General features: G+C 42.8%; 2 protein-coding genes across 5 annotated transcripts; both read left to right on the top strand.

The window, feature by feature from the left end:
• Window positions 1-47017: 47017 nt before the first annotated feature.
• LOC106602916 (uncharacterized) lies at window positions 47018-93663 on the top strand. Of its 4 annotated transcripts, XM_014195911.3 has the most exons (24): window positions 47018-47055; window positions 47251-47277; window positions 53137-53163; window positions 54846-54872; window positions 58165-58281; window positions 71465-71500; window positions 71813-71839; window positions 77182-77235; window positions 77316-77378; window positions 77543-77587; window positions 77742-77804; window positions 78027-78071; window positions 78413-78457; window positions 78542-78631; window positions 78746-78799; window positions 78907-78972; window positions 79224-79250; window positions 79492-79560; window positions 83654-83716; window positions 83839-83865; window positions 83954-84007; window positions 84304-84390; window positions 89261-89299; window positions 90799-93663. In XM_014195911.3, the coding sequence occupies exons 1-24, from the start codon at window positions 47041-47043 to the stop codon at window positions 90799-90801; spliced, it is 1170 nt and encodes a 389-aa protein (XP_014051386.3). In that variant the 5' UTR covers window positions 47018-47040; the 3' UTR covers window positions 90802-93663. The 4 variants fall into 4 exon arrangements, with proteins under 4 accessions (XP_014051386.3, XP_014051389.3, XP_014051392.3 ...); XM_014195914.3 differs by lacking the exon at window positions 53137-53163; XM_045716873.2 differs by lacking the exon at window positions 54846-54872 and having other exon boundaries at window positions 47035-47055.
• A 17522-nt stretch (window positions 93664-111185) lies between these two features.
• LOC106602915 (RAC-beta serine/threonine-protein kinase) lies at window positions 111186-133157 on the top strand. The gene is made up of 14 exons (XM_014195909.3): window positions 111186-111546; window positions 112728-112892; window positions 113092-113220; window positions 113466-113577; window positions 113790-113937; window positions 120912-121043; window positions 121558-121623; window positions 121754-121822; window positions 123031-123153; window positions 123528-123656; window positions 128007-128221; window positions 128433-128520; window positions 130305-130407; window positions 131318-133157. The coding sequence occupies exons 2-14, from the start codon at window positions 112847-112849 to the stop codon at window positions 131395-131397; spliced, it is 1440 nt and encodes a 479-aa protein (XP_014051384.1). The 5' UTR covers window positions 111186-111546; window positions 112728-112846; the 3' UTR covers window positions 131398-133157.
• Window positions 133158-144179: the final 11022 nt, after the last annotated feature.

Below are 144179 nucleotides of genomic sequence, written 5' to 3'. Positions count from 1 at the left end.
TAAAATAACAATAACGAGACTACATACAATGAGTACCGAGTCAATGTACCGAGTCAATGTGCAGGGGTACGAGGTAGTTTAGGTAATTGAAGTAAGATGCACATATAGGCTACCCTCGGGGCGGCAGGGTAGCCTAGTGGTTAGAGTGTTGGACTATTAACCGAAAGGTTGCAAGATTGAATCCCCAAGCTGACAAGGTAAAAATCTGTTGTTCTGCTCCTGAACAAGGCAGTTAACCCACTGTTCCTAGGCCGTCATTGAAAATAAGAATTTGTTCTTAACTGACCTGCCTAGTTAAATAAAGGTCAAATATAAAATAAAATATAGGTAGGGGTAAAATTGACTAGGCAATCGGGATAGATAATGTGTGTGTCAGTGTAGTATGTGTGAGTGTCTGGGTAGTGTGCAGGGAAATCCAGTGAGTCCAGTGAGTGTGCATACAGCCTGTGCAAGAGAGTCAGTGCAAATATACTGAAGAAAAATATAAACGCAACATGTAAAGTGTTGGTCCCATGTTTCATGAGCTGAAATAAAACATCCCAGAAATGTTCTTAACACACCAAAAGCTTATTTCTCTCACATTTTGTGCACAATTCTTTTTACATCCCTGTTATAGAGCATTTCTCCTTTGCCAAGACAATCCATCCCCCTGACAGGTGTGGCATATCAAGAAGCTGCTTAAAAGGCCTGATCATTGCACAGGTGCACCTTGTGCTGTGGACTAAAAAGGCCACTCTAAAATGTGCAGTTTTGTCACACAACACAATGCCACAGATGTCTCAAGTTTTGAGAGAGCATGCAATTGGCATGTTGACTGCAGGAATGTCCACCAGAGCTGTTTCCATAGAATTGAATGTTAATTTCTCTACCATAAGCCAAGCTCCAATGTTGTTTTAGAGAATTTGGCAGTAAGTGCAACCGACCGCGCCAGCCCAGGACCTCCACATCCATCTTCTTCACCTGCGGGATCGTCTGAGACCAGCCACTCAGACACCTGATGAAACTGAGGAATATTTCTGTCTGTAATAAAGTCCTTTTGTAGGGAAAAACTCTTCTGATTGGCTGGGCCTGGCTCCCCAGTGGGTGGGCCTATGCCCTCCCAGGCGCTCCTGCCCAGTCATGTGAAATACACAGATAAGAGCCTAATGAATATGTTTCAATATACTGATTTCCTTATATGAGTTGTAACTCAGTAAAATCTTTGAAATTGTTGCATGTTGCATTTATATTTTTTTTCAGTATAAAAAGGGGTCAATGCAAATAGTCAGGGTAGTCATTTGAACTGTTCAGCAGTCTTATGGCTTGGGGGTAGAAGCTGTTCAGAAACCTTTTGACCCAGATCAGGTTGTCTCCAGTGTGGTGATTCTTCTGACAGTGGACTGTGGGTGTCCATAGGTGGCCATACCACAGTGTCCTTTGAATTAATCTTACTACAGTATAAAGATTCAAACTATATGGCACAGGCTGGCAGTCTTGTCAAATAAAATAAAGATGTTTTAAACTATATTTATTTTACTATGGTAGGATAGCATTAGTGTCAACATAATTATGCCATTGTCTGTAAGGACATACCTGTGGGATTCATGTTCCCACACTTGTTCTTCAGATCAGTGAGGGTCTGCCCTCCAGAGTGGCCTGACGCCACCCAACAAGTTTTAACAAGGTGTGGAAGTGGTTTCCCTACATTTCTCACTCTCTCATTTGTTCCCTTTGGGTGAACAACTCATATTCCTTAACAGTTTTCATTCATTAACAGACTTCAAAGGGCTCCGCAAACACGAAAAAGGCAAAATCGCTTTATGCTCCAAATTTTTATGCAAATAAGACCAGATGAAATGCCACAATTAGTTTTATTGAAAAGTAGGTGGTTTCCTAGAGTGCCCTGAGCATCTGAATGGTAACCTGATAACTGACTCTGTCATGTAACTGTATGTATTGCTTTCAAAGTGTTCTGCAATATATTCGGAAAATCCATCCAGAACTGCTAAAGTTGTTTGATAACTAATGCTACTTTCCATGGACAATCATCCTATTATCTGGAAGGCTAATTGCAGTCTCCTTTCTGTAGGTCAAATATACATCAACGTTGCTACCTCAGTGGTAAAATGTGACCTGTAGGCTAAACAAACTGTTACCTGTCTGTGTTTAATAGCAGGGTGAGGGGGTATATCTGACTGTCAGTAAGGACAGCCCCGTGTTGGGTGTTCCCTCTAGGTGAACACAGGACCTGTGTTGGGTGTTCCCTCTGGGTGAAACAAAATGAAATCTAATTGTATTCGTTACATGCTTCGTAAACAACAGGTGTGAACTAACAGTGAAATTGTCAGACTAACAGTGAGTCTGACCATTTTTAGGGACTTCCTCTGACACCGCCTGGTATTGAGGGCCTGGATGGCAGGGAGCTCTGCACCAGTGATGTACTGGGACGTACGTATTACGTCCCAGTTGCGCCTTGCGGTCAGATGCCAAGCAGTTGCCATACCAAGTGATGATGCAGCCAGTCAAGATGCTCTCAATGGTGAAGCTGTAGAACTTTTTGAGGATCTGAGGGACTAGGTCAAATCTTTCAGCCTCCTGAGGGGGAAGAAGAGTTGTCGTGCACTCTTCATGACTGTGTTGGTGTGTTTGGACCATAATAGATCCTTAGTGATATGGACACCGAGGAACTTGAAGCTCTCGACCTGCTCCACAACAGACCCGTCGTGAATGGAGGCGTGCTCGGCCCTCCGTTTCCTGTAGTCCACGATCAGTAATTCGTCTTGCTGACATTGAGGGAGACGTTGTTGTCCTGGTACAACACTGCCAGGTCTCTGACCCCCTCCCTATAGGCTGTCTCATCATCATCGGTGATCAGGCCTACAGCACCACCATTGTTTTCATCTGCAAACTTAATGGTGGTGTTGGGGTCGTGTGCAGCCACGCAGTCCTGGGTGAACAGGGAGTACAGGAGGGGACTAAGCATGCACCAGTGAGTGGCCTCCGTGTTGAAGGTCAGTGTGGTGGATGTGTTATTGCCTACCTGGGGTTGTCCTGTCAGGAAGTCCAGGATCCAGTTGCAGAGGGAGGTGTTTAGTCCCAGGGTCCTTAGCTTATTGATGAGCTTTGAGGGCACTATGGTGTGGAACGCTGAGCTTTAGTCAATGACTAGCATTCTCACATAGGTGTTCCTTTTGTCCACAGTGTGGAGTGCAATAGAGACTGCATCATCTGTGGATCTGTTGGGGCGGTATGCAAATTGGAGTGGGTCTAGGGTTTCTGGGATGATGGTGTTGATGTGAGCCATGACCAGCTTTTGAAAGCATTTAATGGGTACAGATATATGTGCTATGGGGCGATAGTCATTTAGACAGGTTACCTTAGTGTTCTTGGGCACAGGGACTATGGTGGTTTGCTTAAAACATGTAGGTATTACAGGCTGACTTAGGGAGAGGTTGAACATGTCAGTGAAGACTCTTTGCCAGCTGGTCAGCGCATGGTCTGAGTTCGCATCCTGGTAATCCATCTGGCCCTGCAGCCTTTTGAATGTTAACCTGTTTAATAGTCTTACTCACATCGCCTATGGAGAGCGGAGTCACACAGTCGTCCAGAACAGCTGGTGCTCTCACACATGGTTCAGTGTTGCTTGTCTCAAAGTGAGCATAGAAGGCATTTAGCTTGTCTGGCAGGCTCGCGTCACTGGGCAGCTCACGGCTGGATTTCCCTTTGTAATCCATGATAGTTTGCAAGCCGGTGTAGTAGGATTCGATCTTAGTCCTTTATTTGACGCTGTGCCTGTTTGATGGTTCGTCGGAGGGCGTTGCAGAATACCTTATACGTATCCAGGTTAGTGTCCCGCTCCTTGAGAGTAGCAACCTTTAGCTCAGTGCAGATGTTGCCTGTAATCCATGCCTTCTGGTTGGGATATGTACGTATGGCCACTGGGGGAACGACTTCGTTGATACACTTATTAATGGATGAGTCCCGAAACATATTCTAGTCTGTGCTAGCGAAACAGTGCTGTAGCTTAGCATCTGCTTCATCGGATCACTTTGGTATTGAGCGTGTCACTGGTACTTCCTTTTGAGTTTTTGAAGACAGAACCTGTGTTATGTGTTCCCTCTGGGTGAAGACAGGACCTGTGTTGGCTGTTCCGTCTGGGTGAAGACAGGACCTGTTTTGGGTATTCCCTCTGCATGAAGACGTCACCCGCTCGTCACCTCACGTCACCCCGCTCCTCCGCTCTCTCCACTGGCTTCCAGTTGATGCTCGCATCCGCTACAAGACCATGGTGATTGCCTACGGAGCTGTGAAGGGAACGGCACCTCCATACCTTCAGGCTCTGATCAGGCCCTACACCCAAACAAGGGCACTGCGTTCATCCACCCTCTGGCCTGCTGGCCCCCCTACCTCTGAGGAAGCACAGTTCCCGCTCAGCCCAGTCAAAACTGTTCGCTGCTCTGGCACCCCAATGGTGGAACAAGCTCCCTCACGACGCCAGGACAGCGGAGTCAATCACCACCTTCCGGAGACACCTGAAACCCCACCTCTTTAAGGAATACCTAGGATAGGATAAAGTAATCCTTCTAACCCCCCCCCCCCCTTAAAAGATTTAGATGCACTATTGTAAAGTGGTTGTTCCACTGGATATCATAAGGTGAATGCACCAATTTGTAAGTCGCTCTGGATAAGAGCGTCTGCTAAATGACTTAAATGTAAATGTAAATGTAAGACAGCAGGACCTGTGTTGGTTCTTCCCTCTGGGTGGAGACAGAACCCATGTGGTGATAGTATGGCTGATAACTCCTTCATGGGGTTTCCCCTGGGCAAATTTAATTTATTTGTCAGGTAGCTTAAAAGCTTGAGTTTCAGTCTCTATACAGTACATGACTGGGTGCCGGGTGGATTCTGGTCTTTTTCAAGTGTGAAGATCAGAAGTCAGCCAGGAGATTGAAAAGCTGAAAACTACATGAGAAGTCCTCTTTAATTACGCAGTTTATGGAGTCCAGTGTATATAGTTTGAGCACAGAAACACTCAAATGTCCACAGTTTTTCTTTATCACATATATTTTCATTTCAGTTTATTTTATTATGCAAATGTCCACATTTAGAAAAACAGTCTCTGTGAGTGCCATGCCGTACAGAGTAGCTGGCCAGTGTCTGTTGCCTTGGTGTGAAAAGAGTGAAGGCTCCCTCTTGTGTTGAAAGTTATAGATGTTCAAATGCATGCCTCAAAACACAGTACGCTGGCCACTGATACAGGTATCACAATTTGTGCCTTACGTAATCACTACACATAAACATATCCTTTTGACTTGAGTTAGATACTATACTGTATGAATAGTAAAAGGTGGCCAGAGGAATTCACACAAGGGTATTTCAGACACATTTTTTAACTCTTCCTCCGGAGTGGGTGAATGACTGACATACATAGCCTGTGTGGTCTCTTCTCTTTGATTGTGATCCAAATCTCTCCTGGTATTAGGTATCCTTGTGGTCCAGGAATCAGTGGTGGAAAAAGTACCTAATTGTCATACTTGAGTAACAGTAAAGATGTTTTAAAAGAAAATGACTCAAGTAAAAGTGAAAGTCACCCAGTAGAATACTACTTGAGTAAAAGTCTAAAAGTATTTGGTTTTAAATATACTTAAGTATCAAAAGTAGTGTAATTGCTAAAATATGTTATATTTTGATCCTGTGAGGAAAATGCTTTCATTGACTCTGTCTTTGTGTGTTATCCTTACTGAGCCCTGGTTTTGTTTTCAAAACATCATCTCCTTTTTGAACAGTATGAACACTGACCTGAAGTCCTCTGAATATGACCATAGGCGGTTCCATTTCTTGGACATGTGGATAGAGGTTGCTAATGGGGAACTTATCACCACTCTGTATCAGAAAGAGATAGACACACTTTCCTTCTAGCAAGTAGCGCTCATCCTAGTGCCCTTAAAATAGGCATACCCAAGAGCAAGTTCTATAAGCTCAGACGTGTGTGTCATTCAACAGAGGACTATTGATAAAGCTGTGAACATGAAACAATGTTTTCTGGACAGGGGGTACTCCAGCCTGGTATGGAAGTGGCATACCAAATTGTGCGCTCTAAACCTTGCTAGGATATACAAAAAAACTGTTCAACTTCTAAGGAGTTCTGTTACTTGCATCACTACATTCAAGCCCCAAAGCCTTTCCACTGAGCACAGATGTCAGTTCAACGTCTAGTTTTGATTTACATTTGGTTGAATTGTCAACTAATGTGAATTCAACGTGAAAACAACAACAAATGTCACCGTGTTATTGGATTTAGGTTAAAAGTTGGGTGAAAAAAAAACACAAAATGCCCTAATGTTGCATTTGACATTTTACTCATTTAGCAGTCGCTCTTATCCAGAGCAAATTACAGTTAGTGCATCCATCTTAAGAAAGCTAGGTGGGACAACCACATATCTCAGTCACTAGCTAGGTTTCAATCTAATTAGCAACAGATTTTCATGCGGATATTCTAAAATTCTGGTTTTTGCACGTGCACTCTAGCCAACATCTCGCAGTTACAGTGATGGTAGGCTACCTACATTATGAGATTATTATGGATAAGAGCTATATTATTTGTATTTATCAAACGGCAGCCAAGCATCGATCATCATGTCACCAAAATAAGACCCTCAATATTTATTGGCAAGGAGCATCAAGCTCACCACCTTGCACTTTCACCACCCTGTGAAGTTTCTTTACAATTTATTTAATCTGTAGCCTAACTGCATAGTTTCCCGAGTCATAGTGGGAGGACCACACAACATATCATCGTGTGACTCCAAGTTTACTTCGATATGATGGTTATCATATCAATATATGTTCCACCATGTTTCCACCGCCATATGCATTTACAGACAAAATTGTTTGTCGGCATTTATAAAATTGTACCAGCATTTCACGTTTCCATCAGCCCAGACGACTTTTTTCATGTGTCAGGTAGTTCATCTGCATGAAATGGTTGGATAGAAAAGTGGTTACTGTAGGTAAATTTTTCCTCAAAAAAGTAGCTATCATCAAAGTCAAGGGGAAAAACGTTAAGTGGCATTTTTATTTTAATGTGGGGGATGGGAGGGTTAGAAGGGGGTGTAATGGGGGGTGTGCTGTGGGATTATTTAAGATACTCTTTGAAGTGGTAGGGCTTCAGATGCTTTCGGAAGATGGGCAGGACTCTGCTGTCCTAGCTTCAGGGGGAAGCTGGTTCCACCATTGGGGTGTCAGGACAGAGAAGGACTTTGACTGGGCTGTGCGGGAGCTGCCCTCCCGTAGCGGTGGGATAGCCAAGAGACCAGAGGTGGCAGAACGGAGTACTTAGGTTGAGGTGTAAGGTTTGAGCATAGCCTGAAGGTAGGGAGGGGCTGTTCTTATTGCTGCTACGTAGGCAAGTGCCATGGTCACTGGTTTGATGTTTGCAGAGAACGACAGTGTGTTCTCCAGGGTCGCACCAAGGTTCTTTGCACTCTGGGAGGGGTATGCTGTGGAGTTGTGATGGAGAGGTCTTGGACCGGCAGGCCTTCCCCGGGAGGAAGAGCAGCTCCGTCTTGTCGAGCTTGAGGTGGTGGGCCAACATCCAAGCTGAGATATCTGCTAGGCATGCAGAGATGCGTGTCGCCACCTGGGTGTCAGAATGGGGGAAGGTGAAAAGTAGTCGAGTATCATCCGAATTGCAATGATAGGAGACACCATGTGAGGGCATCACGGAGCTGAGTGACTTGGTGTATAGAGAGAAGAGGAGGCCTAGAACCGAGCCCTGGAGGACATCAGTAGTAAAAGTACATGGTGCAGACATAGATCATCTCCGTGTCACCTGGTAGGAGCGGCTTGCCAGGTAGGATGCAATCCAAGAGTGTGCAGAGCCTGAGACGTTTTCACAACGTTTTCACGACTCTGACGAGCCAGAGGCGGAGGATATACGGCTCCCTCAGGAACAGGCCACGACCCCAGTGATCGGCGTGAAGAGGAGGCGTAGAAAGAGAGGCCGGAGAGCGGGCTGCCTTCTGAGAAGTCAGAGGCGATCGAATAAACCCCCTCTTCCCTCAATTCTGCTGGCAAACATGCAATCTTTGGACAATAAAATGGATGAGTTATTGGGAAGATTACACTACCAACAGGACATTAAAAACTGTAACATCTTATGCTTCACGGAGTCATGGCTGAACGACGACAATATCAACATACAGCTGGCTGGTTATACGATGTACCGGCAGGATTGAACAGCGGCGTCTGGTAAGACAAGGGTAATACAAAGGGCAGCCGTCTATGTATTTTTGTAAACAACAGCTGGTGCACGATATCTAAAGAAGTCTCGAGCTATTGCTCGCCTGAGGTAGAGTTTCTCATGATAAACTGCAGACCACACTACCTCCCGAGAGAGTTTTCATCTATATTTTTTGTAGCTGTTTACATACCACCACAGGCACTAAGATAGCATTGAATGAGCTGTATTCCTCCTGTATTCCTCGGTAAGCAAACAAGAAAATGTTCACCCAGCGGCGGCGCTCCTAGTAGCAGGGGACTTTAATGCAGGGAAACTTAAATCAGTTTTACCAAATTACTATCAGCATGTTAAATGTGCAAATTTGACCATAATGCCATCCTGATTCCTGCTTACAAGCAAAAATTAAAGCAGGAAGCACCAGTGACTAGATCAATAAAAAGTGGTCAGATGAAGCAGATGCTAAGCTACAGGACTGTTTTGCTAGCACAAACTGGAATATGTTCCGGGATTCCTCCAGTGCATCGATGACGTTGTCCCCACAGTGACCGTACATACATACCCCAACCAGAAGCCTTGGATTACAGGCAGCATCCGCACTGAGCTAAAAGCTAGAGCTGCCGCTTTCAAGGAGTGGAATTCTCACCCGGAAGCTTTAAGAAATCCCGCTATGCCCTCCGACGAACCATCAAACAGGCAAAGCGTCAATACAGGACTAAGATCAAATCATACTACACCAGCTCTGACGCTCATCGGATGTGGCAGGGCCTGCAAACCATTACAGACTACAAAGGGAAGCACAGCCGAGAGATGCCTGGTGACACAAGCCTGCCGGACGAGCTAAACTACTTCTATGCTCGCTTCGAGGCAAATAACACTGAAACATGCATGAGAGCACCAGCTGTACCGGAAGACTGTGTGATCATGCTCTCCGCAGCCGATGGAAGACCTTTAAACAGGTCAACATTGGCCGCAGGGCCAGACGGATTACCAGGACGTCTACTGCGAGAAAGTAGCAAGTTTCTTCACTTTTCAACCTCTCCCTGTCCGAGTCTGTAATATCAACATATTTTAAGCAGACCGCCATAGTGCCTGTGCCCAAGAACACTAAGGTAACCTGCCTAAATGACTACTGACCCGTAGCACTCAGGTCTGTAGCCATGAAGTGCTTTGAAAGGCTGGTCATGGCTCACATCAGCACCCTCATCCCAGAAACCCTAGACCCACTCCAATTTGCATACCGCCCCAACAGATCCACAGATGATGCAATCTCTATTGCACTCCACACTGCCCTTTCCCACGTGGACAAAAGGAACACCTATGTGAGAAGGCTATTCATTGACTACAGCTCAGCGTTCAACACCATAGTGCCCTCAAAGCTCATCAATAAGCTAAGGACCCTGGGACTAAACACCTCCCTCTGCAACTGGATCCTGGATATTCCTGACGGACCGCCCCCAGGTGGTAAGGGTAGGTAACAACACATCCCCCACGCTGATCCTCAACACAGGGGCCCCTCAGGGGTGCGTGCTCAGCCCCCTCCTGTACTCCCTGTTCACTCATGACTGCACGGCCAGGAACGACTCCAACACCATCATTAAATTTGCAGATGACATAGTGGTGGCCTGATCACCGACAAAAACGAGACAGCCTATCAGTCAGAGACCTGGTCGTGTGGTGCCAGGACAACAACCTCTCCCTCAACGTGATCAAGACAAAGGAGATGGTTGTGGACTACAAAAAAAAAGGACCGAGCACGCCCCCATTCTCATCAACGGGGCTGCAGTGGAGCAGGTTGAGAGCTTCAAGTTCCTTGGTGTCCACATCACCAACAAACGAACATGGTCTAAGCACGCCATGACAGTCGTGAAGCGGGCACGACAAAACCTATTCCCCCTCAGGAGACTGAAAAGATTTGGCATGGGTCCTCAGATCCTCAAAAGATTCTACAGCTGCACCATTGAGATTATCCTGACTGGTTGCATTACTGCTTGGTATGGAAACTGCTCGGCACCGACCGCAAGGAACTACCAGAGGGTAGTGCGAACGGCCCAGTACATCACTGGGGCCATGCTTCCTGCCATCCAGCGGAAGGCCCTAAATATTGTCAAAGACTCCAGCCACCCTAGTCATAGACTGTTCTCTCTGCTACCATACGGCAAGTGGTACCGGAGCGCCAAGTCTAGGTCCAAGAGGCTTCTAAACAGCTTCTACCCACAAGCCATAAGACTCCTGAACATCTAGTCAAATGGCGACCCAGACTATTTGCATTGCCCCCCCCCCCCTCCCCTCTCCACACCACTGCCACTCTCTTTTGTCATCTATGCGTAGTCCCTTTAATTAACTCTACCTACATGTACATACTATCTCAACTTACTGGTGCCCCCGCACATTGACTCTGTACCGGCACACACCTGTCTATATTGTTAATTTTTATTTTTATCACTTGTTACTTTTATCTCTTATTCTTATCCATATTTTTTGAAATGGCACTGTTGGTTAGGGGCTCGTAAGTAAGCAATTCACTGTAATGTCTACACCTGTTGTATTCGGTGCATGTGACTAATCAAATTTGATTTGATTTGATTTCTGCCAAAAAACGAATTTTGATAAAAAAATACATGTTTACGTTGAAATGCCTTTCCTGTGAAGTAGTTATGTGCAACATATGTCTAGTTTCCTTTTTTTTGAGTCACATTGAGGGAGAAAATACAAAATCTCCACTTAATGTGTAGCAAATGTGCCACCTCCGCGACGACCAGATGCTCTCGGACTATGAGATAACACGCAGTTAGATGAAGAGAGAGCAGCTGGAGTAGCAGTGTTCTCCAGGGTGATCCATGTCTCTGTCAGGGCCAAAACGTCTAGGGCAGAGATGGGCAACTTGCGGCCCAAGGCCCTTAGATCAATCCCCCACCCCACTTCACCCCACATAAAAACAACTCAGTCAGGGTCTCAACTTACTGTTGCGAGTTAGAATAGTAGAATACACACGGTGCAATTTCGAAATTTGTTTGTACATCAGCAGTTTTTCTGTTATGTCAGTCTCTGATCGTCAGTCAATTAATCCCTGTCAGCTAAAGTTGTTTAGATTGCTAAATTAGTTTAGCAGCCAGCTTCTAAACTTATTATCATGGTCGAATTACCGCAAAAATGTCAAACAACCCTCTGGTGAAAAAGTCAACCATTTGTGTGCTACAGATCATTCTGTGACTTTTGTGTGTTGATTTGAGCCAGAACACTGCTTGCTAATAGCATGATTTTCAAGGTCAAACATAAAGCTAAGGGAACTTGTCGTCACTGACCTCAGTTGGGTTTAGCAGTGGATAAAGAGGGTATACTGTACTTTTGTTTAAAGTATATTTTTTTTTACCTAGCTTGTGGTTAGAAGTATATTAAACAATAATCTGTGATACAGGGTTGGTCGATCAAAACTCAATCTGCGATTTACCCTCCTTTCATTTTACCTGTTGACAAGAGACCAATTAGTAAGAACATTTGTATGATGCCTGTTACCAGTTAGCATGAAGGAAGTCCACTATATGCTCTATGCAAGTTCACCCAACTCAGAAACTCAAATCAGGGTGGGAAAGACCTCATCCGCTCAGCCCCTCTACTTTAGGAGCTGACACCGATATTTCCTCCCAGTATCAGACCCATAGCAGTCATTCATGTGACCTGTATATCTGCCAGAGTAATCTCACCTTGAGTTCAGTACATTCGTCACTAGTCTGAGGGAGTACCACTGAGACCACTGTGGGTTTAACCTCACTTCTGAATGTTATAACAAGACCACTGATAAGAATGGACATTGATGTACATTTAGGTATTGAGCTAGCTTCTGAATCAGCTAAACACTGTTGAAGTAAATGGTCTTGAGAAGTTTAAGGCAACAGCCTTTACCGGCACCCTGAAAACAACCTGAATCTGAGAGTCCTCTGAGAATCCATTTTGTTCGAGTATAAAGGAATTTAGGGGCATCAGCAAACTATATCCTGTTCACAAATATTTTATCTTAGATCACTATTTGAATGTTTATTCTAGCTTGTTCAGTATATACACTGTGAAAGAAAACAGATCAGGAATGAATATAGGCAAATGCAAGTCAGGCACACATACGCAGGCACACTGACACAGTCATAGCTTTCACAGTCTTCCGTGGAAGTCTATTTCAATACAACCATGTTCCTGTTGTCTACGTATAATGCATTAAAACGCATGCGAAAGGTTAAGTACGTGTTCAGACATCAACACTTCTTGTACACACAGGTGCCTGTCCGTGAGTGGAGGGCAGAGGCGGTCGGTTCCGTTTAAGATGAGGGAGGGCGATCTTTTTTTTATGAGCATGGCCTTATTTCTATTGCAGCATATTGGATGACTGTCATTCATATTCCATTCACCCAGCTCAATGTAACATTGATAGGTTTAGGCTCCATATGATACTCTAATTTTCCCTATACCCATAATGAGGTTGCTACAACCCAGTCTATGAATGAAAGTTTGAGTAATCAAGGTGACAGACGTTGACACATTCAATAACGCCTTTCACAATCTTGCCTGCATCTAGCTGATCTGATCTAGTGTAATCATTAGTCTAACACTTGCAAACAAGAGTTTCTATTAGACAAATTCAAGTATGTTTATCCCCTTTTGTTCCGTTTAATTCCATTTAAAAAAGAAAATTCAACAGAATCGATGGAATGAATACACCCCTGATCAAACGCAAACACAGTTCACTTTCATAGCAGCTACATACAAACAGCATGATCCCTTTGATCATTGGATAATTCATTCTCGCATCTACGCGCTCTACTCCTTTTACCTTTTCCCTTCCCTGTACTGGTCCACATGAAAGAGGCCAAGATGCGTTCCAGGTTTCTTTACAGAGCCCATCTGGTGCACAGAGTGGTCTCTCCGTGGAACGCCATTAAACTATTTGACTCTGGGATGCCATGCTCCTCTATAGATAATCACACCTTGATTTCACATTCTACCCATCAGGCCTATAGCCTTAGAAGAGAGATTTGTGCTAATTTCTATATTATTTCCAAATTCTCATCCAGTGTATCCTTTATACCAGCAACTGATTGTTCTGTGCCTTAGCATAGTGGAAGTCCCAATATGAGTTTGTGCTGTCTTAAGGACTGCACAAAGTCCTGAAAATGTCAATGTTGATTATGATGCTATATGTGTCAATGTAAATCTTCATTAAGACTTTCTCACTGGCGTACCACACACACCCGCATTGCGGGTGGGGGGGCAGGCAACTGGCTCTGGGGGCCCCCAACCCCCTCCCCAGATAGAATCTGAACATGTCATAAGCCATGACAAAAGTGTTTCGAATTATAAGAAATTAGCTGTAAAACTGCAACATTTCCTCTCATGGCAAAATGCGTAGAATAGCAGGAAATTAGCTAAAAAATGCTAAATTCGCTCAGCCTCATTGCAAAATGTGTAGAATAGCATGAGGTTAGCTATAAAATGGCACATTTTTCTCTCAGACTCATGGCAATACAGCATGTATACGCGTCCTGATGTGTGACTTCTGAATCTTCAATCTTGAAAAAATTGGCACTTTTTCAGAAAAGAATGCCTCACATTTATAGTCTCTCACAAATATGTTTCAGGGAGTACAATAGAATATGTTGTAAAGAAAGATAAACATACCTCTAAAGCTTCATTATGCCTAGGCATTTGAGTTGGTTTTGAGTCAAAAACACAAATACGTCAGCTGAATGGATAAAACTGCCATCGCCCATGGCTTCAATTATGGCCAAGGTTTAGTGTTTGATTCTGCTGACTTTGGTACGATTTGGTACGATGTCAAATGTAATATGCAGTGGGGAATGATGAAGACCGTCATCTCTCGCTATGTGGGAATAGTTGTTGGTTCTGGATACTGTTGTCTCATCTGTACACCATCCAGATGTAGTCTGCTAATCATACCATAAGTCTTTTGGTCCTTCTAGTGTGTTAGGCATCACATACCCCCCAATCTAACAGACTGTACATATACTATAATCCTATTATTACCTTTATGTCCTTTTCTTAACTGTAACAAAAATAAATTCACTCTGTGCAGACCTCATAAAGTATGCTTTGAAAAACAAAAACAAAACAATCTGAATTATAATCTCTTTTGGTGTCTGTGCTTGCCAGGTAGAAGACCCCTGCTGTATTCCTGCCTAATACTTGTTATTCATTTTTAAACCTTTATGTCTAATCATGCCAGAGAATACACTCTAGCAATCACTCTGCCATTCCTGGAGCTAAGGAGCTGAGTGAATATAGGCCACTCTTGTAGGTGGGTAGAACGGTTTTAAACCTTAAAGTTGTTGATGAAGGGTGAAAAATCAAAGTCCTTTTTCATTTGTGTGAGAAGAACAGTATGGACTTACTTTGGCACTCAAACGGATTATTGGCCTGTGAAGCTAGCAGGAAAATGTTACTGATTTAAAAAGCCACAGATCAAATATGAAAGGAAATCTATTTAGGAATATCTTTCCCCTGGTAAATAATCCAAAACACATTGTGAGGGGAGGTTGAGGAGGGTGTGGGGGTAATTCGCCTTATAGTACAGCGCAGGTTTTAAAACCTAGATGACCAGAGGTTTAGCCAAGTTCTGAAACCCATTAAGTGATGGACCATGTTACAACTGCCTTGCAAGCATGGCAGACCAGCTGTACAGAACAGCAGACACCAGAGGCACCTCCAACACATGGGTCCTGACAGACTACAGCACGGCCTTTTATCTTGTGGATGACACCATTGCAGTGAAACACCTTTTGCAATTATCTGTCCAACCAGAGATCACGCCATGGATTTGCAACTTTCATTCCGGCCATAGCCAGGTGACAAGATACCATGAGACTCTATCCCAGGCCCAAGAACTATCCTGTGGCCTCCCCCAGGGCACACGCCTTGGTCCAATTGTATTCGTGGCTCACGTCAATGGTGGATCAGAAGGAACCCTGGGCCTTGGCCTGAACCTAATTGAATCAAGACATTTATGTGACACTTCCACCATACAGCAGGACCTCAACCAATTAGCCGACTAGTCAGAACAAAACAAGATTATGCTCAACCCAACAAAGTGCAAAGTCATGTACATCTGTTTCAGCCACAATCTTGACACACCTATGACATTATCCATCTCCAGCCACACATTTGAGGTGCTGTCCAGTGCCAAAGCTCTCTTGTGTGACATTTCAAGCCAACATAAAATGAGACACAAACATCTCCGACACCAAAGGGAACCGAAGGCTCTTCATGATTAACTATTTTTGCCACTTAAGCCTTCCCCCGTAAGACCTTCTGACAGTCTACACCTGCTTTATCCATCCAGTGCTCGAGTACGCCGCTCTAATATGGCACTCAGGTCTCACAGCCCACCAACACAAACAACTTGAGAAGATCCAACAATGTGCAACCAAAATCATCATGGGCCCCACCTACACCTATGACTCTGCATGCAATGACCTGGGCTTGCAGTCCTTGGAGTCCCTCCGTGCCCACGTCTGCAGATCCTTTGCCCAGAAGCTCGCAAAATCCCAGGATTACAACAAATGACTGCCTCAGACAAGAAGCGATGTCAGTGGCAGATCTACCCTGTCCAGTCACAAACTGAACCTTCCCCCTACTCGGACTGACAGATACTACAACAGACCTATGCCTTACTTTGTGAGACTACTTAATGCTGCTTAACTGTAATATTGTATACTACATCTCATATGTTTTATTACATTTTATTGAATTACTTACGGTGCATTCGGATAGTATTCAGACCCCTTGACTTTTTCCACATTTTGTTATGTTACAGCCTTCTTCTAAAATGGATTAAATTGTTTTTTCCCCTCATAAATCTACACACAATAACCCATAATGACAAAGCAAAAACAGGTTTATAGACATTTTTGCTAAAGAAAATGAAATATCACATTTACATAAATTTTCAGACCCATTACTCAGTACTTTGTTGAAGCACCTTTGAGTCTTCTTGGGTATGATGCTACAAGCATGGCACACCTGTATTTGGGGAGTTTCTCCCATTCTTCTCTGCAGATCTTCTCAAGCTCTGAGAGGATCTGGTTGGATGGGGAGCGTCGCTGCACAGCTATTTTCAGGTCTCTCCAGAGATGTTCGTTAGGGTTCAAGTCCAGGCTCTGGCTGGGCCACTCAAAGACATTCAGAGACTTGTCCCGAAGCCACTCCTGCGTTGTCTTGGTTGTGTGCTTAGGGTCGTTGTCCTGTTGGAAGGTGAACATTCGCCCCAGCCTGAGGTCATGAGTGCTCAGGAGAATGACGAATGATCCTCCATTTCATCAAGGATCTCTCTGTACTTTGCTCCTATCATCTTTCCCTCGATCCTGACTAGTCTCCCAGTCCCTGCCGCTGAAAAGCAAGGTTGTGATGTAACAGAATGTGGAAAAACGGAGAGGGGTCAGAATACTTTCCGAATGCACTGTATGGTGTAATTCAGCTGTTAGCTGCAAATGTGTACATTTCCAAATAAACCTTAATATACGGTATATGTGAAAGGCGGTGCTCCTGGTGGCTAGTGACATTGATGCAGGAAAACTAAAATCCATTTTTCCTCATGTGTACCAGCATGTCACCTGTGTAACTAGAGGCAAATAAACTCTAGATCACCTTTACTCCACACACAGAGATGCATACAAAGCTCTCCCTCGCCTTCCATTTTGCAAATCTGACCATAACTATATCCTCTGATGGCATTGAGGAGTTTACCACATCCGTCACCGGCTTCATTAATAAGTGTATCAATGACGTCGTCCCCACAGTGAGTGTACATATCATATCCCAACCAGAAGCATGGGTTACAGGCAACATCCACACTGATCTAAAGGCTAGAGCTGCCACTTTCAAGGAGCCGGACACTAATCCAGACCCTTGTAAGAAATCTCGCTGCGCCCTCTAACAACCCATTAAACAGGCAAAGTATCAATACAGGATATGGCAGGGCTTGCAAACTATCATTGATTACAAAGGGAAACCTAGATGTGAGCTATCCAGTGAAGTGAGCCTACCAGATTAGCTAAATGTCTTTTATGCTCACTTCGAGGCTAGCAACACTGAACCATGCATGAGAGCACCAGCTGTTCCGGATAACTGTGTGATCACTCCGTAGCCGATGTGAGTAAGACCTTTAAACATGTCAACATTCACATGGTCGCAGGGCCAGATGGATAACCAGGACACGTACTCAGAGCATATGCTGACAAGTGTCTTCACTGATATGTTCAACTGCTCCCTGACCCAGTCTGTAATACCTACATGTTTCAAGCAGACCACCATAGTCCCTGTGCCCAAGAGCGCCAAGGTAACCTGTCTAAATTACTATCGCACCGTAGTACTCACATACACTACCATTCAAAAGTTTGGGGTCACTTAGAAATGTCCTTGATTTTTGAAAGAAAAACACATTTTTTGTCCATTAAAATAACATCAAATTGATCAGAAATACAGAGTAGACATTGTTAATGTTGTAAATGACTATTGTAGCTGGAAACGGCTGATTTCTTTTATGGAATATCTACATTGGCGTACAGAGGCCCATTATCAGTAACCATCACTCCTGTGTTCCAATGGTACGTTGTGTTAGCTAATCCAAGTTGATCATTTTTAAAGGTGGCACGGATTTCATCTGAGATTACTTGTCTTTGTTGTTGTTGTTGTTGTTGTCGTCCTTATTCTCTTCCTCTTCCTCATCCTCATCCTCTCTGTTGTCTTGCAACTTCGGCATTGTTTGGATCCATTGTCCCAAAGCACATGGACATGCCTCTAGGCCCTATTTATTGATCTTGCAATTCTGATTGGTGTGTTTGCACCTGGAGGAAGTTGTGCTCTTTGAGTTTAGGTTGTGATGACTTGAGTTAATTATATTGAGAGCATGTTTTTGCGGAATTAATTATTTATTTGGCCATTTTGGTGTAAGGTTTTTCAGAAAGAGTTTTGAATATTGAAACGTGAAAAGAGGTGAATAGTGTTTACGGTTATGTGAAATGTGTGTGTGTTTTTGGGAATGACATAAGGGTATGGGTTTTTGTGCTACGGGAATCAGTTTTTGTGTTTAAGCAATTGAGAAACTGTAAGCAGAGCTTTTGCTAGGAATAGGCTGTTGTTCACATTACTATAGTGTCTGATGCTGCTCAGTAGCATGTGTTTCATAGTCTCTATAGCATTATGCGCTTTTTATGATTGAGTGGTCCTCCTCATCAGATCTACAGTACCAGTCAACAGTTTGGACACACCTACTCATTCCAGGGTTTTTCTTTATTTTTACTATTTTCTACATTGTAGAATAGTAGTGAAGACATCACAACTATGAAATAACACATACGGAATCATGTGGTAACCAAAAAAGTGTTAAACAAATCAAAATATGTTATATTTGAGATTCTACAAAGTAGCCACCCTTTGCCTTAATGACAGCTTTGCACACTATTAGCATTCTCTCAACCAGCTTCATGAGGTAGTCACCTGGAATGTATTTCAATTAACAGGTGTGCCTTGTTAATGGTTCACTGTGGAATTTCTTTCCTTCTTAATGTATTTGAGCCAATCAGTTGTATTGTGACAAGGTAGGGGTGGTATACAGAAGATAGCCCTATTTGGTAAAAGACGAAGTCCATATTATGGCAAGAACAGCTCAAATAAGCAAAGAGAAATGACAGCGCATCATTACTTTAAGACATGACGATCAGTCAATGTGGAAAATTAAGAACTTTAAAAGTTTCTTCAACTGCAGTTGCAAAAACCAAGTGCTATGATGAAACTGGATCTCATGAGGACCGCCACAGGCAAGGAAGACACAGAGTTACCTCTGCTGCAGAGGATACTACTAAAGGACACCAATAAGAAGAGACTTGCTTGGGCCAAGAAACATGAGCAATGGACATTAGACCAGTGGAAATCTGATGAGTCCATATTTGAGATTTTTGGTACCAACAGCCGTGTCTTTGTGAGATGCAGAGTAGGTGAACAGATGATCTCTGCATGTGTGGTTCCCACCGTGAAGCATAGAGGAGGAGGTGTGATGGTGTGTGGGTGCTTTGCTGGTGACACTGTCTTTGATTTATTTAGAATTCAAGACTCACTGATGGTGCTGCATCAAATAACCTGGCCTCCACAATCACCCGACCTCAACCCAATTTAGATGGTTTGCGATGAGTTAGACCGCAGAAAAGCAGCCAACAAGTGCTCAGCATATGTGGGAACTCCTTCAAGACTGTTGGAAAAGCATTCCTCATGAAGCTGCATGAGAGTATGCCAAGAGTGTGCAAAGCTGTCATCAGGGCAATGGGTGGCTACTTCGAAGAATCAAAAATCTTAAATATATTTTGATTTGTTTAAAACTTTTTTAGTTACCACATGAATACATATGTGTTATTTCATAGTTTTGATGTAGAATGTAGAAAATAGTAATGATAAAGAAAAGCCTTTGAATGAGTAGGTGTCCAAACCTTTTACTTGTACTGTGTGTCATCACTATATTAATATAATTTGGGCTAGGATCTGTTCATTCCACCCATGGTTCCATACTTTATGCTAGCTACCTGGAGAGCTTTGCTTTGAAGTGCTGTGAGCTATTAGTCTTACTATTGGTAGAGACTGCCTGTAGTGTGTAGACTTCAACTTCCATCACATTGTAGAAAGAAAATGTGTAGCCTAATGCATAAAATTTAGCATAAAACATTTTTGCTTTTATTCAGTTGGGAATATTGACCAAACGTATGACACTGCTGTCTTCATATGAAACTTTCTGAGCTTTAGGGCTGGCAGGGAGTGTAATATATTTTCTGGTGACATCAGCTAAAGATCATAACCACAAGATGGATTTGCAATTTAAAACTGTTTTTGCACCATAGGGAGCTGTTCAACAATATTGTCTTCTCCTGTATTAAGGAAAAGTGACACTGAGGAAGTAAATCATTTCTGTCCACCATTCACCCCAAAATAAACATTGTAACGAGCATAAAATTATAGGTTGTGTCTCAATTCCAGTCTTTAATGTGAAAATATGCAGTTCAAACAACAACAAAAAGCAGTAACCTCTGCACTGTTTTTCAGCTCTGAGATGGGGTTGGTTAAATGTAACCACTCTCAAATGTATAGTTAGAGCTATGACTCACAATTATAATTGTAACCATATTTTGAGGTTATACCATGTTTGTTTACAATTATATTGTTTACAAATAATGGATTAAAAAAAGCTACATTTTCGCATCTGATTGTCACGTTTGTCGTCGTAGAGAGAAAGGGACCAATGCGCAGCGGGTTTCGTGCTCAACATATTTATTTATAAAATAATGCGAACACCACGGAAGAAAACAATAAACAAACTAACAACATGAAACAGTGAAAGCAGGCTCAACAAAAAGCAGTGCTCTCAAACAACTACCCACGAAAAACAAAGACAAACACACCCTACTATATAGGACTCCCAATCAAAGGCAACTCAACACACCTGCCTTCAATTGAGAGTCCAACCCCAATCAACTAGACATAGAAACACAGACATAGACCAGTGACAAACCCCATAATACATACATCACCCACCCTCTGCCACGTCCTGACCAAACTACAATAACCAAATATACTCTATACTGGTCAGGACGTGACACTGATAGGGTAAGACAGTTGAACTACGCTCATGAGGTATTCATAAGTTATATTCCTTAATTAATAATCAATTGGTATCATGCATACTACATTTTTTTAAGAGTAACGATTAGTATGAGCAAGAATCGCTTTTCAGAACAAGCCCAGTGTGAAAACATGGTCTGTTGAGATGTAAAGTCTATTTTTAAGAAGAAATTGGATGTGTCGCTAGTGATTCTCTCATTGTAATGGAGAATGTGATGATTTTGGACAACGGGATATTTTCTCTTCCATTAGTGGTGTTTTATTATGCCTCCTATAACAAAGCCAGCACTCTACTGCTGCCTCTATCACATGGGCCAGTTGTAATACATTTAAATCAAACCTTTTCCTGGTTTTAGATGTTCCCTATCCGTCATCTTCAAACTTTGTCTCATTTACTGTAGCTCGATAGTCTCCTGAGCGGATCATTTTATAATAGAAATAATAATGCCATTTAGCAAGCGTTTTTATCCAAAGCAACTTACATTTATGCGTGCATACATTTTATATACGGGTGGTCCCAGGAACAAGATCCGCTATCTTGCCGTTGCAAGGACCATGCTCTACCAACTGAGCTACCGAGGACCAATCATTAGAAGTAGGTTTATATAGCAACAAAATCAGGTTGCTCGTCTTGGAGGAATGAGTTAAATCTTCAAGTTTCAACTTTAACTGTAATACCAATCACTGTTGTCAATGTCAACTGTCATCCATTTGTCCAATGAGGAGTGCATATCCTCATTTAAGGGCAGGGAGAGGACACAAATGTGTCTTTGATTTGTATCCCAGCCAAAATAGAAGAGGCTGTAGTTGTGATTTACTGTTTAATATCAGGTTTCAGGTAAGACCCAAGTGCAGACTGTGTTGAAGTAACTATGTTTATTGCAACAACAGGGGCAGGCAAATGACAGGTCTAGGCAGGCAGGGGTCGATAATCCAGAGTAGTGGGGCCAAGGTACAGGACGGCAGGCAGGCCCAGGTCAGGCAGAGGTCAGTAATCCAGAGTAGGTGCAAAGGCACAGGACAGACAGCAGGCAGGCTCAGCGTCAGGACAGGCAAGGGTAAATACCAGGAGGACGAGAAAATGAGAGACTGGGGAAAAGCAGGGGCTGAGACAAAGCGCTGGTTGACTTGAACAAACAAGACAAACTGGCACAGACAGAAAGAAAACACCGGTATAAATACCCAAGGGATAAGTGGGGAAGATGGGCGACAACTGGAGGGGGGTGGAGACAAGCCCAAGGACTGGTGAAACCGATCAAGGCATGACAGTTTAGCGTTGTTTTTATGTGCAGTTTCTATAGGTAGGACTAGGATCAGAGACACATAACTGGAAACGGATGCTCACTCGCTGTCTCTACAGACCCATGAGATTGTCTAAGATAAAACATAACCCTTACCATAACTAACAATAACTCTAGTATTCTCTGTAGATAATATTGCACTATGACAACATTTTTTGTATCAGACATGCTCCCTAAAAATGTACTCTTATCAATTGCTTTTTGTTTTTGTATCAGACTTGTTCATATATTTACCTCTAGGGCTATCTAACAATATAGAATTAAGCTTCAAAAGATACTGTTTTGTTTGAATGTTCTGCCAGGTTGATTCTTCTGCCAAAGTTAATGTGCATGTGGATTTAGCCAGATCCATACAACACTCAATCTTGGCCCAGAAAAAAAACTCCTTCCTGTGTTGGCCATTTCTGCTATAGGTTTACTTTGGGTCCATCCTGCAGCTACAATGTGGTATCTTAAGATGTGGATAAGCACCAATAATCCACTTCTGGTATGAATTTGATGCCAAGTGAATGGGGGTGTCGACCTCAGTTATTTCTCATTCCTCCTCCTTTCACACCCTCAGCACAGTATAAGCTCTTTTGTGGTGTAAAAAATTGAAGAAGTTTTCACGTACCACCTGCTAAATGAATGTCCATGGAATTCATTATGAATTCCCTGTATTCATGTGAGCATTCCAGTACTGCTAAGGCTTTTAATCCAACACTTGTAGAGGTGTGGGTCTTTGGCACAATTTATGGTACCTGGCGATTGAAGTTCCCTATTAAGATAGTGTTTGCGCCCTCCTTTCTACTGGACCTCTTCCATACCTACTAAAGATCATGAGAGAGTCAGCTACCAAAACGAATTTTAAAAATGACATTCTTTGTGTTCACTACAATTATAGCTGTACCAGTCTCATTATCTTACTGTAAAAAGAGAGAGAATAGTATAGGTATGCAATGTATTTTTTTTCAAAATCTTCATTAGCCTGTGAAATGATGTACAGCACACACATTCTACTGTTATTTTTTATAGGTCTAAAATGTTAATCTTAATTTGTTAACTATCAGGATTTGCATAGTATTCTGTGATAACACTAGCTTATGTCTGATTAAAGTGTACTTAAATATACAGCTCTCTAATTTTGTGGAATCAGGGGAAAGTGCTTTATGATGTTTTTTGTGACAATGGGTAGAGTTAAATCACGTGTCCTGCTGTGCGTTCTTTTCTTCGAATTTTTTATTTAAATCTCTTGCTGGATGTTGATTTGATTTGTTTTGAAGAGGGGCAATATCACGCACACAAAGTTTAGTGTACAAACCACATATTCTCTCTTTAATAGGATTTACATGGAATTTGGTGTCATGATTTTTCAGCAGACAGACAGAGGGCAGGGTAGAGGGTTTACTCACCATAGATCGGTAATAGGACTCTAGTTTTAAAAGATGTAGGGCTATCCTCTCGTAAACTGGCAATAATAGTGTGGGAACACTGTTCCCTTTTTTCCTGGAACGCTGATATATTTGTCTAACGCTCAAATAGGCATGCAAATTGCACATGTTGACTTTGTTGAATAAAACAAAGAGGACATTCACATTCATATTTTAATGTTAATTCAAACTGTTTTGTTCAGTTCTGCTAAGTTGTGCATTGTGTCCAAGGAATCGTCCCATTGGTAAAAGTTATACTGAGCTCACGTCATCTGAGAGTAGCTATCCTCCCCCTGCATGTGAGCTGCGGCAATTGGTAAAATAATATGATCTTAGCACAGTATGCTTTTATTAATACCATACTTGTCGTTTGTTCTTGAGCCCTCATACGTTGCATGTGTTTGACTATGACTCTTGGGCCAGTGTGTCAGGGTGAAAGCATGTTGAACATATCTGTGGAGAGTGTGGGTCAGTCGGTCTTGTTTATCTGGGTGGACTGTGTAATGGCTGCAGTCCCTGATCCATGCGGGGGGTTAATGATACGGCTTGCATGTGATGTCACTGTTGGCCGGGCTGGGGCCTTCCTGCAGATGCAGCCAGGGGAATGCTGAGGGGACACGTGCGTGTGTGTGTGTTCCATGGTCGCTGCTGTCAGAAATAGCCCTTTTCTAATCTCCCTTATCTTCAGGGTTAACACGCCAGGGGAAGCTTCCACACTCATTCCCGAGCCTGTCTTCAGGAATGGGAAACAGAAAGTAATTTTTCTCACGCTGAGTCTCTGATATTGACCAAGTTTATCAGCCTCCTAGATTCTCTCCCTCATCAGTTAGTGATCTGTTAACCCAATGTCATAGCATCAGTATTGTCAGGTCATGTTCACCATCTCCTCCTGTCTCTACACACAAATGATACTCAGTAATGGAAGAACCTTATCGGACTTGTCCAAACATGGTCACTTTCTGACTAGTTCAGATATCTGAGAAGTAAACAGATCATTCCCCACTGGAAGCTGTATACTGTAAGTTACACACTATGAAATAGGTTTGTTTATTGAAGCTGTAACCCCAAACTGTGGTGTGTTAAAATGAAAGTGAAATTATTTTAAAGCAATTCAGCTGTTGCCCTCGAAAACAAATCATTTATCGAATGGGAAATATAGGCAACCTGTATGTTAAATTAGTCAACTAATAAACAGTTAAATTAGTCAACTAATAAACAGACAAATAAATCATCTCTGTTCCTCTCTCTGTCATCCTTCTAGGGCCTCCAGGAAAACGGGGAAGGCTGGGAAGACAAGGCAACCCTGGTAAATATTATTTCTTTTTTCTATGTTCCAATGTTTTCAATGCTTATCTTCCTTAGCAGTGTGTGTTAATGGGTATGTTGATCTGTGCCATGGGGTAAACCAGGGATCATCAACTAGATTCAGCCGCGGGCCGATTCTGTTCTTGAGTGGATGGTCAGGGAGCTGGAACATAATTACAGATCATTTGTAGACTGCAAATTGACAGCAAGAAGCCCAAACAGATATAATATTTGACTAAAACATAATAATTTCAAACCTTGCTTATATTTATATACAATCACATATATCTCTCTATTATGTGTGGGAATACTTTGGAGCAGATTTCTGAAATTAAAATCACTTGAAGCTGACGTCTTTTTTGTCCAACAATAATATATATATATATATACTGTAAAATTATATTTATTTTTTCTCAGAAAACTTGGGCGGCCAAATAAAATCACCCACGGGCCAGTTGGGAAACCCTGGGGTAGAGTGTATAAAAAGACCAACAGATCTGAGTGAACTGTATAGTACCCTACAGTCCCTGGTTGCAGCCAGCCAGGGGAGTTTTGACAGTGTGCAGCTGCAGGCTCCTTGGGCGAATGACTTTTCACCCTGCCAGTATCGCCTGCCTGGCTAGCCTCACTTCTCTCTGTTTCATCTGAAGAAATCCAGCCATTCTCAGGAATAATTATACACAGACCTATGTATACTCAGAACCCTTTCAGACATGCCTACGGACGGGAATGTACGTTTTTGGTTTCACATTGTTTGTGGGAATGAAGCCCTACGTCTCCTGACTGGTAAAACGGAAATTTTTTCAACGTTCTGAGAACAGAAGGGACAATGTCTCCTGTTCTGGGAAAGTTTATTTGTAGGTTGCAGGGAGGTTCTGAGAACATTTTACTCTGGTTCCTTGAAAGTTTTCCTAGAAGGTTTTATTAACGCTCTGAGAATGGAAATGATAGGTTGCTTTGAGGTGTTATTTTTTTATGACTTTCTTATAACTTTCACTGAATGTTTCAATAAGAAATTACACGTTTTCATGGAAAGCGGTCTTAACGTTCTAAGAACAGTTTGAGAACATTACTTTAAATAGAACCATGAGGAAACCTTTAGGTAACATTATGCTAAACTCCTGAAATTCCAACAGAAGAACATTGTTTCTGAACATTCTCTGAACTATTTGAGAACATTCCAGATTATTTGAGAACATACTATTACTGCTGGCAGGCAGCACTGCCGCAAAAACGATGTTGGCTCTTAGATGGCAATCACTTCACTCACTCCCCAGTGGATACAGTTACTATACGAACTGAATATGAAATTCAATGAAAATGTACATTAAATGTAACCATGTTCAAAGTTTAAGGAAACGTTCTGTTGAAGTAATGAAATTCCAAGTAAATAAGTCAAGCAACTATCCTGCAGAAAGTTGTGGAAAGTTGTATGCAAAATGACCTCAGGACACCCAAGCTCTCACCAAGCTCTATGAAACATATGGTTATCAGAACGTTATGTTAGCTGGGGGCGGACTGGCTGGGGGCGGGCAGAAAAGAGCATATCCACTACTATAATTGGGTTATTTCTTATCACATCCTTTGTTATTAATAGTGTGTGTAGTTCAATTTTCTTGCAATGTTCTTTGACATTTACCATATGTGGATATGTTTTTTCTGTGGATATGAAACATGGTGAACCCATACAATCCTTTTCAAAACAACCGAGGCCAGAATTCACAGGTAATTTATTAGCTGGCAGTGTATCATCAGGCTGTTAGGTGAGGCTCACTAATTACTCCCCTGGGCTCCAGCAATGTGACCGGAAGTTCAAATACTAGAAAAGCATTGAAAGGAGTTCCAATATGATGTCACCTTTCTGTTGATAATAGATCAGGCCATTTCCATGTAAAAAGACCCATGAAAACCAACATATGAAGTTCATGGAGCACATCGCATTTGGTGTCAAATGAAAGCTAATAGTTTATATTTTTGAGAAATGTAATCATATTTTTGAAAAATTATTTAAAATAGAAAGGTACTATCTTGAGCAGAGGGAGCATTGACGGTAGAGCCAGGCAGGGAGGTAGAGAAATCTGACAGACAGGCCTCGGAGCTCTTCATCAGGCACCTTTTCGTCTTTGATGTTCACAGCTTCTCCTCCGTAGATCAGGCTATATCGTCCACTACTGAAATGTAGCACCCACGTGGTGATGCTTCAGCGACTGTAAAAGCGGCAGTAAGACCACCACTCCTCAGCAGTTGAACTGAAAATCCCCCTACGAGGTGAGCCTCTGCATCACCTCACACCGCAGTCCACTTCCATCTAGGAACCGGAGCTGGAAGCCAAAAAGCCAATGCTGTTGACCGGATGTTGCTACTGCCTCATTCAATTTGTGCTAGCTAACTAGCTAGTGAAGCAAAATATAAACTGACTTGCTATAATCAGTCCTGCAATTTCGTGGGTCACCACCAGATATTACAGTTTCTCATCATAGACCTGAGCAAGGGAGGGGGAGTTAGTCAGCGCGTAGACAAGGGAGGGGGAGTTAGTCAGCGCGTAGACAAGGTGACTTCAGTGTTAAAGACAGAGCCTTTATAAGGCTTGCCTATTTTTTATTTTGGCTAATTCACCATTTCCAACTATTTACATGACCATGTGATCAGAAAAAGATGCACACTAACTTTTCATCCTATGATAATCAAAAAACCTTATCTGAAAATGCCAGAAGACAAATTCCCAAATAATCAGAAACACTTTGCCCGTGATACAAAATGCCCTCGATGACTTACCAAGGTTTTAGTGCAAATGGCTGAACTTTCACCTACAGCGTACTCATCTTCTCAGCTATGATATGGAAATGAATGTGTCCCAGAGAGAAGATAGTAGAAATCTTGACTACACCACATCAGATACATACAGAGATCCGTAATCCGGACAGTAGCCTGAACTCCATGTCTGGTGCCCAAATGTGGACCACAGACAAAGCTCATCCATGATGTATAGTGGTGGGTGGCGTTGGAGGTAAATCACATGGCCCATATAGCTCTTGAGGGCTTCTGCCCAGGTGGTCTGCAGAGGAGCAGCATATAACATGTCTCCCATGTGTCCCATCTCATCTCATCAGTACATTCTCACGTCCTGGCCTAAGGTTCTGGCATCCGTTCACAACCTGTCAGTTCTGCCCTAGATAGTGTAGAACACACATGCAGTTAGGGGAATGGAGAGGATAGGTGCCTCTTTGTTTTCTGTGTGATGACTTTGGCTGCTGCGGTGGGGGGGTTGAATAAGATTACTCCACTGGCTCCACAATGCCCCCAGCTCAGCGACGCACGTCTCCATAAAAAGCAGCCTTCTGTCTAGTGACCTGACTCCACTCGACTTCAGTCCCTGACCCAGCAGGGTTCCTCTTGGCCCGGCCGGGATCCTCATTCTCTGTTCTGGATCCCTTTCTCTCTTGAACCCTTTTTCTCTGGATCCATTTCCCTCTCACCGTGACAGCGAGAGGACTGACATTCTAACTATGACAGGGTCTGTAACAGAAGACCCTGAGATGTCTGTCTTCAGTCACTCCTTAGATTTACTATTTGTTTACATGTTGGAGTAATGCTGTGCTGGACTCTCCCTGAGGTGCCTGTATCTCAGTGTCACATTCCATTAGCAATACCAAATCTTGTTAAAGCATCATTATACAGATTTGATTTGATTTATTAGGATCCCCATTAGCCGACGCCAATGGGAACAATTAGTCTTACTGGGGTCTGTTACATAACGAAAAAGACATTACAGACAAAGACTGCAATTTACATACTGTACATTTAAAAACTTTAACATGTAGTGTGTGTGTGCATCTATCAGTTACACATACAGAGACAAAGAGAGACTACTCAGCTGTAACTAAAGTACTCATGTCCTATTCAGCAAAAAATACAATTAAAGCATAGTTATTTATGCCATGATGATGGCATGTTAAGAAAATAATATATCAATAGTTTAACTACAAGCAAAATATGCTTTTTTTGCTCTTACTAATATTATTTCCATATCATGTGTGCTTTGCATTTGACTTGTTTTGATGTAGGACTTGTGTTTTTGTTGTTTGACATGCCATTATTCTGTCCCTTATGCAGCAGAAATATACTTATGCCAATGTTTAAAACACACAGTCATTAAAGACCAGTTAAAAACACACTTGTGGAAGGTTGGTTGGGTTGCCCCTATTGAGATAGAGGACTTTGTACACTGAGTGTACAAAACTTTCGGAAAACCTGCTCTTTCCATGACAGACCAGGGGCGTCAATCTCATTACACAGAGGGCCTCGTGTCTGGGGATTTGAGTTTTTTCCTTTCAATTAAGACCTATACAACCAGGTGAGGGGAGTTCTTTACTAATTTGTGACCTTAATTCATCAATCCACACTCAGTCCTCCGTATAATTAGTTTGACACGTGACATAGACTAACCAGGTAAATCCAGATGTAAGCTATGATCCCTTATTGATGTTACTTGTTAAATCCACTTCAATCACTGTAGATGAAGGGGAGGAGACAGGTTAAAGAAGGATTTTTAAGCCTTGACAAACTTGAGACATGGATTGTGTATGTGTGCCATTCAGAGTGTGAATGGGCAAGTCAAAAGATTTATGTGCCTTTGAAAAGGGTATGGTAGTAGGTGCCAGGCGCACTGATTTGAGTGTGTAAAGAACTGCAACACTGCTGGGTTTCTCCACATTCGTCAGTTTTCTGTGTGAATCAAGAATGGTCCACCACCCAATGGACATCCAGCCAACTTGACACAACTGTGGGAAGCATTGGCGTCGACATGGGCCAGCATCCCTGTGGAACAATTCACACCTTGTAGAGTCCATGCCCCAACAAATTGAGTCTGTTCTGAAGGGAAAAATGCTTGGAACTCAATATTAGGAAGGTGTTCATAATGGTTTGTACACACAGTGTATCTGTGCCATTATGGCAATATCCATGTTAAAACAGGGTATTCATCTAGAAATCCTCTCTCTCTATGGTTGTCCCCCCGTCCCGTCCCAAGATAGCTGTAACAGCAGCCTCGCTCTAGTGGTCCTGACTGCTGGCAGGCTGGAACACACACACACACACAACACTGCTGAAAACATAGGGATTTGCATTGCCCAACCAGTATCTGTGATTAATCATGTCAGTAGGGGAACATTGCTATTACACAGGCCTAGATATCCTCATTGTGGTGTGTGTAAGTGTGTGTGCAAGCTTGTGTCTGATGCTGGACAGATATACACACAGGGAAAGAACAAAGTCAGGAGGGCAGAGCCTTCTGTAATCAAACTCATTATGCAATCATCATGTCTCGTGATTGCAATGACAGCCGAACAAACAAGGCATCATGGGAACTGAGTTTGTGTTATGACAAGGACTGGTAAAGGTTTGTCTAAAATGAAAGAGTAGATGTAAGCCATACAGTATCAACCGGTTGGGGCTATTATGGTCAAACAATCAACCTCCCACTGAGTTAGTCACAACTCCAAGGTAGAACATGAAAGTTACCAGGATGAAACTGTTCAGAGGTCATCATCACTAACTGAATATTTCTATCCTTGTTTGTTTTCTGTTTCAGGATCTCCAGTAAGTACCATTTTCACCATGGTCATGGGATTTTAGTAGATGTGTATGAGGATAAAGTATGTTTGGTCTGCACTAACCTGGTGGGCCGTGCTTCAGAAAAGGTAAGTGATTGAACACCTACAGTAGCACATGGTAGGCAACAGTAGGTAAGTCATCAGTTTTTGTTTAGCTTAAAAGTATAGTTCACCAAAATTACAAAATTACATTACACATTGGTTTCCTTACCCTGTAAGCAGTCTATGGACAAGGTATTTGTAATGAACACGAGGGGAGACAGAGAGCTGGTTTCAAGCGCATGACGCAGCAGGTGTTTATTGTAAAGGACCACAGGAGGAGACAGGAAGCTGGATCCAGGGGCAGGCAGGTCATACACAGGGGGTCCAAAAGGGCAACAGTACAGGCAGGGAAAAGGCTAGTAACGCCGTCCGGGTGATCAGGCAATAGGTTGATAACAGGAAATCCGAAATCCGCTACAGTACAGGCAGAAAGACGTCGTTAGTGAGACAGGCAAAAACTATAATTCACAGGAAAACCCAGCGCTCTGAAAGACGTGTCACAAAACAAACAATACCTCACAGTGATGGGGTGCAAAGAACTGAACTAAATAGTGTGTGATAATGACATACAGGTGTGTGTACGGGAGGTTAGAATTCAGGTGATTGGGATCTGGAGAGTGAGCTGCGTTCAGGGGATCTAGGTGTTTGAGAGTGTGAGCTGGAAAGTGAGCTGGAAAGTGAGCTACATTCAGGGGATCTACTTGTTTGAGGGTGTGAGTTGGAAGCAGACGTTACAGTGTGACAGCAATCCAGGCATTGGTTTTATTTCCCTGGCAGTTTCCATATGCTAACATTTTAGTATTTGTGGCACAAATGTTATTTAATACAACCACTTGCATAAAAAAAAAAAAACATTTTTACGCAATGTGGCTGATGCAACAGATCAGAACGTTTAGCTTAAAATGTTGATACGCTATTAGGCTATTTCTTCACATTATAAGCTCAGCAGTGCGCACGTGGTAGTAGGCTATAAGCGCAAATGTTCCATTAGCAGAAAACACCAAAATTGACCAGCAAATGCAATTATGCATGTAATAAATGTGTGAAATTTGTTTTAATTTAGAATGGACCATTATCATGCACCTGTATCAAAACAGGGTCAGCGGGGAAAAATACATGTCATCTATGCACTTAAATAGCAAATGGAGGACGCTTTTCCCGTGGTTCATTTTCATGCCATCCAGGTTGTAACGAGTGTCGTGTGTGGAGGACCAAGACGCAACAGGAAAATGTATACTCATCTTCTTTTTAATTATTGAAGAAGGTGAAACAAACAATACACGTATACAATATGAAAACGACACTGACAGTTCCGTCAGGTGAAAAACACAAAACAGAATACAACTACCCACAAAGGGACAGGTGAAAACAATCTCCCTAAGTATGACTCTCAATCAGAAACAACGATATACAGCTGTTCCTGATTGAGAGCCACACCAGGCCAACAAAGAAATATACAACCTAGAATACCAAAGCAAGAACATACACCAAAAACCCCGGAACACATAAATACAACACCCCTCTACATACACATAACCCCCGAACCACATAAAACAAATACCCCCTGCAACGTCCGGACCAAAATACAGTAACAAATAACACCTATTACTGGTCAGGACGTGACACAGGTAGGCTATACTCCTGTTGTAAATATAAGCAATGTGCTTAATATTAGGAAAGTTGAGAAATAAATATAGTAGACCTAGCCTATAGAAAGCTGATGAAATCCTCCTCTATTTAGTAGAGGCCATCACTCTGTTTTCTCCCACAATTGCATAGCCTATAGAAATGTTGCGCAACATGAGCTCTCATGAAGTGTTTGGTAAGATTTTCTATTACATTTGCATTGATGTCAGAGTGATTAGAGGGACAATAGAGTGCTGAGTACCAGGCAGGTAGCAGGTTTGGTAGGCTACTAATGACCATCAGCAGCATCAGAGCTTGGAGAAGCCTAATTACCGTGACTAAACGGTCACGTGGTATTTGACTGCCTTCATGACTCGTGATCGCCGGTGTGGCGGTAATGCAGTCACTGCAACAGTCCTAATGTCAGCAAGGGAAAGCATGTACAGAGAAAAAAGGGTGGGGTTAAGAATTGACCTCTGGAGGACACCATTGTGAATAGGTGCTGGGGGCGATACTGAACCATGCTCACTGAGAAACATGTATCACCTGAACCAGTCGAGCCGGTCAACAAGGGTGTTATGATCAATAGTAGCAAACGCGGCATTGGGATCCAAAAGAACTAGAATAGGGCATTCAACGGCAGCCAACAGAAGGACATTACTGACTTGCAATAAAGCAGCTTTCATACTCATTTTTCAAATAAGTTTTTCATACTCAAATAAGCCACAAATTGCTTGAAAACAACTTTTTCAAAAATCTTGGATAAAAAAAGGACGTTTTAAAGAGAGGTCTATAATTACTCAGTGGGGAGGGGTCTAGATTGGGCTTTTTAAGGAGAGGTTGGACCAGAGCAGTTTAAAAGAGTCTGGAAAAAAAGGCAGAGGTCAGGGAGACAGAATGTTGGGGCCAACAGTAGGCATAACCTATTTTAGTAGTCAAGTAGAGATCACATCCAAGGGGCAGGAGGAGGTCTTCATGTGAGCTACAGTAAGGAGGGACTCAAAGGATATTTGCTCAAATGAGCAAAAGGAAACAGCCAACTGGGCACAGATGTCAATTCAATGTCTATTCCACGTTGGTTCAAAGTAATTTCATGGAAACAACGTTGATTCAACCAGTGCGTGCCAAGTGGGAGTAGACAGTCTCAGAGTAGTTGCCTCAAGTGCCACCTGACCAGAAATGCTGGCATAGTGTTGGCTACTGTCAATCTTGGATATATAGATATATATATAGATATATATATATATATATATATATATATATATATATATATATATATATATATATATATATATATATATATATATTAGGGGGGCTGGTTCTAAGCTAACATATGGAATTGTTGTAAGAAGGTCATATCATGTATCATTTAGAAATTTGTTTTTAAATTTTAGGACCCCTTTAAGTATATAAAAAAAGATATATAAAAAAATTGTCGATAAAATATTGAATTTGGACTTTACTACTTATAGCACATTGAATTACACATTCAGAAATGGCAAAAACATACAGTCAAACAATAATTCATAAGGAATAAGGTTTTGGAAGATATAAGAAAGCTGATATTTAACCACTTATTTTTGTTGGCAATAAACTACCTCCATATTTCCATTCATTTGTATGGGTTACCATTAGATGAAACGGAAAACACCATGGACTTCGTGAGCATCTCCCCTTTCTATAGAGTGGTCATATTAGTTTGTAGGCCAAAGCATTCGGATGCTACAGACGTTTTCGTTAGAAGACCGATTTTTGGGACGTCTCCTGGTCTGACAAACAGGCTGTAGCTCTGCCAGTTTCCACCACAGATGCGAAAGGGTGACATATGGGGGATGTGGTTATTTTGAGACGCAGCCCATGCAAAAAGAGATATCTCTAGTTTAAACTGACGGACTTTGACTGGGACTTTTTTATTATGTTACTTGGATTGACGCACCGGGGTTAAACAGAATGTCTCATCAGATCATGCATTATCTCATACAATACGGGAAGTTTGCAGGCCTTCCATTTACCTTTTGTAAGTTAACTTTTTAAGGCACGAGTGTGGTCGTTTAACCAAGTTGAGACTGGCAGACCGTTTATTCTTGGTTTTAAAGGGTGCCACTGAGTCTAAACTAGGCTGAAATATGTCATTGAAACTGTTCCGCAAATCATTGGTGTGATGTCAAAGAATAGGATCAGTAGTACAGGATAAAAAAACATTCGTAAATTGACTAGCAGTTGTGGAGTTAATGATGGAAGAATGAGTGGGGACAGACACATTTTTAGGAGGAAGAGAAAACATTTGTAAAACAATACTGAGGTGGTCAGAGACACACACATCAATAGATTCCAAGTTATCAATATTCCGAGCACAGGACAGCACGAGATCAAGAGTATGGCCATGTTGTGTGTAGGCCTTGTGGCATGTAGCATAAACTTAAAGGATTCTAACAGGTTAAAACCTCTTGGGGCTAGGTGGGACGCTAGCGTGCCACCCGTGGTGCACTCCATCAACAGCAGGTGCATTTCAAGAGCGGCAAATTTGAATCCAAATAAATGTCAAAATTCAAATTTTTCAAACATACAACTATTTTACACCCTTTGAAAGATAAACATCTCCTTAATCTAACCACGTTTTACGATTTCAAAAAGGTTTTACGGCGAAAGCATAAATTTAGAGTATGTTAGGACAGTACATTTACAAGAGTTGTGTGTAATGTTTTGTCAATTCGAAGACAGGGTAACCAAAACCATAAAACCAGCTAAAATGATGCACTAACCTTTTACAATCTCCATCAGATGACACTCCTAGGACATTATGTTAGACAATGCATGCATTTTTAGTTCTATCAAGTTCATATTTATATCCAAAAACAGCGTTTTACTATGGCATTGATGTTGAGGAAATCGTTTCCCTCCAATAACCGGCAGTCAAGTCAGCGTCACAAATTAAATAATTAAAATTAGAAAACATTGGTAAAATATTATATTGTCATTTAAAGAATTATAGATTTACATCTCTTGAACGCAATCAACTTGCCAGATTTAAAAATAACCTTACTGGGAAATCACACTTTGCAATAATCTGAGCACTGCGCCCAGAAAAATACGCGTTGCGATACAGACTAGACGTCATGTTGGGAAGATCTAAAATCGAAAATACTATGTAAATAATCCATTACCTTTGATTCTCTTCATCAGATGTCACTTCCAGGTATCACAGGTCCATAACGAATGTAGTTTTGTTCAAAAAAGCTCATCATTTATGTCCAAAAATCTCCGTCTTGTTAGCACATGATCTAAGCCAGCCGGACTTCTCGTCATGAACGAGGGGAAAAAATATATTTACGTTCGTTCAAACATGTCAAACGTTGTATAGCATAAATCATTAGGGCCTTTTTTAACCAGAACATGAATACTATTCAAGGTGGACGAATGCATACTCTTTTATAACGTATTGGAACGAGGGTACCCAACATGAACTCGCGCGCCAGGTGTCTAATGGGCCATCATCGTTCCATGGCTCTTGTTCGGTCAGATCTCCCTCCAGAAGACTCAAAACACTTTGTAAAGGCTGGTGACATCTAGTGGAAGCAATAGGAAGTGCCAAAATATTCCTCAGCCCCTGTGTTTTTCAATGGGATAGGTTTAAAGGTAATACAACACATCAGGTATCCACTTCCTGTCAGAAAATGTCTCAGGGTTTTGCCTGCCAAATGAGTTCTGTTATACTCACAGACACCATTCAAACAGTTTTGGAAACTTTAGAGTGTTTTCTATCCATATATAATAAGTATATGCATATTCTAGTTACTGGGTAGGATTAGTAACCAGATTAAATCGGGTACATTTTTTTTATCCAGACGTGCAAATGCTGCCCCCTAGCCCTAACAGGTTTGAGAAACTACCATGCTAGTGCTTTGACACCTTAAGGTCAAATACTACAGCAAATACACTTAAAGGGATAGTTCACCAAAATTACACAATGACATCAGTTTCCTTACCCTGTAAGCAGTCTGTTGACAGCAATTAAAAAAAAAAAAATTCACCTTTATTTAACCAGGTAGGCCAGTTGAGAACAAGTTCTCATTTACAACTGCGACCTGGTCAAGATAAAGCAAAGCAGTGCGACACAAACAACAACACAGAGTTACACATGGAATAAACAAATGTACAGTCAATAACACAATAGAAAAAAAGTCTATATACAGTGTGTGCAAATGGCATAAGTAGGTAAGGCAATAAATAGGCCATAGTAGCGAAGTAATTACAATTTAGCAAATTAACACTGGAGTGATACATGTGCAGATGATGATGATGATGTGCAAGTAGAAATACTGATGTGCAAAAGAGCAAAAAAGTTAATCAAAACAATATGGGGATCAGGTAGGTATATTGGATGGGCTATTTACAGATGGGCTGTGTACAGCCGCAGTGATCGGTTAGCTGCTCAGATAGCTTATGTTTAAAGTTAGTGAGGGAGATATAAGTCTCCAACTTTTTTTTGCAATTCGTTCCAGTCATTGGCAGCAGAAAACTGGAAGGAAAGGCGGCCAAAGGAGGTGTTGGCTTTGGCGATGACCAGTTAGATATACCTGCTGGAGCGCGTGCTACGGGTGGGTGTTGTTATTGTGACCAGTGAGCTGAGATAAGGCGGAGCTTTACCTAGCAAAGACTTATAGATGACCTGGGGCTAGTGGGTCTGGCAACGAATATGTAGCGAGGGCCAGCCCGACGAGAGCATTCAGGTCGCAGTGGTGGGTGGTATATAGGGCTTTGGTGACAAAACGGATGGCACTGTGATAGACTGCATCCAGTTTGCTGAGTAGAGTGTTGGAGGCTATTTTGTAAATGACATTGCCGAAGTCTCGGAAGGATAGTCAGTTTTACGAGGGTATGTTTGGCGGTGTGAGTGAAGGAGGTTTTGTTGTGAAATAGGAAGCCGATTCTAGATTTAATTTTGGATTGGAGATGTTTAATATGAGTCTGGAAGGAGAGTTTACAGTCTAACCAGACACCTAGGTATTGTAGTTGTCCACATATTCTAAGTCAGAACCGTCCAGAGGAGTGATGCTAGTCGGGCGGGCGGGTGCGGGCAGCGATTCGTTGAAAAGCATGCATTTAGTTTTACTAGCGTTTAAGAGCAGTTGGAGGCCACGGAAGGAGTGTTGTATGGCATTGAAGCTCGTTTGGAGGTTTGCTAACAGTGTCCAAACATGGGCCAGATGTATACAGAATGGTGTCGTCTGCGTAGAAGTGGATCAGGGAATCACCCGCAGCATGCTTTGGTTTAGTTTCCCTTGGATAAAAAATAATAATATTGGTTCCTTGACTTAATTTGGGATCTATCCCACAACTGTCCCAGACTATGTTTGGGACAGTATTTCTCGCACATAATAGAATCGGTCAACCTTTGTACTATTGGGGATAGTAGATTGACATAGGCTAGTGCTTTTGCTGTTCGTTAGGCCTCCTCATCTTGTTGGCCGATGAAAAGTAAATGTAGACAGTTCTTCCAATATCTTCAATATGCACCTCAGAATTGGATAAGGACACGCACAGTTGCATCCCCGATGACTGACAATTTTCTCTGGCTCAATGATAAGAAATCAGAGGTTGTTTTATTTAGCCCCCACCTTGCTAGAAACCAGATTGTAAATAACCTTGGTCATTTGTCCACCAATGCAAAGCCTATGGCCAGAAACCCTGGTGTATTCTTTGACACTGACCTAAACCTTAGGCTGCATGTAAAGGAGGGTGGTGCCCTGTCCTGCTATTATCATCTAAGAAATATAGCTAAAGTCAAGTCTTTTATTTCAGTCACTGATCTGGAGAAAGTTATATATGCTTTTATTTATAGATTACATGTCTCAGAAATCACGCCATCGTGTGCAGTTAGTTGAAAATGCTGCAGGAAAGAAAATGTAACCATATCACAACTATTTTAGCTTCTCTACACTGGCTGGCTACCAGTCACTTTTAGAATATATTTTGCAATTGTATGAATCACGTTTAAGGCTAAACTTGGTTTAGCCACATTGTCACGACTTCCGCCGAAGTCGGTCCCTCTCCTTGTTCGGGCGGCATTCGGCGGTCGACGTCACCGGCCTTCTAGCCATCGCCGATCCACTTTTCATTTTCCATTTGTTTTGTCTTTGTTTTTACACACCTGGTTTCACTTCATTATTTAACCCTCTGTTCCCCCATGTTTTTTTGTGAGTGAGTGATTGTTTGTATGTTTTACGGTCCGTTATGTGGGCTTGCTTTATTGTATTGTATTTGCCTATTTTGAGTAAATTACGTTTATTTACTCATATCTGCTGTCCTGCACCTGACTCCTCTACACAAGCTACACACAGACCTCATTACACACATCCTATATCTCTGATCTTTTATCTTGCTATGAGCCAGGACGCAGCCTGAGATCCTCTGGCAGGGCACTGTTGACCATTCCAAAGTCTAGGTTGAAAACGAAAGGAGACCATGCATTTGCCATTAGGGCCCCTAGACTTTGGAATGGTCTGCCAGAGGAGATCACGCTTGCAGATTCAGTCCCTTTTTAAAAACTCTCTGCTGAAGACACACTTTTATTAAGTTGCTTTTAATATATGCTTTCAATGCATAATTTGAATTAGCTATCATTTTTTAATCTCATTCCTCCAGTCTGTTTCTTTGTTAGTATTTTCATTTTCTTATTTTATGATGTGAAGCACTTCCTTACTTGTATCGTAAACCGCTATACAAATAGAGTTATTATTATGATTATTATTAAGGGCCCGGCATTAAAATGAAAAGTCTGCCATAGTGAGATTGTTTAAAAGCATCCAAATTTTAATCCTAATTCTGACCTTCAGTTCTATTCTCTTATGTAGTGTTCTGTATAATCCTAACAGGGCTCGCCTGGACGGGATGGTTACCCGGTAAATGTCACTCTAATTCTCTTTTCTGAGCAAGTGTTCTATTATAAAAAATGTTTAAACCTGCATAAAATGTTACTCATTGTGTTACTCATATGTTACTCATTGTGTATCTATTATTAATTGTATTATTACGTGTTTTACTTTTCTATTATTTCTCTATTATCATTCACTCTGCATTGTTGGGAAGGGCCCGTAAATAAGCATTTCACTGTTAAGTCTACACCCGTTGTTTACGAAGCATGTCACAAATAAGATTTGATATGACCTAGAATATGATCTTCCCTAACCTAGAGTCCTAGACCAACCCTGTTCCTGGAGAGCTACCGTCCTGTAGGTTTTCGCTCCAACACCAGTTGTAACTAACCTGATTCAGTTTATCAACCAGCTAATTATTAGAATTAGAATCAGGTGTGCTAGATTAGGGTTGGAGAGAGAACCTACAGGACGGTAGCTTTCCAGGAACAGAATTGGAGAGCCCTGTGCTAGACTACAGTAATCTTCCCTCTTGGCCCCAGTTGAGTTGTTAACCTCTTTTGGCGCATGAACCGCTAGCGGGACACCTATGACAACATCCGGTGAAATTGCAGAGCGCGAAATTCAAAATACAAAAATGTTAATATTACACATTCATGAAAATACAGGTGTCATACATCATTTAAAAGTTTAACTTCTTGTTAATCCAACCACGTTGTCAGATTTCAAAAAAAGCATACCATGCGATTATCTGAGGACAGCGCCCAACACCAAAATACTTTTTCAACCAGCACAGGCGTCACAAAATCACAAATAGCGATTAAATAAATCACTTTCCTTTGAAGAGCTTCCTCTGTTTGCAATCCCAAGGGTCCCAGCTACACAATGAATGGTCATTTTGTTCGATAAAGTCCTTCTTTATATCCAAAAGTATGTTTAGTTGGCGCCAATGATCTCAGTAATCCACTCTTTTAACATGCATACAAACGAATCCAAAAAGTTACCAGTAAAGTTCGTCCAAACAAGTCAAACGATGTTTCTAATTAATCCTCAGGTACTCTAATATCTAAATAAACGATAATATTTAAGACGGAGAGTAGTATGTTCAATGGGGAAGATAAATAACGAAGAGCACCTGATTCACGCGCCAACAAGACCACTTTTCTAATGAGAGACGCCTTGTAGTTCTTCCAACTACTTGTTCATTTTTCAAAAAACAAGCCTGAAACCCTTTCTAAAGACTGGTGACATCTAGTGGAATCCATAGGAACTGCAATATGGGTCCTATCTATTTGTATTTCCCATAAGCAAGCACTGAAATGGCCTGTGACCTAAAAACAAAAATATTCCGGGTGGATTTTCCTCGCATTTTCACCTGCCATATCAATTCTGTCATACTCACAGACATTATTTTAACAGAGTGTTTTCTATCCAATGCTACCAAGTATATGCATATCCTAGCTTCTGGGCCTGAATAACAGGCAGTTTACTTTGGGGATGTCAGTCATCCGAAATTCCGAACAAAAACCAGTCTCCAAAACAGGCTAAGCTATTGTGTGTAGGCACCTGCACCTCTCCCAGACCATAAGAGAGTGTCATCAACTTGATACATCAGGAAAAGCTCTCTTTTGCAGTTCAAACAAGTCTACTGACTTCATCTCAACAAGTGTCTAACACTTTCACAACAATACACCTAATACACACAAATCTAAAGTAAAGGAATGGGATTAAGAATATATAAATATTTGGACGAGCAATACCAGAGAGGCATAGACTTAGATAAAGTAGAATAGAGTATATACCTATAAGATGAGTAATGCAAAATATGTAAACATTATTAAAGTGAAAAAAATCTAATCAAATGTTATTGGTCACATACACGTGTTTAGCCGATGTTATTGCAGGTGTAGCGAAGTGCTTGTGCTTCTAGTTCCGACAGTGCAGCAATATCTAACAAGTATTATCTAACAATTTCACAACAAATACCTAATACACACATCTAAGTAAAGGAATGAAATTAAGAATACAGTTGAAGTCGTAAGTTTACATACACTTCGGTTGGAGTCATTAAAACTCGTTTTTCAACCACTCCACAAATTTCTTGTTAACAAACTATAGTTTTGACAAGGCGGTTAGGACATCTACTTTGTGCATGACACAAGTAATTTTTCCAACAATTGTTTACAGACAGATTATTTCACTTAGAATTCACTGTATCACAATTCCAGTGGGTCAGAAGTTTACATACACTAAGTTGACTGTGCCTTTAAACAGCTTGGAAAATTCCAGCAAATTATGTCATGGCTTTAGAAGCTTCTGATAGGCAAATTGACATCATTTGAGTCAATTGGAGGTGTACCTGTGGATGTATTTCAAGGCCTACCTTCAAACTCAGTGCCTCTTTGCTTGACATCATGGGAAAATCAAAAGGAAATCAGTCAAGACCTCAGGAAAAAACAGTGTAGATCTTCACAAGTCTGGTTCATCCTTGGGAGCAATTTCCAAACGCCTGAAGGTACCACGTTCATCTGTACAAACAATAGTACACAATTATAAACACCATGGGGCCACGCAGCTGTCATACCGCTCAGGAAGGAGATGCGTTCTGTCTCCTAGAGATTAACGTATTTTGGTACAAAATGTGCAAATCAATCCCAGAACAACAACAAAGGACCTTGTGAAGATGCTGGAGGAAACAGGTACAAAAGTATGTGTATCCACAGTAAAACGAGTCATATATCGACATAACCTGAAAGTCCGCTCAGCAAGGAAGAAGCCACTGCTCCAAAACCGCCATAAAAAGCCAGACTACGGTTTGCAATTGCACATGGGGACAAAGATCATAATTTCTGGAGAAATGTCCTCTGGTCTGATGAAACAAAAATAGAACTGTTTGGCCATAATGACCATCGTTATGTTTGGAGGAAAAAGGGGGACGCTTGCAAGCTGAAGAACACCATCCCAACCGTGAAGCACGGGAGTGGCAGCATCATGTTGTGGGGGTGCTTTGCTGCAGGAGGAACTGGTGCACTTCACAAAATAGATGGCATCATGAGGGAGGAAAATTATGTGGATATATTGAAGCAACATGTCAAGAAATCAGTCAGGAAGTTAAAGCTTGGTCACAAATGGGTCTTCCAAATGGATAATGACCCCAAGCATACTTCCAAAGTTGTGACAAAATGGCTTAATATGGGCTAGGTGGGACGCTTGCGTCCCACCTACTCAACAGCCAGTGTAATCCTGTGGAGCGATATTCAAATATCTTATAAATGCTATTACTTCAATTTCTCAAACATATGACTATTTTACACCATTTTAAAGACAAGACTCTCGTTAATCTAACCACACTGTCCGATTTCAAAAAGGCTTTACAACGAAAGCAAAACATTAGATTATGTCAGCAGAGTACCCAGCCAGAAATAATCAGACACCCATTTTTCAAGCTAGCATATAATGTCACATAAACCCAAACCACAGCTAAATGCAGCACTAACCTTTGATCTTCATCAGATGACACACCTAGGACATTATGTGATACAATACATGCATGTTTTGTTCAATCAAGTTCATATTTATATCAAAAACCAGCTTTTTACATTAGCATGTGACTAGCATGTGACTAGCATTCCCACCGAACACTTCCGGTGAATTTACTAAATTACTCACGATAAACGTTCACAAAAAACATAACAATTATTTTAAGAATTATAGATACACAACTCCTATATGCACTCGCTATGTCCGATTTTAAAATAGCTTTTCGGTGAAAGCACATTTTGCAATATTCTGAGTAGATAGCTCGGCATCACAGGGCTAGCTATTTAGGCACTCACCAAAGTCAGATTTACTATAAGAAAAATGTTATTACCTTTGCTGTTCTTCGTCAGAATGCACTCCCAGGACTTCTACTTGAATAACAAATGTTGGTTTGGTCCCAAATAATCCATAGTTATATCCAAATAGCGGCGTTTTGTTCGTGCGTTCAAGACACTATCCGAAGTGTAAATAAGGGTCATGCGCACGACGCATTTCGCGACAAAAAAAATCTAAATATTCCATTACCGTACTTCGAAGCATGTCAACCGCTGTTTAAAATCAATTTTTATGTCATTTTTCTCGTAAAAAAGCGATAATATTCCGACGGGAGTGGTGGTTTTCGTTCAAAGAGAGAGAAAGTAAACATTGAGTCGACTCGGGCACGCGCGCCCCGTCCCATTGTCCTCAGATCGGCCACTTACAAAATGCGCTACTGTTTTTCAGCCATGGGCTGCAAAGCCACGATTCAGCTTTCTGGAGCCTTCTGAGAGCCTATGGGAGCGTTAGAAAATGTCACGTCATGCCAGAGATCCCCTGTTTTTGTTAGCGATGATCAATAAGGCCATGAAATGGTCAGAGAGAGCGCTTCCTGTTTGGAATCTTCTCAGGTTTTGGCCTGCCAAATGAGTTCTGTTATACTCACAGACACCATTCAAACAGTTTTAGAAACGTTAGGGTGTTGTCTATCCAAATCAAACAAGTATATGCATATTCTAGTTACTGGGCAGGAGTAGTAACCAGATGAAATCGGGTACGTTTTTTATCCAGCCGTGCAAATACTGCCCCCTATCCCCAACAGGTTAAGGACAACAGTCAAGGTATTGGATTGGCCATCACAAAGCCCTGACCTCAAGCCTATAGAAAATTTGTGGGCAGAATTGAAAAAGCGTGTGCGAGCAAGGAGGCCTACAAACCTGACTCAGTTACACCAGCTATGTCAGGAAGAATGGGCCAAAATTAATCTAACTTATTGTGGGATGATTGTGGAAGGCTACCCGAAATGTTTTAGCCAAGTTAAACTATTTAAAGTCAATGCTACCAAATACTAATTGAGTGTATGTAAACTTCTGACCCACTGGGAATGTGATGAAAGAAATAAAAGCTGAAATAAATCATTCTCTCTACTATTATTCTGACATTTCACATTCTTAAAATAAAGTGGTGATCCTAACTGACCTAAGACAGGGAATGTCAGAACGGCAAAGACTAAGATACAGGGGATAGTATAGAATACATTATATACTGTCGTGGAATTATTGTAATCAAAAGGAGAGACTTTTCAGAATGATTTGCAATGAACATTTTGCTATAACCAATTTTACCAGAATCATACATTTCTAAGGTGTCCAAATTTGGGAAGCCCTGCAGGGATCAGTCCCACCAAGATACAATGACAGACCACACCCTAAAAAACTGGCCAAAATACAATGTCTAGACGTCATACAGAAACACCGGTAAACAACTTGTTCTTCAAACAGGATTTCTCATAAACTTCCGCCTACATTCCAAGGGTTCATAATAAGAAATCTATTTATCTTTTCCAAACCTACTCCACGTCCCTCAGGAATACTTTTAAGACAATGATCACCCTTTTCCCCTAACTGCCCGCTTCCTTCCTAGGTAAATAAGAGACTATACTCTCTTTTCCAACCTAGGATAAGGGTAACATGTCTTTCAAGAAAAATATATCATTAGCTACATGACATTTTTTTCTTGGCCACTCAACACTTTCGCCTAAACTGCCCACTCTGACATCAACAAATGCTCAATTAATGTCTAACATTTTTACTCAAGCCACATTTCTTCAGCCTCCAGAGGTTGAAGAGGCAATGTTGCGCCTTCTTCACCACGCTGTCTGTGTGGGTGGACCATTTCAGTTTATCAGTGATGTGTACACCGAGAAAATTGAAGCTTTCCACCTTTTCCACTGCAATCCCGTTGATGTGGATAAGGGGATAAGGGGTGCTCCCTCTGCTGTTTCTTGAAGTCCACGATCAGCTCCTTTTATTTTGTTAAACGTTGAGTGAGAGGTTATTTTCCTGGCACCATATTCCTTCCCAGGGCCCTCACCTCCTCCCTGTAGGCTGTCTCATCATTGTTGGCAATCAGGCCTACTACTGTTGTGTCGTCTGCGAACTTGAGTCGGAGGCGTGCGTGTCCACGCAGTCATGGGTGAACAGGGAGTACAGGAGGGGGCTGAGCACCCACCCTTGTAGGCCCCAGTGTTGAGGTGTTGTTTCCTACCTTCACCCTCTGGAGGCGGCCTGTCAGGAAGTCCAGGACCCAGTTGCACAGGGCAGGGTTCAGACTCAGGGCCTTGAGCTTAATGATGAGCTTGGAGGGTACTTGGTGTTGAATGCTGAGCTATAGTCAATGAACAGCATTAATACATAGGTATTTCTCTTGTCCAGATGGGATAGGGCAGTGTGCAGTGCGATGGCGATTGCATCGTCTATGGATCTATTGGGGCGGTAAACAAATTGAAGTGGGTCTAGGGTGTGAGGTAAGGTAGAGAAGATATGATCCTTGACTAGTCTTTCAAAGCACTTCATGATGACAGAAGTGAGTGCTACGGGGCGATAGTCATTTAGTTCAGTTACCTTAGCTTCTTGTGTACAGGAACAATTGTGGCCATCTTAATTAAAGCATGCGGGGACAGCAGACTGGGATAGGTAGAGATTGAAATGTCCATAATCACTGCAGCCAGCTGGTCTGTGCATGCTCTGAGGACACGGCTAAGGATGCCGGCAGCCTTGCGAGGGTTAACACTCTTAAATGACTTACTCACGTCAGCCATGTAGAAGGAGGGCCCACAGTCCTTGGTAGCTGGCCGCGTCGATGTCACTGTGTTATCCTCAAAGCAGACACAGGTGTTTATCTTGTCCAGAAGCAAGATGTGTGTGTCCGCAACATGGCTTGTTTTCCTTTTGTTGTCCGTGATTGTCTGTAGACCCTGACACATATGTCTCATGTCTGAGCCGTTGAATTGCGACTCCACTTTGGTTCTATACTGACGTTTTGCAGAATAACTACACTGTTTGTATTCAGCCATATTCCCAGTCACCTTGCCATGGTTAAATGTGGTGGTTCGCGCTTTCAGTTTTGCGCGAATGCTGCCATCTATCCATGGTTTCTGGTTAAGGTAGGTTTTAATAGTTAGTGGGTACAACATCTCCTATACACTTCCTGATAAACTCAGTCACCGTATCAGTGTAATCGTCGTTGTTATTGTCAGAGGCTACCCGGAACATATTCCAGTCCATGTGATCAAAACAATCTTGTCAGACCAGCATTGAATAGTCCTTAGCCCGAGTTCTTCCTGTTTGAGTTTCTGCTTATAGGAATGGAGGAGCAAAATGGAGTTGTGATCAGATTTGCCGAAGGGAGGGCAGTGTTCGAGTGTTTTTTCAAATGGTTAATTTGCCCGGGGAGCAGTTGTTGTTTGGTGTTAACTGCTTTGCTCAAGGGCAGAATGGAATATTTTTCCAGAGGGGTTGGGTTAAATGCGGAAGACACATTTTGGTTGAGTGCATTCAGTTGTGCAGCTGACTAGGTATCCCCTTTCCCTTACCTGTCCCTTCTATTCAGACAAAGGTTTGAGACAGTTGTTCTGACAGTAGGTCCAGAAGGATTGGGTTGCACGTGTTGGCAGTCCACATGCTTACTTAAGATCAACAGGAAATGCACAAACCTGTGAAGTTCTTCCAATAATAAGAGGAATGTGAGTCCAAACTCTGTGTTCATGACTGAACCACATGTGGGCCCAGTTGGACTCACAGTTTCCCTACAGTATTCACAGAATAGTTGATGTACCTCTTTTCCTTAGAATCCTTGCATCTTCATCCTTCTTTTTCACGCCACTGGCTGTGGAATATTATAATAGTACATTGAATTGACTTCAAGAGCATTTCAGCACCTGTGCCGCACTGGACAGCGACCTACATAATGGCTTTGTGATACAGTGAACGTGGACTCTAGACTGACTGGATTTTTACCCATGTTTGTCTATAGCCTGCTTAATCGTTGGCCAGCAGTGTGCCCAATTGATCTGATATTTTTGCTACCAAAACGTGCATACAGACTCAGGAGAGGTGTACATAACCGTGTTTTTCTTTAACATAATATGTATTCTTCATACATTTTTCTGTATTCTAGGGCCCACTTGGGATGGATGGGAAGCCTGTAAGTACCCATTTTCATCATCTTAATATTTTGATATGGTTTTGATATTTAGCTCACAGTGCACTTTATACAGTCCAGCTCTATTCAATGATGTGTTCATTCAATTATCATAAACATTTTATGTGTTCTACTCTTGCCATGAATGACTTGTGATATAATCATTCTGTGATTTAAACCTTGTCTTCCCATATACAGGGTGCTCCTGGTCCCATGGGAAGCCAGGTATGTACGATAATCATCTTATCTGTTAAACTCCCAGTTTTTGATGACCAAACACCAACGTGTCTATATAAGCAGATGTGATGTAGCAGAGCTGAACATCTGCCAAAAAAAGATACCATACCGGGCCTCCCGAGTGGCGCAGTGGTCTAAGGCACAATTACACAAAAACAATACACTGTAATACATGCAACTTGGAAAATACAACATTTTTATGTGCCCATTTTTAACTGCCTCCTACACCAACTCAGAAGCTAGGATATGCATATTATTAACACATTCGGATAGAAAACACTCTGAATTTTCTAAAACAGTTTGAATGGTGTCTGTAAGTATAACAAAACTCATATTGCAGGCAAAAACCTGTGAAAAATAGATTTAAAAAAAATGTGAATTTTGTGACTGTACTATTTAGTGTCATTGTTTTATAGATACCATAGTGAGAAAGGATTCATTTCGCAACACCTACGGCTTCCACTAGATGTCAACGATCTTTATAAAGTTGTTTGAAGCGTCTATGATAAACAGAGAGCAAATTAGAATGCAAGGAAGTTGACATGTCATCACTTCATTTTTTTGCGCCTGCGCATAAATCTGAGAAGCGTGAGTTTGTCATCATTGTTTATCTAGACATAGGATAGGTTGTGTGAAAATATTACTGATGTTTAACGTTAAAAATGGACCAAAAGATTAATGCTAAGCAACGTTTGACATGTTTGAACGAACGTAAATAGATTATTTACTTTTTTTTTTTGCTTTTCGGCGTGATTTTACACCCCCCCCCACCACGTTTTGTGGGAGCATAATGAACGCTAACTACTTGTTGTTATTTGGACATAAATTATGAACTTTGTCAAAAGAAACCACATTTGTTCCGGACCTGGGAAATCCTGGCAGTGCCTTCTGATGGAGATAATCAAAGGTAAGGGGATATTTACAATGTTATTATCGATATTAGATGATGCTAACTGTATAGCATAGCTTATTGTTCTTAGCATAGCACCCCGTTTATTGCAAAATGTGATTTCCCAGTAAAGTTATTTTGAGATCTGGCCATTCGGTAGCAATTACGAGATGATAATATATTATTCTTTGAATGACAATATTATAATTTACCAATGTTTTCGAATAGTAATTTTGTTATGTTCACCGGAAGCATTTCAGAGAAGAAAAAAATCTGAATTTCACGCTACTGTAAAATGCTGTTTTTGGATATAAATATGAACTTGATGGAACAAAAAATGCATGTATTGTATAACATAATGTCCTAGGAGTGTCATCTGATGGAGATTGACAAAGGTTAGTGCATAATTCTAGCTGGTTTCTGCTTTTGGTGACGCCTGACCTTGAATTGAAAATGGATGTTTGTACTTTTGTGGCTATGTACTGTCCTAACATAATCTAACTTTATGCTTTTGCCGTAAAGCCTCTTTGAAAATCGAACAATGTGGTTAGATTAAGGAGATGTTTATCTTTTAAATTGTGTAAAATAGTTGATTGTTTGAGAAATTGAAATTATTAGATTTTTGATGTTTTGAATTTCCAGCCTTGTTAGCAATCCCGACTCGGGGTTCATTGCTAACCTGTAGCCCCAACAGGCTAATGGCTGCCTGAATGAAAGGAATGAATGAAATTAACACTCCTCTATTCTCCACCGGTCAGCTCATTATCAGCACCCTCTGGTTAAGGGAGACCTTTTTAACTTTGATTCACCTTGGCAAAGCTGTGCTCCTAGTCTGGAAAGGCCTATCCATTCATCAGTGTGCTATATGAGCCCCTGAAGGCAGGCAGCCCTGAAGGCAGCCCTGTGCATACCTGCGTCTATATCCAAGGGACCACAGCAGGCTCGTCTGCAACATGGGAGGAGAGGTGGAAACAATGTCACACTCAAGAATAAATGGGGTGTGTCTTGACTGAAGTGAGCCTCTATAAAAAGTACCCCTTTCTTATAAGATTATCTGATTTATTACCTTGTTCTGAAGGCACTTATACACGTTCTTAAACACTTTCCCTGCACCTCATTAAGACTTTGCAATTACTTTTGATGGACTAAATGTAACACAAATGCACTGTAATCTTAAGACTTATAGTGCATTCAGAAAGTATTCAGACCCCTTGACTTTTTCCACAAGTTGCAGCCTTATTCTAAAAATGAATAAAAAAAATTCCCCAAATTTGTTGTTGTTGATATTTTATTTAAAAAAATGTTATTGAAAATACAGATCAACAATTTACATTCTTACATCATACAAAACAGAACACAGGTACTAACGAGAAAATACTGAAACAAACAAAAATATTAAAAAAAGAAACAATTCTAGTGCAATTGTAATCACTCTGAAAAAATCTTATTGTAATGATTTAGGAAAATGTTATTCATGTTATTGTTCACTAGGGTTAATGTTTTAATAAAATAGTTAAATTCAATCAAAAATAAATTGTATTTTTGGTATAGAATTTTGGAATTATTGTTTGTCTAAAGTATTTGGCAACAAGAATAAAAATAAATCACAATCATCTCAATGGTCTTGTTATCATTGCAATAGTAACATATTATATCTTTCTTGTCAAAAACATGGGTAGTGTTCATAATGGTAAATAAGTATTTTGCAAGGTTTTCCCAAAATTCTGACACAAATTTAAATTCAAAGAACAAGTGAGACAGATTCTCACCTTCTTTTTCACAGACCTCGCAGATCAAGAGCCACAAATTTGGATATCATAGAATTACATGGATATATCTTACGTAAAATTTTAAAGTGCATTTAACTTTGTTTGGTATACAATATTTGTAAGGCCTTAACCATGCATTTTTCCAGACAATGTCAGGAAAAAGCATGTTCCAGAAAAAATGTCCTCTCGGTGTTACACTCTTCTTCGTCTGAAGATAAAGAGAAATAATCGTTGGAGAAAGTGGACCAATAGGCAGCGGGGTTATGTGTACTCATCTTCTTTTTATTATGGAAAAGAAGGTAAACCGAAAACAAAACACGTACACAGGAAAAACACACCGACGACTAACAGGCTTGTAAGGCACAAAGCTATACACAGCAATTAATCTCCCACAACTCAAAACCCAAACACATACCTATATATAGGACTCTCAATCAGAGGCAACCAGAAACACCTGCCTCCAATTGAGAGTCCAACACCCAAACCTAAACATAGAAAACTAAACTAGACAGAACATAGAAATACAACCTAGAACATACCCAAAACCCTGAACTAACAAATCAAACACCCTAATACACAGCCAACCACCCCGAACCACATAAAACAAATACCCTCTGCCACGTCCTGACCAAACTACAGTTACAAATAATCCATAATACTGGTCAGGACGTGACACTTGGTGTAAGTTGGTTTTGTGAATGAAGAATTTGTCTTATATACTTATTACAACAAGATTTCTCAAATAAGCCCACGCCTTCCAATCTGAGTTCTGGATAAGCTTTGTGATCATTACCAAAGCTAAGATGAGTTTTCATTAGTGTAGTTAGACCACTGGGAACGGCTTTGATCACAGAAATAAACTCTCTGAAAGGTATTGGAAACTCTTTCAATGTTATAAATTGTTCATATGTGAGAATATTACCCTTGTTGTCGAAAACATCAAGAACAAAGTCAATATTCCTCTCATACCAGATGGGGTAGAACAATGACTTATTCCTTACAGTTATGTCTGAATTATTCCACAAAATAGCTTTATGTGGGGAAAAATTGTGCAGGCAACATATTTTCCAGGCCATTAAAGTTTGTTGGTGAAACCTAGCCAATTTAGCATGTAATCTTTCAGGAATATATTTTTTCCCTCATCAGTCTACACACAACAGGCCATAATCACAAAGCAAAAACAGGTTTTTAGAAATGTTGGCAAATGTATCACATTTAGAAATGTTTGCAAATGTATCACATTTGGCAGCAATTACAGTCTCGAGTCTTCTTGGGTATGACGCTACAAGCTTGGCACACCTGTATTTGGGGAGTTTCTCCCATTCTTCTTTGCAGATCCTCTCAAGCTCTGTCAAGTTGGGTGGGGAGTGTCGCTGCACAGCTATTTTCAGGTTTATCCAGAGATCAAGGACATTCAGAGACTTGTCCCGAAGCCACTCCTGCGTTGTCTTGGCTGTACACTTAGGGTTGTTGTCCTGTTGGAAGGCGAACCTTTGCCTTAGTCTTGTGATTAAGCGCTCTGGAGCATGTTTTCATCAAGGATTTCTCTGTACTTTGCTCCGTTCAGCTTTCCCTCGATCTTGACTAGTCTTCCAGTCCCTGCAGCTGAAAAACATTCCCACAGCATGATGCTGCCACCACCATGCTTCACTGTAGAGATGGTGCCAGGTTTCCTCCAGACGTGATGCTTGGCATTCAGGCCAAAGAGTTCAATCTTGGTTTCATCAGACCAGAGAATCTTGTTTCTCATGGTCTGAGAGTCCTTTAGGTGTCTTTTGGTAAACTCCAAGGGGGCTGTCACGTGACTTTTACTGAGGAGTGGCTTCCGTCTGCCCCCTCTATCATAAAGGCCTGATTGGTGGAGTGCTGCAGAGATGTTTGTCCTTCTGCAAGGTTCTCCCATCTCCACAGAGCAAATCTGAAGCTTTGTCAAAGTGACCATCCGGTTCTTGTTTACCTCCCTGACCAAGGCCCTTATCCCCCAATTGTTCAGTTTGGCCAGGCAGCCAGCTCTAGGAACAGTCTTAGAGGTTCCAACCTTTTTCCATTTAAGAATGATGGAGGCCACTGTGTTTTTGGGGACCTTGAATGCTGCAGAAATTTGTTGGTACCCTTCAGATCTGTGCCTCGACACGGTCCTGTCTCGGAGCTCTGCGAACAATTCCTTCGACCTCATGGTTGGGTTTTTGCTCTGAGGTGCACTGTCAACTGTGGGACCTTAAATAGACAGGTGTCTGCCTTCCAAATCATGTCCAATTTATTTTACCAAAGGTGGACTCCAATCAAGTTGTAGAAACATCTCAAGGATGATCAATGGAAACAGGATTCACCTGAGCTCAATTTTGAGTCTCATAACGAAGGGTCTGAATACTTATGTAAATAAGGTATTTCTGTTTTTAAATTTTAATGCATTTGCAACAATTTCTAAAAACCTATTTCTGCTGTGTCATTATGGGGTATTGTGTTTGGATCGATGAGGAAAAACATTAATTTAATCAATTTTGGAATAAGGCTGTAACGTAACAACATGTGGAAAAAGGAATGGGGTCTGAATACTTTCCGAATGCACTGTATATGGCATGCCTCCCCAGATGTAATTATTAAATGATGTGTACTATATGCAGAGCAAAAAAGGTTGCAAGACTTGTGTAAAGATGTACTGTATACATTACGTGTGGAGAGTGAGTGGGTGTTGAGGCTCCTGTTATCTAACAGTACAGTGAAAAGCAGCAGCCCAACCCTCCAACACCAGTTACATCACTCTGACACTGACATCACTCTGACACTGTCTATTTGCTCCATCTGTGTGAGGATTAAAAATCGCCTGTGTCCATTCATTCACAAAGCTCATATTAGCAGATACCCTTCATCTCAATCTGAACACACTCTAAGAAGGCCTCATGCGGGTACCTCATCACAGAATTAATTGCAATCATGAGATTCTGTAGAGCGTAACCCTTTGAGGCCTAAACTCATATGTCCTCCACCCGTTGTAAGAGGGAGAGTTAATCAGTGAACAAAAGCTGTGTCCCTCAAACCACCACACAACCCTGAACCCTTCATGAGGTAGAAGGCATGGCTTTCATTTGGGTCTTTAAAGGGAAAGTGAAAGTTGAAATATCTTGGAAGGAATGAGTTTTGTCAGCGATCATCACAGTACATTATTTCCTTTTTCTCCTCTATTGTCAGGGACTGCCTGGGACAAAAGGAGACAAGGTATGACAAAATACACCTTTTCTATAGTGCAAGTAGTCCTATAGAAAAGCTACTTTTTTACATGAATTTTTTTGTATTTTACCCCCTTTTTCTACCCAATTTCAATCTTGTCTCATCGCTGCAACTCCCCAACGCGCTCAGGAGGCGAAGGTTGAGTCATTCGTCCTCCAAAACATGACCCGCCAAACCGCGCTTTAAGGATCGGACCCTTTTTTAAAAAAATCGCCCTAAAATGACATACGCAAATATAACTGCCTGTAGGTCAGGACCTGAAGCAAGGATATGCATATTCTTGATACTATTTGAAAGGAAACACTATGAAGTTTGTGGAAATGTGAAATGAATGTAGGAGAATATAACACATTAGATCTGGTAAAAGATAATATAAAGAAAAAAAACATGTTTTCCCACCAAAAAAATGTTTTCATCATCTTTGAAGAGCAAGAGAACACTTAGGAGTGTAGGCGCAATTTATATTTTGGCCACTAAATGGCAGCAGTGTATGTGCAAAGTTTTAGGCTGATCCAATGAACCATTGTATTACTGTTCAAAATGTTGTATCAAGTTGTATCAATTGATACATTTTCAAGTACATGACTATAGAGAACATACAAAAATGATATGGTAATAAAACATTTAAGTTTACACACTCTCAGGAATGTCATAAATTATGGATAATTAGATTCCCTACAGAAAAGACACTAACCTTACACTTCGAAATAGGGGGGGGGGGGGGGGGGTTCGACACACCCAGTTCCTACATTTGAATATAAAAATGTTTTTTTATCAAACAAAACTATGCTACATTTTATCTCTGGGACCCTCAGGATGACAAATCAGTGCAAGATTACTGAATGTAAGTACATTATATCCTTCAGAGGTGAATGTGTCAAACCAGTTGCCTTGATAAAAGTTTTTTGTTCTTGTGCACTCTCTTCAAACAATAGCATGGTATTTTTTCACTGTAATAGCTACTGTAAATTGGACAGTGCAGTTAGATTAACAACTAACTGCACTGTCCAGGGGGGGGGGGGGGGGACACCAATCCTGTAGAGATTAACAACCGCCTAATTAACCCAGAATCCAGTGATACAGCCCGGGATTAAACCAGGGTCTGTAGTGAAGCCTTTAGCACTGCGATGCAGTGCCTTCGACTGCTGCGCCACTCGGGAGGCCCTGAAAAGGTAATTTTTAATGTGACTTGCGACAGCAAAAGTCACACTATAAATATTGTCAAGTTTTGAGTCAACTTAAAAATTGTGCTTCCTAACAACACTGTGGTCAGAGCAGCACTGAGGTGGGTTGCTGAGTTCACATTAATTAATATCCCACAAGGCTTAATGCCTCTGCCTCAGCAACTCAAAGAAATAACACTTAGATTTCCCTTGACCACCAAGTCAAAATGTTTAGTTCTATGTCTCAAAAAAAGTCTCACCTACATCTCACCAACTACCATAAAAATACTTTTAAACAGCGGAAGCAATTCACACAATTTTCTGGATTCATGTAAAATTACCTTTCAAGTCAATTAATTAGTACAATTAATAAAGTTATAATACAATTTTCAACTTGAAATGGAACAAAATTCTGGAAGTATGATAGTAATTTGCTTTGTACCTTTGATATACCCGTCGTGTACTTTGATCATCCATAGCATTCTCTAATTTTCTTGTTTTCTCTAGGGAGACCAAGGAGATATGGGGCCCAGGGTGAGAGAATTAAATATGTCATATATATATTAGGAATTATTGCTCTTTCCTTGACATAAACTGACCAGGTGAAAGCTATGATCCCTTATTGATGTCACCTGTTAAATCCACTTCAATCAGTGTAGATGAAGGGGAAGAGACAGGTTAAGAAGGATTTTTAATCCTTGAGACAATTAAGACATTGATTGTGCATGTGTCCCATTCAGAGGGTGAATGGGCAAGACAAAAGATTTAAGTGCCTTTGAACGGGGTATGGTAGTAAGTGCCAGGAACACCGGTTTGAGTGTGTCAAGAACTGCAACGCTGCTGGGTTTTTCACACTTAACAGTTTGCCGTGTGTAACAAGAATGGTCCACCACCCAAAGAACATCCAGTCAACTTGACACAACTGTGGGAAGCATTGGCGTCAACATGGGCCAGCATCCCTGTGGAACTCTTTCAACACCTTGTAGAGTCCATGCCATGACAAATTGAGGCTGTTCTGAGGACAAAGGGGGGTGCAACTCAATATTAGGAAAGTGTTCCTAATGTTTTATATGTGTATCAGTCTATCTTTTATCATTCGCCAACACACCAGAATATTACCAGCTCCACTCTCTCAGGTCAAGTACAATGCTTATTTTCCCCAGCCACACATTCACTTCTTTTGTTTTAACCCACAGTTTATTCTATCTACCACATTATAGGGAGAAATATGGATCAGGAATCCAGATTTTTACATTTTATACATCTGAACCTATCGTAAACCGATAAGTCAACCCTACTGACTCCACTGTAACCACCACCCTAACACACTTCTGTTGGAAAAAGGTGCCCTGGTTTGGCCTATTAAATGATTATTGCCTAGTTATTGTATTTAAGCCCCAACTGAAGGGTATTCTGAGGCACTGCTGTTCACTGTGCACATGAGTCTAGTTCTCAAAAGAAAGACCCGGTTACCAGGTGTCCGTGATAAGACAAAAACACATTTTATCTTGCACTGATCCATCGGGCACTAGTCTCCATACTGTTGTCCTTTCTACCGAGGTCAAGGGAAGTAGCACTGCCTCCCAGCCATTTTCAAATATCAAGACGCAATTGGTTCACCATCAGTCACTCTTTGCTAATAAGATATTTTACATCGGGTTGTTGGGGCAGATGCATTCCTGTCCTTCTGAACCCTCTTATTCTGCCTCAAAGTTGATTATGGCCTGGTTTCTAATGGAGTTCATTGTTTCCTAGTCTGTACTCCAAACTCTTATTCATGGATACGTACTTTGTAGTTCACAATATCTAACATATGAGGGCACTTGCATGTCCTTTTAGCACTTCAAGGTGTATGTGAATTCGTAGGAGGGTGTCAATACTGATGAGCGTACAGTCTACCATGGTCGTTGTGTCTGTGTAGAGATTTGAGAAAGCAGAGGGAAGACATAAATTACACCAGGAAGAATGTGGTTTTAGCCTCTAAACCCAATGCAATTCATATTGACCACAGCTCTAACACAAACATGGACAAGACTGCCAGAATCTCTCCATGGATGGTTGATATTCATATGAAGGCAATCAGCCACAAGACAACTAGGCTGCTATTGTTTGAGGATTGAAACCAGACAGAATGACTATTGTCTTTGTATGCTCTTGTCAGTTATGGTTGAGTGGCTTTACACATACTAGAACTGTGCCAAGACAGGATTTTTGTGCTTACTAACAGATGGATCAATAACCTCAATTCCATCCCTTCACCCCCTCTGTTGTCTCTCACCCTACTCACGTTTGTCTTTCATTATCCCCCTCTTACCCAACCTCTCCTCTTTCCTTCATCCTAATGCTCCTTTCCAACACTGTCCAAACCTCACATCAGGGACTCACTGCACTCATGGGCTCTGCACATGTGCTCAGTAATCAGATTCTCACAGTCAAGGTTTGTCCTACCCCCCTTCCCCAACACTATATCTCTCTCTCTCTCTCGACCGGGTCCTCTGAGTCTCCATCCAGCCTTGCCACCCCCTTCCTTTTTTCTCCTTCTCCCTCTCTTCTGTCAAGCGTATAGAGAATAGTAGAATATGTTTCCCAAGCCAATAAAGCGAATTGAATTGAACTGAAATTGAATAGTCATTTCTGACATCCTCACAACTCTGTTTAACCTCTTTCTTACATTCTTTCTTTCTTTCTGTTTGTTTTTATTTCACTCTATGTCTCTGGTGGCTTCCCTCTCTCCCTTTCTCTCTGCAGTCATAAACGCCTCCTTGTCACGGCTGTCTGAAGGATCGGACCAAAATGCAGCGTGTTTGTAGTTCCACATCTTTATTTAACCGTGAAACGTAATGCAAAACACCAAAACTTGAAATAACGAAAAACAACAAACCGTGCCGCAGAGAGGAAAACACACGACTCAAAATATAATCACCCACAAAAACAGGTGGGACAAACTTAAATATGACCTCCAATTAGAGACAACGGTGACCAGCTGCCTCTAATTGGAGATCATACCAAACAAAACCAACATAGAAATACAAAACTAGAAACTGAACATAGAAATACAAAACATAGACAAACACCCCCTGTCACACCCTGACCTACTCTACCATAGAAAATAACCACTTACTATGGTCAGGACGTGACACTCCTGAAGGTAGAGCTAGTCTTGGGCGCGTCTCAGCCCTCTTTCTCTTCTCTCCCTTCAAGCTGGCTTCTCACCCTCTCTTCTTCTATCACTTTCCCTCACTCTTTTACATATCACACATGTACATATGTTATTGGCCTCAAGCATTTTTATGTTTGCCGCTCTGCCACTTTCATATGTCTGCTTCAAATTAGAGAGAAAATGAGTGGCGAAGTAAATTATGTCTCTTTGGAAAGTGAGTTTGAGTAAATGACAGTGTTTGTTGATGATAATTGGTAGAAAGAATGCCAGTCAGAACTATGGTAATTGGGGAACAAGAATAGCTTGTTAAATTGCTGTTAATATGACTGTGTTAAAGATCTTGTTTTGAATCAAATTTGATCAAGCATTCAACAGTCTTATAGCGTGAATATTATGCATAGCAGCAGTTTAAGCCTCGCTGTAAGACTTTGACATTGGCAAGGATAGTTGGCGGCAAATGCCAGACACTTTGTAAAAAGAGGCTACTGTCAGAAAAGTTTTGAATTAACTGTACAGTACATTGATCAAAGTTAAGATATTGAAAGTGGTTCAAGAACTTGTCTGGGGTGTGACAATACAATTATTCTGAAACATCTTTTGATTGATAATACTGTGGGAATTGGGATTATTACCTCATCACATACTTCTCCTTCCATGCCTATACAGGGTGATCAGGGTCAGGCTGGCCCTCCCGGCCCCCCGGGGCCCCCTGGCTCACCAGGTCTCAGAGGACCATCTGGGAACACAGGGAAGGATGGGCCCAGAGGTCACCTTGGGGAGCAGGTAAGACAGCCCCTCTCTCCTCCTCTCATCCATGTCACTACAGTCATCAGTCAGAAGAGGACTGGCCACCCCTTGGAGCCTGGTTCCTCTCTAGGTTTCTTCCTAGTTTCCTGCCTTCTAAGGGAGTTTTCCAGACACTGTGCTTCTGCCTTTGCATTGCTTGCTCTTTGTTTTTTTTGGGGCTGAGTATCTGTAAAGCACATTGGAACAAAAACTGATGTCAAAAGGGCTTAAAAAATCACTTTGATTGATTGATTTATCTCATTCCCCTCTGAAAACCCCCCAGCATAAACTAGCATGGTCTGGAGACCAGACTTTGTGTTTTCGCTGGAGACCACCCTTTGTTGTTTTTTTCGCTAGAGACCAGCCTCCAGCCTACATCCTTATTTATGGACCTTGGACCCATGGAATGGGGGTATTCACCTACTCTGTGACATGTACAGATTACAATTCTAATCATTTTAGCTCATATAAGGGAACTTTAACGGTGGGAAATCGCCTCACTATACAGCCCATTGTGCATTGACATTCATATTGCATTGTACAGCCTTACCTATGGATCTTGGTCCATGAATATTAGCTACGATGCTAATCTTTGTGTAAACTCTTCAGAATTGTAATCTGTGGGGTTCCCAAAGTAGGCTGATACCTATGGATTTTGGGTCCACGAAATGGGGTAAGGCTATACATTGCAATATGAATGTTCTGTACAACGTAGGTTGACTGGTGAGCTTAATGTGGCTCATTTCACACCGGTTTCAGGGTCCCGCAATAAGTGCTACGACGCTAATCATTTTGCTAGATCTTAACAGTTGTGTTCTGTGGATGTCACTGAGTAGGCTGATACCTATGGATCTTGGGTCCGTGAAATGGGGTAAGGCTGTACATTACAATATGAATGTAAATAATAGTGAGGTGATTTCCCACAGTTAAAGTTCCATAATATGAGCTTCGACTGTTATTTGTGTAAACTCTTTAGAATTGTAATCTGTGGGTGTCACCGATTAGGCTGATACCCCAATTCATGGACCCAAGATCCATAGGTAAGGCTGTAAAGTGCATATAATCAAATCCGAATACAACAGGTGTAGTAGACCTTACAGTGAAATTCTTACTTACAAGCCTTTAACCAACAACGCAGTTTTAAGAAAAAATAAGTGTTAAGTAAAAAATAGATAAGTAAAAAATAGCTAACAAATAATTAAAGAGCAGCAGTAAAATAACAATAGCGAGGCTATATACAGGGTGTACCGGTGCAGAGTCAATGTGCGGGGGCACCGGTTAGTCGAGGTATTTGAGGTAATATGTACATGTAGGTAGAGTTAAAGTGACTATGCATAGATAATAACAGAGAGTAGCAGCAGCGTTAAAGGGGGGGGGGGGGGGGGGGGGGGTGAAATGCAAATAGTCTGGGTAGCCATTTGATTAGCTGTTCAGGAGTCTTATGGCTTGGGGGTAGAAGCTGTTAAGAAGTCTTTTGAAACTACTAGACTTGGCGCTCCGGTACCGCTTGCCGTGCGGTAGCAGAGAGAACAGTCTATGACTAGGGTGGCTGGAGTGTTTGGGAATTTTATGGCCTTCCTCTGACACCGCCTGGTATAGAGGTCCTGGATGGCAGGAAGCTTGGCCCCAGTGATGTACTGGGCCGTACGCACTACCCTCTGTAGTGCCTTTCAGTCAGAGGCCGAGCAGTTGCCATACCAGGGAGTGATGCAACCAGTCAGGATGATCTCGATGGTGCAGCTGTACAACTTTTTGAGGATCTGAGGACCCATGCCAAATCTTTTCAGTCTCCTGAGGAGGAATAGGCTTTGTCGTGCACTCTTCACGACTGTCTTGGTGTGTTTGGACCATGATAGTTTGTTGGTGATGTGGACACCAAGGAACTTGAAGCTCTTAACCTGCTCCACTGCAGCCCCATCATATAAGTCTCCCCCAATGCAATTCTAAAGTCTAATACATCCACAGTGCAATTTCAACATATGTACTTTTTTTGTGACATATGAACTAATTATTGTCTTTTGTTGAATTTACATAACAGCATTCTGACCTTGGTCAGCATTATCTAATGCAAATATGGCATGATTCCATGATTTGTATCAGTTTGAACCACTTTCAACTTTTATTTTGAAGGCGAGATGCAAATTCCACTAGTGTGGCTAATCCTTATTGTGGCTAGCTTCACAAAGGTAGCATATAGCTAGTGCTAAACTAGCGCTTAGCATGAGGCTAGCTAGCGAGCTTTCTTACCATTAATTACGATAAATTAAAACATCTAACTACAAGGATTCAAAAGTGCAACATATAAGTATATACATTCTTCTTACCGAACCACATGGCCTTTGTTTTGGAGGTGTTCAGAACAAGGTTAAGGGCAGAGAAAACTTGTTGGACACTAAGAAAGCTTTGTTGTAGAGCTTTTAACATACAATTTGGTGAGCGACCAGCTGAGTATAAGACTCTGCATATACAGTGCATTCGGAAAGTATTCAGACCCCTTGACTTTTTCCACATTTTGTTATGTTACAGCCTTATTCTATAATGGATTAAATTGTTTTTTTCCCCCCTCATCAATCTACACACAATATCCCATAATGACAAAGCAAAAACAGGTTTTTAGGAAGTTTTGCTAATTTTTAAATAAGAATTCAGACACTTTACTCAGTACTTTGTTAAAGCAACTTTGCCAGAGATTACAGCCTCGAGATTTCTTGGGTATGACGCTACAAGCTTGTCACATCTGTGTTTGGAGAGTTTCACCCATTATTTTCTGCAGATACTCACAAGCTCTATCAGGTTGGATGGGGAGCGTCGCTGCACAGCTATTTTCAGGTCTCTCCAGAGATGTTTGATCGGGTTCAAGTCCGGGCTCTGGCTGGGCCATTCAATGACATTCAGAGACTTGTCCCGAAACCATTCCTGCGTTTTCTTGGCTGTGTGTTTAGGGTCGTTGTCCTGTTGGAAGGTGAACCTTTGCACCAGTCTGAGGTCCTGAGAGCTCTGGAGCAGGTTTTCATCATGGATCTCTGTGTACTTTGCTCCGTTAATCTTTCCCTCGATACTGACCAGTCTCCCAGTCCCTGCCGCTGAAAAACGTCCCCACAGCATGATGCTGCCACCACCATGCGTCACCGTAGGGATGGTACCAGATTTCCTCCAGACGTGACGCTTGGCATTCAGGCCAAAGAGTTAAATCTTGGTTTCATCAGACCAGAGAATATTGTTTCTCATGTCTGAGAGTTCTTTAGGTGCCTTTTGAAAACTTCAAGCGGGCTGTCATGGGCCTTTTGAGGGGTGGCTTCCGTCTGGCCACTCTACCATAAAGGCCTGATTGGTGGAGTACTGCAGAGATGGTTGTCCTTCTGGAAGGTTTTCCCATCTCCACAGAGGAACTCTGTAACTCTGTCAGAGTGACCATCGGGTTCTTGGTCACCTCCCTGAGCAAGGCTCTTCTCTCCCGATTGCTAAGTTTGGCCGGGTTTCCAGCTCTATGAAGAGTCTTGGTGGTTCCAAACTTCTTCCATTTAAGAATGATGTATGCCACTGTGTTATTGGGGACCTTCAATGCTGCAGAAATGTTTTGTTACCCTTCCCCAGATCTGTGACTTGAGACAATCCTGTCTCGGAGCTCTATGGACAATTCCTTCTTGGTTTTTGCTCTGACATGCACTGTCATCTATGGGACCTTATATAGTCAGGTGTGTGCCTTTCCAAATCATGTCCAATCAATCAAATTTAGCACAGGTGGACTCCAATTCTGTTGTAAATATATGTCAAGGATGAAAAATGCTAACAAGATGCACCTGAGCTCAATTTTGAGTCTCATAGCAAAGGGTCTGAATACTTTTGTAAAAAGGTATATTTTTATTTTTAATACATTTGAATACATTTCTAAAAACCTGTTTTGCGTCGTCATTATGGGGCATTGTGTTTGGACTGATGAGGAAAACATTTAATTGAAATATGTATTGTAACAAAATGTGGAAAAAGGGAAGGGGTCTGAATACTTTCTGATTGCACTACTGCCTAAACTATGTTGTTGATGTAAATTAAGAAGAGAGTGGGACCTAGGATTGAGCCTTGGGGTACTCCCTTGGTGACAGGCAGTGGTTGACACAGCAGATGTTCTGACTTTAGACATTGCACTCTTTGAGATAGATAGTTAGCAAACCAGGCCAAAGACCCCTCAGAGACACTTATACTCCTTAGCCGACCCACAAGAATGGAATGGTTGTCACGCCCTGACCATAGAGAGCCCTTGTTTCTCTATGGTGTTGTAGGTCAGGGTGTGACTGGGGGGTATTCTACTTTATTATTTCTATGTGGGGTTCTAGTTTATTATTTCTATGTTGGTGATTTGTATGATTTCCAATTAGAGGCAGCTGGGAATCGTTGTCTCTAATTGGGGATCATATTTAGGTAGCATTTTTCCCACCTGTGTTTGTGGGATATTATTTTGTGTACCACTTAGTCACGTTTCGTTTATTCTTTATTGTTTTGTGCGTTTCACTTAAATAAAATATGTGGAACCCAGATCACGCTGCACGTTGGCCTGAGTATGCTTCCAGTTCGTACGACGAGGATGACAATGGTCTACCGTATCAAAAGCTTTGGCCAAGTCAATAAAAAAGCAGCACAACATTGCTTAGATTTAAGGGCAGTGGTGACATCATTTAGGACCTTTAAGTGACACATCCATATCCTGAGCGGAAACCAGATTGCATTTCAGAGAGAATACTATAGACATCAAGAAAGCCAGTCAGTTGATTATTGACAAGTTTTTCCAGCTCTTTTGATTAACATTGCAAGATAGAAATTGGCCTTTAACAGTCAGGATCAGCTTGATTTCCCCCTGTAAATAAAGGATGCACCGTGGCTGCCTTCCAAGCAATGGGAACCTCCCCAGAGAGGAGAGACAGGCTTGGCGATGATAGGGGCAGCAACTTTAAAGAAGAAAGGATCTAAACCATCTGACCTAGATGGTTTTTGTGGTTCATGTTGAAGGAGCTCCTTTAATACCTTAGAATCAGTGACCACCTGTAGGGAGAAGCTGTGTAGTGGGGCAGGGGAAAAAGAGGGAGGAGCATTACATGCTGACTAGATTGGCCAAGCGCATGCGCCATCGCGCGCATGTTGATTCTGTCCATCCACACCAGATGCGAACAGGACACGCAGGTTGAAATATCAAAACATACTCTGAACCAACTATATTAATTTGGGGACAGTTCGAAACATGTGAAACATTGATGGACATTTAGCTAGCTAGCTTGATGTTGCTAGCTAATTTGTCCTGCTTAGATATAAACATTGGGTTGTTATTTTACCTGAAATGCACAAGGGCCTTTTTTTCCCCTGGATCTTTGTAGAATGTTGACCCATTCTGAGTCACACAATATCGTGTGTTCTGTACTCTAACAATTAATCCACAGATAAAAGGGGAAACCTAGTTAGTTTCTAGTAATCTCTCCTCCTTCAGTCTTGTTCTTCTTCTGTGGACTTTATATGGCAGTTGGCAACCAACTTTAAGGTGCATTACCACCACCAACTGGACTGGAGTGTGGATCTTAGTTCATATTTCAATCACCCACGTGGGTATATGCCCCTAAAAATAAATGAGGAGATGGGAGAGGCGGGACTTGCAGCCCGTCAAGCATCAAAAACAGAACCAAGTTCTATTTTAGCGCCTGGCTACGCAGACGCTCGTTGTTGCGCGCGAGCAGTTTGGATAAAATTATTGAATAACGTATGTGTACATTTATTTTGCAAAGCTCGCGTGCACAACACGGGCGGTGTGGTTAGCATGTTAGAAGGGCTGGGAGATAAGGAAGTGTTGGACAGCCAAGGAGGCGTAGCTGTGTCAAATAGGAATTCCTGACTTAATTAAGTGGTGATTAAAGAGCCCAGCCATACGCTGCCTGTCAGTAACAACCACATCATCAACATTAAGGGCAGCTGTGAGGAGGAGGGTTTATTCTCCAGGTTTTTCACAGTTTTCCAGAACTTGTTGGTGTTAGACCCACAGAGAGAGAACTGCTCCTTATAGTAACTAACTTTGGCCTTCCGGATAGCCTGAGTGCACTTAATTATAATTTGCCTGAACAACAAATAATCAGAGTATTTATTTCCCAAGCTTTTCGCCAAATGGTGTTCTTGAGGTGGCGTAACTATGCCAGATCACAGTCGAACCAGGGGCTGAACCTGTTTTTAATTCTAATTTTCTTTATGGGGGCGTGCTTGCTAACAATACCACTGAAAATATAAAAAAATAAGTTCCAAGCATCTTCGACAGAAGGGATCAAGCTGATTTAATCCCAATTTGATTATATTCCATGTTAAATCCTATAATGGACAAAAACAACTAACAAATACCCCTTAAACGTCACACGACCCATGAAATAGTTAGCGAAACATGCTACTTTAATTATTAATTATGAGAAAAGAGAAAATTGACTGGTTTCAGAAAAAGTTCCGTAAAAAGAATGAGGAAGTGAGGTCATGATCACCAGTGTAAAGGCCACAAACCAACAGATCTGCTGGTTCCACCTAGTGGTACCAAAACCTTTCAAGGAATATTAATGCATAAACCTGGAGGACTCCAATAATGAAATCAAAGTAATTAAAGTTATGGCTCACATAAAACCATTTATTTAAAATCTAAAACACATCAAATCAAGATAAAACTGTGCCCATACATGATGTGAGCAGGGGGAGGGGGCTGCAGGAGTGGGTGCAACGCCTGTGACCGAGAGGTTGTGAGTTCAAATCCCAAGTGAGGTGGACTCCCAAATAATCCGAATTGTTATGTTAGGCTATGCAAAGATAAATAACATACAGTACCAATCAAAAGTTTGGACACACCTACTCATTGAAGGGTTTTTCTTTATTTTCACTATTTTCTACATTGTAGGATAATAGTGAAGACATCAAAACCATGAAATAACAAATATGGAATCATGTAGTAACCAAAAAAAAGTGTTTAACAAATCAAAATATATGTTTTAGATTTCAGATTCTTCAAAGTAGCCACCCTTTGCCTTGATACCCTTGACTTGACTGTTGTTTCTCTTTAATTATTTGAGTTGTTCTTGCCATAATATGAACTTGGTATTTTACCAAATAGGGCTACCTTGTCATAACACAGCTGATTTGCTCAAACGCATGAAGAAGGAAAGAAATTCCACAAATTCACTTTTAATAAGGCACACCTGTTAATTGAAATGCATTCCAGGTGACTACCAGTGGTGTAAAGTACTTAAGTAAAAATACTTTAAAGTACTACTTAAACCTCTCTAGGACATGTGGGACGGTAGCATCCCACCTCGCCAACAGCCAGTGAAATAGCAGAGCGCCAAATTCAAAACAACAAAAATCTCATAATTCAAATTTCTCACACATACAAGTATTATACACCATTTTAAAGATAATCTTCTCATTAAAATCCAACCACAGTGTCCGATTTCAAAATGGCTTTATGGCGAAAGCATTAGATTATGTTAGGACAGCACCTAGACAAGAAAAACCACACCGCCATTTTCCAAGCAAGGAGAGGCGTCACAAAAAAACAGAAATACAGCTAAAATTAATCACTAACCTTTGATGATCTTCATCAGATGGCACTCATAGGACTTCATGTTACACAATACATGTATGTTTTGCTCGATAAAGCTCATATTTATATCCAAAAACCCCATTTGACATTGGCGTGTAATGTTCAGAAATGTTTTGCCTCCAAAACCTCAGGTGAATGAGCACATCAATTTACAGAAATACTCATCATAAACTTTGATAAAAGATACAACTGTGATGCACAGAATTATAGATAAACTTCTCCTTAATGCAACCGCTGTGTCAGATTTCAAAAAAGCTTTACGGCGAAAGCAAACTTTGAAATAATCTGAGTACAGCGCTCAGACATCAAAACAAGCCATACAGATACCCGCCATTTTGGAGTCAACAGAAGTCACAAATAGCATCATAAATATTCATTTACCTTTGATGATCTTCATCGGAATGCACTCCCAGGAATCCCAGTTCCACAATAAATGAATGTTTTGTTTCGATAAAGTCCATATTTATGTCCAAATACCTCCTTTTTTTTCGCACGTTCAGTCGAGTAATCCAAATGCACTATGCTCGCACAGTAAGTTCAGACGAAAAGTCAAAAAAGTTCTATTACAGTTCGTAGAAACATGTCAAACGATGTATAGAATCAATCTTTAGGATGTTTTTATCATAAATCTTCCATAAAATTCCAACCGGACGATTCCTTTGTCTTCAGAAATGAAAAGGAACACACCTAACTCTCACGGGAGTGCGTGTGATTGAGCTCATGTCATTTTCTCAGTCATCTGATTCCAAGAGCTCTTATTCTCTCCCCATTCACAGTAGAAGCATGAAACAACGTTCTAAAGACTGTTGACATCTATCTAGTGGAAGCCTTAGGATGTGCAAAACGATCCCACAGACACTGTATATTAGATAGGCAATCACTTGAAAAACTACAAACCTCAGATTTCCACACTTCCTGGTTGGATTTTTTTCTCAGGTTTTTGCCTGCCAAATGAGTTCTGTTATACTCACAGACATCATTCAAACAGTTTTCGAAACTTCAGCGTGTTTTCTATCCAAATCTACTAATCATATACATATCTTAGCTTCTGGGCCTGAGTAGCAGGCAGTTTACTACTGGCATGATTTTCATCCGGATGTCAAAATACTGCCCCCTACCCAAGACAGGTTAATTAAGTAGTTTTTTGGGGGTAACTGAACTGAACTTTACTTTACTATTTATATTTTTGCTAACTTTTGCTTTTACTTCACCACATTCCTAAAGGAAATTTCCATTACGGTATCTTTACTTTTACTCAAGTATGACAATTGAGTACTTTCTTCCACCACTGGTGACTACCTCATGAAGCTGGTTGAGAGAATGCCAAGAATGTGCAAAGCTTTCATCAAGGCAAAGGGTGGCTACTTTGAAGAATCTCAAATATAAAATATATTTTGATTTGTTTAACACTTTTTTGTCACGCTGTCACGCACTTCTTCGTCTTCTGACGATATTGCGAAATCGTCGTCTGAAAAGGTAGACCAAAACGCAGCAGGCATGCGGTTGTTCATTTTGAACATTTAATTAAATCAAAACAACCACAAAACCAACAAACAAGAAAACGAACGATCTACTGACAGTCTGCAAGGCACAAGGCTAACACAGAACAATCTCCAACAAAATAACAAACACAAACACACCCTAATATATGGGACTCTTAGTCAAAGGCAAATAGACAACACCTGCCTTCAACTGAGAGTCCCAACCCCAATTAACCAAACATAGAAACAGACATACTAGACTAAACATAGAATACATGAAAACCAAACAGTGCACAAAAACCCCGGAATACTTAAATCAAATGCCCCTTCAACAAACACACCACCCCGAACACATAAAACGAATAGCCTCTGCCACGTCCTGACCAAACTACAATACCAATTAACCTTATACTGGCCAGGACGTGACAGTACCCCCCCCCTTAAAGGTGCTAACCCCGGAAGCACCTTAACAAAATTAACCCCAAGCAACACCAAAAAAGAAAAATTCCCCCCTACTAAAGGGAGGGAAGGGAGGGTGGCTGCCGTCAACGACGGCACTGTGCTACACCCCCCCTCCCCAACCCACCTATCTCTGGAGGTGGCTCCGGCTCTGGCCGTTCCAGGCTGTCGGGGCAGTCTGGCAGCTCGGGACAGTCTGGGCAGTCTGGCAGCTCGGGACAGTCTGGGCAGTCTGGCAGCTCGGGACAGTCTGGGCAGTCTGGAACTCGGGACAGTCTGGGCAGTCTGGCAACTCGGGACAGTCTGGGCAGTCTGGCAACTCGGGACAGTCTGGGCAGTCTGGCCACTCCGGCAGTTCAGGGCAGTCTGGCCACTCCGGCAGTTCAGGGCAGTCTGGCCACTCCGGCAGTTCAGGGCAGTCTGGCCACTCCGGCAGTTCAGGGCAGTCTGGCCACTCCGGCAGTTCAGGGCAGTCTGCCCACTCCGGCAGTTCAGGGCAGTCTGGCCACTCCGGCAGTTCAGGGCAGTCTGGCCACTCCGGCAGTTCAGGGCAGTCTCCAGTGACTGTTGACTGACGTGGCTGGGTTTACGCACTTGAAGGCTAGTGCGGGGAGCGGGAACAGGACGAGTCGGACTGGGTAGACGCACTTCCGGGTCCGCACGAGAGACAGGAGCTGGAAACCCAGGGCTATGGAGGCGCACAGTCGGTCTTGATCTTACCTCCTGCACAACCCGTCTTGGCTGGATGGAACTAGTAGCCCTGTACGAGCGGGGTGCTTGTACAGGGCAGACTGGGCTGTGCAGGGGCCTGATGGTAGCCGTGCGTAGAGCGGGAGTTGGGTAGCCTGGTCCTCGGAGGCGTACCGGCGACCAGATGTGCTGCGCAGGCATCCTCCTACCAGGCTGGATGCCCGCTCTAGCACGGCACCTGCGAGGGGCTGGAATAGCGCGCACCGGACTGTGCGTGCGTATGGGTGAGATAGTGCGCTCCTCAGCGAAACATGGCGCTCTCCACCCCATACGCTCCTCCATATAACCACGGGTAGCTGGCTTCCGGCTCTTCCTAGGCCTAGCCAAACTACCCGTGTGCCCCCCCCAAAAAAAATTATTGGGGGTGCCTCTCGTGCTTCTCCCTCAGCGCGTCCATGGCCTCGTACCTCCGCCTCTCTGCCTTGGCTGCCTCAATTTCCCACTGCGGGCGGCGATAATCCCCAGCCTGGTGCCAAGGTCCGGCCCCGTCCAGAACTTCCTCCCAGGTCCACTTCTCCCGCCAGTCCAACTCGAAGTCCCTCTGCTCCTTCCTCTGCTGCGTGGTCCATAGTTGGTGGGTGATTCTGTCACAGTCGTCTTCGTCTTCAGATGAAATAGAAAAGTCCTCATCAGAAAAAGTAGACCAATACGCAGCCGAGGTCATGTTCATTTTGAACATTTAATTAAATCAAATGCCCCTTCAACAAACACACCACCCCGAACACATAAAACGAATACCCTCTGCCACGTCCTGACCAAACTACAATACCAATTAACCTTATACTGGCCAGGACGTGACACACGCCCTGATCTGTTTCACCTGTTTTTGTGCTTGGGTGACACCTCCAGGTGTCGCCCAACTTCCCCATTATCCCCAGCGTACTTATACCTGTGTTTTCTGTTTGTCTGTTGCCGGTTCGTCTTGTAGGTCAAGCTTACCAGCGTTTGTCCTGTCAGTGCCGGTCTTTTCCCAGCCTTTCGTTTTCTCGTCCTCCTGGTTTTTGACCCTTGCCTGTCCTGACCCTTTACTTGCCCGCCTGACCACTCTACCTGTCCTGTACCTTTGCTCCACCTCTGGATTACTGAACTCTGCCTGACCCTGAGCCTGCCTGCCATCCTGTACCTTTTCTCCTACTCTGGATTATCGACCCCTGCCTTCCTTGACCTGTCGTTTGCCTGCCCCTGTGATTACAATAAACATTGTTACTTCACACAGTCTGCTCTTGGGTCTTACCTTGATTCATGATATTTTTTGGTTAATACACGATTCCATATCTGTTATTTCATAATGTTAATGTCTTCACTATTCTACGATGTAGAAAATAGTACAAATAAAGAATGAGTAGCTGTGTCCAAACTTTTGACTGGTACTGTCAATTTTTCTAAACTAATCCAATCTGCTAGTTGGATTTTATGCCCCTGTTACTGAAATGGTTGTTACAGTTTAGATAGTCTCATTCATTCATCTTTCTAACCCTGGCAGTGATTCTGAATACCGATTGTGGGTATCAACTCTGGTCAGATTCCAATAGGATTTAAACATCACTTTGCAAGCCAGCATATTGTGACTTGATGCTGGTTTTGCTTTAGCTTATGCTGTCACCAGTGTCCAAAATACAGCAAAGGCTGTTCACCAGTGAACACACAACAAAGGCTGGTATGCCAGCATAACCAGCTAGACCATGCTGGTCAGACCAGCTAGACCATGCTTGTAAGACCAGCTTGACCAGCATCAGACTAGCACTGATCAGCATAGACCAGCATATGGTGGTAGGAGAGATAATGAAAGGATCGTCAGCTCAGTTGGCCTTTTCTGGTGATTCAAGTTGATAGAGGGGAACTCAGACATTGTTAATCAGTAAAATGAAGAGTAGTTCAGTACACAAAGCCAACCATTCATTTCCTTTCACTCAGTTCATCTAGCTTTCCTACTGAATCAAAGATAATCTGATTCATTCCAGACAGGACAGCTCTGAGATGAGGTCAATAACACCGCTCTCCATATTGCCAGCAGATGTTTCAAGGTCAACAAGCAGCGAGGTCATTTCCTGTTGTTGTCTCTCTAATTATGATTATCTTAGTGTACTGAACCCACCTCGTTAGGAGCTAGAGGAGAGGAGAGCAACCGGTGGTGGGTCTGCCTTGTCTTGTCATCTTCTCCGCACATGTGGTGGTGAGAGCAAGACAGGGCAGACAGTCCTCCTGGTAACTAGTTTTGCATTGACTCCAGTGATTACCAGGGATTCATTCTCAGACCCCCCGTTTTGCCCTCAGAACAGTCTCAATTCATTGGAGCATGAACTCTACAAGTTGTCTTGATACACACGGGAAACTGTTGAGTGTGAAAAGCCCAGCAGCGTTGCAGTTCTTAACACAAACCGGTGCGCCTGGCACCTACTACCATACCCCGTTCAAAGGAGCTTTTGTCCACACCAGTTTTATCATTGGAATGTGATACAAAACGAGGCAACTGTGTGCTTAGGACGATGCGGACGCCTCTGAGCAGTGGAGAAGTCTGTTTGGAGTGTTTATCCGACTGGATAATAAATAAATAATAATAATTATGCCCCCCCCCCCACTTCTAAAACCAATGTTGTGCCACTGGTGATTAATAATAGCTCACTAGAGCTGGACAAGAATTGCTATTATTGTTTTTCTTTGCATTTTGTTGTGTTGTTTTGCTCTGTAAATGTAAATTGTTATAATTAGCAAAAATACCGTCTCAGTTGATGCAACAGAAAAGCTTCACTAATTTACTCGAGAACTTTTGTTGTATTTGTATAAATAATGCCATCTAGTGGATGATCAATTGAATTGCCCCGCTCTTCACTTTGGTCCATCTTTACTTGTTGATGTTTTATAAAGCTTGAGGTTTCCTTCACAGGGTCCGCCTGGTCGAGATGGAACTGATGGATTAGAGGTAGCCTATGTTTCAAAGATGATTTTGTATTTCTGATATAATAAGGTGCACAAACACCAACACTCTCTCCCACACACACACACCACATCACAGTATTCCCTTTCCTTGAGCCCTACTCCCAACACTTTGTTTCATGTTTCTTTTTCTTTCTGGTTAGGCTGGTATTGTTTTAGATTTTTGTTTCTTGTTTTTCTTTTATATAATTGTAAAGCAACTTGGGTCCTTGAAAAGTGCTATATAAATACCATGCATTATAATAATAATTATTGCATTTGGCCCACATCATTCTGATAATGTGTCCTCTTTACACAGGGACAAATGGGTCCTCCTGGACGACAGGTAAAAATATCTACATTTCTTATTTCCACACGTACCATTATACATGTACACTACAGTTCAAAAGTTTGGGGTCACTTAGAAATGTCCTTGTTTTTGAAAGAAAAGCACATTTTCTGTCCATTAAAATAACATCAAATTGATCAGAAATACAGTGTTGACATTGTTAATGTTGTAAATGATCATTGAAGCTGGAAACGGCTGATTTTTTATGGAATATCTACGTAGGCGTACAGAGGCCCATTATCAGCAACCATCACTCCTGTGTTCCAATGGGACGTTGTGTTAGCTAATCCAAGTTTATCATTTGAAAAGGCTAATTGATCATTAGAAAACCCTTTTGCAATTATGTTAACATAGCTGAAAACTGTTGTCCTGATTAAAGAAGCAATAAAACTGTCCTTCTTTAGACTAGTTGAGTATCTGGAGCATTAGCATTTGTGGGTTCGATTACAGGTGTAACCGATGCGAAATGGCTAGTTAGTTAGCGGTGGTGCGCGCTAATAGCATTTCAATCAGTGACGTTTCTCGCTCTGAGACTTGATGTAGGGTTTCCCCTTGTGTCGCAAGGGCCGCGGCTTTTGTGGCGCGATGGGTAACGATGCTTCGTGGGTGTCAGTTGTTGATGTGTGCAAGGGTTCCTGGTTCGAGCCCGGGTTGGGGCGAAGAGAGGGACGGAACCTACACTGTTACATTGATGCTGTTGACCCGGATCATTGGTTGCTGCGGAAAAGGAGGAGGTCAAAAGGGGGGTGAGTGTAACCGATGCGAAATGGCTAGTTACTTAGCGGTGGTGCGCGCTAATAGCATTTCAATCAGTGACGTCACTCGCTCTGAGACTTGAAGTAGGGTTTCCCCTTGCGTCGCAAGGGCCGCGGCTTTTGTGGCGCGATGGGTAACGATGCTTCGTGGGGTGTCAGTTGTTGATGTGTGCAAGGGTTCCTGGTTCGAGCCCAGGTTGGGGCGAAGAGAGGGACGGAACCTACACTGTTACACAGGCTCAAATTGCCAGAAACAAAGGACTTTCTTCTGAAACTCGTCAGTCTATTCTTGTTCTGAGAAATGAAGGCTATTCCATGCGAGAAATTGCCAAGAAACTGAAGATCTAGTACAACGCTGTGTACTACTCCCGTCACAGAACAGCGCAAACTGGCTCTAACCAGAATAGAAAGAGGAGTGGCAGGCCCTGGTGCACAACTGAGCAAGAGGACAAGTGCATTAGTGTCTAGTTTGAGAAACAGACGCCTCACAAGACCTCAATTGGCAGCTTCATTAAATAGGAACCGCAAAACACCAGTCTCAATGTCAACAGTGAAGAGGCGACTCTGGGATGCTGGCCTTCTAGGCAGAGTTCCTCTGTCCAGTGTCTGTGTTCTTTAGCCTTTTTATTGGCCAGTCTGAGATTTGGCTTTTTCTTTGCAACTCTGCCTAGAAGGCCAGCATCCCGGAGTCGCCTCTTCACTATTGACGTTGAGACTGGTGTTTTGCGGGTACTATTTAATGAAGCTGCCAGTTGAGGACAGTTTTGCTAACACGGACTGGAATATCTTCTGGGATTCTTCCGATGGCATTGAGGAGTACACCACATCAGTTATTGGCTTCATCAATAAGTGCATCGATGACGTCGTCCCCACAGTGACCGTACGTACATACCCCAACCAGAAGCCATGGACTACAGGCAGCATCCGCACTGAGCTAAATGCTAGAGCTGCCGCTTTCAAGGAGTGGGACTCTAACCCGGAAGCTTATAAGAAATCCCGCTATGCCCTCCGACGAACCATCAAACAGGCAAAGCATCAATACAGGACTAAGATCAAATGGTACTACACCGGCTCTGACACTCGTTGGATGTGGCAGGGCTTGCAATCCATTACAGACTACAAAGGGAAGCACAGCCGAGAGCTGCCCAGTGACACAAGCCTACCAGACAAGCTAAACTTCTTCTATGCTCGCTTCGAGGCAAATAACACTGAAACATGCATGAGAGCACCAGCTGTTCCGAAAGACTGTGTGATCACGCTCTCCGCAGCTGATGTGAGTAAGACCTTTAAACAGGTCAACATTCACAAGGCCGCAGGGCCAGACGGATTACCAGGACGTGTACTGCGAGAATGCGCTGACCAACTGGCATGTGTCTTCACTGACATTTTCAACCTCTCCCTGTCCGAGTCTGTAATACCAACATATTTTAAGCAGACCACCATAGTCCCTGTGCCCAAGAACACTAAGGTTACCTGCCTAAATATCTACCGACCCGTAGCACTCACGTCTGTAGCCATGAAGTGCTTTGAAAGGCTGGTCATGGCTCACATTCCCAGAAACCCTAGACCCACTCCAATTTGTATACCACCCCAACAGATCCACAGATGATGCAATCTCTATTGCACTCCACACTGCCCTTCCCCACCTGGACAAAAGGAACACTTATATGAGAATGCTATTCATTGACTACAGCTCAGCGTTCAACACCATAGTGCCCTCAAAGCTCATCAATAAGCTAAGGACCCTGGGACTAAACACCTCCCTCTGCAACTGGATCCTGGACTTCCTGACGGGCCGCCCCTAGGTGGTAAGGGTAGGTAACAACACATCTGCCACGCTGATCCTCAACACAGGGGCCCCTCAGGGGTGCGTGATCAGCCCCCTCCTGTACTCCCTGTTCACTCATGACCGCACGACCAGGCACGACTCCAACACCATCATTAAATTTGCAGATGACATAGTGGTGGCCTGATCACCGACAACGATGAGACAGCCTATAGGGAGGAGGTCAAAGACCTGGCTGTGTGGTGCCAGGACAACAACCTCTCCCTCAACATGATCAAGACAAAGATGATTGTGGACTACAGGAAAAAGAGGACCTAGCATGCCCCCATTCTCATCGATGGGGCTGCAGTGGAACAGGTTGAGAGCTTCAAGTTCCTTGATGTTCACATCACCAACAAACTAACATGGTTCAAGCACACCAAGACAGTTATGAAGAGGGCATGACAAAACCTATTCCCCCTCAGGAGACTGAAAAGATTTAGCATGGGTCCTCAGATCCTCAAAAGGTTCTACAGCTGCAAAATCGAGAGCATCCTGACTGGTTGCATCACTGCCTGGTATGGCAACTGCTCGGCCAACTGCAAGGCACTACAGAGGGTAGTGTGAACAGCCCAGTGCATCACTGGGGCCAAGCTTCCTACCATCCAGGACCTGTATACCAGGCGGTGTCAGAGGAAGCCCCTAAAAGTTGTCAAAGACTCCAGCCACCCTAGTCTTAGACTCTTCTCTCTGCTACCGCATGGAAAGCTGTCCAAGAGGCTTCTAAACAGCTTCTACGTCCAAGTCATAAGACTTATGAACGTCTAGTCAAATGGCTACTTAGACTATTTGCAGTGCCCCCCCTCCCCCCTCACCCACTCTTTACACCACTGCTACTCTCTGTTGTCATCTATTCATAGTCACTTCAATAACTCTACCTACATGTACATACTACCTCAACTAGCCGGTGCCACAACACATTGACTCTGTATCGGTACCCCCTTCTATATAGTCTCGCTATTGTTATTTTACTGCTGCTTTTTAATTACTTGTTATTTTTATCTCTTATTCTTATTCGTATTTTTTTTTTAACTGCTGTTGGTTAGGGGCTCATAAGTAAGCATTTCACTGTAAAGTCTACACATGTTGTATTCGGCGCATGTGACTAATAAAATTTGATTTAATTTGATTTCACTTGTGAGGCGTCTGTTTCTCAAACTATATTAAAATACACATATTGTACCTTCAGAGGTACACACTATGATCTTACGTGGTACTGTTCGGTACCTTTTAGGGTACATTTTGGAGATAAAGATAAAATATTTTGAGTATAAAGGTACAATCATCACACTCACTCTCAAAAAAAAGGGTATAGGTTGTGAAGGTACCTTTCTGTTTCCCAGAGTACAAACATATTTTGTGTACGCTCAATACCCTCTCACTCTCAAAAAAAGGGGTATGGTGTGAAGGTACATTTCTGTTTCCCAGAGTACAAACATATTTAGTGTGCCTTCAATAACCTCAATACCCACCATAAGGTACAATGATGCATTTTTGCCACCTAAAAGGAACTAATGGCTTTGTCACTGGGGTGGTACCCTAAAAAGGCACATTTGTACCATAATCATGAACATGTTTTTACAATTGTTTTTAATATATTGGTTTTTGCATGTACATTGATTGATTGATTAATCTTATGCTGCACAAAGATAAATAACATATATTTTTCTAACTAATCCAATCAATTAGTTCGATTTATTACACCGGTTACTGAAATGGTTGTCCCAGTTTAAATGGCTTATGTAGTCTCCTCACAATGTATCTAATCCTGGCAGTTATTATGAATGTGGGTGAATAAAAATTGTGGGTGAATAAAAATTCCAACTCCAGGATATCCTCACTCTGGCTGGATTCCAATAGGAATTATGCATCACTTTTCAAGCCAGCATAATGTGACTTGCCCGCAGGGTTGCTAAATTCTGTTAACTTTCCCACATTTCCCAGGTTTTCCAGAAATCCTGTTTTGAAAATTCCTTGAAACTGGAGGGAATAGGCAGGGCATCTGGAATCCTTCAACCAGGACATCTGGGAATTTGGGGAAATGTGCTGGAATGTTCCAGTGCTTCTTGCAGGCATGATTTGGCTTGTAAACCATGAGTGTCAGGCCACTGTATTAGGGTAAAACTACTGTAGGTCTTAAAATAAGGCCTGATGAGATATATAATGTATTGTCATAATGAGTTGAATTTTAATGGTAACATTCACCAAGGAACTCAGTTGGTTAAAGTCACAGGACTGAAAATTCAACAACCATGTCTCTGTCACTAACAAATACAGTCATGGGTGGTAACTCTACAATTTACTCGAGAAGGCAAGACACAGTGCAAAATAATATTTGTGGCGTGGCTTAGTCTGTGGGTGTGGCTTTCAGCTAGTTATTTTTGGCCACCTGTGAGTGGAAGTGTTGTACCAGTTTAAGTGATCTATTGTAAAGGTACGTTTTTGTCATTTACAATGAACAAATGGCTTTGTCACTGTGGTGGTAACCTATAAAGGCAAAAAAACTGCTTTTGTTCCTGTGGTCTATATGTAATGATGGTACTATCTGAGGTATGAACTGGGGTACAATGACATGTATGTACCTATAACTAAAGGTACAAAGGATGACCATACAGGGTACCATGTCAGGGACAAGCGGTTGTACCCTTTTAAGAACAAATCTAAACCTTTTCTAAGAGTGTATAAAACCTGTGGTTAATTAATAATAATCTAATGTCTTGCAGTTAATTCATATGTTCCAATAATCTGATGTCTTGCAGGGTGAGGATGGACAGCATGGCATGCTTGGACCACAGGGGCCTCCAGGGCTAAAGGTGTGAAATATTATTATTCCTTCCTGTTCCTCCTCTCCCTTCTCTTTCCCAATCTCACTCTATCTCCATGTCTGTGACAGGGGGAACAGGGGCATGCTGGTGACCAGGGCAGGAGTGGCCTTGATGGACTACCAGGGATGAAGGTAAAGAGGAAGAATCGTAAAGAGGAAGAATCGTAAATGGAGATCTTGAAATATGAATATACAGCCATTAATCAATTCACAGGGTTGACCCTATGTATTGATGCACTGGAATGACAGGCATGCTGACGTTCCACTGTGTGTATTCACTCTATGTTCTCGTTCAGGGGGAGAAGGGGGACACAGGAGACACAGGGCCTCAGGGGGACATGGTGAGTGGCTCCTCATATCACACTCTTTGACCTAAAGTCATCTACTGTGGGTCTATGAAAAAATATCTGCATTAGACACATCTTCCAAGATTAAGACATTTATTTTTTTCTTCATTCATTCTACCTGTGTGTTTCACTCTGTCTCCCTCTGCAGGGCTTACCCGGAAACAAGGCTGTTCTTGACTCCTATGATATCGGCCTTGGCCATGTCTTTCAGGTGAGTTCTTAATTGGGTTCTTTAAAAGTTGATCTGAAACAACATTCTGCATTGTACTGCGACCCCACAAATTCAGATTGTACTATTTTATTAATGATTAAAAGTATCACACACCATAATATTATTCTAGGAATGCATTATGTGTAACAGTCCCCTGTGCAGTACAAAGTCTCACTTTCCTTTTCTACTTTTCTACTTTTCTACGTTTTATTATTCCTGCAGGGCCCCCCAGGGCCACCAGGGCCACCAGGAGGACAAGGGCCAAAGGTGAGAGTTGTGGCTGAGTGGTTAAGGCGATGGACTCCTAATCCTTTGTGCTGTGCATGTATGGGTTTGAATCCCATCCTCGTCTGTGGAAGAGATTTTGTTCTGGAGAGATTTGTCATTGTAGCCTATATATTGTATCTATTATACATAATGCACAGTGTGTTATTTATATTATCTGACTGTAAGTTGTTCTAGATAAGAGTGTCAGCTAAATGACCAAAATGTCAATGTATCAAATATGTTGGCATATCCAGCATTGGGGCAGTGATCTACAGTATGGCTTTGGTTTATGGATATACAATAGGCACACACATGTTTTCCTGTCTCCTTCATGCCAACAGGGAGAATCAGGCTCACATGGTGCACCTGGAGCTGATGGGGATAGGGTAAACGACATGACTCTGTAATAATGAATTATTATTGTACTAGACATCATTGTATCCACCTCATGTTGTGCCTCCTCTCTGTAGGGAGCCAAAGGGGAGAGAGGTGATGACGGGATGCCTGGAGTGGCAGGGGAAAAGGGAGAGAGAGGTCTGATGGGCCTAACTGGGCTTGCGGTAAGTGGGATATGGGCTGTGTCCTGATGGATACCCAATGGGCTATAGGCATGGCAGTCTAGTATCCCACTGCCTTGTAGATTTTGTCCATATAATGTATTTTTTCTCTCTTAGGGAGCTGACAGCAAAAAAGGAGAGAGAGGAGATTCAAGGTTTGAGGACAATCTGGTCAGTAATGTTTTAGATACCAAACTGTTAAGTGTGATATCTCATCATGGTCGAGTAGTGTTATATGATTGTGTGACCTCTGGTTATCCTAATGCTCTTTGCTTCAGGCCCAGATTATCTCTATCGCAGGCCCTCCTGGCCCCCCCGGACCTCCTGGGCTCCAGGGATTCATGGTGGGTAACTGGTCCCTCTGTCTTCTTAATAATAGGGGGGTATCAAAAGCTTAAACTCTCTAGATACCAATGTTCTCTCTGCAAAGGGATGACTGTCAAACATTCCATACTCAACCTGTTCTCAGAGGAACCTAGTAAATCCCAATGTCTACTTTGTTGTAAAATGTTTTTAAATTATCTATGTGCTTTAATATGCTCTTGTGATGAACAGTGTTTACAAAGAGAATGAGATAACACATTGTGTTTTTCAGGGACATCACGGAATGCCTGGCCCCAAGGTGTGTTGTCAGGGCTCTGATCTCTTCCTGCCCCTAGAATGACATAGGATTCTTTAGGCTACTAAAGCTGCACTGGAATGCCCTGTCATTCAAAATGTTGCTTTAACAGATAATGAAAAGCTGGATGTTAGAATAGGGGAGGAAAATTGTACTTGCGGTAAATCAGAGAGAAGATGGATTATAAATTCACAAGGAAATGAAAGCAATAGCTTGAAATTGTGCTTTTGTCAATGTCTCACAGGGGGAACCAGGTGAGATAGTGAAAGGAGAAAAGGGGGATGCAGGTGACAGAGGACCTCCTGGGTTAAGGGTAATTATATCCTATTCTGTCTCACTCATACTGCATGTTACGGTTGGGGTGCATTCGGAATATCTGAATTTAATTCAATTCAACCCATTAATTGAAATTGGAATTTGAATTGGACACCCCCCACAGGAAGCAGAATATTAATTCCATTTAAATTAAAGGAAGTAGAATTCAACATGAAGCATGACAGTCTCATTCCTTTGACTAATCTTTTACCATAAGCATCTGCCATTTATTGCTGCAAAGAATACCGATGTTGTTTCAAATATTAGCTTGATTGCAACTCAAACATGTCACACAGAATTATGAATTTTTATGAACCTACAAAAGAATCTTCGAACATGTCCACACTACTATAATTATTTAAATTCATTATTTAAAAAAATATATTTTAAAATCTGTTTCAACCATATTTATTTTTTTACATAGTATTGATCACTGTATGTCAAAATAAACATGAGCATAATTTTCCAGGCTCAGATCCCAGTTCAGATCCTGGATGAGCCCCCAGGACCATGTTTCGAGTTTCATGTTGGGTCTTCCAACGAGTGCTGCAAAAGTTGGGTGTTGCCCATTGCCCCTCTAGTGCCTACCACCCAGAGTCTCAAGGTGTTCTTGTTGAGAGTCTATGAAGTTTATGTTGAGAGCTTACTGCTTTGAGTTCGAAAAAGACTGGGATGAAGGGGTCCCTCTTTCGTTGTTTGCAGTGTGGGAGGTTTTTCAAGAAACTCTTGGTTTCAGTCTGAATGAACTCGTGTTTGGACATCATGTCAGAGGTATGTTGAGCTTGTAAGGTGGTTGCAGAGAGGTGGTTGCAGGACCATAACCCAAAAACGAAAACAATCCTGTATCTGATCTTCCCTGTTTTCATTTAGCTCCACTTTTTGGTTTGCTTCCTGTCTAAGTTTGGTGTGGCTTTTCTTAATTTTGTTTGCCTCTTCTTGGGCAAAAGTTACTCATGATGGGAGTGGTGTCATTTAGGTTCCAGTTGTTGTTGCTAGTCAACTTTCAGTAGACACCCCCATGAGTATCTTTCAGAAACCCTCCTAGAATCCCACCTGTTTCGTTTTAATTGTTCTTAGGGACTCTTTGTTAGTTTCCCCTTTTGTTTGAATGACAATTTTGGGTTTCTTGCTAGGGAACGTAACAAAATGGGGGCTCGTTGCACATGCCGATTGAAAGCAATATTCAAAGAGTTAGTCTATACTGCTTTGTTGGAGGAGGAAATCCTTTCAGAGAGAGAGGCTAATGAAAAGGCTGCTACGGGTAGTGCGATGAGTCCCATAGACGTGCAACTGAGGGAGTTAGAACTAAAGACAAAGTTGGAGCCAGACAACAAGAACAAGAACGTGAGCATGCCATTCGATTACAATAGAGATTTGGAAGTACTCCGAATCAGAGTTCGATCTTGGTCGGAACAGCCGGCTTGTACCGCCTTTCAACTAAAAGGAGTTGGATGTATATTTTACTCTGTTTGAGGGGATTGCCACATCCCTAAAATGGTCACGAGATATCCTCCAAAGTGCTCTTGTGGGAAAAGTTATTGACCATAGCTCAGATTATGACACTGTTAAAGCTGCTATCCTTCAGGCTTATGAGTTGGTCCCAGATGCATACAGACAACATTTCTGTAAATTATGAAAGACAAAATCACAAAGCCATGTTGAATTTGCAAGGGAACAAGCATTACTTTTTGATCGCTGGAATGGTTCTCAAGAGGTCAAGGAACTTGAAGATTTAAAAACCCTCATACTGCTCGAGCAGTTAAAGAATTGCCTTCATGAAAGGGTTGCTACACTACATGACCAAAAGTATGTGGTCACCTGCTCGTCGAACATCTCATTCCAAAATCATGGGCATTAATATGGAGTGGGGACTTGCTTCCATTCAGCCACAAGAGCATTAGTGAGGTCGGATACTGATGTTGGGAGATTAGGCCTGGCTCGCAGTCGGCGTTCCAATTCATTCCAAAGGTGTTTGATGGGATAGAGGTCAGGGCTCTGTGCAGGCCAGTCAAGTTCTTCCACACCGATCTTGACTAATCATTTCTGTATGGACCTCGCTTTGTGCATGGGGGCATTATGATGCTGAAACAGGAAAAAGCCTTCCCCAAACTGTTGCCACAAAGTTGGAAGCACAGAATCGTCTAGAATGTCATTGTATGCTGTAGCGTTAAGATTTCCCTAGCCCGAACCATGAAAACAGCCCTCGACCATTATTCCTCATTCACCAAACTTTACAGTTGGCACTACGCATTGGGGCAGGTAGTGTTCTCCTGGCATCCGCCAAACCCAGTTTTATCCGTCGGGCTGCCAGATGGTGAAGCGTGATTCATCATTCCAGAGAACGCATTTCCACTGCTCCAGAGTCCAAAGGCGGCGAGCTTTACACCAGTCCAGCCGACGCTTGGCATTGCGCATGGTGATCTTAGGCTTGTGTGTGGCTGCTCAGCCATGGAAACCCATTTCTTGAAGCTCCCGACGAACAGTTCTTGTGCTGACGTTGCTTCCAGAGGCAGGTTGGAACTCCGTAGTGAGTGTTGCAACCAAGGACAGACGATTTTTACACGGTACACGCTTCAGCACTCGGCGGTCCCATTCTGTGAGCTTGTGTGGCCTACCAATTCCTGGCTGAGCCGTTGTTGCTCCTAGACTTTTCCACTTCACAATAACAGCACTTACAGATGACTGGGACAGCTCTAGCAGGGCAGAAATTTGACTAACTGACTTGTTAGAAAGGTGGCATCCTATGACGATGCCACTTTGAAAGTCACTGAGCTCTTCAGCAAGGCCATTCTTCTGCCAATGTTTGTCTATGGATATTGCATGGCTGGGTGCTCAATTTTATAGATTTGCCAATAACGGGTGCGGCTGAAATAGCCGAATCCACTAATTTGAAGGGGTGTCCACATACTTTTGTATATATAGTGTACCTACATTTATGAGCACAAGAATCTCACTCTTGAGAAAGCTGCAGTCCGTGCAGATGAGTTTGTGTTGACACATAAAACTACATTCACAAACAAAGCACCCAGTAGTTAGCCCTGCGAGGTCTCATTCATTTTGGACAATGATTTGGCTGGAGGGAAGGTCGTGCCAAATCCTGTCGTTTGTAAGGAACCCAGACCGGAGGAACCTGATGGGTTATTAGAAAAGTACCCTACAGTGTTCCCAGAGTGTGCCGTTACAAGTGCTATGTCTAAGAAAGTTGCCGGGAGCAAGTCTAGTGTTGAGGAGGATGTCAGTGATCCCATCATGTTTGATCTGTCTGAGACGTTTATGTGTGATCCTGATTTCAGTAAACCTCCTGAGTTGACCTTTCCTTTGAAAACACCAAAGGTGAGCAAGTTTGTAGGACCACTAAGGAAGAGGGGGACCCTACAGTTGACACTTCAATGTCTCGGAAGCAGCTGATTGCAGAACAGAGTAAAGATGTTTCCCTCCTCTTTTTGCTGAGATACGTCCAGAGGAGGAGTTTGATGAAGATTGTGTGGGTTACTTTGACAGAGATGGTGTTCTGATGAGGAAATGGCATTCTCGTGCCACTTCTGGGCAAGACGATTGGCAAAGGTTATGTCAAATTGTGGTTCCAGTTACTCTTTGACAACAGATACTGAGGTTGGCTCGCGATGGTAGTATGGCAGGCCTTCTTGGGGTTAACAAGACGTATGACCGTATCTTGCGTAACTTATTCTGGCCTGGTCTGAAACAGTATGTTGTGGCTTACTGTAAATCCTGTTATGTTTGCCAGTGGACGGTTAACCGAACCAAGCTGTACCAGTTGCAGCTTTGAAGCCTTGGTTGTTGTTAGTGATTCTTTTAGTTCCCCCTTCTGTTTTAGATACAGTTTTTGGTTTCTTGCTAGGGAAAGTAATAATAGTGATGTGTAGAATAAATTAACCATTTGAATGACACTGAATTACCTAATTCTACTTTATTTCTGCTTCCTGTGAGGTGTGGCCAATTCAAATTATATTCAAATTCAATAATTACATTGGAATAAATGAGGAATTAGCAACTCAATTCACAATTGTCCCCAACCCTGCTGCGTATAACATTACGACCCACATAACTGATGACACTATTTCTGCACACAGGGTATTCAGGGTCTTCCAGGTTCTACAGGATTGGTTGGTCTCCCTGGCACCATAGGGAGAAAGGTTAGCAGCATTTTTCATATGCCCTGTTTGTAGAGGATACGGACATGGCATCAGAGTCCCTTGCAGTATTTTTCAAAGTAAGCTGCTTCAGAATTAACTTCAATCATATTTAATTTCAACAGGGAGAGCAAGGATTGCCGGGATTAGATGTAAGTGTGTCTAAATCTGTCACATCCCCCCAGATACTAGTCTGGTTGACAAAGACCCTTCATTAACCACTACTTCTCTCCATGTCAGGGTTTCCCCGGGCTGATGGGAGAAAAAGGGGACAGAGGGAACAGAGGAGATAAGGTGTGCATCAGCCACAACAGTGGCTACTGTGGCTACGTTTATTAATCTTCTATTACCAAGCATGTTATAGTAAAATCTGGAGAAGACTTTGATGCTCGACGAGAGACTTGTCTCCTCTGTGGTCCTCTCTAGCAGTTGGTAAAGCATAGAGGGTGCTACGCTTGGATAGTGGGTTTGATTCCTGGAACCACCCATACGTACAAAGTTTTTATGCAGGCCTGACTAAGCCCCTTTGGGTAAAAGTATCCGCTAAATATATTATGATATATTATTGTTTTGTCACTCTTCTCTCTCAGGGTGACAGCGGGATGCTGGGAAAGAAGGGACTGAAGGGACAGAAGGGCGAGGAGGGCCCCCCTGGACTGGACCAGCCCTGTCCTGTGGTATGTCACTTCTTCCTGTTGCCTCTACGCTCACTCTTCCTCAAACACTGTCTTTTCATTCAAGGGCAATATTTCTCTAAATAACACAATTATTAGGTTACATTTAGTAGAGCAGAGTTTATGTAAGGGATAATCAATGAGGGGCAATGCCTTCTATGAAAAATAATGAATGGAGTGGAAAGTGTGTTCCATGACGCGTTATTTTCCAGAGAACGCATAGAGCCCTGAGTTGATTATCCCTTTCATACCATGGCTATAATTTAACACATTTGCCATTAGAAATGTGTTCATTTTCCTGTAGAAATGTGTTCAACATCCACTGCAGTAGCTAGAAAGTTTACTAGATATCTACCAAACAAATAGACTTGCTAGTTTAGCTTACCAAACCATCAGTTCTAGCTTGCTATTATGAGAATCGAATTCAACAATAGCAATACTGTTTTCAATTTGACTTTTGCTTTCAAAAGCAGCTCAAACAAAACATGTAAAAATGATATAATAAGGCTCCTCGTGGTTTGTGATGTATGGCCAATATACCACGGCGTTGCGTCGTGCCTAAGAACAGTCCTTAGCCGTGGTATATTGGCCATATGCCACACCTCCTCGGGCCTTATTGCTTTTATATATCCATTATCCATGAGCTGTTCACATACTGTACATTTTTATATTGACATTGACTTCAGAAGAGACCAACCTACCATCCCAGTGCTGGAGAATAACGGACAGATCACTGAGCAAGTAGAGGACTATAAATACCTAGGAACCATCCTTGAACCACAAAGCTCTCCTTCAAAAGGAAAACCAAACATATTTACTCTAAATGTCAACATTCTTGTTCTTGAGGAAGTTTAATGTACACCAATCCATCCACCAAGCATTTTATGAATGCTTTATAAAATCCATGCTATCGTTTGATATTGTGGGGTAGTTTGGTGCTCTAGGAAACACTAGTCAGAACCCATTGAACAGGGTAACAATAATCAGTGGGAAGGTCATTGGAGAAAGCCAGGAACGCCCACACTCCATGACGGGGCACAGATATAGATATCTGGCATACAAGTCCAAGAGGGCAGCTTCAAGTTGTATGCCAACATCCATCAAACTCCTCAATTCTTGAAGTTCTTATTTTTATTGGGATATATACTGAACAAAATTATAAACACAACATGTAAAGTGTTCGTCCCATGTTTCATGAGCTGAAATAAAAGATCTCAGAAAATCTTATTCTTTTGTGCACAAATGCCTTTACATCCCTGTTAGTGAGTATTCCTCCTTTGCCAAGATAATCCATCTACCTTAAAGGTGTGGCATATCAAGAAGCTGATTAAACAGAATGATAATTACACAGGTGCACCTTGTGCTGGGGACTATAAAAGGCCACTCTAAAATGTGCAGTTTTGCCACACAACAAAATGCCACAGATGTCTCAAGTTCTGACGGAGCGTGCAATTGGCATGATGGCTGCAGGAATGTCCATCAGAGCTGTTGCAATGAATTTAATGTTAATTTCACTACCATAAGCCACCACCAACATCGTTTTAGAGGAGTTGGCAGTAACATTAAACAGTATGTCCAACCAGCCTCACAACCGCAGACCACGTGTAACCACGCCAGCCCAGGACTTCTGATCTACAGGATCGTCTGAGACCAGCCACCCGGACAGCTAATGAAACTAGGATTTGTACAACCAAAGAATTTCTCCACAATCTGTCAGAAACCGTCTCAGGGAAGCTCATCTGCCCGCTTGTTGTCCTCACCAGGGTCTTGACCTGACTGCAGTTCAGCATCGTAACCGACTTCAGTGGGCAAATGCTAACCTTCGATGGTCACTGGCACGCTGGAGAAGTGTACTCTTCACGGATGAATCCCGGTTTCAACTGTGCCGGGCAGATGGCAGCTTGTATGGCGTCATTTGGGCAAGCAGTTTGCTGATGTCAACGTTGTGTACAGAGTGCCCCATGGTGGCGGTGGGGTTATGGTATGGGCAGGCATAAGCTACGGGCAATGAACACACAACTGCATTGTATCGATGGCAATTTGAATGCACAGAGATACCGTGATGAGGTATTGAAGCCCATTGTTGTGCCATGGAAGCTGAAAATGTCCCAGTTCTTCCATGGCCTGCATACCAGACATGTCACCCATTGAGCATATTTGGGATGCTCTGGATCGACCTGTACGACAGTGAGTTCCAGTTCCCGCCAATATCCAGCAATTTTGTACAGCCAGTGAAGAGGAGTGGGACAACATTCTACAGGCCACAATCAACAGCCTGATCAACTCTATGCAAAGGAGATGTGTCTTGCTGCATGAGGCAAATGGTGGTCACACCAGATACTGACTGATTTCTGATCCATGGCCTTACCTTTTTTTAAAGGTATCTGTGACCAACAGATGGTAATCTGTATTCCCAGTCATGTGAAATCCATAGGGTCTAATGAATTTATTTCAATTGACTGATTTCCTTATATGACCTGTAACTCAGTAAAATCTTTGAAATGAATATACCACACCTCTCATTTACCCCTTGCCCCTGCCTGTCTTCCTGCTCTCTGTGATGCAGTGGTAGCCATACTTTGCCAGCAACAAACCAGCAAGACTCTCCATCTTTGGTCACTGTAATATGGCATTAGTTAATGGATGGTTTGACGGCATGATTGTGGTGTTAGATATTTCTCCTCAGAGTCTGAATTATACTGTGACATTTGGGGGTCTGTTTTCCTCTCACTGAACTTCCTGTTATTTTCTGGGCCTAATAGTAAAGGCTTGCTTCATCCTGCAACAAGCCATAGTTTTCATAGCCTGGCATCCTTGATCAACCAAATCTAAACTATATCTCTAGGGCAATACTTACGATTCATCGGGTTGAATGTGTCCTTCACTATCAAATATGTATTTAAAACACGCTTTTATCCAGGGTCTCCTTTTTTCCGCCTGTAGAAGTGGAAGATTACGTGGTAGCTTATTCAGTCTCATGTGACTGTGTGGTCTAGAATGGGCTTCAATGGCTGCCAATGGAAGACCCTGGATAAAAACATGTTTTAAATGCTTATTTGATAGCGAAAGACACCTTCAACCCGACGAATAGTAAGTATTGTTCCCAGGGGTTGGAACTTTTTCAATCATTTAATTCTGAACAGAACCATTATTTATTTCTTGTTACGTTTCACTTTTCTGACCAGCAAAATAAAGTTCGGAACCAGTTTGAAACAAAAAAAAGTTACGGTTTATATTGTTCCTTTCTTTTCCTATTTAAACCTCTGTAATATTGTATACTTTTACATTTAGCTCGACATTAAATTACTTCAACAATCAGTGTGGATAGAGCAGCTTGCTATGGCGTGGGTAAGCTATTTGCATGCATTGGACACACGAGTGTAGGGCGTGAGATGCGACTGAAATTTTGCAGGTGGGGAGAGAATGAGAGAGGGTGAAGGAGGAGGCTTGGCTTGAAGTGCTGGGCATCTTGTTGTTGTGACATGCAGCTTCTATGAAGGAACTTTGAATGTCTTTGAAATTTAGAGAGTTGGCTTTATGTTGGACCAGCTACTGTAGCTAGCTAGCTAGCTAACAAGCTTGTGTTTCCAGAATTAAAATAAAAACATTTTACCTTTTGTTAACAAATCCAAACGTGATAACTATAGTATCTTTAACTAGCATTGAAAAGGTTAATCCATTCTCCTCTAATAACAAATCTCTCTCCTTAATTTCTGAATCATGCTTAGGTCAGTAGGCTACTAGATTATGCTTGGAGGGGAGGGGCAGATAGCCTACTCACATACTGGCAAAGATTTTTAGCAGGCAGGCAGGCAGGCATAGGAATAAGCTTCTGAGTGACAGTGAGGTCTTTGCATATGTGCTTTGTTGCGTTTTTTTGTGGGACTGGAAAAAGATACCTGGAACTTAAAATAACATTATTAACCAGTTCCCATGCTTCTAAAATAGTGGTTCTGTTCTGGAACAGTATAAATCACTTTTGTTCTCGGTTCTGATTCTGTTCCTCGAAAAATAGTTATTTTCCGGTTTTCAGTTCTGTTCCCTGAACCATTTCCAACCCCTGATTGTTTTAATATAGATATTGGATGTGCCTCTGTTGACTGGAAACATTATTTTGGTGAAACCCAATATTTTAGATTTGGTTGATCAAGTACACCAGGCTACGGAAGCTTCCGCAAAGAGCCATCTGTCTGTAAACAATGTCTCTTTGTGTGATGAACCAAAGCAAATACATGTATTTTAACAGTAAACATGTATTACCCCGTGATGTTTTAATCTGATTGTCAAACAAATCACTTAAAAAAGTAGCCTACCTGCGCACGTTTGTCCACTCCAAAGTAACTCCACATCCAAACAGCGCACTGGGAGCACGCCATTTGATGAATGGAAAGATACTGTTACAAAATACCAAAAAGTGTAATGACATTCGGCGATTGTCATTAGGCCTACACACTGGTAGCCTGAATTAAGTGATTTGTCTTGCTGACAAATGTACCTTTTTTGTAAAAACAAAAGTTGAGACACTTGAAATACGGGACACAAATTCAGCTGTCTGTCCCGAGCTCATCAGCATGGGAAACTGTAAGGGCGCAGTTGATACAATGTTGCAAGTTTGCTAGCGAAAATTCAAGACAGACAGAGAGAGAGGCAGACAGGCAGGCAGAGTAGAGCGATGACTATGACTGAAAGAACCTGAACCAACTACATTTTAAACAAACAGGAGATTGGTGAAATTAGAAGGGGGGGGGGGGGGGGGGGGGGGGGCTGAGCCTGGTCCTCCTACCACTTTGTTGTTACAAGACACCCGTATTTATCTGTGGGCAATGCAATACTGCATGTTTGTTTAATGAAGGTGTTTCTTTTCTATCACCAGGGTCGGGATGGATTGCCCATACCAGGGTGTTCACATAAGGTTTGTACAGCAATAGTACTTCTATGAGGCTCTGTTTGTTTGGCCTGCTCTAGCCCAAGTAGGCATTTGGCTCTCTTGGGGGAGTTTAAGAAGTTTTATACAAAGGGAGGGTCTAATCCTGAATGTTGATTGGTTAAAACCACATTCTAGCCGGTATCTATTCAACAAGATACTACCAAGTTACCACCATCTAAATCTATGATGTTAAAATGCCTATTTACTCTGTTCCGTCTGACTACGCAATCCACTTTTTCATCAGCCCATGCAAGCAATTTATCAACTTGATCTCCACTATAAAACGCATCTAGACATTATCTCACATTTCTTTTAGACTAACATTTAGTTTCAACAGGGGAGATTTGTATAAACCTTGCGGTCTGGCTCTCCGACATTTACAACATTGTTTCAATATTCAAATTCGATCTCCAGCTGTCCCATAGTAATGAACGTGTCTGGAGTCGGGACGAGACAGACAGGCAGCGTTTCTCAGCCAGTTTAAATCATGAATCAGCTGGCATAATTTTTATGGATATATACAAAGAAATGTCAATTGAAAAAAGGTAAAACAAAGTGCAGCTAGTTTGCAGTCTTTCCAGCTTCAGTTTGAAGTGATTATGTTAGCTGTGTTGTTGGCTAGCTCCTGCTTTGAACAACAGTGTCCTGACAAGTGAGCACATGAGCTATGCCAGGCAAAATCGCTCCTCTTTAGCTCATTGTTATGGATGTATCTAAATAAATGTCACTAGAAAACAGCTTAAACAAATGCAAATGGGGCTACTTTGCTGTTATTCTGGCTGCACTTTTTGACTTGACTGTAAATTAGCCGTAGTTGGCGAGCTAGGAAACAAGGGATAAGAATGTTGCCAGCCAGTATGGCAATGGAACATTTAGAACAAACGACTGGATACAGAACAAAAGACTGAACGACTGGGTCGCGTCACTAGCTACCGAACCGATAGAACGAACAACCAGCCGGCTTGGGTAGCAACCCTAGATTTGTGTCGGGACTATATCTTGTATGGATGAAATAGTATGAATAAATTAATCAAAATAACATTTTTAATTCAAATACGTAAATCATTATTTGAATATGTTGTTATCCTGTTGTAAAAAAGTGATAATGCCCTCGAAGCCGGTGTTTGGAAGATATATCGTCTCGGACCGAACAACAATCGTGCCAATATATCCACCAAACACCGGCTTCGAAGGCATTATCACTTAAATATTTAATCTTATATAGTGTACAGCAGTGGTTCCCAACCAGGGGTATGCAGCCCAGTGGGTGTACTTGGCCTACCCACAGGGGGTACTTGAGAAGACATGAGTCCATAAGCCTACAGGTAAAATGCACGGGGGGTACTTCAGGGGTACTCTGGGCAGAGAGAAATTCAGCTGGTGGTACAGTAACCGAAAAAGATTGGGAACCACTGGTGTATAGTATGATTGTACAGTATAATTTACCTGCTAGTGAATGTGTCTCTGCTCTTGCTCTTTTTCAGTGATGAGTTACCTGGGACATGGGATCTGTACATATCGATATATATTTTTCAACTAAAATTCAAGTGTAGTTTTTTTATTGTTGCCAATTCCTATTTAATATGTTGAGGTTTTCATATTGGAATTTGGATTGTGCGTCTATCACAATCAATATTTTTTACTTTTTGCATATGAAAAGAAAACCATTTTTTGTTTGTTTAGAGATTAGGTAGAGGAAAGATATAGTGCACACAAAGAAGGAGACTGGTTACAAATGGAAAGGAGCAGCAAATGCACTCAGCTCCAGATGGAAAAATGTTGCTGCTTACACTATATCTAATCGGGGAACCTGAAATACAGTATTAACCTGAAATACTACAGTATTAACCTGAAATACAGTATGATTGACTGACTAACAGACTCACTAGTGTTCCCACATGGAGATACAGCATTGGAGTGTGCAACTCAGCCTGCACCTTGCAAATGATTCTACCCCATCATTCCTGTGATTGTTGTTTGCTTTGAAAGATCAACCATCATGGCATGGGCCCAATGCCATGCGCCTATCCCAACTTTAGGAAAGGTACAGATGTAGGGTCTTAATTTGAGCCAGTTTGCTTACAGCAGGAAAATAATCCTGCAGCAACAGGAAATACGAATTATAATGTGAATTATAATTAATGGACATTTTTTGTAGGGGTTGATAAACATTTTGTTATGGCAAATCAAGTTTGACATTTTTATGTGGAAATTACAAACTTTAGGAGCCTTTTTAAACCTCAAATACATTACAAGTTTGCGTGTCCTGCAGTGCAGGAAAATTCTCAGCCACAAAAGAGTGATCAAATTAAGATCCTACATCTGTATGGGGAAGCACAGATGCTGGCCCTCACCATGGAACCTTTGTTTGCAATAATTTTCCTAAACGTGCTTAATGTTTAGATCATTATTGGTCTAAAAAGTTGAAGGATGTTTATGGTGGTTTGAAAGTTATTGCTGAGTTGTTGCATCAAATGCTTTTTTCTTTCTTCTGAGTGCTCTAACCATGCTATGTGGAGTTAATTAACACAGAACACTGTACAACTTTTTGAATTAGGCCTATCATGGAAAATGTATGATAGCAATCCTAAAAATGTTTCGAAGATTTTTTACATCTGACATCAAGGTAGACAAAAACATCTACCTATCAAACCTACCTGGTTGGCTGATTGGGTTAAATGTTTGTTCTAGGACATGCCGTTTTTAAGTTGTCTGTCATATTAAATACTATTTTAAATGCACATTGTTGTATTCTTAATTATGAAGTTTAAGTTGCATTGTACTTTATAATGTTGGTGGCCTACTTTTTTCATTTTTCTTCATTTTGCAAATGCTGTCGGTTGGTGTCGGTTCTGTCCATTGAGGTATAAAACAACTGTAGACTGCTGCCAAGATGGACGCTTGTTGTTTTCAACGTAATCTACTCATGTTTGCATACGCCATTTTGTGGTCACTGCCATCTGCTTTACAGAGCCGATAACACCTGCGCACCAGCACTCAGTGCGCACTGGAGCAAGCGCAAGCAGCGACAATGTCATCGCGTCAGCCAGATGATTGGCAGACAATGGATGAATATTAAATGTTAATATTTACGGCTGTGAGGGACGAAGAAAAAAACGGCCTTGAAGACAATTACTGGAAAAATCATTGGAGGTTGCTGAGGGGAGGACGACTCATAATAATGGCTGGAACAGAGCAAATACCATTCCGCTCCAGCCATTACCACGAGCCCATCCTCCCCAGTTAAGGTACCACCAACCTCATGTGAATAGGGTCGTCTATGGGAATTGTCTTTTTGGGTTAGGCTTCAGCTAAACTGCAGTACCAAAAGTGCTCTCTGACCACAGTGTTCCAGACAAGAACCCTGGCCCCCTGGTTCTGTCCGTTGTCCGTTTTGTCTGTTTATATTATTTTCTGTGTTTTTTTGTTGTCTTATTGCATGTGTAAAAATGTGTGTGCATTGGAGTGGTTGACTCAACTAAAGAGCATAATAGAATATTAAAGTTGCCAACCAGGGAACTTTTAAGCAGTTTTCTAGCCATTTTGATGCGAGGCTAGTAGGGGAAAACAATAAATCGGCAAGGAAGGGAGGATGAACGAGCAATGACACTGGTCATCTACACCAGTGTTTCCTAAACTCGGTCATGGGGTGCACGTTTTGGTTTTTTGCCCTAGCACTACACAGCAGATTCAAATAACCAACTCATCATCAAGCTTTGACTATTTGAATCATCTGTGTAGTGCTAGGGCAAAAACCAAAACGTGCACCCAGGGGGGGCCACAGGACCAAGTTTGGGAAAACCTGATCTACACAATATAAATGCTGCTGGTGTGAACCAGCTGGACTACTGCTATCATTGCGGGCGGCAGCGAGTCTGATCATGAGACCGATCAACGATTCAGAACTTTCTGAGATCAACCAACCAGTTAGGGGTCCTGCTGCTCTATTATTGCACATGAGTGTTTAACTACAATGTTTTGTCCTATCTGTTATCTGTGTCATTTTTTCCAAAGGCTGGAATGTCTGGTGAATTTATGATTTGTGCCTTAGTAGGTCTATTGCCTAGCCTGCTTTGTGTAGCTTATAGGTGTATATGTGTACAACTGAATGCATTCAACTGAAATGTGTCTTCGACATTTAACCCAACTCCTCGATTAAGGCAACGGGGGGGCTGCCTTAATCGACATCCACGTCATGGGTGCCCGGGGAACAGTGTATGTTGTTGTTGTTTTGTTTTATCAGGACCACAATGGAAATACGATTTAACTTTTTCTTTAAATGCATTAATCCACATGCATGGTTGTATTATGTTTTGAAATTGTCAAATAAAAAAAAATAAAAAAGCTAATTGATGTTATAAGAAGCTAGCTAATCTGTTGTAAGAATCTTTAGCGATAGATCTATCTACATATCAGGAGCTTTGTCATTCCTCCTCAGACCTCACCCCTCCCCTAGTCAAACATCAAACTTGCACTAGTCAAGCATCACCCCTCCTCACTTGTACCCTTCCACTCTTTTATTCACAATGATAAGCTTTTCCGTTAGCTGAAATACATACAAAGCACCTACGTATGCAAAGCTCTCACTCAGTCACTCAGAAACGTATTTCAGTTTCTGCATGCCTGCCAGCAGAAAATCTTTGCAAAAGTGTCAGTAGGCTATCTGCCCCTGCTCCTCCCCCTCCGAAGCATAGTCTAGTAGCCTACTGACATTACAAGCGTGATACAGAAATTAGGGAGAGAGATTTGAAATTAGAGCAGAATGGATGACACTTTTCAATGCTGGGTAAGGATACTATAGGTATCACGTTTCACATTGGATTTATTAACTACTCTGAACAAAAAATAAACGCAACATACAACAATTTCAAAGATTTTACTGAGTTACAGTTCATATAAGGAAATCAGTCAAATGAAATAACATCTATGGATTTCACATGACTGGGAATACAGATATGCATCTGTTACCTTTTTAAAAAAGGTAGGTGCGTGGATCAGCGTTGGACATCTCCTTTGCACATTTAAAAATATATATTTTTTTTATTTAACCTTTATTTAACCAGGCAAGTCAGTTAAGAACAAATTCTTATTTACAATGACGGCCTACAGTTCTAGACGACTGTTGGGAATATACTAGTAGACAAGGCAGTGGTTTTGGTTGGACAGTTGGAAAGCTTGCTGATGAGAGTGGTGTGAGGGAGTTGGAGGTTGGCCCTTCTCTGGTGATAGGGGATTCTCCTCCATGGTAACTCCCAGATCCTGTTGTTGATCTAACCTTGGTAGAGAAAATAAAAGAATGGTCAGAAGTCAGTGATATAGGAAACTGGTTGACAATTACGTTGGTAACAGTTTTATGCATTTTTTCTGCTTTTCGCAGATGGATCAAAGGACCCAGATAGTGGACACACAGGAGCAGGCTTTTTTGTCCCTGAATTTGATGTGTAGATATGTAGAAGACTAACAGATGGCGATACTAGTTGCCCTCCAGTGGGTGGAAAACGTTCATCCTGTCAGAATTATAGTATGCTCAGATTCCCTGTCTGTATTGATTAGTTTATCATCTCATGAATCTAATAGGAGTGACCTACTATTGGAGGCATTATTGTTATTATGGATAATTGAGAGACTGGGTGTAGTACTGAGATTCTGCTGGGTCCCAGCCCATTCGGGTGTTGAAGGGAATTAAATTGTAGACCAAATAGCCAAGATAGCTTTAAAACAAGATATAATTTATATTAATGTTCCGCTGGGAAGAGTAATATCAGAGCCATTTTGATAGATGTGTGGCAGAAGAGATGGGACTCTGAGCCCAAGGGCCGGCATTTATATGCCCTCCAAAGAAAGGTTGGTGGACCAAGATTCAAATGGTCGATGAAACGGTGAAGCATGTGTTGTTGTATTGTTGTAAGTATGGCATGCACCTTTAACATTTGTTTGCGGACCGCCATTATATCATAGAAGAAGAAGAAGATGGCAGTAGCTTGCCAGAGAGCAGAAAATGTTTGACGACTCCTTCGGGTGCGGAATTTGACTTTGGACACTGAAATTGTTTGTTTTTTGTGTTTGATTATAACATTCGGTTTTGGCGAAACTGCTCCAGCTCCTTCAAGTTGGATGGGTTCCGCTGGTGTACAGCAATCTTTAAGTCATACCACAGATTCTCAGTTGGATTGAGGTCTGGGCTTTGACTAGGCCATTCCAATACATTTAAATGTTTCCCCTTAAACCACTCGAGTGTTGCTTTAGCAGTATGCTTAGGGTCATTGTCCTGCTGGAAGGTGAACCTCCGTCCCAGTCTCAAATCTCTGGAAGACTAAAACAGGTTTCCCTCAAGAATTCCCCTGTATTTAGTGCCATCCATCATTCCGGCAATTCTGACCAGTTTCCCAGTCCCTGCTGATGAAAAACATCCCCGCAGCATGATGCTGCCACCATCATGCTTCACTGTGGGGATGGCGTTCTCGGGGTGATGAGAGGTGTTGGGTTTGCGCCAGACATTTTCCTTGATGGCCAAAAAGCTAAATTTTAGTCTCATCTGACCAGAGTACCTTCTTCTATATGTTTGGGGAGTCTCCCACATGCCTTTTGGCAAACACCAAACGTGTTTACTTATTTTTTTCTTTAAGCAATGGCTTTTTTCTGGTCACTCTTCTGTAAAGCCCAGCCCAGCTCTGTGGAGTGCATGGCTTAAAGTGGTCCTATGGACAGATACTCCAATCTCCACTGTGGAGCTTTGCAGCTCCTTCAGTGTTATCTTTGGTCTCTTTGTTGCCTCTCTGTTTAATGCCCTCCTTGCCTGGTCTGTGAGTTTTGGTGGGAGGCCCTCTCTTGGTAGGTTTCTTGTGGGGCCATATTCTTTCAATTTTTTAATAATGGATTTCATGGTGCTCTGTGGGATGTTCAAAGTTTCAGGTATTTTTTTATAACCCAACACTGATCTGTACTTCTCCACAACTTTGTCGCTGACCTGTATGGAGAGCTCCTTGGTCTTCATGGTGCCACTTGCTTGGTGGTGCCCCTTGCTTAGTGGTGTTGCAGACTATGGGGCCTTTCAGAACAGGTGTATATAATATATATTGAGATCATGTGAAAGATCATGTGACACTTAGATTGCACACAGTTGGACTTTATTTAACTAATTATGTGACTTCTGAAGGTAATTGGTTGCCCCAGATCTTATTTAGTGGCTTCATAGCAAAGGGGGTGAATACATATGCACACACCACTTTTCTGTTTTTACATTTTTTGAAACAATATATTTTTTTCATTTCACTTCAACAATTTGGACTATTATGTGTATGTCCATTACAATGAAATCCAAATAAAATCAATTTAAATTACAGGTTGTAATGCAACAAAATAGGAAAAATGCCAAGGGGGATGAATACTTTTTCAAGGCACTGTAAGTCTGAGATGGATGAAGGTAGTAGGATCAGTAATGAATCTACCTACATGACTGAATTAAAAAATAATAGGAAAAGGTTCAGAAAAGGGAATGAGGGTGGATTTTCCACAGATGGGGACATAGATGGAAGGAGAAATCTAGAAGAGCAAACAGGCAGGGAGATGAGGTACAGGAGAGTAAAGTAATGATGGTTTTCTCTGAGCCAACCAGTAAAATGTTAGATCAGATAACATTGTCAAAGGCCATCAAGTTAGATATAGGACATGTAAAAGATGCAAGGTGTGTAGGGAAAAGAAATGTATTGATATTTGCGGTTAATATAGCTCAGAGGTACAAGATATTGAAAATGTAGGCACTAAATGGAGGTAGGGTGAAATACCATGTCCCTGCCAGTAAGGCAAAAGTGAGAGGGGTGATTGCGGGAGTACCAATGGAGGTGTCAATGGAGGAGTTTAAGAGGGAGGTGACTAGGGGGAAAGTGGTGGAGGCGAGGCGAATGAGCAGTAAGAAAAGGGAGGGTGGAGTAGAAAGCACTACGGTGTTCTTAGAGTTTGAAGGGAATCTTCCGAGGATTCATCAGCTTTTATGTTAGGGAGTTTGTGCCACCGCTGCTTTGGTGTTTAAAGTGTCAGTGCAAGGGACATGTAGCTAGCGTCTGTAAGGGCCAGAGACATTGTGCGAAGTATGGGGGACCACATGAATATGGCAAGTGTGGATTGGAGGTCAAGGCAAGGTGCTGTGACTGTGGCGGGGAACATAGTGCTGCATTCAGAGGATATATAGCACAGAAGCAGGAAGCGGACGTACAGAGATATAACATTACAAACAAGATAACGAATGCTGAAGCAGCACGGAGAGTTCAAAGTACAGAATCCTGTGAGGAAATTGGTGCAGCGTCCTCCGAGGGGGGAAGGTGAGGGAGTAGCACAAACTGGGGTCTCAACGAAATGTGGCTATCAGTGTGTGGTCACAAAATAATCATTGGCGTTGAACAGGGTTGATTTCTTGGCATTCATGTGTAGTGGGATGAATATGAGTGAGCAAGTTAATTAACCTCTCTGGGATATGTGGGACGCTAGCGTCCCTCGCCAACAGCCAGTAAAATTGCAGGGCGCCAAATTCAAACAACAGAAATCTCATAATTAAAATTCCTCAAACATACAAGTATTATACACCATTTTAAAGATAAACTTCTTGTTAATCCAGCCACAGTGTCTGATTTCAAAAAGGCTTTACAGCAAAAGCACACCATGCGATTATGTTAGGTCAGCGCCTACCCACAGAAAACCATACAGCCATTTTCCAAAGAAGGAGAGGTGTCACAAAAGACAGAAATAGCGTTAAAATTAATCACTAACCTTTGATGATCTTCACCGGATGGCACTCCCAGGACTCCATGTTAGACAATAAATGTGTGTTTTGTTCAATAAAGTTCATCTTTATGTCCAAAAACCTCATTTGAAATTGGCGCGTTATGTTCAAAAATGCATTGTCTCAAACAAACATCCGGTGAAAGTGCAGAGAGCCACATCAAACTACAGAAATACTCGTCATAAAAATTCATGAAAGATACAAGTGTTTAACATACGATTAAAGATAAATTTCTCCTTAATGCAACCACTGTGTCAGATTTCAAAAATAATTTACGGAAAAAGCACACCATGCGATTATGTTAGGTCAGCGCCTAGCCACAGAAAACCATACAGCCATTTTCCAACCAAGGAGAGGTGTCACAAAAGTTAGAAATAGCATTAAAATTAATCACTTACCTTTAATGATCTTCATCTGATGGCACTCCCAGGTCTCCATGTTAGACAATAAATGTTTGTTTTGTTCGATAAAGTTCATCTTTATGTCCAAATACCTCCTTTTTGTTTGCGTGTTTAGTCCAGTAATCCAAATGCATAAGGCGCGCTCATAAAGTCCAGACGAAAAGTTAAAAAAGTTCCATTATAGTTCATAGAAACATGTCAAATGATGTATATAATCAATCTTTAGGATGTTTTTATCATAAATCTTCAATAATATTTCAACCGGACAAATCCTTTGTCTTTAGAAAGGAAAGGAAAGGGAACGGAGCTCGTGCTCACGGCCGAGCATGATAAACAACTCATGGCTTTCAGCCAGACCACTGGTTCAAACAGCTCTTATTCGCTCCCCTTTCAAAGTAGAAGCCCGAAACAACGTTCTAAAGACTGTTGACATCTAGTGGAAGCCTTAGGAAGTGCAATCTGACCCCATAGATACAGTATATTGGATAGGCAATCACTTAAAAAAAACTACAAACCTCAGATTTCCCACTTCCTGGTTGGATCTTCCTCAGGTTTTTGCCTGCCATATGAGTTCTGTTATACTCACAGACAGTTTTGGAAACTTTAGAGTGGTTTCTATCCAAATCCAATAATTATATGCATATTCTAGCTTCTGGGTCTGAGTAGCAGGCAGTTTACTCTGGGCACCTTATTCATCCAAGATACTCAATACTGCCCCCCGTTCCCAAAGAAGTTAAGAAAAAGTCTGCACGCATAGAAGTGGTGTTTACGTGCGGCCAAAGATTTCCTGGGAATTACAGAAGCAACTAGAGTAATGATGCATGAGATGTTTGGGTTCCGGAACTCCAATTTGAGCAGCAGCAGCTGAAAAATGAGCTCCTACAAATATTGAAATTTACATGGTTTTTAGAGTGAAGTACATCGGAAAAAAGCAAAAGAAAACTGCAAGACTGAAGAGGAGAAAAAACAAGCAACAAACAAAGAAGATAGGCTTTTGAAAAATAACTATTTTTCATAAAATTGTAGTTATCTTAGCTAGCTGAATTGTTTACCAGTTGCTAAGCAGTTGCTAGGGACTCTTTTGGAAGAAGCTAGCTAGCTAACGAAGAACAACAAAGAATATCTAGTTAACAGAAGAAAAGAAAGAGAAAATCAGGACAGAAGAAAAAGGATATCAAAGTGAAACAGTTCTCTAAAGACACAAGAGACAATAATACAAGAAACAACACTTCTGTAGCTTGTCAACTATGTGTCTGTCTATCCCTGTTCTCTCCCCTCTGCACAGGCCATACAAACGCTTCACACCGCGTGGCCGCTGCCACTCTAACCTGGTGGTCCCAGCGCGCACGACCCACGTGGAGTTCCAGGTCTCCGGCAGCCTCTGGAACTGCCGGTCTGCAGCCAACAAGGCTGAGTTCATCTCAGCCTATGCTACCCTCCAGTCCCTCGACTTCCTGGCGCTGACGGAAACATGGATTACCACAGATAACACTGCTATTCCTACTGCTCTCTCTTCGTCTGCCCACGTGTTCTCGCATACCCCTAGAGCATCGAGCCAGCGGGGTGGTGGCACTGGAATCCTCATCTCTCCCAAGTGGACATTCTCTCTTTCTCCCCTGACCCATCTGTCTATCTCCTCATTTGAATTCCATGCTGTCACAGTTACCAGCCCTTTCAAGCTTAACATCCTTATCATTTATCGCCCTCCAGGTTCCCTTGGAGAGTTCATCAATGAGCTTGACGCCTTGATAAGTTCCTTTCCTGAAGATGGCTCACCTCTCACAGTTCTGGGTGACTTTAACCTCCCCACGTCTACCTTTGACTCATTCCTCTCTGCCTCCTTCTTTCCACTCCTCTCCTCTTTTGACCTCACCCTCTCACCTTCCCCCCCTACTCACAAGGCAGGCAATACGCTTGACCTCATCTTTACTAGATGCTGTTCTTCCACTAATCTCATTGCAACTCCCCTCCAAATCTCCGACCACTACCTTGTATCCTTTTCCCTCTTGCTCTCATCCAACACTTCTCACTCTGCCCCTACTCGGATGGTATTGCGCCGTCCCAACCTTCGCTCTCTCTCTCCCGCTACTCTCTCCTCTTCCATCCTATCATCTCTTCCCTCTGCTCAAACCTTCTCCAACCTATCTCCTGATTCTGCCTCCTCAACCCTCCTCTCCTCCCTTTCTGCATCCTTTGATTTTCTCTGTCCCCTATCCTCCAGGCCAGCTCGGTCCTCCCCTCCTGCTCCGTGGCTCGACGACTCACTACGAGCTCACAGAACAGGGCTCCGGGCAGCCGAGCGGAAATGGAGGAAAACTCGCCTCCCTGCGGACCTGGCATCCTTTCACTCCCTCCTCTCTACATTCTCCTATTCTGTCTCTGCTGCTAAAGCCACTTTCTACCACTCTAAATTGCAAGCATCTGCCTCTAACCCTAGGAAGCTCTTTGCTACCTTCTCCTCCCTCCTGAATCCTCCTCCCCCTCCCCCCCCCTCCTCCCTCTCTGCGGATGACTTCGTCAACCATTTTGAAAAGAAGGTTGACGATATCCGATCCTCGTTTGCTAAGTCAAACGACACCGCTGGTCCTGCTCACACTGCCCTACCCTGTGCTTTGACCTCTTTCTCCCCTCTCTCTCCAGATGAAATCTCGCGTCTTGTGACGGCCGGCCACCCAACAACCTGCCCACTTGACCCTATCCCCTCCTCTCTTCTCCAGACCATTTCCGGAGACCTTCTCCCCTACCTCACCTCGCTCATCAACTCATCCTTGACCGCTGGCTACGTCCCTTCCGTCTTCAAGAGAGCGAGAGTTGCACCCCTTCTGAAAAAACCTACACTCGATCCCTCCGATGTCAACAACTACAGACCAGTATCCCTTCTTTCTTTTCTCTCCAAAACTCTTGAACGTGCCGTCCTTGGCCAGCTCTCCTGCTATCTCTCTCAGAATGACCTTCTTGATCCTAATCAGTCAGGTTTCAAGACTGGGCATTCAACTGAGACTGCTCTTCTCTGTGTCACGGAGGCTCTCCGCACTGCTAAAGCTAACTCTCTCTCCTCTGCTCTCATCCTTCTAGACCTATCTGCTGCCTTTGATACTGTGAACCATCAGATCCTCCTCTCCACCCTCTCCGAGTTGGGCATCTCCGGCGCGGCCCACGCTTGGATTGCGTCCTACCTGACAGGTCGCTCCTACCAGGTGGCGTGGCGAGAATCTGTCTCCGCACCATGCGCTCTCACCACTGGTGTCCCCCAGGGCTCTGTTCTAGGCCCTCTCCTATTCTCGCTATACACCAAGTCACTTGGCTCTGTCATATCCTCACATGGTCTCTCCTATCATTGCTATGCAGACGACACACAATTAATCTTCTCCTTTCCCCCTTCTGATAACCAGGCGGCGAATCGCATCTCTGCATGTCTGTCAGACATATCAGTGTGGATGACGGATCACCACCTCAAGCTGAACCTCGGCAAGACGGAGCTGCTCTTCCTCCCGGGGAAGGACTGCCCGTTCCATGATCTCGCCATCACGGTTGACAACTCCCTTGTGTCCTCCTCCCAGAGTGCTAAGAACCTTGGCGTGATCCTGGACAACACCCTGTCGTTCTCCACTAACATCAAGGCGGTGACCCGATCCTGTAGGTTCATGCTCTACAACATTCGCAGAGTACGACCCTGCCTCACACAGGAAGCGGCGCAGGTCCTAATCCAGGCACTTGTCATCTCCCGTCTGGATTACTGCAACTCGCTGTTGGCTGGGCTCCCTGCCAGTGCCATTAAACCCCTACAACTCATCCAGAACGCCGCAGCCCGTCTGGTGTTCAACCTTCCCAAGTTCTCTCACGTCACCCCGCTCCTCCGCTCTCTCCACTGGCTTCCAGTTGATGCTCGCATCCGCTACAAGACCATGGTGATTGCCTACGGAGCTGTGAAGGGAACGGCACCTCCATACCTTCAGGCTCTGATCAGGCCCTACACCCAAACAAGGGCACTGCGTTCATCCACCTCTGGCCTGCTGGCCCCCCTACCTCTGAGGAAGCACAGTTCCCGCTCAGCCCAGTCAAAACTGTTCGCTGCTCTGGCACCCCAATGGTGGAACAAGCTCCCTCACGACGCCAGGACAGCGGAGTCAATCACCACCTTCCGGAGACACCTGAAACCCCACCTCTTTAAGGAATACCTAGGATAGGATAAAGTAATCCTTCTAACCCCCCCCCCCCCCCCTTAAAAGATTTAGATGCACTATTGTAAAGTGGTTGTTCCACTGGATATCATAAGGTGAATGCACCAATTTGTAAGTCGCTCTGGATAAGAGCGTCTGCTAAATGACTTAAATGTAAATGTAAATGTAAATGTTGAATCAGCCAAGAGGTGATGGTTTGGAAAAACCTATTTAGTATGTTTTTTGTGGTGCTCCAATGGAAATGCTAGAACCTTAATAGCTAATGGCAGGAGTTTAAGAAGTTTGTATATGATATGGATGTAGTACCAGATGTAGTGTGTACAAACCTCAACTGGAGTTTGTGATACCGGGATTCAGTTCGGTACGGTGTGATAGAGTGGAGGGGTCGGTGGGGGTTGTGCTACATTCATTAAAGAGGGTATGGCGTACAGAGTATTGGAGATACAGGAATTGGAATGTGTGGGGATAAAAAATATGTAGGAACAGAGGTAACATTGTAATAGTACATTTTTTATAACCCCTGCAAACCTCTCATGTTAGCACATTTAGAAGGGATTGATAGAACGTGTAGGGGTCAGAAGGTAATATGGTTTGGTGATTTTAATGCCCATAAAGAAATCTGGGGAAGTACGCATGAAGATAACAATGGAAGTATAGTTGAAGAATTTATGGATAACAGGGGATTAGTATGTGTTAATGATGGGAGGGGGACGAGAATTCATGTGGTGAGAGGTACAGAGTCATGCTTACACTTGACATTAGTAAAAATGCTGTAATTCCAGTGTTGGTAGAAACAAATGTCACAGCTGTATTAAGTAAAGAAAGGCAGATGTCCTTGGTGGTGCATTTGCAGCGGTTTATGTGAGTACCTGTGTGATGAAAGTAAGAAAAGATTTAGGAAAAAGTAAAGCAGCATGGAGATGTTTTCAATAATAAAGGGGAGTCGGGAGAAGCTATGGATGCAGAGTTTCTATGTATGAGATGACAAAAGTGTTGGAGGGATGCGGGGGACTGGTCCTGGAGAAGATAGGGTGTGTTATGTGATGTTATGTCAAGGGGGTACTCAAGGAAGCAGGAGGGGTGAAGTCAGGCGCAGGAGACAAATGTCCGTGAACACACGTTTAATGGGCGTAATCCTCAAACAGCCAAAAACAGGCAAGGCAGGGCAGCAATACAAAAACAACAGTATGAGCCCGAAACCAAAGTAGGGGCGCAGCCCAAACTCATCAGCCTTACAAATACACAGGCAGAGGAAAAACACCTAACCCCAGCCTAACCAACCTGACAAAAACAATCACGCACAAAAAACAAACCTAAACAGAAAGACTAAATAACCCCCCCCCCCACTAATGAACTAACACAACACAGGTGCAAACCTAAACTAGACCTAACAAAAGGAAAATGAACAGAGGACCGGTGGCAGCTAGTAGGCCAGCAATGACGACCGCTGAGCGCCGCCCGAACGGGGAGAGGCGCCACCTTCAGTCGACGTTGTGACATGTTAGGGTTGTATAATAAGGTGTCGAGGACTTGGGTGATACCTACTGGGTGGAAACGTGAGGTGGTGTTGCCATTTGTAAAACCAGAAAAAGATCCCGCTAGGGCGGGCAGTTATAGGCCTATCACATTGACATCCAATATGTGTAAGTTGATGGAAAAGATAATAGTGGGTAGGATGATGTATTTCTTGGAAGTTAGGGGATTGTTGAGCATATCACAGAATGGGTTCAGGAGAGGGAGTTCTGCCATAGATGCCCTGGTGACAGTTAGTACAGAGATAGCCAAGGCCCTGACAAAAAACAATTGAGGAGTGTTGTGTATTTTGACATTGAGAAAGCTTACGATACCATGTGGAGGGAAGGGTTGTTGATCAAGTTGAGTGCATTGGGCATCTGTATAACTGGATCGTGGACTTCCTGTTCGATCGGGTCATATGGGTGAGGGTGGTGTCAGAATTGTCAATGTGGTCTGCAGTGGGCAATGGTACTCCTCAGGGAAGTGTGGTTAGTCCGGTGTTGTTCACCCTGATGATAGATGATATTTATTTAAAAAGGTGGGATTGGGAGTAGGTGTGGCCTTGTATGCTGATGATGGGGCTATATGGAAGAGAGGTGCAAATTTGAAATATGTGATGAGGAAGATGCAAGAAGCTGTTGGAGTTATGGAAAATTGGTCTCTAACATGGGGGTTTAGGATGTTTGTGGCCTGCTTTATGGTGTTTTCTAGGAGGAAGGTTAAAGATGTTAGGATGTAAATATACAGTCAGGATATAGGAAGGGAGTCTGAGTTTAAGTATTTAGGTATGTGGTTTGATGAGAGGCTTACGTGGAAGAGGCATGTTGAGTATTTTGAAATTAAGTGTAGGAAGGTGCTGAACCTCATGAGGGCAGTGGCAGGATATGACTGGGGGTCGGATAGACAAACACTGTTGTGTATTTATCAGGCATTGATCAGGTCATTTTTGGATTGTGGGTGCTTTGTATATGGTTCAGCAGCCAGAACGGAACTACAGCGTCTGGAAAAGGATACGGTCAAGGGCCCTGAGATTGTGTGTGAGTGCCTTCAGGATGACACCTGTTGAGGCATTGCAGGTGAATAGAGGGGAACTGCCACTGAGGATAAGGTGGGACAAACTTGCAATAGCGTACTGGGTGACATTGAAAGGGAGTTCAGAAGGATATCCTGCGGTCACGGCAAATGGGAATGTTGGGAGCGAAGAGTGGGTAAGCAGAGGGCAATTGGGCAAAAAGTGGTAGAATATGGACTGGGGGAGAACGAGATAGGGCCGGCAAATGCATTGGGGAAGGTTCCTCCATGGCTGTTTCCGAAACCAAGTGTAGATGTGGATATGATTGAGGGTAGAAGAGAATGAGGTGAGGTGAGGACATGAGACGGTGTGTGGAGAGATCTATAGATAATTGGTTATTTTTGTTTTTAAGGAGATACAGTATACAGATGGATCAAAGGATCCAATCAGTGTTAGGGTCGGGGCAGGGGTGTATATCCCAGATTTCAATGTTAGAGTATGGAAGCAATTAACTGATTATATGTCAGTTTATACGGCCGAGTTGATGGCCATGATTATAGGTTTGAGATGGGTAGAGGAGGTGAAACCACTCAGAGTGATGATCTGTTCTGATTCGGCTGCAGTGTTGAGTAGTGAGAAGACAGGTAGGTCGGATAGGGGAGACTTGTTTGTGGAGATGACTGAGCTGTTAATGGGATTGGAGAGGATGGGAGTTGGGTTCCCGCCCATGTGGGTGTGGAAAGTAATGAGAAGGCTGATGTAGTGGCTAACAGTGCAGTGAGGACAGATGGGGTAGATATTCAGGTCCCGATGGACAGTAGGGAAGTCAAGTCCTTGATCCGGGCCAAAGGGCTCGATCTTTGGCAAAGGGAGTTGAATGCTAGTAGTAAGGAGAGGTCATTTGATCGCGTGCACCGGTCAGTAAAGGAAGAGGTGGGTAGTATGGGATGTAGGAGAGAGGAAGTTGTGTGGAGTAGACTACAGTTTGGGCAAACAAGTTTGAATGCCACGTTGTGGATGATAGGGAGACATGAAACAGGTTTGTGTGATGAGTGTTCAGTTGAGGAAACGGTAGAGCATGTGTTGATATTTTGTGAATACTGAGGTAGATAGCGAGAGATTGTGTGAAAGGGTTAGAGAGGCTGGCCGGGGTTGGAGTTTGGGTGGTGTAGTGGGGGGAGGAAAGGGAAGGAAAGTGGTGTCTAGGGCTCTATTTCACTTTCTTAGAGGAACAGGACAAATGAAGAGAATTTAATGTACGTAGGCCGTGACTGGCCTCACACTCCAGTACAGTAGGTGGCGGTTTATGCACCTTAAAAGCTGGATGCGATCCGCCAATCTCAAAGAAGAAGAAGAAGAAGCTGAAGAAGAAGGTTTGGTTGTTTAGTAACAAAACTAACGTGTGCACAACTATTGGCAAAACAGACAGGGTTGGCTTAGATTGTTGATAACATGTTAACTATATTTAATCTACAATGTTAAAAACATGAATAAAATTGCACAATGAGCACTTTTCTCTCAAATACATCTCTCAAATACATTGGAATTGTAAGTAAGCATTTCACGGTAAGGTCTACACCTGTTGTATTCAATTTGATAGTTGTTGGTTAGCAATCTAGCAAATTTTTGGCCATATTATCATACACGTGACATCAATCAAAACACCTCAAAATAAGACATGGTATCAAGAACAAGATCTAACGAGCTGAAATGAGACACTTATGATTCACCACATGGCAGTTTCTTGTCATTGTTGCTAGCTATCTGGTCCCCAGAACCATAACAGCACACGGCCTTCTTCCCCTTTGAAGCGTGCACATCGTTTCAATGATGTTGTCAGCTAACCCATACACCCGTACAAATCTGACAAAAGCCGTATCCCATCTAGCACAGATTATCCATTATATTGACCAGATTGTCTATGTCCTGAAGATGGAAGCCAGTTGGGAGGAGGCGATATCAGGTGGGACCATTCTAGCCAATGACTGTTCAACGTTGCTCTGACTAATCGGAATCTATGCTTCAAGATTGTTTTGATCACGCGGACTGGGAAATATTCCCCTGTGACGATTAGAACTTATCCAAATCAAAAACCGTGGATAGATAGCAGAATTCACTCAAATCTGAACGTGCAAACCACCGCATTTAACCAAGGCAAGGTGACTGGGAACATGGACGTGTACAAACAGACCAGTTATGACCACCGTAAGACAATCAAAGAGTCAAAATGACAGTACAGGGACAAAGTCGAGTCGCAATTAAACGGCTCCGACACGAGACGTATGTGGCAGGGACTCCAGACAATCAAGGATTCTAAAGGGAAAGCCAGCCATGTCGCAGACATCGACGCCTCGCTCCCGGACAAGCTAAACACCTTCTTCACCCATTTTGAGGCCCCCGCCACTCACAAGGACTGTGTGCTCTCATTATCTGTAGCCAACGTGAGTAAGACATTAAAAGCGTGTTAACCCTCACAAGGCTTCCGGCCCAGAAGGCATCCCAAGCCGTGCCCTCAGAGCATGTGAAGACCAGCTAGCAGGAGTGTTTACAGACATATTCAATCTCTCCCTATCCCAGTCTTTTGGCCCCACTTGCTTCAAGATGTCCACCATTGTTCATGTAACAAAGAAAGCGGAGGTAACTGAACTAAATGACTATCACCCCGTACCACTCACTTCTGTCATCATGAAGTACTAGCTAAGGAAGACACTAGTTAAGGATCATATCACCTCCACCTTACCCGACACCCTAGACCCACTACAACGCTTTTTATTGACTATAGCTCAGCCTTCAACACCTTAGTGCCCTTCAAGCTCATCACTAAGCTCAGGGCCCTGTGCAACTAGATCCTAGACTTCCCGATGGGCCGACCCCAGGTGGTGCAGGTAGGCAACTACATCTCTGCCTCGTTGATCCTCAACATGGGGGGCCCACAGGGGTGCATGCTCAATCCCCTCCTGTACTCCCTGTTCACCCACTGCGTGGCCATGCACATTTCCAACTCAATCATTAAGTTTTCTTAGACCTGATTACCAGCAATGACAAGACAGCCTACGGGGCAGAGGTGAGGGCCCTGGTGGAGTGGTGCCAGGAAAATAACCTCTCCCTCAACGTCAACAAAACAAAGGAGCTGATCATGGATACAGGAGAGAGCACGCCCCCATCCACATCGACGGAGCCGCAGCGGAGAGGGTCAAAAGCTTCATGTTCCTCAGCGTGCACATCACTGAGGACCTGAAACGGTCCCTCCACACTGACAGCATGGTGAAGAACGTGCAACAGCGCCTCTTCAATCTCAGGGGGCTGAAGAAATTCAGATTTGCACCTAAGACCCTCACAAATTTCTACAGATGCACCATGAAATGCATTCTGTCGAGCTGTATCACCGACTGGTATGGCAAATGCAATGCCCGCAACCGCAGGGCTCTCCAGAGGGTGTTGTGTTCAGACCAACACATCACCGGGGGCACATTGCCAGCCCTCCAGGACATGTAAAGCACCAGGTGTCACAGGAAGGCCAAGAAGATCATCAAGGACCTCAGCCACCCGAGCCACTGCCTGTTCACCCTGTTATCATCTAGAAGGCGAGGTCAGTACAGGTGCATCAAAGCTGGGACCGAGAGACTGAAAAACAGCTTCCATCTCAAGGCCATCAGACTGTTAAACAGCCATCACTAACATTGAGGTGCTGCTGCACAACATACTGACTCAAATCTCTGGCCACTTTAATAATTAAAAATTGGATGTATCACTAGTCACTTTAAACAATGCCACTTTATATAATGTTTACATACCCTACATTACTAATCTCATATGTATATACTGTACTCTATACCATCTAAATCAAATCAAACAAAAATTATAAAGCCCTTCTTACATCATCTGATATCTCAAAGTGCTGTACAGACCCCCAGCCTAAAACCCCAAACAGCAAGCAGTGCAGGTGTAGAAGCACGGTGGCTAGGAAAAACTCCCTAGAAAGGCCAGAACCTTGGAAGAAACCAAGAGAGGAACCAGGCTATGAGGGGTTGCCAGTCCTCTTCTGGCTGTGGAGATTATAACAGAACATGGCCAAGATGTTCAAATGTTCATAGATGACCAGCAGGGTCAAATAAAAATAATCACAGTGGTTGTCGAGGGTGCAACAGGTCAGCACCTCAGGAGTAAATGTCAGCTGCCTTTTCATAGCCGATCATTCAGAATATCTCTACCGCTCCTGCTGTCTCTAGAGAGTTGAAAACAGCAGGTCTGGGACAGGTAGCACGTCCGGTGAACAGGTCAGGGTTCCATAGCCGCAGGCAGAACAGTTCAAACTGGAGCAGCAGCACGGCCAGGTGGACTGGGGACAGCAAGGAGTCTACTGCATCTTGCCTACGGCCATCGCTCATCCATATGTACATATTCTTATTAATTCCTTTACACTTGTGTGTATAAGGTAGTTTCTGTGAAATTGTTAGATTACTTGTTAGATATTACTGCACGGTCGGAACTAGAAGCACAAGCATTTCGCTACACTCGCATTAACATCTGATAACCATGTGTATGTGACCAATACAAGTTTGATTTGATAACACATTAGAAACATCTATGTACAGTGTTTGCAAATGTAGAAGAGTAGATTGAGGTAAGGCAATAAATAGGCCATAGAGGTGAAATAATTACAATTTAGCATTAACACTGGAGTGATAGATGGGCAGATGATGATGTGCAAGTAGAGATACTGGGGTGCAAAAGAGCAAGAGGGTAAGTAATAATATGGGGATGAGGAGGATGGGTGTGCTATTTACAGATTGGCTGTGTACAGGTACAGCTGCTCTGATAGCTGATGCTTAAAGTTAGAGAGGGAGATAAAAGACTCCAGCTTCAGTGATTTTTGCAATTCGTTCCAGTCATTGTAGGGATACCCATGGTGCTGGAGATCAGAAGTGTCTGGTGAGAGAAAGGCAGGTTGAGGTTGCCAGTAGTTCAGAAGGTATCGTATGCTGAGGCAGTGAAGAGAGTAGTAGAGGAAGATGGGTTCAGGGCGAGGGATCCTAAAAGGCTCCCTGTGACTAGGCCGAGGCCAATAGAGTGATCGCAATAACATGTGCTTCAGTAAGGTAGCCATGGTTATCAACTGTACAGCATAAAAGGAACATAAATCACAGTAAATAGATGTTGTGGTGGCAGCTGCAGAGAAGTACTTGTGTGTACGAGATTTTACTGCAGAAGAGTTACAAGATGTGTTGGACAATAGTGTCCCGTCCTCCCAGGCTGCCAGCCTAGTGTAGAATCAGATAGGGACAAGTAGTGGAATAATGGTGAGGTTTTAATGGGTGTAGGGTCCGTTGGTATGGCAATTTTCTTCCCTCTTCCCTATCTTTTGTCACTTCCCTTTTTGTGTCACAAAGTGTAATGAATTCACACTCCAGAACAGTAGGCGGAAACACAGGGCAAGAGAAGAGAAATAGATAAACACTCCAGTCCAGTAGGTACGATGAATCCACCTTTCAGTTGGTTGTGATCCGCTAATACAAATTTAAAGAAGAATATGTCCACAGCGATAACAATGGCCAGATATTTCGCCGGATATATAAATGTGAAGCATCCGTTTTGCGTTTCCACTCACTACCAAATTTGGTGAAGAGAGGAAGCTTGCAGTGGAAGAAGACGGTGTAGGATTAATTTTGGCCAACTGCACATTTTCTCCTCGATTTAAATATGAGATCTCAATAGAGTTTTCTGTTTCCGAAACTAAAATCTGTAACAAACAGAGTGGACTACGCTTTGTAAACTTTACCCTTTGCAACTTTTTACAAAAATGCCGTTGTTTAGAAGGAGTGCAAGGGCGAATATAGTTATTGCACAAGCGCACTTCACAGAGTAGGTGGTAATATGCAAATAATGCTAGAATGCGCCAATAGGATCTCGCTCTCTCGTGCTTCGCTCTGACCACATCCTTGCTTCTTCTTTTTACCTCCTTGCTTGTTCTGATTAATTTCTTCCCATTGGAAATGAAAGGCTCTGGTATATCTTGGGTTGGTTAAAACAATGTTTGATATGCCTTCTTTCACAGGCTGACGTCCGTAAATACGTACCTCAACTGCGTCATTTCCTGTTGTACGCTTTTTTTGGGGGGGGTATTCCTTCTCGGATGTCCTGTAAATTACTGGATTGAGCCTGTAAAACAAACTGATTTAAACAAGAACAACGTGGAGAGAAAACAGCTTAAAAATACGCATTTATACGTTTTACAGGTCATTTTAATTGAAAGAGCAAATAGCTTACTACTGCTTTGCTGCGTACATACTAGAAGACTAGTGCACCCTGACTCAAACACGCCACCGCAGAAAACAGTCGAAACTCAGGTAACGTTACGCGGTAGCTAACTACACTGCAGAGAAAAAAGGGCAACGCTACGTTAACTGAGATCGCCTTGTTGTAACGTTGCAGAGTTGACAGGGTTCATCGGTGTCTACATTTCCCCCCTAAAACCAGCCCATGGTGGGGAGTATTAATGGAAGTTAGCTGCTATAGCTAGCTAACGTAAAAGGTTACAGTAACAGTTAACTTAGAGTTTTTTAATGTTTGTTTCTTCAATATTGGCTCAAGAGTAGCTAAGTCGCCAAGTTGTTGTCAAGAAGGTCAATTTGTACGTTACGTTTTAGTTTCGGTTGCGGGTGGGAAAGTGACAGGTGTTGTCAGTCCTTGTCCAAACATAGTTGAAGTTGGGCTTGTCAGCTAACGCTAACTAGCTACTATGAGAGAGTTCATAGCTAGTGTCGTGTGTGCTGGTTACCAAAAACAGGAATAGCCGATCTAACGTTACAGATATAAGTGTCAAGACAACATTTAGACATTTTATGCCATTCCCTTTCAATTTACTATTTAAATTTAGCATGCTACAGATCAACCATCCATTGATTGCCAACAAAACTGAGTAGTTATTGATTGGAGCCATTGCGCTACAGTTAGCTAGCTAACGTTAACTGTTTAGCTGTAGCACGTTAACGTTAGTTACATCAAGTTTCAGCCTGACCTTTTTCAGCATGTCTTGACACTCAGCATCTCAAGTCAGCCTGAAACTTGATGTAGCCTAGCTAACTAATTTGCCATCTTTATTAGTGTCGTACAGTTTTTTTAGCTATAGGTTAAACCACTGATTTGACAGTGTCTGCTAGCCTAGCTAGCTGACCAATTCGACCTCGAATGCTCTCTGTACACCCATTGCAACACTTTCTCCCAGCCATGCTTGTGTGCTTACTGGTACCCTCTGGCACATTTCTTTGATCTATCTGTTCTTGCAGCACCAATAAAGTCTTGCCCCAGCGTCAAATATAAGCTCTGCTAGATAAAAGTTGTAGTTTTTTGTCATTCATCCAGAAAGGTTTGGTGCCAGTAGTATTTTTGTCTGGAAAATCATATTGGATACAAAATGCTGTTGATCTCTGCTCATCTCTTCATAGTCTGTGTAGGCTAGCCTATGTCTTGCAAACTCATGTAGGCTAGCAGTCATTAATATTCCTCATGTTGTGGTTTGTTTGTCTAGGTGCTGGGTTATTGTAAACACTGACACCCTCCTGACAGTCCAAGTCACTCAGGCCCCCCTCCCTTAACCCCACCCGTTCCCCTCCCCTACCCCCTTCCACGACCATCCCACCCTTGACTATGAATGAGGTCAGCGTAGTCCGAGAAGGATGGCTCCACAAGAGAGGTGAGGACTCGCAATTTCTTATTTTTCATAGCTAATATAATCACTTTCAAAACACAATTTCTGACAAAGCCAGGCAGAGAGACAACCAATCCACGCTGTATGTAGTTGCCACTGAATGTACATTGTGGCTGACCTCAGACTAGGTTATATGAGAGTATTCAGGGGGTGTGTACTCAAGCCCACTTGTCTCTCTGTGCAGGTGAGTACATTAAGACTTGGAGGCCGCGCTACTTCATCCTAAAGAGTGATGGCTCCTTCATCGGCTACAAAGAGAAGCCTGAGCTGTCCGTCCAGAGCTTGCCCCCGCTCAACAACTTCTCAGTGGGAGGTGAGGGTCCTTCAAAGGGGGAACTTTTATTGTTGATGTCCCGTGCTCTTGTCTCTGGCAGTGTTTGTTATTTTGCTGGGTGTTTAGAGCCACTTCTGTACATAACATTTAAATGAAATGTTTGTGTTTTCAAGGCTAGATGTTGCTTTGGGGGTCTTCACACACTTCACAAATTAAATGAGGTAAAAACACAGGATTGCGGCATTAAAACATTTGTAATGCCGTAATCCCCCCATTTGTCCCAGAATGCCAGCTGATGAAGACAGAGCGGCCCAAGCCTAACACATTCGTTATCCGCTGCCTGCAGTGGACAACAGTCATCGAGAGGACCTTCCATGTAGAAAGCAATGCAGAGAGGTAAGGAAGGGATAGAGGCAACTATGAGGTGTGAGAATGGGCCAATGGTAGGGGTAGATAAGAGAGCGGGGAGGAGGGGTAACAGTCTACATAGAGGTGGAGGGAGGGATGGATATATTTCTGTGTAAGTCATCAGCAAAAGTGGTTCGGAGGAATTCTACAAGCTCACTACGGTGTAGTAATTGCACATTATTTGGCTGTGTGTGTGTCAGAGAGGAGTGGATGCGTGCCATCCAGGCGGTGGCCAATGGGTTGAAGGTGCGAGAGGAGGAAGAGCCCATGGACCTGTTTGGCTCTCCCAGCGACAACAGCAGCATGGAGGAGATGGAGGTGGCCATGTCCAAGACCCGCTCCAAAGTGGTGAGTGTGTTTCTATGACATGATAGACATGTTCACTCAGATTATTCTTCCAATATGGTTGGGTGCTAAATCCTGGTTTGTTCCTATCCAGTGGCTGTCGGTGACATTTTTAAGATCAGGGAGGATGATACATTTTTTATGAGCATGGCCTTATTTCTATTACAGCATATTAAATGACTGTCATTCATATTCCATTCACCCAGCTAAATGTAACATCGATAGGTTTAGGCTACTACATGATACTAGAATTTTCCATATACATATGAGGTTGCAACAACCTAGCTTATGAATGAACATTTACAACGTAGGGGCACAGGTTGAGTGAGACAGTAACACATTCAATACCGCCTTGCACACTCTTGCCTGCATCTAGCTGATCTAGGGTGTAATCATTAGTCCAACAGTTGCAAACGAGAGATTCTATTGGACAAATTTAGGTATGTTTATCTCTGTTCAGTTCCATTTGCTTCTGTTTACGAAACGTTTTTTAATAAAATCTGTGGAATGAATACACCCCTGATCACACACAAACAGTTCACTTTCATAGCAGCTACATATAAACCGCAGGATCATTTTGGTTGTAGAATTCCTTCTTGCATCTACGCACTCTCCTCCTCTCACCTTTTCCAAGCCAAACCTTCATATCATAACTGCTACACACAGCCTACATCGTTTTCACCATATCATTTTACATTTTATTTGTCACATGCGCCGAATACAACAGGTGTAGCTCTTACACTGAAATACTTACAAGCCCTTAACCAACAATGCTTTAAGAAGTTAAGAAAATAAGTGTTAAGTAAAAAATAGATAAATAGAAAATAAAAGTAAGTAGAAAATAAAAGTAACAAATAATTTAAACAGCAGCAGTAAAATAACAAACAAGGCTATATACAGGGGGTACCGGTACAGAGTCAATGTGCGGGGGCACCGGTTAGTCGGGGTAATTGAGGTAATATGTACATGTAGGTAGAGATAGTGACTATGCATAGATTATAAACAGAGAGCAGCGGCATAAGAGGCCCTTTGATTAGCTGTTCAGGAGTCTAATGGCTTGGGGGTAGAAGCTGTTAGACTTGGCGCTCTGGTACCGCTTGCTGTGCGGTAGCAGAGAGAACAGTCTATGACTAGGGTGGCTGGAGTGTTTGACAATTTTTAGGGCCTTCCTCTGACACCACATGGTATAGAGGTCCTGGATGGCAGGAAGCTTGACCCCAGTGATGTACTGGGCCGTACGTGCTACCCTCTGTAGTGGCTTGCGGTCGGAGGCCGAGCACCCCTGATGGGCCCCCCGTGTTGAGGATCAGCGTGGCGGATGTGTTGTTAACTACCCTTACCACCTGGGGGCGGCCCGTGAGGACATCCAGGATCCAGTTGCAGAAGGAGGTGTTTAGTCCCAGGGTCCTTAGCTTATTGATGAGCTTTGTGGGAACTATGGTGTTGAACGCTTAGCTGTAGTCAATGCATTCTCACATACAGTTGAAGTTTACACACACCTTAGCCAAATACATTTAAACTCAGTTTTTCACAATTCCTGACATTTAATCTTAGTTAAAATTCCCTGTCTTAGGTCAGTTAGGATCACCACTTTATTTTAAGAATGTGAAATATCAGAATAATAGTAGCTGGAATTATTTATTTCAGCTTTTATTTCCTTCATCACATTCCCAGTGGGTCAGAAGTTTACATACACTCAATTAGTATTTGTTAGCATTGCCTTTCAATTGTTTAACTTGGGTGAACTCATCCAGAACGCCGCAGCCCGTCTGGTGTTCAACCTTCCCAAGTTCTCTCACGTCACCCCGCTCCTCCGCTCTCTCCACTGGCTTCCAGTTGAAGCTCGCATCCGCTACAAGACCATGGTGATTGCCTACGGAGCTGTGAAGGGAACGGCACCTCCATACCTTCAGGCTCTGATCAGGCCCTACACCCAAACAAGGGCACTGCGTTCATCCACCTCTGGCCTGCTGGCCCCCCTACCTCTGAGGAAGCACAGTTCCCGCTCAGCCCAGTCAAAACTGTTCGCTGCTCTGGCACCCCAATGGTGGAACAAGCTCCCTCACGACGCCAGGACAGCGGAGTCAATCACCACCTTCCGGAGACACCTGAAACCCCACCTCTTTAAGGAATACCTAGGATAGGATAAAGTAATCCTTCTAACCCCCCCCCCCCCTTAAAAGATTTAGATGCACTATTGTAAAGTGGTTATTCCACTAGATATCATAAGGTGAATGCACCAATTTGTAAGTCGCTCTGGATAAGAGCGTCTGCTAAATGACTTAAATGTAATGTAATGGGTGAAATGTTTCGGGTAGCCTTCCACAATCTTCCCACAATAAGTTGGGTGAATTTTGGTCCATTCCTCCTGACAGAGCTGGTGTAACTGAGTCAAGTTTGTAGGCCTCCTTGCTCGCACACGCTTTTTCAGTTATGCCCACAAATGTTCTATGGGATTGAGGTCAGGGCTTTGTGATGGCCACTCCAATACCTTGACTTTGATGTCCTTAAGCCATTTTGCCGCAACTTTGGAAGTATGCTTGGGGTCATGACCCATTTCCGACCAAGCTTTAACTTCCTGACTGATGTCTTGAGATGTTGCTTCAATATATCCACGTAATTTTCCTCCCTCATGATGCCATCTATTTTGTGAAGTGCACCAGTTCCTCTTGCAGCAAAGCACCCCCATATGATGCTGCCACCCCCATGCTTCATGGTTGGGATGGTGTTCTTCGGCTGGCAAGCGTCCCCCTTTTTCCTGCAAACATAACGATGGTCATTATGGCCAAACAGTTCTATTTTTGTTTCATCAGACCAGAGGACATTTCTCCAAAAAGAACGATCGTTGTTCCCATGTGCAGTTGCAAACCGTAGTCTGGCTTTTTTATGACGGTTTTGGAGCAGTAAATTCTTCCTTGCTGAGTGGCCTTTCAGGTTATCTCGATATAGGACTTGTTTTATTGTGGATATAGATACTTTTGTACCGTTTCCTCCAGCATCTTTACAAGGTCCTTTGCTGCTGTTCTGGGATTGATTTGCACTTTTCTCACCAAAGTACGTTCATCTCTAGGAGACAGAACGCGTCTCCTTCCTGAGCGGTGAGACGGCTTTGTGGTCCCATGGTGTTTATGCTTGCGTACTATTGTTTGTACAGATGAGCATGGTACCTTCAGGTGTTTGAAAATTGCTCCCATGGATGATCTGGACTTGTGGAGGTCTAAAAAAAAAAAATTCGGATGTCTTGGCTGATTTCTTTAGATTTTCCCATGATGTCAAGCAAAGAGGCACTGAGTTTGAAGGTAGGACCTTGAAATACATCCACAGGTACACCTCCAATTGACTCAAATGATGTCAATTAGCCTATTAGAAGCTTCTAAAGCCATTACATAATTTTCTGGAATTTTCCAAGCTGTTTAAAGGCACAGTCAACTTAGTGTATGTACACTTCTCACCCACTGGAATTGTGATACAGTGAATTAATCTGTCTGTAAACAATTGTTGGAAAAATTACTTGTCATGCACACAGATGTCCTAACCTACTTGCCAGAACTATAGTTTGTTAACAAGAAATTTGTGGAGTGGTTGAAAAACGAGTTTTAATGACTCCAACCTAAGTGTATGTAAACTTCCGATCAACTGTAGGTGTTCCTTTTGTCCAGGTTGGAAAGGGCAGTGTGGAGTGCAATAGAGATTGCATCATCTGTGGATCGTTTGGGGCAGTATGCAAACTTGAGAGGGTCTAGGGTTTCTGGGATGATGGTGTTGATGTGAGCCATGACCAGCCTTTCAAAGCACTTCATGGCTACAGACGTGAGTGCTACAGGTCAGTAGTCATTTTGTCAGGTTACCTTAGTGTTCTTCGGCACAGGGACTTTGGTGGTTTGCTTGAAACATGTTGGTATTACAGACTCAATCAGGGACTGGTTGAAAATGTCAGTGAAGACATGCTCGGAGAACACATCCTGGTAATCCGTCTGGCCCTGCGGCCTTGTGAATATTGACCTGTGTCACATCGGCTACGGAGAGCGTGATCACACAGCCGTCCGGAAAAGCTGGTGCTGTCATGCATGTTTGTGTTACTTGCTTCGAAGCGAGCATAGAAGTCATTTAGCTTGTCTGGTCGGTTTGTGTCACTGGGCAGCTTGCGGCTGTGCTTCCCTTTGTAGTCTGTAATAGTTTGCAAGCCCTGCCTCATCCAACGAGTATCGGAGCCGGTGTAGTACAATTCAATCTTAGTCCTGTATTGATGCTTTGCGTGTTTGATGGTTCGTCGGAGGGCATAGCGTGATTTCTTATAAGCTTCCGGGTTAAAGTCGCGCTCCTTGAAAGCGACAGCTCTACCCTTTAGCTCAGTGTCGATGTTGCCTGTAATCTATGGCTTCTGGTTGGGGTATGTACGTACGGTCACTGTGGGGACGACGTCATCGATGCACTTATTGATGAAGCCAGTGACTGATGGGGTTTGCTCCTCAATGCCATCGGAAGAATCTCAGAACATTTTCCAGTCTGTGCTAGCGAAACAGTCCTGTAGCTTAGTATCTGCTACATCTGACCACTTTCTTATTGACCGAGTTACTGGTGCTTCCTGCTTCAGTTTTTGCTTATAAACAGGAATCAGGAGGATAGAATTATGGTCAGATTTGCCAAGTGGAGGGCGAGGAAGAGCTTTGTAGTTTGTACGCGTCTCTCTATGTGTGTGGATTAAAGGAGGTCTAGAGTTTTTTTTTTTCTCCTTGTGGTTGCACATTTAACATGCTGGTAGAGATTAGGTAGAACGAAAGTTTCCCTGAATTAAAGTCCATGACCACTAGGAGCGCCGCCTCTGGATGAGCATTTTCCTGTCTGCTTATGGCAGTATACAGCTCATTGAGTGCGGTCTTAGTGCCAGCATCTGTTTGCAGTGGTATATAGACGGGTATGAAAAATATAGGTGTAAACTCTCTTGGTAAATTGCGTGGTCTACGGTTTATCATGAGATACTCTACCTCAGGTGAGCAAAACCTTGAGACTTCCTTAGATTTCATGCACCAGCTTTTGTTTACAAATATACATAGGCCGCCGTAGAAGACGCTGTACTATCCTGCCGAAAAGCTTAACCTGCCAGCTGTATGTTAATCATGTCGTTCAGCCGCGACTCTGTGAAACATAAGATATTACAGTTTTTAATGTCCCGTTGGTAGGATATACGTGCTCGTAGTTTGTCTATTTTATTATCGATTGATTGTATGTTGGCTAATAGGACCGACGGTAAAGGTAGATTACCCTCTCTGCGACGGATCCTTACAAGGCACCCGGACAGTCGTCCACGATATGTCTTTTCCTCCTTCGAATGACGGAGGTGAGGGCCCTGTCGGGCGTCCGAAGTAAATCCTTCCCGTCCGACTCGTTGAAGAATTCCTCCAGTACGAGGTGAGTAATCGCTGCCCTGATATCAAGAAGCTCTTTTCGGTCATAAGACACGGTGGCAAAAACATTATGTTCAAAATAAGTTACAAATAACGCAAAAAAAACATGCCCAATTGGTTACGGGATCGTAAAACAGCAGCCATCTCCTTCGGTGCCATTTATTATCCATATTATATTAGCTTACGTCAAAGTTAGTCAACATAGCTACTAGAACTAACGCGTTAGTAAACCTGCTACAATCATACAGTACAGTCATCAAGCAGTTTAGCAGTTACATCGGCAGGCCCCGGTGGCAATAAATTAATAAAACCAAAAGCTTACCTTGACTTGGAAGAGTTCCAGTGTTGGATAGCCAGCTAGCTAACATAGCATGCCTCTGTTTGATCCTGGTGTTTGAGTAGGCTAAAATAGCTAACTGCATTCGCTAGCTAAGTCAAAGTGACAAAAACATCTCTCCTTTTGTGTTAACTACTCACCACATTTTATGAACGGCAGTGCTAGCTAGCAAGCGGTAGCTTCTGCTTTTAGTACTAGATCCATTCACAGATTTTTTATTTTATTGGGTGGACATGTCAGTTCATGCTGCAAGAGCTCTTATAGACTTCTAAACTTGAAATATCCTTGTTCATGTTGTGGAGGGAGAGAGGGGAATGCAGAACGTTTACGTTCCGTCTGAACATGTTATTGTTAGACATCAGGTATCCTATGGAAAGGAGAAGGCCCACAGTCTGGTTTCTACCACAGAAGTTAATGGTTATCTGTAGGAGGAATGTATTTTGGAGTCAATTAAATTTGGATATGAGCCAGGGGCTTGGAATGTTACTGAGTAAGGGAAAGGCCATCACATGGTTGCGGTCACGGATAAGGGTGGAGAGCTGTGGATTAGTGAGGAATGGGTGCGGAGGTCAGGTCACATTAAGGGAGAAGGAACCGTTTATTACACACATCACTTATTTTCATGCCTAGCAATGTTTAGCGAAGAGGAGGAGACTTTACCTATAGTGTGGTGTATATATATACACTTGTGCTGGTGGGAACATGTCTTTGTCTGTTCAGCTGTCTGACCCATTGGGTGAATAAACTTGGTTTGAACTTTTTATAGTTGTCTGTTTAGTTTTTACTCTGTTTATTTAGAACCTAACAGCCTCCTAGGTTTTAGAATGAAAGCAAATGTACCCTGAGGAGGATGGAAACTAGCTGTCCTCCGGCTACACCATGGTTCTACACTACAGAGTGCTGTTGAGGCTACTGTAGACCATCAATGCAAAACAATAATTAATTATTAGGTGACCTGTGAACATATTTAGTATAGTTTGTGTTCATATGCTAGCTGGGCAGTCCCCGACCTCCATGGGGCCCCCAACCAATTATAATTTTAAATGAAATGATTGGGGGGGATGAATCGACCTGTTCTGAGTATTGGGTGGGGACATGCCCCCCCATCCCCCATGGCAATTTTGTCTATGGTGTGAATGATCTGTTGTAAAGTATCATACTTCATCATCAATGTGTTTGGCTGGGCTGGGTTACATAAGATGGTTGAATTTTCAACCCTGTGTCTGTGTTGTCAGACGATGAGCGACTTTGACTACCTGAAGCTGCTGGGGAAGGGCACATTTGGCAAGGTTATCCTGGTGAAGGAGAAAGCCACGGGGATGTACTACGCCATGAAGATCCTGCGCAAGGAGGTCATCATCGCTAAGGTAAAGAAATAGGCCTAACCTATACCACTTTACGGTGGTGAAGACTACTGGCCATCAATTTTATACCTTTGGTATTAGGCCTAATCTATTTAGTCCAGTTGTCCTTTATAAGGCATTTTTAGGTGGTGAGTGGTATATTTAAGCAATAAGGCCTGAGGGGGTGTGGTATATGGCCAATATACCACAGCTAAGGGCTGTTCTTATGCACAACGCAGAGTGCTTGGACACAGCCCTTAACCGTGGTATATGGGCCATATACCACAAACCCCCTAGGTGCCTTATTGCTATTATAAACTGGTTACCAATGTAATTAGAGCAGTAAAAATACATGTTTTGGCATACCCGTGGTATACGGTCTGATGTACCACGACTTTCAGCCAGTGAGCATTCAGGGCTCGAACAACCCAGTTTATAATTAGTTACAAGCTAAGGGCTTAAGTACTCTGTGTTTTGGGGTTTATTGTTGCTGTGAAAGGCTGGCCCTCTGATCTGATTTGTGTAAATGTGTGTCCAGGATGAGGTTGCGCACACGGTTACAGAGAGCAGAGTGTTACAGAACACCCGGCATCCCTTCCTCACAGTGAGTGTTCTGTGTTACTGTCAACTCATTACGTGTGCTGGTCCATAACAGAACACCCACACTTGCTGTTTATTTATAGGAGGGCTTGCGGGATGGGAAATTGATCAATTGTCTCTTTCCACTCTTCCAGACACTGAAATACGCTTTCCAGACTCATGACCGATTATGTTTTGTGATGGAATATGCCAACGGAGGAGAGGTGGGTGTCCCAATGTCACACACACGAACAACATGAATGTGTCATTACAGTTTTATCAATTCCTTGAACACTGATTGAAACTGGTATCCAAATGGCCAAAATAATAAAACATTTTTTTATTTATGATTTTTTTTTTTTTTACATAAGTTTGTAATTTCACATTGTTTTCATGCTAAATGCAAATGCTAAGCACTTTTTTGCAAAACATTTGACACATCTCCATTACAAGAGAGAAAAACCTAAATGTGCACCCCAGGACCAGGATTAAGAAACACTGATCTGGTGAAATTACCATTTGATGACGAATGATACCATTCTGATGGGATTCAGATAGTTTGGTGACATGTGGTCTAAGGGTGTTAGTTTGTTTTGTAAAATAAATATTGTCATTGACAACTTAGATGTAAAGCTAGGGAGGATGGTAGCTGACTCTATAGCCACTCCTATCTGTCATCTTTAATATGAGCATAGAGGAAAGTGCTTGTCCTCAGGCCTAGAGGGAAGCAGAAGTCATTCCACTACCCAAGAGTGGTAAAGCGGCCTTTACTCGTTATAATAGCAGACCTATCAGCTTGCTGACAGCTCTTAGCAAACATTTAGAAAAATGTTGTTTGACGAAATACAATGCTATTTCGCTGTAAACAAATTAACAAGACTATCAGCAAGCTTAGAGAAGGGCACACAACATGTACTGCACTGACACAAATGACTGATGATTGGTTGAAAGAAATTGATAAGGAGGTTGTGGGAGCTGTACTGTTACATTTCAGTGCAGTCTTTCATAGCAACCTCTAACATATTGTGGATTCAGAGCTTTCTATCTCATAGAATTGAGGTTTTTCTTTTAATGGAATGTTCTATAATGTCAAACATGTTAAGTCTGGTGTATCGCAGGGAAGCTCTCTAGGCCCTCTACTCTTCTATTTTTACCAATGACCTGCCACTGGAAATAAACAAAGAATGTGTGTCCATGTATGCTGATTGATTCAACCACATATGCGTCAGCAACCACAGCTAGTGTGAAAGGTATTTTAAGTTTTGATGGTGTTAGTGCATTTAGCAAGAGATGTTTTGTTTTGGCAAACACTTACAGTTTAGTGGCTGTTTCAAAAATAGTGTTCAAGCAATCAAGAACATTTTTTTTATATTAAAGCATCTCAAATTAATAGTTTCCCCTTTTCACACTCTTGCTGTCTTTTTCCCTCCAGCTCTTCTTCCACCTGTCTCGGGATCGCGTGTTCACGGAAGACCGGGCCCGTTTCTATGGCGCTGAGATTGTATCTGCGTTGGAGTACCTCCATTCTCGTGATGTGGTATACAGGGACCTGAAGGTAAGCACTATCTGTGTTGATTTTGTCCTGCCCTTCGCTCCCTTCATACATCAAAGGATTTCGTTTTTTCAAATTGTAATAATAATCATGCCTTATCATGTAAATTCTAAAGACGTTTACAAAAGTACCATTGACCATTCTCATAATTGTTGGTATGACATGTGAAGCACAACTTTTTAAAATCAATTGACACTCGAAAGTGTGTTGACCTGGATGGCTGATTCTGTTTGCTAGCTAGCCATCAAGATCAACATATAAGTAGGTGTTCTGTCAGGGCGCAGACTGATTAACTTACTCAACTGTAACCTTTGATGATAGTGACATCACCAGGCACTCGGTTCTAATGTCTCATCCATCCTGGTGTCTTTTCTCAGCTGGAGAATCTAATGCTGGACAATGACGGACATATTAAAATCACCGACTTCGGGCTATGTAAGGAAGGTATCACAGACGGTGCCACCATGAAGACCTTCTGTGGCACCCCAGAGTACCTTGCACCGGAGGTGAGGGCACGTTGCTGGGCATGACTAGTGACCAAGCTAGTGCTACATTGTTATTCTTAAAAATAAATAACATACCTTATTTACATAAGTATTCAGACCCTTCGCTATGAGACTCAAAATTGAGCTTCTGGTTTCCATTGATCATCCTTGAGATGTTTTCTAAAACTTGATTGGAGTACATCTGTGGTAAATTCAATTGATTGGACATGATTTGAAAGGCACACACCTGTCCATATAAGGTCCTACAGCTGACCATGCATGTCAGAACAAAACCCAAGCCATGAGGTTGAAGGAATTGTCCGTAGAGTTCTGAGACAGGATTGTGTCGAAGCACAGATCTGGGGAAGGGTACCAAAAATGTTCTGTATGCAGCACTGAAGGTCCCCAAGAACACAGTGGACTCCATTCTTAAATGGATGAAGTTTGGAACCACCAAGACTCTTTCTAGAGCTGGCCACCAGGCCAAACTGAGCAATCAGGGGAGAAGGGCCTTGGTCAGGGAGGTGACCAAGAACCCGATGGTCACTCTGACAGAGCTCCAGAGTTCCTCTGTGGAGGTGGGGAGAACCTTCTAGAAGGACAACCATCTCTGCAGCACTCCACCAATCAGGCCTTTATGGTAGAGAGGCCAGACGGAAGCCATATGACAGCCCGCTTGGAGTTTGCCAAAAGGCAGCTAAAGACTCAGACCATGAGAAATAAGATTCTCTGGTCTGATGAAACCTAGATTGAACTCTTTGGCCTGAATGCAAAGTGTCACATCTGGAGGAAACCTGGCACCATCCCTACGGTGAAGCATGGTGGTGGCAGCATCATGCTGTGGGAATGTTTTTCAGCGGCAGGGACTGGGAGACTAATTAGAATCGAGGGAAAGGTGGATGGCACAAAGTACATAGATCCTTGATTAAAAACCTGCTCAGGACCTCAGACTGGGGTGAAGGTTAATCTTCCGACAGGACATCGACCCTAAGCATACAGCCAAGACAATGCAGGCGTGGCTTTGGGACAAATCTCTGAATGTCTTTGAGTGGTCCAGCCAGAGCCCTGGTTTGAACATCTCTGGAGAGACCTGAAAATAGCTGTGCAGCAATGCTCCCCATCCAACTTGACAGAACTTGAGAGGATCTGCAGAGAAGAATGGGAGAAACTCCCAAAATACTGGTGTGCCAAGCATGTAGCGGCATTCCCAAGAAGACTCAAGGTTGTAAAAGTTGCTTCAACACAGTGCTGAGTAAAGGGTCTGAATACTTATGTAAATGTAATATTTCAGTTTTTATTTTTAATAAATTAGCAAACATTTCTAAACCCGTTTTTGCTTTTTCATTATAGGTATAGATTGATGAAAAAAAAAATTCTAATCAGTTTTAGAATAAAGCTGTAACGTAACATAATGTAAATAAAAACTCAAGGTGTCTGAGTACTTTCCGAAGGCTGTGTGTGTGTGTGTGTGTGTGTGTGTGTGTGTGTGTGTGTGTGTATATATATGTATGTATGTATGTATGTATATGTATGTATATATATATATATATATATGTGTGTGTGTGTGTGTATATACATACATTTTTGACACACAAAACAATTTAGGCAACTGGGATTTTGATTTGTCTATTTATTTAACTTTTATTTAACTAGGCAAGTCAGTTAAGAACAAAATATTATTTAAAATGACGGCCTAGGAACAGTGGGTTAACTGCCTTTTTCAGGGGCAGAAGGACAGATTTTTTTCCTTGTTAGCTTTGGGATTTCATCTAGCAACCTTACGGTTACTGGCCCAATGCGCTAACCTCCAGGCTACCTGCCGCCCCTTGATCCAGGAGGGGATTGAATGTCTTTGCTGTAACCAATAAGCTTCATCTTGACATCCTAGCCACTTAGCTAACAAGTTGGCAAACCAAATGCATAGTTGGAGCCCTGAGCTGCGTATCATTTATTTGACACATCTTAGATTTGTTATAGTTATGCCTAGAACGCACCCCCACAGCCCTGGCGAGGCTGGGGTGCCACCAACCCCAAATTATTGAAAATCATACTGTCAGTATTTCGAAATACCCCGGTATACAGTATAAACAGTTTATCGCCCAAGCCTAACTGGGTGTGTAGACTTTTGTTCCAGCCCAAATCTAAATCAACTGCTCAACAGGACCTTGTTAAGCTGACTCGGGTGTGTTTGAGTAGTGCTTGATCAAAATCCTGCACACCAAGTGACCTAGCTCTCCAGATAGTTGACCACGTGTTTTATACAGTAACAGTGCTGTATATTTGACTTAAGGCATTTTTTCACAGTTATGGTATTGAGTATAATTATACAAAGCTGGTATTGGTATCGAAGCTACAATTCTGAACACTTTGTTTGTCATCTAGCTAGTTTGTCATGATTAGCTCGTAGGAGTATCCTAAACAAATGCATATGGGCAAACCCATGCTTCATCCATCTATAGCCTAGCCACTAAACTCAGCAAAAAAACAAACGTCCCTTTTTCAGAACCCTGTCTTTCAAAGATAATTCAAAAAAATCCAAATAACTTCAAAGATCTTCATTGTAAAGGGTTTAAACACGGTTTCCCATGCTTGTTCAATGAACCATAGACAATTAATGAACATGCACCTGTGGAACGGTCGTTAAGATACTAACAGCTTACAGACGGTAGGCAATTAAGGTCACAGTTATGAAAATTTAGGACACTAAAGAAGCCTTTCTACTGACTCTGAAAAACAACAAAAGAAAGATGCCCAGGGTCCATGCTCATATGCGGGAATGTGCCTTATGCATGCTGCAAGGAGGCATGAGGACTGCAGATGTCCGTACTGTGAGATGCTTAAGACAGCGCTAAAGGGAGACAGGACGGACAGCTGATCGTCCTCGCAGTGGCAGACCACGTGTAACAACACCTGCATAGGATCGGTACATCCGAACATCACACCTGCGGGACAGGTACAGGATGGCAGCAACAACTGCCTGAGTTACACCAGAAATGCACAATCCCTCCATCAGTGCTCAGACTGTCCGCAATAGGCTGAGAGAGGCTGGACTGAGGGCTTGTAGGCCTGTTGTAAGGCAGGTCCTCACCAGACATCACCGGCAACAACGTCACCTATGGGCACAAACCCACCGTCGCTGGACCAGACAGGACTGGCAAAAAGTGCTTTTCACTGACGAGTCATGGTTTTGTCTCACCAGGGGTGATGGTCGGATTCGCGTTTATTGTCGAAAGAATGAGCGTTACACTGAGGCCTGTACTCTGGAGCTGGATCGAGGTGGAGGGTCCGTCATGGGATGGCACAGCATCATCGGACTGAAATTGTTGTCATTGCAGGCAATCTCAACGCTGTGCGTTACAGGGAAGACATCCTCCTCCCTCATGTGGTACCCATCCTGCAGGCTCATCCTGACATGACCCTCCAGCGTGACAATGCCATCAGCCATACTGCTCGTTCTGTGCTTGATTTCCTGCAAGACAGGAATGTCAGTGTTGTGCCGTGGCCAGAGAAGAGCCCGGATCTCAATCCCATTGAGCACGTCTGGGACCTGTTGGATTGGAGGGTGAGGGCTAGGGCCATTCTCCCCAGAAATGTCCGGGAACTTGCAGGTGCCTTGATGGAAGAGTGGGGTAACATCTCACAGCAAGAATGGGTAAATCTGGTGCAGTCCATGAGGAGGAGATGCACTGCAGTACTTAATGCAGCTGGTGGCCACACCAGATACTGAATGTTACTTTTGATTTTGACCACCCCTTTGTTCAGGGACACATTATTCCATTTCTGTTAGTCACATTTCTGTGGAACTTGTTCAGTTTGTCTGTTGTTGAATCTTATGTTCATAAAAATATTTACACATGTTAAGTTTGCTGAAAATAATCGCAGTTGACAGTGAGAGGACATTTATTTTTTTTGCTGAGTTTACATCCTTTAGCCTACAGGAGAATGCTCATTGCTAAAATAACACACCTGCCTGATAATATGAACCCTGTAGTCTATAGCCTTTTTTTAGAGCCAGTCCTAAAAACGTATTTTTGCTAACATGGGCTCATTTCTGGAAAGGAATATTAGCAAGTGTGTGGTGTGCAGACCTCAAAATTGGTATTAAATTGTATTCCAAGTGGCATTAAAAAGGTCTTAAAGTTTAAAATTCTACTTCATGGAACCTGCAGATATCCTGCTTAAGATTGGTTCTCTTATCTACTGATTCTTCATTGTGTTTTTTTTTTAAGTTAATCTTAACGCAGTGAGTATTTAGATGGGAGGTATGCTAATGTCATCAATCAATTGCCTATGGAACATTTTATTTTGAAGGCCTCAATAAAGTGACTAAGACTTTTTTTTTTTTTTCCCCCTACCTCCCTGCACGTCAAGGTGCTGGAGGACAATGACTACGGTCGCGCTGTGGATTGGTGGGGCCTGGGCGTGGTCATGTACGAGATGATGTGCGGTCGGCTGCCCTTCTACAACCAGGACCACGAGCGGCTGTTTGAGCTCATCCTCATGGAGGAGATCCGCTTCCCCCGGAACCTGGCCCCCGAGGGGAAGGCGCTGCTCGCAGGCCTGCTCAAAAAGGACCCCAAGCAGAGGTATGTCGTGGTGGGGTTGGGATATGGGTCTGTGTGATTGTTTGACTGGCCTGCTCAGGGAGGACACCATTTGTGTTAGGCTGGGTGTCTGCTCACGAAAGGTGTGTGTGTGCACTCATGATTGCAGGCCTGCCCACACAGCCCCTAATGTAGTAGAAAATACTGGTGAGAATCAAGCGGAGTTCTCTGATATCCTGTTGTTTATTGACAGGTTAGGGGGAGGACCAGATGATGCCAAAGATGTGATGTCTCACAAGTTCTTCACCTCCATCAACTGGCAGGATGTGGTAGATAGGAAGGTGAGTGAATGTAGGCTGATAGATTAGGGTTACTGAATCAGTCAAATGGTGGCATTCCAGGTCATTTTGTTTGTAGTTGCACTTGTTTGACATCAACTGCTGAATGACTGATTCCCAAATGACCTTGCATCATCAATAAGTAAATTAATTAGTCTTGTCTGAGCTAGAACGACCCATAGGGCAGGAGACTATCACTTGTTTCTGTAGCGTGAGGCAGCTTGATGTAGAAGTACACCTCGTGCACCCCCTGGACAGGGTGCTAGTATTTCGCAGGGACTAAAGCGAATCCTTTTCCTTAATGCTGAGTGCTAAGCAGAGAGGATCCCGAATCCTTTTCCTTGATGATTGGAATATGTTCAGAGACCCTGACGATACCATCAACAAGCTAACCACCTCCGTCGCCGGCTTCATAAGGAAATGCATCGGCGAAAGTTGTCCCCACAGTCAAGGTTCGCTGCTTCCCTAATCAAAAGCCCTGGGTTAACACAGAGGTTGGAGCTAAACGAAAGGACAGGGCTACTGCACACAGGGCCATCGCAGACAACCCTGAGGCTACAGCCGAGGACAGGAATAAGAACAAGACCTCCAGAGTCATCAAACGAGCAACAGGACCATATAGGAATAAAGTGGAACTATAATACACAGGCTCCGACCCCGTCGCATGTGGGAGGGGCTACAGTCCATTACGGATTACAAAGGAAGACCCAGCCGTGATCTGCCCAACGATGCCTCTACCAGATGAACTCAACCCATTTTATGCACTCTTCGACAATAACAACACCATACCGTACGTGAGGGCTTCGACTGGGTGATCTCTCTCTCTGAGGCCGATGTGAGTAAGGTCTTTAATCAGGTCAACACTCGCGGGACCTGACGGTATTCCAGGGCATGTTCTCAGAGCATGCGCAGATCAGATTGCAGGCATATTCTCTTTGACTGAGTCTGTAATTCACACGTTTTAAGATGACCATCATTCCTGTTCCCAAGAACTCCAAGGCTTCATGCCACATTGATTACCACTCTGTAGCACTCACATCTGTAATCATGAAGTGCTTTGAAAGGCTGGTTATGGCACACATCAACTCCATCATACCAGACACCCTAGACCCACACTAATTTGCATACTGCCCAATCAGATACATAGACGACATCTCAATTGCATGCCACACTGCCCTCACCCACCTACACTGAACAGAAATATGAACTCAACATGCAAAGTGTTGGTTCCATGTTTTATGAGCTGAAATAAAATCTCTGAAATGTTGCACTTTTTTTTTTTACATCCCTGTTAGTGAGCATTTCTCCTTTGCCAAGATAATCCATCCACCTGACAGGTGTGGCATATCAATAAGCTGATTAAACAATGTGATAATTACACAGGTGAACCTTGTGCTGGGGACAATAAAAGGCCACTCTAAAATGGGCAGTTTTGTCACACAACACAATGCCACAGATGTCTTGTGAATGTGACATTAAAACTTGAAACTAGTGCCAAGCAGAGAGGCATGAGGTCCCATTTTCAGAGTCTTTGGTATGACTCAACCTATCAATCTCCAGGCAGACACTTTAACCATAAGGCCACAGAGCTGGTTGCATCATAGATCGTTATTATTTGTAGATGGCAGTCAATCAGAATTAACCCACAATGCATCACACATTTGATGCTCTCGAACTCGGCCAATATCAATATGTTTTACAAGTCTTCTGAGATGGCATAGGAAAGGTTGGTACTGTGATGTCCACTTCTGAACCTTTTAGCCAATCTCTGCTCTCTCCCTCCTCAGCTGACTCCGCCCTTCAAGCCTCAGGTGACGTCAGAGACCGACACCCGCTACTTTGACGATGAGTTCACGGCACAGACCATCACAGTCACACCTCCAGACAAGTGTGAGTTTGCGTGTTTATGCGTGCATGAGAGTTTGCAAGTGTTTTTATTAGTGTGTAGCTAGGTTTTCATCCACTTGGCGACAGATGTTCATGCGAATATTCTAGAATGTACATAAAAACAAAAGGAGCATCAAGCTCATCACTGTGCACTTTCACCACCCTGTGAAGTTCAGAACTTATTTCATCTGTAGCCTAAAAAATGGCATGCTTTCCCGAGTCGTACTGGGTGGACCACGCACCATATCATTGTGTGACTCCCAAGTTTGTTTTGATATGGATATTTGAGCAGAAAGGCATTTCCACTGCCATTTCTTGCATAATTCATTTTACTGACACAAAAAGATCCAGGTAATTGCAAGGGACATCACGATACTTAGGTGCTGATATGTATTGTGATTCTCATGATTCTATACGCATTGCGATTCGATGTTCCAAACATATTGCTCGAATAAAAAAACATGAGCAGGCGCACACCCATCAGCTCACGCACATGCGAAAACAAGTTTTTTTTTTGTTCAGTCAGGTACATAAGTGCTGAAAACAACAAAATGTCTTCCTATTTAAAAAGATCGAGAACAAGCTATGAATGAAAAATACTTTTTGGTGCAGGTACAGCCAACTAGCGATATTGTCTTTACGATATATTGTCAAAAATAGTATCCCGATTATGGAACTGTATAGATATTTTTTTTCTTCCCCCTATCAATATTGTCTAGAGTATTTAGTTTGACATTTGTAAAGTTGACTGACAAATTTGCTGTTTCCATCACGTCTGTCGTGACTTTTGTTTATCCGACATATACTTTACTTGCATTTAAAAGGTTGGATGGAAACCTGATTTGTGCCACTATATGCCACCAGCAGGGACGTTGTTACAGCACTGACACTGACTGTTTTCTCTGTTTTCCAGATGACAATCTGGACTGTGAGGACCCCAACCAGCCAGCACACTTCCCCCAGTTCTCTTACTCCGCCAGCATACGAGAGTGACAGTCTCCACCATACACACACTGGAGAGACACACACCGCATCAGCTCACACACTCGCGTCCACACTTATAAAAAAAGACTGCAGTCTTGAGACACCACAGGCTGATGGATCTCTGGTTACAGCGGGGATCTAAGTGCCTAGGCTTGCAGCCATCTTGTCTTCTCAAACTTCGCCTACACTATGGTCATGCACAATTGCAGCCTGTGAACCGCACAGGACCTCAGTATCTCACGTCGTCAGCAGCAGCAGTAGCACATCAGCCATGCACAGGGAGGACTAGAACCTATAGGTGGCGCTATAGGACACTACTGCTCCTCAGATTTGAGGCACTGATCTCTCCATTTCTTTCTTTTTCTCTCGCTCTTTCTCTGAAACTCCCTCTTTCTATCTCCCCTTGTCCCTCTCACACTAACCCAGTAACTCACACAGCTGGGTAGAAGAAAAACAACTCAAACAAGTGATTCTTGTTTTCAAAAATGAGAAATATACAACACCCCCCCCCCCCCCCCCCCCCCTCTCTGATTGATTGTTACAGTTGATAAGGAGTCATATTTCTGTGATTTATTCAAGTGCTCTTTTTCTGGAACTAGCTGTTACCAATAGTGTTGAAGTGGTTCTACTGGGAAAGGAGGGGGGTGGGGTGGGAGGCAAATTTGTGATGGTGGTAACAATTAAGATGTTTCTCCCTCAATGTGTTTGACTGTGTGCTTGGAGAAAAGAGATACAAAACTGAATGTGTGTGTGTGTGTGTGTCAGAGTGCGGTCGTGTTGGTGTGTGCGAGCTAGCTGATTGACGTAAACTTGCCTGACGAGTATCAGTAGATTAATTTGCCACGTCACACTACACGGATGTTTCCGACACAGTGCTCAAGAACCTACTCTGGAATATGAGAAAATGCTGGTCAAAGTACTACCATTTAACTGTAATTCAATGAAATGAACTAGTATTACGTTCTTGTTTCTGACTGATCGTTGTGAATAGAACAATAAGTGCTACAGCGAAAAGGAATGGGATTTAGGGAATCACTGTACAAGGTGTATATGTACATTTGTAAAACCCTGTTTTTAATTAAGGACTGGTCTCAACACCTCTGCTCTGAGACACACCAGCCATATGATTTACAAGGGTCGACTAGCACTTGGGCTGCGTTTACACAGGCAGCCCAATTGATATCTTATGACCAATCACAGATCTTTTTCAGAGCTGATCTAATTGGTCAAAAGACCAATTAGTGAAAAGATCAGAATTGTTCGACCTGTGTAAACGCAGCCTTATATACTTAAGCAGACCTTCTTTTACTCAAATTATAAGATTTGTATGTTTTATTGTTGCTTGGAGCAAGTATTTTTTTTCTTTCAATTGTCATAAACACCTGCTGTACTATCAGAAATGGCCACACAGGTGTTGATGAGTGGATCAGTGACGGGTTGCCGTTCTGGTCACAACACCAGGTGTGTGTTGAATGTAATCACGCCTGCTCCTTGTTGCCTGGTGTCTCACTGCTGACGCTTGCTGGTCGTGACAAGGAGATCCAGGTTGTTCTCAAAAATGTTCTGTTAGTCATGTGAGCCTTGTGTCCATTGTGTGCCATTTTGAAATCATTTCTGAGAGGAACGTTTCTCTGTATTCCACCTTGCTGTTTCCCTGACCCCTTTGAAGACATTACTACTCTCATTTAAGAAAACCATTCATAAATGTCTAAATGAAAGTAAGTCTGTTTCCCCTGACTTATTTCAATTAAAGGATCCCATTGTATGTATTTTTTTAGTTTTATACCGTGTGTGTGTGTGTGTGTGAGACACCTGTATGCATGACGCACCTGTCTGTTCAGGCTTGCATGTGTATTGTATAACCCCACACACACACGTAACATACTGACTTGGCGGGAACTGTAACAAGGCTCATATAGCGAGGATCGCTTCATGGCACAGACTACTCAGCCCCTCACACGTCCAGACCGTGCATTCCCCACAGTCGCCAACCCACTTCTGACACTAGCATAGCGAAAGACGGCAGGGAAGCGACCAGCACCAATGGAGCAGTGTTAGCTGTTAAGTGCTTTGCTCTAGGGCACAACATCACGAGATGGCAACTAAGTTACTGATAGTCTCCCGACCAGATTATTACCTGTTGGACATAGGGTTTCAACCAGCAAACCTCCACTTATCCTCTCTAACCTCTAGGACAATCAATTGTGTAAATTGTTGCAACGAGTAAAGGATCCTGTTTAAGTTTTTAGTCTACGCAAAATTAAAACAATCTTATCACTACTGTCAACATATCATTTCTTATACAATCTTCTACACAGAAAACGGGCCCACTCACACTTCCTATACACACACAGATTAAATAACACGGACCAAGAATCACAAATATAGCTGTGAGGAGCAATGAACGGGTTTCACAGGATGACGGAAAGGACACAATATCAGTTGGATATGCAACTTTGTTATATAAAAAAGCAAGCGCACTATCATGTAGGAACTATCTTTATGTGCAATCATCAGTCTAAACAATGTTCCCTCTAAACTGCATGTGTTTGTGCGTGGCTGTGCACCTCTTCCAGGACTGCCGCGCAGAAGAAATGCCAGGCTGCACAGACGCAAGACATTGAACTTCACTGAGTTGGTCACATTAGTTTGCAATACATAGATCAATGTTTTTTCTGTGAACTAATCAACATATCAGCCCCTTTTCAATACAACAAACCAAAACAAATCTAACTTTGCAAGATTGAGTCTGTGATTTTGTTGTAGGCAGAGCCAGTGCGCAGCGGAGTGGAATTCTGTTGGCGGGTAGCCCGCAAGCCGGTCTTTCAATCATCTGCAAGAGAATGCGCTTTTCAGATCAGCCACATCCACATTTGTGGAAATTCTTTGATTGTGAGTTATTAGCCCAGTTATAGATAAGTATATGTCGGCAATGGAGAGTTACTGCTTCCTACAAGAGGACAAAACATGTAGGCTACATTTCAAAATGTCTTTGAAAGCCAGTCAGGTAAAAAGCTTACGTCTTAAAGGAGCACTGTTGTATTTTGAGACAGGCTTGAATATTCAAATTAACAAATTGGCAGAGGGTAGCCTACATTGTCTAATTCTCTGTATGGTGATAATAATACATTTTATTTTCTAAGGTGGTTTCTTGCATCATACAACAAAATACCATGCAATTGACAGTCACCTATTTGGCCCATAGAGTTAGATCAAGTAAAACATAAATTATTAATGTCAAGCCCTTCATAATGGCAAAACATGTTTAAAAGTCTCATGTAATGTAGGCCTGCATTGAACACCACATATAGGCTACTGTAGGCTATATCAGTGACCGACCAGCTCAAATTGCTATTATGTAGCAAAATTTGAAATTTGTGTTTTTTACTTTGGATAAAAGTAGAGACTCAGAGCTAGATGGTATATCATACACTACAGTTGAGGAACAATGGGAAAGTAATTTTGCTTTAAAAGTTGATAAACCTGTAAACTCACTTTTGAGAAAATGTTTTGGTACTACTACTGGAGAGACCTCCTTTTTCTACACTCATTCAGCATTGTTCACACCCTCTTAAGCATTAGCCCCGCCCATCTCTTTAATGGTTGATCCAAGGTTTCTGTACTAACAACAGCAGTCAAGCACCCAAGCTAACTTGCTAGCTACTTCCAGACACAAATGAGAGAACAGCTCACTGAACATTACTCGTCCTAGCAGAGCTGGTTAGGCTGTTATGTTATCCAGAGCGTTGGTGACTGCAACTGTGCTGTCAGATTGTCCATTCGTAAATTCAGAGCGTTTCGCTTCGCGGAGCGTTCCGAGCGCACACTTTGCGATGAGTACGGTTGATCCAAACGTTCTGACCTCACAATGGCAGTCAAGCATCCAAGCATCCACACTGGCTAACGTTGGCTAGCTTGCTAGCTGCTTCCAGACACAAATGAGAGAACACATCACTCTGACCATTTTACTCACCCTAGCAGAGCTAGTTGTGTTGTTTTCATGTTATCCAGAGCATTGATGACTAACTGTGCTGCTGGCAAGAATTTCATTATGCTTTTTTGCCGACATTTACTCACACCGGCCATATTCAACAGCTGTTGAGCGTTCGTAAATTCATCAGTTATTCTGCACTCTGGCACACAGACGAGAGTGCTCTGAAATCGGAGTAGACGAACGCACCCAAAATGCTTACTTGCATAGTGGAGTCTTTTGTTAAAACATGTAGCTAGCTAGGTAAACAATGAACCATAATCCCAACTCATGACGTTACTACCCTGAATGAATCTGCAGGTATCTAACCAACCAGGTTCAATGTTAGCTGGTTAACATTAGGCTGTAACTAGCCAAGCAAATGGCTCTGAGATATGAATAATAAGATCATACACGTAACGTTAGCTAGCGAGCCAGCCAGCTAACATTAGCTAGCTAGCTAACAGTACACTTTAACTTCAAATGACAAAGAACTTTGTCAAAATTAGAAACACATAATATCTGAAAATGTATCTAGCTAGACTATCTTACCCGTATATATCATGGTTGGACGCTTCTCCCTGTCCCGGATCCCATGGTTGCCCTTATTCTGAAGATGTAATCCAGTGACAGTCATTTTCTCCATCTCCTTAGCTATCATATTCTATTTCCACCGATTTCAAAAATTAAAAATATATATATTTTAGAATAAAGCTGTAACGTAACAAAAATAACATCAAATTCAGGTGTTGGATGTTCACTGTATTACAAGGAACAATAGCAGGTCTATTTCACATCCCCAGCTGGCATATTCGGTCTGTTCACAATTCACCTGTACAAACATAGCGGATCTCAACCCCCGACAACAGAAAGAGTTGGCCGCTACTATCCGAGAGATTGTTTGTCAGGAAATTACCTCTGCCTTCGACTTGCAATTAAAACCGATTAATTAATCTCTTGCACCACTCACTTCTAAAATGGATATCTACTCAACTAAAGTGGAAAGTTTGGAGACAGCAGCCAACGTGACAGATTGTTGACTACATGACCTGGAAACAGTGCAAACTAAGCTAGAAGGGGAAATTAATCTCCTAAAAATAATCACTCGAAAATCATTCCTGTAAATTCAATGTGCGGGTCACAAGACATGAAACTGATGTGGAACCCAACTTCTTTTATGAGCAATCTTTTCTATGAACTGTTTGGGCAGGAGAAGCTGGGTCCCATGCCGGTGATGGACATTGGGTCCTCTCCGGGAACGGAGTTCGGTGTATGATTGTACAAATCCACAGTTTTGAAGTCAAATGGCAAATTGCTTGCCAGAATAGGATCAGCATCTACCCAGATCTGAGTGCCGAACTGCTGAAAGAGAGAGTGACATACAATGATCTGAGATCCGAGCTACGCAAGCTAAACCTGAGATGCGGATTCATCCACTCGGCAAAACTAATCTTGACTTTCCACAATACAAAACACACACGTTTTCCACTGTCAAGGAGGCTCTAAACTTTTTTGAGAAGCACATCAAGCCCAACACACAAGGGGACGAGCCGACAGATCTAGGCTAACCCAAATCTGACTGGCTCAATATTCAGGTAAGCTATCCACGCACAATCACACAGCCTTGGCATTGAAGATGCCCTCAGGGTAAGTCAATGAGGACATTCCCTCAATTGAGTAAAATGAACAGTATTTTTATTATTATTATTGCTGAACATTGGACTTCGATATTATTATATTGCTTTTGGTCCAGGACATTTAGACAATGATGACTAACATATTGAAGTGTCTATGGTTGTTCCTTGTAGGACTACAGCACATTGCATCCCTATGAGCTAAACTGTTTAGGAAAGATAGCCAGTATCATATGGGCTACCACATTTTTTTTCTTCTATTGAAGGCTGTCCCCCTCCATTTACACTGCTAAATGTATCTCTCAGGGAGGACTTGGCCTGTAGACCATGATTAATTGTGGGGGTGCTTTGCTGCAAGAGGGACTGGTGCACGTCACAAAAAATAGATGGCATCATGAGGGAGGGAAATTATGTGGATATATTGAAGCAACATCTCAAGACATCAGTCAGGAAGTTAAAGCTTGGTCGCAAATGTGTCTTCCAAATGGACAATGACCCCAAGAATACTTCCAAAGTTGTGGCAAAATGGCTTAAGGACAACAAAGTCAAGGTACTGGAGTGGCCATCACAAAGCCCTGACCTGAAACCTATAGAAAATTTGTGGAAAAACTGAAAAAGCATGTGCGAGCAAGGAACCCTACAAACCTGACTCAGTTACACCAGCTCTGTCAGGAGGAATGGCCCAAAATTCACCCAACTTATTGCGGGAAGCTTGTGGAACGCTACCCGAAATGTTTGACACAAGTTAAACAATTTAAAGGCAATGCTACCAAATACTAATAGAGTGTATGTAAACTTCTGACCCACTGGGAATGTGATGAAAGAAATAAAAGCTGAAATAAATCATTCTCTCTACTATTATTCTGACATTTCACATTCTTAAAATAAAGTTGTAATCCTAACTGAACTAAGACAGGGAATTTTTACTAGGATTAAATGTCAGGAATTTTGAAAAACTGAGTTTAAATGTATTTGGCTAAGGTGTATGTAAACTACCGACTTCAACTGTATTAGCCCTTTTTTACATCAGCCGATGTCACAAAGTGCTGTACAGAAACCCAGCCTAAAACCCCAAACAGCAAGCAATGCAGGTGTAGAAGCACGGTGGCTAGGAAAAACTCACTAGAAAAGCCAGAACCTTGGAAGAAACCTAAAAAGGAACCAGGCTCTGAGGGGTGGCCAGTCCTCTTCTGGCTTTGCCGGGTGGAGATTATAACATGGCCAAGATGTTCAAATGTTCATAGATGACCAGCAGGGTCAAATAATAATAATCACAGTGGTTGTAGAGGGTGCAACAGGTCAGCACCTCAGGAGTAAATGTCAGTTGGCTTTTCATAGCTGATCATTCAGAGTATCTCTATTGCTCCTGCTGTCTCTACAGAGTTGAAAACAGCAGGTCGGGACTGGTAGAACGTCCGGTGAACAGGTCAGGATTCCATAGCCGCAGGCAGAACAGGCCAAGATGTTCAAACATTCACAGATCACCAGCAGGGTCAGATAATAATTATCAGTGGATGTAAATGTCAGTTGGCTTTTCATAGCCGATCATTCAGAGTTAGAGACAGCAGGTGCGGTAGAGAGAGAGAGTCCAAAACAGCAGGTCTGGGACAAGGTAGCACATCCAGTGAACAAGTCAGGGTTCCATAGCCGCAGGCAGAACAGTTGAAACTGGAGCAGCAGCATGACCAGGTGGACTAGGGACAGCAAGGAGTCATCAGGCCAGACAGTCCTGAGTCATGGTCCTAAGGCTCAGGTCCTCCAAGAAAAGAGAGAGAGAAGGAGAGAGAGAAAAACAGAAAAAGAGAGAAAGAGAGAATTAGAGAGAGCATACTTAAATTTACACAGGACACTGGATGAGACAGGAGAAATACTCCAGATATAACAGACTGACCCTAGCCCCCCGACACATAAACTATTGCAGCATAAATACTGGAGGCTGAGACAGGAGGGGTTGGGAGACACTGTGGCCCTGTCTGACGATACCACCGGACAGGGCCAAACAGGCAGGATATAACCCCACCCACTTTGCCAAAGCACAGCCCCCACACCACTAGAGGGATATCTTCAACCACCAACCTACTACCCTGAGACAAGGCCGAGTATAGCTCACAAAGATCACGGCACAAACCCGAGGGGGGCGCCAACCCGGACAGGAAGATCACGTCAGTGACTCAACCCACTCAAGTGACGCACCCCTCCTAGGGACAGCATGAAAGAGCACCAGTAAGCCAGTGACTCAGCCCCGTAATAGGGTTAGGGGCAGAGAATCCCAGTGGAGAGAGGGGAACCAGCCAGGCAGAGACAGCAAGGGTGGTTCGTCGCTCCAGTGCCTTTCCGTTCACCTTCACACACCTGGGCCAGACTACACTCAATCATAGGACCTACTGAAGAGATGAGTCTTCAATTAAGACTTAAAGATCGAGACCGAGTCTGCGTCTCTCACATGGATAGGCAGTGAGAGACGCTTATTTCAGTGAAAGCTTACAAATCTGTTTGTGCACAAATCTGCATTTCTCATAATCCATCCACCTGAAAGGTGTGGCATATCAAGAAGCTGATTAAATAGCAATATCATTACACAGGTGCACCTTGTGCTGGGCACAATAAAAGGCCACTCTAAAATGTACAGTTTTGTCACACAGCACAATGCCACAGATGTCTCAAGTTTTGACAGATTGTGTAATTGGCATGCTGACTGCAGGAATGTCCACCAGAGCTGTTGCCAGAGAATTGAATGTTCATTTCTCTAACATAACAATGCTAATTTAGAGAATTTGGCAGTATGTCCAATCAGCCTCACAATCGCACACCACGTGTAACAATGCCAACCCAGGATTTCCCCATCCGGCTTCTTTGCCTGCAGGATCGTCTGAGACCAGCCACCTGGACAGCTGATGAAAACTGTGGGTTGCACAACCTAATACATTTTGTCAGAAACTGTCTCAGAGAAGCTAATCTGCATGCTCGTCATCCTTACCAGGGTCTTAACCTAACTGCAGTTCGACATTGTAACCAACTTCAGTAGGAAAATGCTCACCTTCGATGGCCACTGGCACGCTGATGAAGTGTGCTATTCACGGATGAATCCAGGTTTCAACTGTACCGGGAAGATGGCGTTGTGTGTGCGAGCGGTTTGCAGATTTCAACGTTGTGAACTGAGTGCCCCAATGGTGGCGGTAGGGTTATGGTATGGCCAGGCATAAGCTACGGACAACGAACACAACTGCATCTTATCGATGGCAATTTGAATGCATGGAGATACCGTGACGAGATCCTGAGGCCCATTGTTGCGCCATTCATCTGCTGTCATCACCTCATGTTTGAGCATGATAATGCACAGCCCCATGTCTCAAGGATCTGTACACAATTCCTGGAAGCTGAAAATGTCCCAATTATTTCATGGCCTGCATACTCATCAGATATGTCACCCATTGAGCATGTTTGGGATGCTCTGGATCAACATATTCGACAGCGTGTTCCAGTTCCAGCCAATATCCAGCAACTTCGCACAGCCATTGAAGAGGAGTGGGACAACATTCCACTGGCCACAATCAACAGCCTGATCAACTCTATGCAAAGGAGATGTGTCGCGATGCATGAGTCAAATGGTGGTCACAACAGATAGTGACTGGTTTTCTGATCCACAGCCCTACCTTTTTTTTAAGGTATCTGTGACCAACAGATGCGTATCTGTATTCCTGATCATGTAAAATCCATAGATTAGGGTATAATGAATTCATTTCAATTGACTGATTTCCTTATACTGTATGATGTGTAACTCAGCAAAATCGGCCCATATTCCTTGAATGGACAACGAGTGAGAGTGTCACGTCCTGACCAGTAAAGGGTCATTTGTCATTGTAGTATGGTCAGGGCGTGGCAGGGGGTGTTGTTTTTGTGTGTTTTGGGGTTGGTTTATTTAGAGGGGATTTGTTCTAGTTTTCATTTTCTATGTTCGTTTTCTATGTGTGGCCGAGTATGGTTTCCAATCAGAGGCAGGTGTCTTTCGTTGTCTCTGATTGGAAGCCATACTTAGGCAGCCCTTTTTTCCTTTGGGTTTGTGGGTGGTTGTTTTCTGTATAGCCTGTGTGCCTTACGGAACTGTTTCGTCGTTTGTTTATTTTGTTTGAGTGTTCTCTCTAAATAAAGAGGGAAGATGAGCACTATACCAGCTGCGCCTTTGTCTGTCCCTTACGACGCCTATGACAGAGAGACATTGGGAAGTTGATAGCTAGTTAATGTTCAGCTAACCAATGAACAGATTTTAGCCATCTTGCCATTGCCTGCATTGACGTTGTTGCCACGTGAGTAGGACAATATGAGTCGAGAGAGGGAAACGTTGTTGGATGAAATCGAACCGAGTTTATGGACTGTAAACTGAGGACAATTTACATTTACGTTGTGGAATAGGAGATGCAGATTACTCAGAAGTAAAAGGAAAGAGCCATCACACTTTGCGGAGCAAACTGATTGAGGATTACTGTGAGAAGGAGGATTTAATGGAATCAGAGGATGAGGGAATGTCTTGGCTTCTTCAACTGAAAGACAAAATCAAAGGAATATCGGACTCGGAGGATGCTGCGAAAAGTCTGCCTACAAGTCCCAGCCAGTCGGCACCAACCACGCAAGTGGAAGGCGAACCCAACAGAGAGACAGGAGGAAGATGAGGAGTTATCAGCAGGGAAAAACACACAACACTCTACACACTAAGGGAAATCTTGAGGACACGTTATGCATAGAAGGACGGTACTGAACTGTATCACAAGTTGACTAAGGCAACACAAGAGCCGGTAGAGTCTGCCTTGGACTTCCAAGTCTTCAACCTGAGACAGAAAGTGTTATCAGCCTCAGCTCGTGCCCAATCAGGACTGAAATATGGCACAGAGTTAGTCAAGGGCCAATGCCTGCAGGCGATTGTTACTAGATTAACAAATGATAACGTCAGGGCAGAGATGAGAGTGCATCTCCAGAATATGAACTGTTGCTTGAGAAAATGCAAATTGCCCAGGGCAATGAAAGCAAACGCATGCAAAAGGCCAGGATTTCACATAAGTTCACACCCACACGAGTGAATGCAGTACAGAGTAAGGATAACTGGAATAGTGGAGAGGAATGTGCACAGGCAAAGCCCCCACAGGCCACAGTCCGAAAACAAAAGAAATACAATCCCCTCCTGGGTAAAATTGATGCGAGCAATGAAGCAATCAAAGAACTGACCTGTCAGGTAGAATCATTAGCACAGACAGTGCAGGGCTGGGGTGACAATTCAGTTAGGAATTGCTCCAACAGGAAACCAAGTACAACCAACAGAGAGAAAAGAAAATGCAAAAGTTGTAATGAGACTGGTCAACAGACTTGCCAGCATTGCTACAAATGTGGCAGTGATAGCCATTGGGCAGTAGGATGTAGGATCAGGGGCAAGGCACAGCCATCGGGAACTGCGTTGAGGTCACAACCATGGAATGGGGAGTGACCTCTGATACATCTAGTTCCATCCAGTGTTGCAGCGGATGCAGTGCAAAGGGAGAGAACCTCAGAGTTTAAGTTGTGTTCATTGTGTCATAAAGCTATTATGTTCCAAAGTGTGCCAACAGCAGCATGGAAACCACACCAACCTACATGTAAGACTGCCCGCAAAATGAAAGACCACTACTCACCTTGTCGCATGAGACAGAGAGAGTGGGGGCCAACTACTCCAGCTACCCCAGGACATTGTAATATAGCACAGATGCAAGCACTATGGGACACAGGGGCTCAGGTATCTATCATAAGTGAGGAATGGTGAAGACAAGCACTATGGGACACAGGGGCTCAATATCCATCATAAGTGAGGAATGGACAAGACAAGCACTATGGGACACAGGGGCTCAATATCCATCATAAGTGAGGAATGGTGAAGACGAGCACTATGGGACACAGGGGCTCAGGTATCCATCATAAGTGAGGAATGGCGAAGACAAGCGCTATGGGACACAGGGGCTCAAGTGTCCATCATAAGTGAGGAATGGAGAAGATGGCATTTGCTCACACACAAATTAGCCCACTGGCAGAAATCATTGGCAATACAAAGAAACTGGATCTGAGGGCAGCCACTGGCACTGAAATTCCCTTTCTGGGTTGGATGTTCTAGTTTGCTTGACCCCAAAGCTGATGTCATTGCATGCCAGTAATTCAGGGTTCCTATATTTGTCACAAATGAAAGACTGGAGAAACCAATCATTGAGTTTAATATAATTGAATAAATAGTAAAAACAAAAAGTAACAATGAGCTGATGCTAAGAAATACACTTAAGCTAGGACAGGGCAAGGCAAAGACCCTACTCAATCTGCTACAGCACTCAAGAGTACACGGAGGAATGCTTGCTTACAGCAGGCAGACGTGACATTGTCATTCCAGGTGGACAAACAAAATATATTTGTCCCTGTATCCCAAGAGAGGCCCCTTCAATGATGAAATGGTGTTATTTGAACCGGACGCGAGAGTGATCTGGGGCCTGACCTACAAAGTCAGGTTGTGAAAACATCAAAACACCCATCTCAAAAAGTTGACATTGCAGTAGTGAATACTACCAAACATGACATTACCTTACCAAGACAAACAATGCTAGGGACATTACAGAGTGGTAGCCTATAACCCTGTCCCTGTGCCCAGTGGAGAAAATGTTACTGTAGCACAGGTTCATGACAGATCCCCACCGGAGCCTGGACCTAACACCGGTCACACAGAGTGGTGGGACCCAGCTGTAGATTTACAGCACTTGAGCCAAGAACAACAAGAACTAGTCAAACAGATGCTCAGAGAGGAATCAGCCATTTTTGCCAAAGATGACATGTACATCGGGGCATCCCATACCCCGTATTCACAAAATACTTGATGGTTTGGGAGGAAACTCATGGTTAACAGTTTTAGATCAAGGAAAGGCATACCACCAAGGCTTTGTGTGTCCAGAAAATACATTGCCTTCAGCACGCCTTGAGCCTTATATGAATGGAACAGAATTCCTTATCAAACAGTCCCTCTGCCTTCCAACGAAGCATGGAGGAAAGTTTAGAGGGTATAAGCGAATCCGTATACAATATTTGAATGATGTGCTTATTTTTAGTCAGTCAAATGAACAACATGTGGAAGATGTAAAATCAAATCAAATTTTATTGGTCACATACACATGGTTAGCAGATGTTAATGT

This window comes from Salmo salar, chromosome 04 (assembly GCF_965601325.2).
Source record: "Salmo salar chromosome 04, fSalSal1, whole genome shotgun sequence".
Taxonomy (NCBI): Eukaryota; Metazoa; Chordata; class Actinopteri; order Salmoniformes; family Salmonidae; genus Salmo; species Salmo salar.
The sequence above is the reverse complement of the archived record's forward strand: the minus strand, read 5'-3'. Positions and strand labels throughout refer to the sequence as shown.

Bases quoted from the DNA above. Each gene is read 5' to 3' on its own strand.
- LOC106602916 (XM_014195911.3), top strand. The intron at 71,840-77,181 runs GTAAAAATATCT...GATGTCTTGCAG, and splicing joins TGGGTCCTCCTGGACGACAG to GGTGAGGATGGACAGCATGG. The intron at 77,588-77,741 runs GTGAGTGGCTCC...CTCCCTCTGCAG, and splicing joins CAGGGCCTCAGGGGGACATG to GGCTTACCCGGAAACAAGGC.
- LOC106602915 (XM_014195909.3), top strand. From the start codon at position 112,847: ATGAATGAGGTCAGCGTAGTCCGAGAAGGATGGCTCCACAAGAGAG. The intron at 113,938-120,911 runs GTGAGTGTGTTT...CTGTGTTGTCAG, and splicing joins CCAAGACCCGCTCCAAAGTG to ACGATGAGCGACTTTGACTA. The intron at 121,044-121,557 runs GTAAAGAAATAG...ATGTGTGTCCAG, and splicing joins AGGAGGTCATCATCGCTAAG to GATGAGGTTGCGCACACGGT.